The sequence below is a fragment of the Schistocerca piceifrons genome, chromosome 3 (genome assembly GCF_021461385.2).
Source record: "Schistocerca piceifrons isolate TAMUIC-IGC-003096 chromosome 3, iqSchPice1.1, whole genome shotgun sequence".
Taxonomy (NCBI): domain Eukaryota; kingdom Metazoa; phylum Arthropoda; class Insecta; order Orthoptera; family Acrididae; genus Schistocerca; species Schistocerca piceifrons.
In genome coordinates, this window is record NC_060140.1 from 217,885,787 (window position 1) to 218,029,965 (window position 144,179).

Below are 144,179 nucleotides of genomic sequence, written 5' to 3' on the forward strand. Positions count from 1 at the left end.
GGGGGGCAGGGGAGGGGGGGGGGGGGGGGTTAGCAGTAGTCCTGTGCATGTGGCAGGAGATAACAGGGCTGTCTGGTGGGGCATGCAGGGACTAGACCAGAGATCGGCAGCAGGCGGACTGCGGTTCGTATACGGACCGCTAAATATTCTTAAATACAGTCTGACATCCAACTAACTATCCCGGTGCCTCATTCGACTAGGCTAGTAATTTAGTTGAGTACTGAGTACTTTAGTAACTAAACATGTCTGAAAAACAAAAATTTAGTCGACTAGATTAGCAAATCATTTAGCTGAGTTGATCCATTTCATTGTATTTTTCTCTGCGAGTAGCGCCTCCCACCACACGTCACTGCTCACTCGTTCATTTGTTAAACAAGTCTGAACCTGTCATTTTAGTCAAAGAGGGCACAGTGGGTGGTCGGTTTTTACTTCGTTTCGTCAATCGCATGCAGGCCGCAGAGCAATTATTCATTTGTTTTACAATTTGTCGTGTGAAAAACCTTTTCATACATACATAGTGGACACTGAAAATAGGAGATTTTTGACTGAATGAGCTGAACAATATTGTCTTACGCTGTCTGATAGGCCTCAAATGGTCCCAGTTTGCTTAATATGTAATAAAACTGTCACTGTTATTAAAAAGTAGCAATTTAAAGCGACACTATGAAACAACTCATCAGCAGGTCCACAAAAACTTTCCTCTTGGCACTGAGGCTCGTAAAGTAAAGCTACAGATAATATAATTCTATTAGATAATGTATAAATGTGATATGTATAAGTGCTCTGTAAACTTATCACAGTAAAATTTAAATTTAAATTACAGGAATATCTCACTTCATACAAAAAAAGCGCACAAAATTGCTGGTTTTCACTGAATGAGTAAACAAGAAAAATCGGCAGAAGCAGCGTTACATGTGTGCTGGACACTTAGTAAACACCAAAAAACATTTTCAGATTCTGAAATAATGAAAGAATGTATGTTGGAAGTAGCCTCGGCACTTTTTGAAGGAAAAAAGGATGTTTTCACTGCAATTCAAAGTATTCCAATGTCGGCAAGAAGTAATACAAAAAGAATGGAAATTTTAGCTACTGATATTAAAAGCACTCTGCTTGAACTTTTTGAAGAGGCACCATGTTACGCCATTGCACTTGACGAATAATGTGACATTGTTGATGATGAACAAATAACTATTTTCGTGAGATTTTTCGACATTGAAAATAAGATATTCAGGAAAGAATTGCTCGCAATATTGCCTTTGAAAGGTAACACTTGACGAGAAGATTTATTCAAAGCTAATGACGAATTTATTAAGAACTCCAACATTCATTTTGGTAAATTAGTATCACTTTCAACTGACGGTGCCTCAGCAATGATTGGCAAAGGAAAAGGTGCAGTAAAGAAAATCAGGGATCAGAATCCAGGTCTAATATCGTATCAGTGTATAATTCATCAGACTGCCCTTTGTGGAAAACTTAGTGCTACACTGAAAGAAGTAATGGACAGCTTGGTGCAGTTGATTAATTTTATGAGGTCTCATTCTTCTCTTCAACACCGAAAGTTCAAGAAGTTTCTTTCAGAAGGCGATGCAGCGTATTCTGACTTACTGTAATACAACAATGTTTGTTGGTTAAGTAAAGGTCAAGTCGTTGAACGTTTCTGGCTAATACAGGAAGAAGTAACCTCCGTCTTGCAAATCTTGGATACGCAGGGAGCAAAGAAGCAATTAGGGGATGAGTACAGGAAGGAAATGATAGGACAGTGGAGGTATTTTAGGTTGAGGCTGGGATAATTTCGGGAGTGAAGAATGTGTTGTAAATGTGACTCCCATCTGTGCAGTTCAGAAAAGCTGTTGGTGGAGAGGAGAATCCAGATGGCTCGGGTAGTGAAGAAGCCATGGAAATCAAGCATATTATGTTCAGCTGCATGTTGTGCTATAGGGATAGGGTAGTCTACTCTGCTCATGGACAGCTGGCTGATAGTTATACCAATATAAAAAGCTGTGCAATGAATGCAGCAGAGCTGGTACATGACATGGCTGCTTTCTCAGGTGGCCCAGCCTATGACAGGTGGGATAATCTTATGACAGGAATGGAATAGCAAGTGCTGGGTGCGTGGATTGGGCAGGTCTTGCACCTGGGCCTTCCACAAGGATATGACCCCTGTGGCAAGGGGTTCGGATTGAGAGTGGTATAGGGACGGACTAGGAAGTTGTGCAGGTTGGGTGGGTGATGGAACACCACTTCAGGGAGGTGGAAAGGATCCTGAGGAGGATGCCCTTCATTTCCGGGCATGCTGATATCTAATCAAAGCCCTGATGAAGGATCTGGTCCAGTTGTTCTAGTCCGAGGAGGTATTGAGTGACAAGTGGGGCACTTCTTTGTAGCTGATTCTTGGGGGTAGTGGGGGGATTGGGGATATGTGGGGAAATGGCATGGGAGATCTGTTTGTGGACCTAGCCATCATGTTTATTTAACAACATACTTACATTATGATGGAAAAGTTAAAATGTATTACGATTGTTACCTTTTATTAATTGGTTTACACATCCCATCCCATAGATCCAATCATCATCAGAAATGTGCAGAAGGTCAAGCTATATATTAACAGACATAACAGGCAGAAGCAACAAGTGCTAGCTATTTCTGTAAAGTATGTTAATAACAAATTATGACTAGCTCTACTATATTCAAACTGATAATTATGGCAATTACTTATAGATTACTTTCTATTTGTTAGTTAGAAGAATGACAGCTACTTAGAAACAGGCCACTGCTACTCCTTCTTTACTAAAAAACTGTTGTTCATGCCTAATATTTCCAACAAAGCATTTATGTAACTTTTCACAGACCATTATCAACTTACATTTTTCATGTTGAGGCAACCAACTTGGGTGGAGATGTAGGTATTCTTTGGTGCTGGAGTAATTGCACCTATCACTACACGATTATGGTGAAAGAGTGACTCCATCTGCGCAGGTGGAAGACCTTAAAAACCATGCCATTTTAGTTTGACTAACAAAATCTTATGGTCTATACAGTTAAAAGCCTTGGCAAGATTACAGAATATACCAACAGGGTTATTTTTGTTGTTCAGTTTGTAAGATGGTAACATTAGCAAACAATATGACTGGAATAAAATTAAATTCACAATAGGGAAACATTAAATATTGTGCACCACATAGTAACTCAGAATTTCTCATTAGTCTGCAGCAGTTCCCACATTTCTTGGTCCGACAATATTTTTAAGCCCAGACAGATTATTTATTAGTAGGTGTTTACTGAAATAATGTGATTACATGAATTTTTAAATATTTTATTTAATAAAAAATACTGAATTATGACACTATCCAGAAAAGTTCACTTGAGAACACTATAAAAGTGAGACAGAATTGCTGGCCAGTGCTTATTTTCAACAGGTGAAATTCCAGTATTGCTGATAGGCACACATGCATGTACACCACTGGCCATTAAAATTGCTACACCAAGAAGAAATGCAGATGATAAATGGGTATTCATTGGACAAATATATTATACTAGAACTGACATGTTATTACATTTTCACGCATTTGGGTGCATAGATCCTGAGAAATCAGTAACCAGAACAACCACCTCTGGCTGTAGTAATGGCCTTGATACGCCTGGGCATTGAGTCAAACAGAGCTTGGATGGCGTGTACAGGTACGGATGCCCATGCAGCTTCAACATGATACCACAGTTCATCAAGAGTAGTGACTGGCGTATTGTGATGAGCCAGTTGCTTGGCCACCATTGACCAGACGTTTTCAATTGGTGAGAGATCTGGAGAACATGCTGGCCAGGGCAGCAGTTGAACATTTTCTGTATCCAGAAAGGCCCGTACAGGACCTGCAACATGCAGTCATGCATTATCCTGCTGAACTGTAGGGTTTTGCAGGGATAGAATGAAGGATGGAATGTAGTTGAATGAAGTTGGGTGATGCTGAGGGAATTAGGTTAGGAAATGAGACACTTAAAGTAGTAAAGGAGTTTTGCTATTTGGGGAGCAAATTAACTGATGATGGTCGAAGTAGAGAGGATATAAAATGTAGACTGGAAATGGCAAGGAAAGCGTTTCTGAAGAAGAGAAACTTGTTAACATTGAGTATTGATTTAGGTGTCAGGAAGTTGTTTCTGAAAGTATTTGTATGGAGCGTAGCCATGTATGGAAGTGAAACATGGACGATAACTAGTTTGGACAAGAAGAGAATAGAAGCTTTCGAAATGTGGTGCTACAGAAGAATGCTGAAGATTAGATGGATAGATCATATAACTAATGAGGAGGTACTGAATAGGATTGTGGAGAAGATAAGTTTGTGGCACAACTTAACTAGAAGAAGGGATCGGTTGGTAGGACATGTTCTGAGGCATCAAGGGGTCACCAATTTAGTATTGGAGGGCAGTGTGGAGAGTAAAAATCGTAGAGGGAGACCAAGAGACGAATACACCAAACAGATTCAGAAGGATGTAGGTTGCAGTAGGTACTGGGAGATGAAGAAGCTTGCACAGGATAGAGTAGCATGGAGAGCTGCATCAAACCAGTCTCAGGACTGAAGACCACAACAACAACAGAATGAAGGATAGAGCCACGGGTTGTAACACACCTGAAATGTAACGTCCACTGTTCAAAGTGCTGTCAATGCAAACAAGAGGTGACCGAGACATGTAACCAATGGCACCCCATACCATCACGCTGGGTGACACGCCAGTATGGCGATGATGAATACACGCTTCCAATGTGTGTTCACCGTGATGATGCCAAACATGGATGGACCACCATGATGCTGTAAAGTGAACCTGGATTCATCCGAAAAAATGACGTTTTGCCATTCGTGCACCCAGGTTCGTCGTTGAGTACACCATTGCAGGCATTCCTGTCTGTGATGCAGCATCAAGGGTAACGACAGCCATGGTCTCCGAGCTGATAGTCTATGCTGCTGCAAATGTCATCAAACAGTTTGCGCAGATGGTTGTTGTCTTGCAAATGTCCCCATCAATGGACTCAGGGATAAAGACGTGGCTGCACAATCCGTTACAGCCATGCGGATAAGATGCCTGTCATCTCGACTGCTAGTGATATGAGGCCGTTGGGATCCATCACGGCGATCCGTATTACCCCCCTGAGCCCACCAATTCCATATTCTGCTAACAGTCATTGGATCTCGACCAACGCGAGCAGCAATGTTGCGATACGATAAACCACAATTACGATAGGCTACAATCCGACCTTTATCAAAGTCGGAAACATGATGGTACGCATTTCTCCTCCTTACTTAAGGCATCACAACAACGTTTCACCAGGTAATGCTGGTCAACTGCTGTTTGTGTATGAGAAACTGGTTGGAAACTTTCCTCATGTCAGCACGTTGTAGGTGTCGCCACCGACGCCAACCTTGTGTGAATGATCTGAAAAGCTAATCATTTGCCTATCACAGTATCTTCTTTCTGTCGGTTAAATTTTGCATCTGTAGCATGTCATCTTCATGGTGTAGCAATTTTAATGGCCAGTAGTGTATATACACTATCCTAGCTTTTGGAACTAATACTTACTTTCTAAGGGAGGAGACAATGATAGATTGGGGAAGATTAGAAAGAATGGAAAGATCACTAAGTCCCCAGTATAAGAGAGAACCACCTCCTGTAAGGATGAGGGAAGAGAAATATGACTTATGATAATGCACTACCCTGGTGTGGAGAGCCACTACAGTTCTTCTGGAAACAGTGTTACTCGCGAAATGTAACCTGGCATCTCCTAAGTGGCAGGTGTGGGTAGTGGGGAGAGTGGACAGGATTTGCTGTGTGGAGAGGTGGGGTGCAGGGGATAACAAGTTCCACCTCTATGTTCTGTAAGCATAGAGTGCAGGTAACACAGACCTGTGTTTTGAGCTTCCATGAGATCCTGATTACCGGCTTCCTTTTCCACACTGGAGTAGAAGGCAATCTCCGCAATGGGCTAACAAGTGCATCATTATTCATTTTCAAAAAAAATCAGCAGGAGGACAAATATGAATGTCACACACTGGCACTGGAGCCTGGTGAGTTTGTGCTGGATACAATGATGATGATGTGAAAGAGTGGATTGAGGAAGAGGTGACAAGAGACAAATGGGAGATTGATGGCTAGAGAGTGTACATAGATGGGTTTATGGAGGATTAATAAAAGAAAGATGTGTTCATGTGTATCGTCCACCTATGTAATTCAGAAAAGCTGGTGAATTCTCCTGGCACAAACTCATTGCATCCTCTACCAAACAGTCTCCCCTTTCTGTATCCAGTCATCGGGCACTACACAAACTTATCGGCTCTAGTGCTCGTGTGTCAGAGTTCTACCCTGTACACTTTCTGCCTCTTTATCCTGCATTCTTATCACATTTACACCTGCTTTTCCCTCCAAACCATAAGCCACTCTTCCTGAACCCCTTCCCGCCACTGCCCACCTCCTTTCTTCCTCCACCTACCCCACCTGACATGAACCCTCGCCCCAGTCTACCTGCCAAATTGCAGTCCCAGCACTATGTAGCTGTACAGAGGTGTGTGTGTGTGTGTGTGTGTGTGTGTGTGTGTGTGTGTGTGTGTCATAGTTCACTGAAAGATTGATCTGCTGAAAGCTAGTGAAGTTTCCATCCTTATTTGTGTGCCTGCTGAAGACTCAACATTTCTTCTGTTCAGTGAGCTGTTTCCTTTACTCTTATATTATTTATGTAAGACCTATGTTTGATACCAACAGACTTCTTCTGGTAAGGAATGTTTTCTCTGCCTGTACTAGTAGCTTCTTATGTCCTCCATGTGTTGACCATAAAGCATTATGTTGTTTCCGAGGTAGCAAAATTCACTCATTTTGTTTACTACATAATCAAGTTCACCATTGACCTCACTATCATAAAGGATAGCAATAATATAAGTAAATCTTCTCTTCTCTCTCTCTCTCTCTCTCTCTCTCTCTCTCTCTCTTTCTATAAATCAGCCAACTCAAACAACTTTTAAACTATCACAGTTTTTTTTTTTTTTTAAGTTGACAAGTTCAATGAAAGTGTTTTGATTTTTATCATGCCTTGCTTTCATTGCCAAGTATAAAGTCAAAATCATGTCTTTGCTGTCTTTACTATTCCTAAAGCCCTAAAGCCAAATTGGTCACTATCTAAGAGATTCTCAGTTTTTTCCAATATTTTGTGTAATCTGTATGATGAGTAGAGAGAGCGAGAGGGAGAGAGAGAGAGTGTTAGCCACCCCATAACCCATTAATAAAGAGCATCAATAATATTATTCTTGCATGCTCAGGTGCAACCAATGTGAGGGACCCACTTTAAATGTATGGATTACATATATCCAGTGTCATAAAAACAGCACAGAGGGACAGTGCTGTAGATAATTATAAACTGACCACCACAATATGCATTATGAAGTTATCAGATTAACAAAAACAGCAATAATAATAACAGAGACTAGTATTTTAATACAAGAAACAAATCTAAGTCATTTGTTACTAACTTAATAATGCTATAACATAAGTACAATAATACTGAGCTGAATATCCACTTTAACACTTATTAAAAACTTAGATTGAATCTATGAATATACAAAATCAATCATCCTGCAAAGCTGTGAACACATCCTGCTTATTGGTTTCATAAAATTTTGTTCCAGTTCTTTGACCTCGTCTGAAGAACTTGGTACCAGCACTTTGGAGTGGTTGACTAAAGGCTGTGTACGAACTCGTAAGGTTCTGAAAAATGATATAACATACAGTCAATGATCAGAAATTTTATTCATTTGGATCAACAATGAACTCAGACAAGTTTTAGAATTCAAACAGGGCCTTTTTAGAGATGTTATTTCAATAATTACCTGCATCCTGGCACAAAGAATCATGTTATTACACTACACAATGGACAAAATTTCTCTCGTGTGCATGTATCTTTTCTGTAAACAAAAGTTCTAGGCTTTTACAAAATAAAAATAGAAACACAAAAGAATTAAAGACCTTAGCTGCCAGTGGGCATTAATTTATATCAATGGGTAAAGCTGAAAATTCATGTTGGACCAGGATTCAAATCCGTGTCTCCTGCTTACCAAGCAGATGCACTGAGCACTACACCATTCAGACACAATGGTCACCACAACCACATGGACTACTATAGGAGGCCTCCTTTCTGACTCAAATTCTCAACTTATGCCACACACTTCTGACATAGTGCCCCTGCTCTTTAGCCTCATTACTTTCAGAATCTTGCTGATTCCTGTAAGAGTTTGAGCTTTGTATGCAGCTGCAGTGAAGGGATCATTGGCTGTCAGTGCATTAATTGTATATATGTGGTGTCTGTTCTTTTGGACATGTCTGAAAGAACAGACACCATTTTGGTCCTGTAGCCACTATGAATCAAGACACAAAGGAAAAAATATATTAGCTGTCAGTGGGTAGTGATTTATATCAATGGGGCAAGTTGACCATTTGTGTCAAACCAGGATTTTAATCCAAGTCTCCTGTTTCTTAGGCAGGTGTACTGACCACTCTGCCATCTAGATGCACAGGTCACCACAACCATGGACTACTGTAGCACACCTGCCATCAGAGCAAAATTGTCGACTTATGTCATACACTATTGATGTAGAATTCTATGTCTCTTATCTGTCTTTGTTGCATTATTATATTTAACTCTTCTAAATCACTCTGTACTTCTTTGAACCAATGGCTTTTGTTTTTACTTTTCCAAAATAGCCAAACATTACAGTTTTGAATAATCTTGATATGTTTCAGACAAAGGCAGTTTTTAATGTTCTAATCCTATCTGCTACTGACTTCTTTTCCACACAGATTCCTTTGTTAGGCAATAATCTGTATTTTTAAATAACTTACAGCAAGACAGCTAGGTGATTCAGTCAACAACTGGGGATATTTTGAAAGGAAAACAGCCTGTCATTTTCATGGCAGTTTTGGCTTGAAAACGGTAGGCTCTGCTCCTGTTAAAATATCAGCAGTTGTTGATTACGTTACTCACTTGCATTCTCACTGGTTATATGAACATTGTATACACCAGGAGAAACTAAGGTCTAACAATCTCCATGGTCCATAAATTAAAGTGTTTCACTTGCATAAATTGCTTCTGGTTTAATTACAGAGCTATAACATTTGATTTTGGTGTTAGTTAAGAGAGATTTCTTCTTTTATGTTGGTCACATGATATGCTGTTTTGTTTCAGTTTAACAGTTCTGTTTTCTGTTAACAATCTCTTATTTCAATTCCTAGTTATTATTTCCACAAGGTATTCGAATGTATTTACAACCTTAAGGAATTCTAGAAAATTACATCCTATGTTTAATACAGGATGCTTTCAGTTGCTCACCTGAGGGTTAACTTACATGAGAGGAAGTAAAAGTTTTACTATATGTTGACAGAAACAACTGAAAGAAACATCATTCCTCAATTTACACTTGCACAGCCATACTTGGCAAACATGTTCACAGTCACAGTGCTAAGTGAAGTACTGATAATGGCAATAAGATGCTTCAATTTTATATTGTTTAATTATGATGTTTTCAAAATTGTGAGTCTTTGTAGCTATTATAGTTCATAAACCATTTGTATGATATATGTACTTCTCAAATCTTTGGGCAATGAAAGTAGCCTGCATGCTGAGCAATAACAAGAACATCTGGAAATGATGTTGGTATCAGCACCCTCCCCCTATCCCCTCCCCCCAATACACAAAAGGAAAAAAAGATTCATCCCACAACAGAGAAACTGATCAGACTCCAAAGACCTCCTTTTCTCAAGAACTGAATGCTTGACTCACAACTTTTTGCCAGTAATATAAGATCGTCAGCAATGCACTTATAATAAATATTTTTATCAAATGTGATGTTTGGTTGGCACTTCTATTACCGTTCTTCCACAGCTTCTTTCAATGCATAATTAAACAGTGTTTAAAATGCACACCATCTGCAGAACTCACATTTATAGTCACTAATGCCAGGTCTTTCAGACAGGATGAAGATGTTCTCCCAATACCATTGCAGAATTTGCCACACGCTGATGTTTTATATTCTCTTTGGCACCTAGAGTTACAAGGCATCAAATCAGGTGAATATGCAGGCCAACTGACGATACCTTTACACCATATTCAGATATCAGAAAAGAGATGGGAGATAGTTTTCATATCTGCAAGTGAGTGGTGAGTGAGACATACTGCTAGCATTACAGTAAGAAATTGAGCATATGTGTTTCACCTTAAGGCATCTTCAATAAAGTATAAATTAATTACTTACTTTCCAATAATCTCACCCAAAACCACCACATTTGTAGTGGTGATCAACTTGCCACAACCAGTGAGGATGCACACCAGCCCAATAATGCATATTTCCTAGTCTCAGCTTTCTGTAATATGCAAATGCTGCTGCTTTAAAAAGAGAGCTGTTTAATGATATAACCTATTGTCCTGATGCTGCATCAGAACTGAATGACAGAATTCTGTGCCTCTTCTGCAATTCCCCTGATTACCAGGAAGTGAAGGTCATGTGATTTTGATGCAAGTTGTTTGTGTGCAAAATGTGAACAATGCTGGCCTGAGCAGAGGCAACTGCAATTTCCCTGGAGCTAACAGGTGGTTTATGAGCAACAACTGTTAGAAGATACATTTCATTTCTACCACTCATTTCTGGTTTATGCTTTTTTCCCTGCATAGCACTCCAGTGACTCTACAATATAACGATTTCTTACACATTTGCTGAATTGCAATTCATCGAGCAATAACAGAAAATATTGTAAGCCTTTCTTCATTAAGTTTAAAATCTTAACAGTAATTACTTTATATAATTGTGACAGTGTTAATTATGTACTTGATAAAATATCAAACATAACTGTAGCAAATCAAAGACACGAGTATAATACTAGAACTTATATATCTGTACTCTTGTCATGAAACAGATTAGCAGGAGCTAACAGTTACCATTTTATGAGACGTGTTTTTAAAGTAAGTACTATTTTGAAATTCCGTTGGTGCAGCACCATGGCCAGTGTTTGGTGCATGCGCCATGTATACTGCAGTCTCTTAGCAAGTCACAGATGCCATTACAAAGTCATTTGGGATGTTTACATTTGTTTGTGAGTATTTGCATTGCTTCCTCCGACTGAGAATCCTGTTGATTTTGAAATACACAATGTAATTTGTTTCCTTAGTGTTAAAGGCATGGATGAGACTGAAATTCATTGTCTGGCCTGTAAAGCGCATGGCGAAAACATTATGCGTGATTGGATTGTACGAAAATGGGTGAGAGCTTTTAAAGATGGCAGTATGAATGTGCATGATGAGAAATGAAGTGGGCAACCTTCATGATTTGGTACAGAAAGTTGACAAAAAAGCGGGAGAGAACAGGTGCTTTATGATTTTGACATTATGTGATGAGTTTTCTCAGTGTCAAGAAATGTGCTTTATGCAATTGTTACATAATGTTTAAATTATGAAATGTTATGCTCACAATGGGTAATGAAAATGCTGACTGAGGTGCACAAAAGCAAATGTTTAGCCAGTTCTTTGACTTACCTAGAGTAGTACAGAGAGGAGGTGATGAGTTTCTAAGCCAAACTGTCACAGGTGATGAAACATGACTGGTTTAAATTACACCTGAACCAAAGCAGCAATCCATGGCATGGCGGCATTCAACATAAGAGTGGAGTTCAAGCAAACAATTTCAGCATGGAAAATCATGTGCACTGTTTTTTGGGCAACAAAGAGGTGTTCCATGCCTAGCCCTCATCCCATGGTGACACCATAAATTCTACGAGTTATTGTGAGATGTTAAAAAAAACTCTGCTGTGAAATCCAAAACAAAGGGTGTGGTGTGCTGAGTAAGGGGACCATTTTGCTCCATGACAATGCCTGTCCACACATGAAACTCAAGAGCTGATCAAATCATTTGCCTGGGAATAATGTGGTCACCCTCCGTACAACCCCAATCTAGCACCTACTGTGTTCCTACATTTGAAGAAGCATCTGCGTGGTCAGCACTACAAAAATGATGATTATGTCACTACAAACATGATGAAGATGTCAAAATGACCATGTTACAGTTGTTGTCTAATCAGGCAGCAGGTTTTTACAAGGACGGTATTCAAAAGCTTATTGTATGATACTATAAGTGCCTTAATACTGGTGAGAAATATGTGGAAAAGTAGACTAAATTACAGACTTTCATGTAAAAATGAAATGACTATGAAACGTCTACTTGTTTTACTTTCATTTCAGAATGGTACTTGTTTAAAAAACATGCCTTGTACATAACAATCAAAGTGTATAACAAATTCTCATATTCTAATCCAGGTGCGCCTGTCAACTTTTTTAAAGAAAAGATGCAAAGTGTCTTTTAGCAAACACATTTTACTGATTAGAAGAATGAATTGGGATATACTGCTACTCACCACATAGAGACAGTGGTGGACAGGCATGTTTAACAGCAGACCAAGCCATCTGATGAGGTGCTGAGACCCAAAGGCGGTGAGCAGCAATCTCAGCTGGGATGGATAACAGAGGTACAGAAGAGATGTGGGGTGAGGATGGGGAGAGAAAGCTGGATAAGGTTGGGAGAAGGTGCTGTAGTGTTGCCTATGAGAGTTTGCAGGGATGTGATATGGCTGAATAGTGGACTGTTGGGTGCAACCTATGGAGGATGTGCTTGATGGGAAAATGAAATAGGAGAGAAGGGGAAAGGGCAATGCTGGTGCATGGGGAAATGGGGGGATAGGAGGCATATGTAAAACAGGAGTGGGAACAAGGAAGGGATGGATTTTGGAGGACAGGTTCTTAACTACGTTGCTGATCTGTTTAGGCTCTGGATTCTCTTACCCCCACTGTAGTGCATACTTTCTGACGTAACAGATAATGCCTATAAAGTAAACTGTGAGGCAGCAATAAGGAAGTAATAAAATTTTTGTTTCATTATGTTTTATGTCTACAGCACAAAAATTTAACTTACCGCCATTGCATCTGGTCCACCAAACTTTTCAGGTATTTTTGTTCTTTCCCATGTTGGGGTTTTCTTACTAGATGCTGGCTGAGATCTCTGTGCAGTTTTTGTGATATCCGAAGTCTTCAGCTTTTCATCTCTTTTTGCGTTATCTACCTGCAATGAAATTCACATGAAGTAAGTGCATTCAGTAGAAACAGCTTCCCCTTCTCCACTCTACTCCCAGACTGCTTTCTAGTCTCCTGATCCTATACTTAACTTTACTTCATTTCTTCATAAGTCCCCCCCGACCCAAAATCCCAAGGCCAACATTCTCTCCCTGCCCCCTGCTGTAATCATATTTTTTACTCATAGTGTACACATATTGCTATTCTTTATTATCCTCATCTACTCAAGACTTGTTCCATCAACAGGTGGCAATACATAGGTTAAAAAAGTCTGACATTAGTGTGCATTTTAGAAAACTGGCAATTAAGTAATTCCTGAATCTTCAAGATTAAAGGCTGATTTTCATTCATAATAGATTGAGAAATGTTTTGGAAGATGCCATAGTGTATGCCAGCACATTTTGAGGCTTCACATGCCACTATGTGGAAGCTAAAGTCCAGACAACATTGGTTATCGAAATTGATAGCCTGTGACTCAACCAATGCATTAATAACATCATTTGCACTAATCTGTAACAGTTGCCAAAATAAGCCACAATCTTATCATTGCTGAAATCAGTGTTATTACAATTATTGATAAAAAATTTCTTAAAAGCTTGTGTACATTATATTCTAAATGTTAATCAACTAGAATAAAGAACAAGGGAAACAACACTTCCAATCTGTTGTGCCATTTTAAAATGGGCGATGAAGAGTTCTTAACAAACATACTGATGGAAGAAGAGACATGATTTATTTATTTATTTAAACCTGAATTAAAAAAGAAATTAAAGAAATGGCAACACACAAGATTGCTCAGAACTCTACAACCAGCTTGGGTAATATACAACTACAAATTACTTAACAAATCAATTTCAAAACTAGGCATCATCAAACTATAATGTAAATTCCTGGATGGAACAATACATAAAATAAGGGAAAGGAAACCACTAACGTACATCAGATTGATGCATGGAGCACAGAAACATATAACAGAAAACAGCTACACACACCCATACACACAACCACACAGACACTCGAACATACACTCCCTTAGTTCTACTTTTTGTTGATACCTAGGCACGTTTCTCTTCTTGTATTGTGCACTACCCCAATGGGATACTAAAGATGCTGTGTTCCTCGATTTCTGGAGGATGTGAAATGTACTTCCACACCACTGCCTACTGAACAACATATATGTATACAAGATACCATACCAGGTTTGTAACAGAGCAGAAGAGAGCAAATACTACACAGAATGTCATTCTTAAAAGAGAAAAGAAATTTCCACATGTAATAGTAATTTTGTGTGTATGCAAGGGAGAGTTATAGGACTATTACTGTCCAGAAAACATATGAATGACCTAATGGATAACATTGAAAGCTCTATGAGGCTGTTCATGGTTGATGCTGTTTTATTTAGAGAAGTCGCATTGCTAGAAAATTGTAGCAAGATGCAGGAAGACCTACAACGGATCAGCACCTAGTGCAGAAATTGGCAACTGACCTTTAACATAAACAATTATAACACAGAGCTGAAAAACAGATGGTAGTTCTCATTATTGCATGGTTACATGAGTGCCTAACAATCAACAAAAGGAGTCACATATACTAAATATCTGGGAATACGCTACAATGCGATTCAAAGTGAAATAAACATATGAAATTAATCTTAGAAAATGAAGGTGTCAGACTACAATTCATTGATAGAATCCTCATAAAGTATAGTCCACCCACAAAGGAGTTAGTATACAAAACCCTCATTTGGCCATTATTTGAGACTTGCTCATCAGTCTGGGATCTTAACCAGATAGGATTGATAGAGAAAATTCAAATAAGAGCAGATCATTTATCACAGGTTTGTCTAGTGAGTATGAAACAGTCACAGGGATGATCATACAACTCCAGTAGCAGAGGCCCAAGAAGCTGCTGTGCATCACGGTGTGGTTTACTGTTAAAACTGAGATAGCATACAGTCCTCAAAGAGTCAGCTAAAATAGAGGTTCCTCCAGCACCATCTTACAAAAGACCATGAAGGTAGAACCAGAGATTTGAGCTCACATGAAGGCATACTAACAATCATTCTTCACACACACATGTTTTGTGACTGGACTGACAACAGAGAAAACTGCCTATTTCAGTTAGTCATGGCTTTATGCTCCCTTCGAAACTCTCAGCAATCTCTGGTTGTTTTACCTTATACAGGTGCAATCTCCTTAAATTTCACCTTCTTGCAGCTTTTTCAGCCGTATCAATTAATGAATTATAGATGAGTGCACATATACTCCTGGAAAAGTTTAACAGTTCAAAACCTGGTTTCGAAATTTCCACCTTACCCATTATATAATCTATTTGAAACATTCTGGTGTGTCCATGCCACTTGTCTGCATACAACCTTGCTTCATCATTCCTAAACCAAGTGTTTACAATGCCTAAATCATGTGCCCATCTGACTTTAAACTTTGTCCTTTCTGCAATGTGTGTGTGTGTGTGTGTGTGTGTGTGTGTGTGTGTGTGTGTGTGTGTAATTATTACATGTGGTCATTTCCATTAATGGCTGTAAAAATTATTACATTTTTTATTTATTGAAACTGCAATTTCAGTTATTACTCCTACTCAGGTAGAAATCTCAAATGCAGATATGCACACAGGCATAAGCAAATACTAAACCCCAAGCGAGCACAAACACTATACTAATTATACAGTACACAAATAAACACACAACCAGATAAAAACCATGGCAGTAATGCAATTTCTCAGTTTGTATAATCTCATTTGACAGTGTTCAGTAGGATCACTGAAAACTGCCTTAATTTTACCAGGGAGATCTGGCCACAGAATTAATTACAGTAATATTACTGTTAATACACCTCTTCTTGCTTTTACATGGTACCTTAATTTAATTATGGCCAGCAATTCCCTAATATTCTTTGGTCATCATACTGAAAGCCTTTTCTGCTCTGCCACCTTCCTGATTAATTCTTGAATCTTACTTTTATTTCCAGCTTTCAGTTTTATTTCTAATTTGTTGTTTCATATTTCTCCTCCATTTTCTTTATTTTTTTATTACTACCTCATATCCATTTCTGTTCCTCTATAAAACTTTTTTTTTTAAAGTGTTGTGCCATTATCTACTGTCAGTTTCTTCTGAACAGCCTCTAGTTCCTTACACGAATGCTAGATGAACAAGGAACAGCTTCTGGTCCCATACATCAACCCTAGATGGGTAAAGCCATGAGGTGAGTTTACCAGGAATCAACTAGGTTGCTGTTGACGCTGACTGGTACTAATATTGGTGCTGTGCCAGCTGCTGTTATTGGGATGTGGGGCTACACAGTACATTGCCTCTATCTTAACAAGAGAGCCAAGATAGATCAGTTGAACTGATAGCTAAAAATGTAAAGGAGGGGGAGGGAGTACTGCAACAGAAATTCTGAGAATTGCAGGAATGAGAGATAAGCCATTTTTAGGCTAAATACCTCATTCAGACACACTGCTTTCAAAGAAATCCACATAAATGAAGCATCACACACAAAAGATGAGCTTAACATTATCCACTAGAATGTTAGAGAACTAAAAAGCAAAGTTAAAGACACTCTAATCTGTTTACATGATCAAGAATATCAAATGGAAGTTGATGTATTATGTCTGTTTGAGAACCACATAAATACAAGGATCCTTATGTTAAACATTAAGGATTATGTATTAACAGTCCGTTTCTGTAGGGAAAATATGGAAAAATGTATGAAAAAATTAAAATCAAATTTAAATCAAGTGAAAGCAGTATTTTCTGTTTAGATCAACAATAGGAAGTCTGTACTTTTGAATTGCTGCTACAGGAAAAGTCATTTATAATTATTACAGCTCATAAATAAACCCTTACTGGGATGCTTTCAAATATTGTTAGGAAACTGTCGGTCATACTACGCCACCTAACAAACAGAAACAACCTAACGTTAGTTTGTAGAAATTTTAATATTAATTTACTTAACTTAATGTGCCAGATTAAAATAATAAGGGAACATAAACCCTGGAGTTATGGAGAGGATACACCAGAGTCATGTTGTAGGGACCTGACGAAGGGTTGTGGAGCAATGGTGGGTGTGAGGAATTCTTGGAAGGCTTGTAAGGGATGTTTTTGAGGTAGTGGTGGTAGATCAAGTTGGAATCGTGATCAGAACTGTTCAAGGCAGGGTGGTTCAATGTCAGGTTTGCCGTTTGGAAGGTTTTGGGATTGGATTGCAAAGTGATATTTCCAGTTGCCATTATGTGTGAAGGAAAGTAGGTCCATCACCAAAGCAGCATGATCAAATGCAGGTTTAGGTCTGAAAGTGAGACTTTTGGATAATAAAGATAATTCAGGAGGGGAGAGTACTTTAGACGAGAGGCTGAAGATGCTGTACTGTTGTTACTGGTTTTGTGATTATGAGTTATTCTTGGTTTCTTGATCTGGAAAGTAGTGGTGAAGGCTGTGGAATGTTAAGGAAGTTGGCCAAGCTCAGTTTGTAGGAGAGGTTGATGGTGTGGGTATTTAGGGAGCTGCAGAGGGACAGGAAAGGAAACACTACTGTTCAGGTAGTTTAGTAGAAGGTCAGGATAGCTTTTTGAGGTAAAGTCTGGCATGTTGTTGCAGTTTGAAGTTGGCTTGGTGTATAATACCATTGAAGGTAACATGAGGTGCAGCTAGCTGCAGGATTTTGTAGAAGGAGAGAAGTCTGGTGAAGTGGAAATTGGTTGATGAGTGATGTAGGTCACAGATTGGCCAGGTAAGAGCAAGAGATTGCTGAAAAAGAACTTGGTGTAGAGTAAGATTACATCAAGGAACAGGTATTTTCAATGTTAGGCCTTTTGGAGTAACTCCAAGAGACAAGCGGGTTTCAAGAAACACAATGTGGGACCTTAGTTTTGATAGTGCAAAAGCATGTTTTCAAAAAGAATGGATGTGATATGTGATGAGATTCATTATGGCAAGAGAGCATAGTTTGGAGTGTTAGAAATCCCAGGAGTGGCAAAAAAAGATAAGCAGAGGATGGATAAAAGATAGATAAATGGGACTGCAGAACTCCAGGCTCTACATTCCCTAAAAGCTGATGACTCCATCATTATCCTCCCAGCAGGCAAAGGATCTACTACTGTGACATTTGACCAAAAGGAGTATGTTAATGAAGGTCTACAACTGCTGTCTGACACTTTTACATACAGCGTCTACCATTAAGATCCCATCCCTGTGATTCAAACTGACCTGCATTCCCTCCTTAAAACCTGAGTTCCCTAACAAGGACTACTAACACCTCAATCCATAGAACTTTTCACCCCACCCGAACCATGCACCCCCACCTTTTACCTTCTTCCTAAGATCCACAAACCCAATCATCGTGGCCGTCCTATAGTTGCTGGCTTGTGGTGGTGGTGGTTTTTGGGGGAAGGAGACCAGACAGCGAGGTCATCGGTCTCATCGGATTAGGGAAGGACGGGGAAGGAAGTCGGCCGTGCCCTTTGAAAGGAACCATCCCGGCATTTGCCTGGAGCGATTTAGGGAAATCACGGAAAACCTAAATCAGGATGGCCGGACGCGGGATTGAACCGTCGTCCTCCCGAATGCGAGTCCAGTGCCTAACCACTGCGCCATCTCGCTCGGTGCTGGCTTGTGAACAGAGTGGAGTAGGTGGTGGGAGGATGCATAGAACAGGTCTTAACATCTAGGTCAGATCTGTTTACAAAAGGTATTAATGCTCGTAGTTGATATATATCTCTTTAATAAAGGAAGCAGTAAAACTGAAGTCTCTATGTCAATGAAGGATCATAAAAGTAGCTCCAGAATACTTAATTATGGATGAAATTAGAACTAAACAAACAAAAGGCGGGCTCCTAATGCTAGGATTAGGGCACACTAGCACTGGTCAAATATAGAAAACTGCTGAAACAGAGGTTAGGTGATTACTGGAGAGATAAAAATCACCCAGACCCACAGAAAACCATTTGTGAGCATATTATTTGTTTTAAGAACTCTTAGGGATAGCCAAAACAATGAATCTAAAATGAAATAAGCATAATCTGTGAAATAATGATACACTATTCTGGGAAAATACAGGTTTAGTAAAATTTTCACTTTAGCTATGAAAAAGGAGAACTAAACTTAGTGAAAGTAGTGTAGCAATATTGTAGCATCCAACGGCAATGAGAAACATAATTGACTACAGCATTAGATTTTTGTATTTACAGACACAATATGTATCAGATGTGTTGTGCAACTCTCGCGACGAGACAAGTGTGGGAATATTAATTGGTTTAAAGAAAGCTTGAAGTCTCTAGCTTTAAAACAATATTTCCTCCAAATTTTTAAAGCTGCAATACTGGTTCTGCTGAACTACGGGAAAGTCAGTTAAACAGTTACTGGATGCAAAACTTCCACAGCTACACTTTTTGGAAGATTTTTGAACGCCTTTCAAATGTTATAATTTCTTCCAAAATGTAGTTGAAGATACATCCAACAGATGGAGCTGAAAATTAAAAATGATTTTTTCCCCCCCACACTGAATTTGTTCCTCATCCTGTAAATGCAACTTAAAAGTACAGTTTACTGGCAAAAGTTACATAGTGGAATTGCTAAGGTTCCAAATGGTGTTCTGCAATACATCCTAAGCAGCTAAGATTTTTATGCACAGTTCCTTCTGCTTTGCAGGTAGGTTGGGCACTAACAGCAGGCTCAATGATGTCCCATACAGTTTTGATCAGGAGTGCATGTCATGATGGCACAGTATGGTACACTGTGTAGTACTGCAAGGTAAAATATGGAAGTAGCTGCAATGTGAATAAGCATTTCCTGTTGGTGCAGAACAGAAATGAAAGAGGTCTGGTTTGCAGTACCTAATAAATTGGGATGTAAAAGTACGATTAAAAAACCTATGGTGAATGTGCATCCTGTGAAACTGGACACAAAGCATGGCACCAGAATACTCTCCTCTCCCCACTCCTTGCTTTTGCTTATGACATCCAATATTAAAATGTTTGTCTTGGCACTCTCTTGTTGCCATCACGCATGGCACATTAGTTGTCGCTAACAACATAAAACTAGAACTCATTACTAAAAAGAATCCATTGTCATTCATCATGGCTCCATCAGCATGACTCACCAGTAGGTAGAGGTCTTTCTCGGATGGACTGTAATTAGCAGTTAAGACTGGAGGATAGTCACAGGATCAGTTACTGCAAACAGCAGTGTTATGGTTGATGGTGAATCAAAAATCTGTGTCAGGTATGTACAGGCACTAAGAAATGGGCAGATGTTCAATGAGTTGAAACAAGGCTTCCTGGAAAGATGTAAGAAACAGAACAGCGTGAGATTTTTCCGTGAGCATTTGAGTGTTTTAATGAAGAAGCATAGTGAGTCGGTATAAAATTTTGGGGACAGAATATGTAATATTAATGTGCAAACATACAAGATGGGGGAGAATGATGAGGCAAATATCAATGTATTCCAGGAAACCAAATATAAGGCATCAGAAACTTTTTTGACGGGCCCGTCAGCTGATATGTCTGGAAGGATTAAGGTAACCTCAACAACTTGCACTTTGCTGTCAGGTTGGCTATGAGTTTGATGAAACTGACATAGCAATAGTACCAGTACTAAAAGTACTGGTCGCAAGGAGAAACATACAAGTGTTAAACATGAAAGAGAACCACTAATCTGTCAAACAGTTTTCTCAGGAAATTTTGATGCTACAAGTACAGATGCAGAGGCAGAATGTCATATAGTGGGAATTGTGAGATGTTGGATATAGGGAACATGTGTCACTGACAAGTGTGGAGCTTGTAGGTTAGAGGCAATTGAACCGACTACATGATAATTTGCATGGAGGCAGTGAGATGTTTGTATTTTCCCACCTCCGCGTTGCAAATGTTTTGACTTTTGAGTGAAATGCCGAGTTGATGTGCTGTTGTTTTCACGTCAATTCTACCAACAGTGAGAGTTGTTTAGTTCTTGGGGTGTTGTAAAATTTCTGGATTCGTCTCGTTGCTGTGCAGCCTATGAAAAGGATTGCGGAAGACTCCCAAATAAATTCCAAAGTACAGTGCAGTTTTATCACCAATATATTTCCAGGACTCTGGTGTCTGAGCCTGGTGAACTGTACCGGTTACATCACATGTACCCAAAGTTGACATCAATCGACACAGAGTTCACACCAATCAACAAACGAGTGAGCCTACAATACATTTGCTTGCAACCCTATCCAAAAAACGAGTGCCCCAAAGCACCTGCGTGACCTCTATTTATACTTTTGTTAACAATTACCTTCAATGAAAATTACAATTTTATGTAAAATCACAATTAAAAGTTAAACCGAATATGAGATACACATTGCTAAAAATTTACAATCTCAGTGCTGAACAAGGTGAACCTATTTTCAACTTAGTTACGAGTTAATATAACATTTTCTGACTAATTATGTTACAGATAACAATTACATTTCTAGATTTGTTTATAACAAATCAACTTGTGCCTGAATTTTAGTGCTAACATATATCGGAGATTCAATTAACATGCTTTATTTATATGTTCTATTTAATTTGCTGTAGTAATTTTATAAGGATAGGTTTACTGGTACATCCTGACAATGTGCTACATTTCTTTCGATTAGATACAGTATTAATTTCACATTTATATTGCGTTTTTCACATAAGAACAAAGTTAATCAGCAAAGCATCAGTTTTGAATTATATGTATACTGAAATAGTGGTTATTTTTGTATGTAATTTGGGAACAGGTCATTTTAGAATCAGGCAATTAGGACTGGTGTTTATATTTAATGCTCTCCGAGGGGTTCTGATAGGGCAATGAGATACAGTAACATTTCAGCAGTAACAGCGGCATCTTTGGGTTCTGTTGGGGTAAACAATTTTAAGCGACGTGTAGTAGCTGTGCCTCATGTAAGTGAAGGTTACTGTATGATCCTAGGGTTAGATGCAAAAACTGGCCTTACGCACTGTGTTGTCAAACCTAGAGGGACAGCATTACAGCTAGGGGAAACTATTGCAAGTGAAGTGCTTTGTAAGGTTCATCTATCTTAATGGGTGAACCATTTGAACTTAGGACTACAACTCCAATGACCTCCCAATTCAGATGAGTTGCTGAAAGGTTCAAAGAAAACTTGAGTTTGATTTCAAACATGTACCCGACTCATACGATTATAGTTGGTGGTAACTTTAATTTACCCTTGATATGTTGGCAAAAATATATGTTTAATTCTGGAGGTACGCATAAAATATCATCTGAAACAGTTAGTTCATGAGCCCATGCAAATATTAAATGGTTGTGAAAACGCACTTGACCTCTTAGCAACAAATAATCCTGAGTTAATAACGAGCATCAAAACCTATACAGGGATTAGTGAGCACAGGAGTGTCATAGCGAGATTGAATATTGTAATCCCCAAATCCTCCAAAAATAAATGAAAAATATACCTATTCAAAAAAGCAAATAAAAATTCACTTGGAGCTTTCCTGAGAGACAATCTCCATTCATTACAAATTAATAAATAAGTGTAGACCAGATGTGGCTTGAATTCAAAGAAATAGTATCGGCAGTAATTGAGGCATTTATTCCAAATAAATTAACAAATAATGCAACTGATCCTCCTTGGTACAAAAAACGGGTTAGAATACTGTTGTAGAAACAATGAAACAAATATGCCAAATTTAAACAGACGCAAACTCCCCAAGATTGGCAATCTTTAACAGAAGCTCGAAATTCAGCATGGACTTCAATGCAAGATACTTATAACAGTTTCCACAATGAAACTTTGTCTCAAAAACTGGCAGAAAATCCAAAGAGATTCTGGTCAAATGTGAAGTATGTTAGCAGCAAGAAACAATCAATGCCTTCTCTGTACAATAGCAATGGAGATACTACCAAAGACAGTGCTGCCAAAGCAGAGTTATTAAACATAGCCTTTCGAAATGACTTCACAAAAGACGACGAAGTAAATATTCCAGAATTTGAATCGAGGACAGCTGCCAACATATGGAACTTAGAAGTAAATATCCTCAGAGTAGTGAAGCAACTTAAATCACTTAATAAAAGCAAGTCTTCTGGTCCTGCTTGTATACCAGTTAGGTTTCTTTTGGAGTATGCTGATGTATTAGCTCCATACTTAACAATCATATACAACCATTCGCTTGATGAAAGATCCATACCCAAAGACCAGAAAGTTGCACAGGTCACACCAATATTCAAGAAAGGTAGTAGGAGTAAGCCACTTAATTACACGCCCATATCATCAACGTCAATAGTAGTTCTAAGTTCTAGGGGACTGATGACCTCCGCTGTTAAGTCCCATAGATCTCAGAGCCATTTGAGCCATTTTTTTAGTCATCAATAATATATTCTCCTTAACTAATTACAATAGTCTGCCAATGCTGGGGTGATTTTTCAATTTTGCGACTCTAGAAATCACATGGTTTTGAGGCAAAGAGCTCACTGAGTCATATTCATAGTGCACTTTCATTCAGAAAGTAAGTTCTTTGAAAGATTTTTAATAGAGAGTGGAAAAGGCGAAAATCTGCGGACCCATAATCAGGTGAATGAGATGGATGTGGAATGACTTCCCATCCCATCTCCTGTATAATGTTTTTTATTAGTCTAGCAGAACATGGAGGGACGTTATCGTGATGTAGCATAACTTCATGCAGTCTTCCAAGTCGTTGTTCTTTGATTGTGCCTGCAAAAAATCTCAGTTATTTACAGTAAATTCAGAAGTGATGGTCACACCTTGGGGAAGCAATTCACAACACACCATACCCTAACTATTCCAGTAGATACACATCATTATCTTTTGTGGATATGCCCAAGGCTTTGTTCAGAGAGGTGACCCTTTGTTTGGGCTCAACCTTTGCTCTCTTTTCCTTATGTTAGCATGAAGACACCATCTCTCATCAACAGTTACAATACAAGATAGGAATGATTGGTGTCGTTCACGAGACAATTGATGACATGCAGGCAGAGATACACATTGTAATGTATCATATTATTAGTATTATTATTCGTTTTTCCCCCTCGTTTTTTTCTTTATATAACAGAGGGAAACATTCCACATGGGAAAAATATATCTAAAAACAAAGATGATGTAACTTACCAAACGAAAGCGTTGGTACGTTGATGGAAACAATAACAAACACAAACACAAATTTCGAGCTTTCGCAACCCAAGGTCACTTCATCAGGAAAGCAGGAAGGAGAGGGAAAGACGAAAGGATGTGGGTTTTAAGGGAGAGGGTAAATAGTCATTCCAATCCCGGGTGCAGAAAGACTTACCTTGGGGGGAAAAAGGGACAGGTATACACTCTCTCTCACACACACACACACATATATCCATCTGCACATATACAGACACAAGCAGACATATGTAAAGGCAAAGAGTTTGGGTAGAGATGTCAGTCGAGGCAGAAGTACAGAGGGAAAAATGTTATTGAATGACAGGTGAGGTATGAGCGGCAGCAACTTGAAATTAGCGGAGGCTGAGGCCTGGTGGGTAACGGGAAGAGAGGCTATATTGAAGGGCAAGTTCCCATCTCTGGAGTTCTGATAGGTTGGCGTCAGTGGGAAGTATCCAGATAACCCTGACAGTGTAACACTGTGCCAAGATGTGCTGGCCGTGCACCGAGGCATGTTTAGCCACAGGTGATCCTCATTATCAACAAACACTGTCTGCCTGTGTCCGCTCATGCGAATGGACAGTTTGTTGCTGTGGGAATGCCCACATAGAAAGCTTCACAGTGTAGGCAGGTCAGTTGGTAAATCACGTGGGTGCTGTCACACATGGCTCTGCCTTTGATCGTGTACACCTTCCGGGTTACAGGACTGGAGTAGGTGGTGGTGGGAGGGTGCATGGGACAGGTTTTACACTGGGGGCAGTTACAAGGGTAGGAGCCAGAGGATAGGGAAGGTGGTTTGAGGATTTTATAGGGATGTACCAAGAGGTTACGAAGATTAGGTGGACGGCGAAAAGACACTCTTGGTGGAATGGGGAGGATTTCGTGAAGGATGGATCTAATTTCAGGGCAGGATTTGAGGAAGTCGTATCCCTGCTGGAGACCCACATTCAGAGTCTGATCCAGTACCGGAAAGTATCCTGTCACAAGTGGGGCACTTTTGGGATTCTTCTGTGGGAGGTTCTGGATTTGGGGGGATGAGGAAGTGGCTCTGGTTATTTACTTCTGTACCAGGTTGGGAGGGTAGTTGCACCTGAAAACAGCTTTCACATCCTGCAACTGAGCTTTAGGTGTTCGTTATTCCCGCGCGCTGTCGGGAGTGGAATGGTAGAGAGATAGTACGATTGTGGTTCGATGTTCCCTCTGCCAAGCACTTAAATGTGAATTGCAGAGTAATCATGTAGATGTAGATGTAGATGTAGATGTAGATGATGAATTTTTATATATTCACCAGTTTGTTTCAATATGTGACAGCGGGCAGATGTATTATGAGTTCCACTGAGTTAATATTGTTAAAAAATGTGTATTCCATTTGTACATTAAAAAGTGCTATAGAAAGTTATCAGGATAGCAAAGTTTATTCGTCCGGTCATATTCTGTTCATTATTCTGTAAAGCACCGAGAATCCTGCATCAAGAGGATCGAAGCTAACAAGAAGAATTTGCATGAGCAGAGGAGGGGTGATCCGGAACCAGTTTTGTCATACCAATCTCTATGCACAATAACTGTAACAAGAATAGGATGTATGTAAATTTATGAATGTATTGAAGGTCTGCTGATATTAACACTTTCACTGCGGCTGACGCTTATAAGCATCACAACAAGCCATGAGCCAGTGTGGCTGACACTTATAAGCGTCCGCGCTCGCTGTCGGATTACTCAGTCTAGTTGCAGCATCTAAGCTAGCATCATCAAAGCGTGTAAACTTTTGTTTTGTGTGGTCAGTTATTGAACATACATTGTTCATAATGGTGGCTACTGAACCGACACCGGGACCTTCCAATGTGAAAAGGAGCAGGAAGAGCGTTAAACTGACAGAGGAACAGTTACTTAGTGTACTAGACGACAGTGATTTTCTGTGTAGTGAGGACGAGGCATACCATGGAGATTGGCATTTAGAGGCTGCAGAAGAATTGGAGAGTGATGATAGCATGGAGGCACAGGTTTTGAATCTGTTTCGTAACAGTTCAAAATCTGATGATACGGATCACAATGATTGTGTGGAAATTGCTGACGAAAAAGAGCCCACCCCATCACACAGAGATAATCCAGGTGAGTCCTGGCATAAAGAACCACATAATATGCAGTATCACCCATTTATGAAGGAAGAAGTTTTGCAAATTCATCCTGCTGGCAATTCTATGGATTTCTTCAGATTATTGGTCACAGATGAATTGTTGCAACTTGTAGTTGACAAAACGAATGATAAGACAGCCAACATATTGCTGAGCGAAAATACAAAAGAGGTATCTAGGACCTATAAATGGAAACCCCTAAGTATAGGCGAATTACTAGTTTTCCCTGGGTGTTTCGTTACATATGGGTAACGTTAAATATCCGCGATTACAAGACTACTGGAAGAAAGAACCACTGTTTGAGAGTAGAGGAATAGCGATGAGTATAAGCAGAGACCGGTATTTGATCATATTACGCTCTCTGCATTTTGTAAAAAATCCACTTCCAGGGAACCCGAAACCAGACGATCGTTTATATGAGATACAACCTATATTGGATTATTTTAACACGAGAATGTCTCAAGTGTATTACCTGGGAAGAGATTTATCAATAGATGACTCAATGATTCTTTGGAGGGAAAGCTTGTCATTTAGACAACACATAAAAAGCAAACGTAATAAATATGGCATTAAGATGTACATGCTCAAAATTCCAGACAGTTTCATAAATAAGTGCACTGTGTGCACGGGAAGTAGTGGAGATATGGGGGAAAAGGTCACGCTGAAAAGGTCGTTTGCATTTGACAGCAGAAAAGCTACATGTTGGTCATCAAATTTACTTGAACAGTTATAACAGTTTTCATTTAGCTACAACTCTGTTGAACCAAAAAACACTTCCACAGATACTCTGAAATTAAATAGGAAACACACCTGAAGACGTTGTACTGGCAAGACTTGGGAGAGGAGAGACATTTGCACAGTATACTAGTGGAGTTATGATTGGAAAATGGAAGGATCGACTAGAGGTTTCCTATGTTTCTACAGAACATCTAAATGTTATGGAGCAAGTGACGAATGCGTGCCAGCAAATAGTCATGAAACCTTTGCCTATTATTTGGTACAATTCGTGTATGTCTGGGACTGATAAACAAGATCAGATTTTATCGTATTATTTATGTGAATGAAAGACTATCCGCTGGCTGAAAAAACTATTCTTTCATGTCATTTACATGCTAGTTTTCAATTCTTTATATCTGTACAACAAATACTCAGGAAATGAAATGACGTTGGATGATTACAGAATGAACATTATAAAGGGCTTCCCTCCACCAATGGATGTTCCATGAAATGTGAGCAAGAAACATCACAAACAAACACTCGTCATGCAAAAGCGGGAAACTACTCCAGGGAAGAAGCAAGTTATGAGGAAACAGTGTAAGAAGTGCACGGCAAGCGCACTGATACACCATATGAGTGTACAACCTGCCCATAGAAACCTGGATACTGCATGAACTGCTGTATAATTACCCATAAGTAGCACAAACGCGATAATATCGGGGAAATTCCGATTATCAAAGACAACTTTTTTTTTGTTGACATTGCACGGATTCTTTTTATGACGTGAAAGGTTAGAACATTTTTTCATAATTACTCAGAAAATGAGGTTTTCTTTTGTGTTAAGCCAACTTATTTCTTATTGCGTTGTAAAGCGTTCACTTGAGTTTTTTGCGAAAGAATTTGTTGTGCCAAATTTGTCTTAATAGCACTGCAATTGAAGTGATGGGGGACACGAGAGAAGCCCCCATGTAGGGTGTGTTTTGGTTACTAATTTCTACACATTAGGGTGTCCCTTGGGTGTCTATGATAAATGTAGACGGCTAATTCTCTCATACGAGGAGCAAACATGCTACTAAATTGACGACCTCTATCAGAGTCAATCTTAAAAATGCGCATTTGAAGTAAATATAATTTCAAATGAACCAGTTTCCTTTTTCCTTTTTTTCCTTCTTTAGTATCTGCGTTTTAGAATCAAAATTTTTCCTGAATGCAGTGAATTTGTTGCTTGCTTGAATTGAATTTTTTGTTACATTATCAACAAATCACGAACATTTGAATGACGCCTGTGACCCCTATAGGTGTTAGACAGCAAACAGACTTTAAAACATGACCACAATACAGTCGAAGCTTATTTGAAGCAATGCATCTAAGGTGTCATCATTAAGTCAGTGCAGAACATGATCCTAGAGATCTTACAAGGTCTTGACGCCAGCCTTTAGCTCAAGTGCGCTTAGGAGCATCGGCTCTGAGTGGTATCTGCCGTTTCAGAGTGTTACCAGCTCGCACTCGCACGTTGCCGGGCCGCACTGGAGAGGTGCACGCCTGCACCGATGCCACTGCGAAAGTGTTAATGCTAGTTAAAGTTCACTCATGATATGAGTTCTTTCCAATTTCTTTCAATTATACTTTCAGAATTTCTCTGTTCAATTATTTAAGCAGCAATTTATATTCAGTTTACATTATATATTAAATTTTATGCACACCCCCTATTCTCCTGCTCCCCTCAGCAACTATTCAATGGTGACCGTTCAAAGGACAGTGCCGAGCACAATATGAACAAACCTTTCAATTGTTGAGATAAAAAGTTGTTGAGATAAATGATTCATTTTACCTTTTTTTTTTTTTCATCAGTCAAGAAACTAATGAGGCCTTTGCTGCATTTGTTACATGTCCGTGAGACTGGAACTATTAACAACCTGAAGGAGCAAATTAAAATTAAATACTGCCTACAAATGAGATGCACTGGTAATGCTGATTTCAATGGTAAAGGTAGGAAGCTGCTATGTTGTATGCTTATAGGGCCGCACTTGGCGCCATCTCTCTCACAGTAAATAATCTCTTTACCTTTCAATTAATATAATTTATGGAAAGTGCATTTCTATAGGAAGGACAAAAATTTGTGTAAAGTCAACATTAAAGTGCAAAATAATTCATTCAGATTCTGCAAGACTGTATCAGAGAATAATAAGGTTCATTAATGAATATGAATATAAATCTGCTTTAACTGAAAAGTACTGATACAAGCTCTGCTTTAACTGAAAAGTACTGATACAAACAAAATTTCATGTTCAAATTTTTTTTCCTTTTTATAATTCTGTTAGCACTGTCACAATGGAGTCAAAGGAAATGGCCATTGTTCAACACTCATCACAAAATGCAATATGCCAAGATGGCGGAAATCCGAGCTTGGCAAACAGTTGAAAGTAACAGGCCAACTTGTGAACTGGCCGATGGCTACCAAAACAATCACGTTGGCATCCCACTATTAAAAATTGATGACACTGGTGATATAACTAATCATGATGTCACTTTTATGATGCTCGATGAGACAATTTCTCATTTCTCAGCGCAAAAAATTTTTTCAAATAGTGAAACTGAAGTGCATGACAAAATATTTTTTCAAATAGTGAAACTGAAGTGCGTGACAGCAAAACTTCCTCTGATTATTTGCTCACTATGTTGCAAATGCAAGAGCAGGAAATAGTTTGAAAAAGCAATGGAAATACTAATGACACCCACAATTTGACACAACTCTTGCAACTAATAACACAACAGTTCACACAGCAGTTCACAAGATATCAGGAAAACATAGGACAACAGTTTGCAAAGCAAAATCAGGCATTTAATGATTTCAAGAATAGTATTAGTCAACAGTTCAGTGAGGTGAGCAAAACTAGATGCACTGAATTATCTGACGAATTATCCGGTAAGTTCACAGGGGTCAGTAAACAACTAAAGCAAGAAATAATTACTGACACGTCCTGCAATATAAATACGTTAACGAAAAAGATAACATTCGTAGATTGTAAACAGGAACAATTTGCAGGTGAGCTGCAGAGCCTTAGTGAAGTATATTCTCAAATTCAGGAGATGCAATCCAAAGTGGATGTGTTAGTAAAAATGTGATGAATGCAGTAAGTGAGCTGAGAGATATATGCAAAAACCTACCTACAGAAATACACAAGTTCAGTCTATGAGCAGATCAGTTAAGCTTAGAGTCAGAATTTGCCAAAAAACAGAGAGATGAGTTACGTGCAGATGTAAAGGAAATAACAGAAAAAGCTGAAGCCAGGATGCTGGATAAGGGCAGAACCCTTGCTGAAAAGGTAGTGTCAGAATGCAAAATTTATGTAGATACTGTAGAAGAAGCTCTAAAAAGAGAAAGAAAGTCAACTTCTAGCTAAAATAGACTCAGGTTTAAAGGAACCAGAGGAAAGGTTACGATGCAGTGTTGCCAAAACTAATGACATTCCAAAACAACATGTGACAGATAACAAACCTATGCTTTTAGAGAAGTTAGATGTGTTTGCTGGTTACTCACAATATAGGGTTAGCCCGTCGAAGGAAAATGGTAAAGGTTGCACAATGCAACAATGCTTGTCGGCAGTTGCACCTGTTGAGCAAGTGCAGTTACCATGCGCTACCCCAAAAACGAACATAAACATGCCTGTCACTGACAGCGCAGCGTGTTTGTCAATGTTGCTTGCAGGTGAGGGATTACTTAGGCATCGACTGAAGCCCAGAAAATTAGATTTGTTGTTGGATACACACAGGGTGACATTCTGCTATGGGCTACAGACATGACAGAAGGTTGCCACTATTATTAACAATTTGAAAGAGCATTTCTGGATAGGAAGAGAGGCTCAGACGTGAAGTATTCAACCCAGCTCCATTCAATAGCAAGTATGGAATCTTAAGGGGCTATTTTGAAAAATATTTGAATAAAACCAATTACTGGAGAACAGAGTGCCTTAAGTAGACATGCTGAAAATTTTAAAGAGCCGTCTTCCTACCCACACTACGGAAAAACTCATTACCATCCCATAACACGACACCGAAGACTTTCTATCTGTGCTGGACTCAATAGATTTATTATACGAAGAGAGACCAGTACAACCCAAGTCCATTAATACGCTGATAGCAACACAGGGATTTATGGACCAACAAGTAAACAATGGATCTGTAGTACAACATGGATGGCAACTTTACCCCACACAGACCTATGGTAATGGTAACGATAATCACAACGGCAATGGAGAAAGCTGTAAATACAAAGATGGATATAAAAGAAATGGGTGAAGATTTAGCAGAAACAACTACAACGGGTAAATAGTGTATGGCTGGTGTCACGCCCCAAGGACAGAAAACCCCAATTAACAAACTTTGTGGAAACTTAAAGTAGGGAACTGAGTCATCTTGACAGTGACAGCAACTATTGACAATAAAATCTACACTGGTAATATGTTGATTAACACCTATGTTATTTGAATACTGAGAATAGCATACAAAAAGGGGAGATAAAAGGAAAGGATTATTATAGATTCTTTATCAAACATCTATAGAATAAATTCAAAATCCTATGAATGAAGGTTAAATCCGAGAAAGTAATTCAGTTAAAGATAACATTTACCATGACAGAGAGTTGTAGCTGCATCGAAAAGGAAATTCAATGCGACCACAATGCAACTCGGATATGGAAATGCTCAGTTAGTTAGTTGCTCCTGAGTCGCTCTACAGTACTTTCTGATAGTTATCTGGATGCAAACGCTATTAGAGTGTTTCAGTTTTGGAAGTTTGATAATTTGTGATGTAGAGACTGAAGTATTGCTCAGTCATTCAACTGATGAAAGCTAATCTTTACCATTCTCAATGCGACGGTATAGTAAGATGGGTGTTAGATTTCAATTGAGTGATATTGGTTTATTGGACTTAGCCTTCGTACTGATGAACAGTTACAAACTTTTAGAGCAATGGATCAACAACAGAAAAACAATTCATAGTCTTGAGTAGGACACAATAAAATGAAGACACGAAGAAAGACAAGTACGCCAATTAGTCAAAAGTTGTCATCAGTGTCAGGATTACTGAACCGAACAGAAGTTAATCTTGAATGACATATCGGTGTGTGTGTGTTGTAGGGACAGACAATTAATTACCAAAAAAACAATAAAATCTGAATCGAAAGATAAATCTTATGTGTTGCCTAACTCTTTAAACATTTTAAGTGATGAAGTGAGTACATGAATAATGGACAGTGAAGAGTGATTACCTTCAACCAGTATTACGGTATATTAAAAAAAGAAAAAAACATTTACTCCAACATAAGTTATCTCTGGAGTTATGTCAGACCGTTGTTAACAACTGGGCATAGCAACGGAATAGTAGACAGAAAATTTTCATCCTCACTATGTACGATGTGAAAAACGACTGTAATGATGAAATCAAGAATCTAGATTTTATTTCAGCATAGAATTAATCAGGCATAAAAATAAACAATTGCAATTTACCAGTTCGCGCAAACTGAGAAGACTGTTGCGGACAGATAACAGAATATTTCTTAACCACGCGAGGTGTTGTGTTCTTAAGAGAGTTACAGGTGCTGTTACACGTCACACCGATGGGGATGAACATCGTTACAAGTCGCGTCTCTTCCCGGTGAGTGAAGAAGGAGTGAAGAGACATCACATCAGTTGGCGCCTACAATGCGGGGCTTGACGACACCAAGTGACACATCGTTTACCTACAGTGCAAGGCCTGATGCCGCTGGGCTACTCATCGTTTGGCACTTCACATCAATGATGCTGGCAGAGACAACGTGCAGAGCTCAATGCCTCTACGACTGCCACCTGAGGTTCAACGCTTCGCAACTATGAGATTTCTGTAGATGGAACGATGCAACGTGTCGCAGAACTGTTCAAGAGCAGAACGTTGGTCGAGACAGTGACATAAGGTGCCAGAAGGGACGTAGGCAAAGCTGCAACAACCCCAAATAGACAATAAATAGTAAGCACAAATCAAAATAAGTTATTATTGAGGTAATGTAGATTTCAGTATTTTACCATATTGGTAATAGTGAGATTTTCATTGTGCTTGTGTCAAGTAGGAATAAATGTAGTGCCATTTGATTATTGTAATTGTAGTAAACTGTAGTTAACAAGATTTTCCATCATGTCAAAGCAAAGTAGGAAATTACGTAGCCATTTTGACGAATACATTCCAGAATCTGGTGATGAACTAGGTGAATTATCTGAACATGAGGAGATTAACAGAACAATCATTAACTTAGGAGGAGAATTGTTTACAGAGTTGGACAAAATTATTACTCCTAGTGTATCTGGGTCTGGAATGGAAAGTAAGGTTATGGAACTAGATGATAACAATTTTGATCCCAAGGGGAAAGCAGGCAATGAATGCATGATGAATGTTGCACAAACTGGTTCAGGAAATATAGATAGCTATACTATCAAAGTTAAATATGTTGGGTGATTGACATATTAAATTATCTGATCAGCGGGAGATGTTAGAAAATAGATTACCTGCCATCGATGCTAGGATAATGGAGCAGCAGGCATCTATCGATGCCAAATTTAGAGATCAACAACATGCCTTAGAAAATAAATTTGCAGAACAACAGGCTAAAATGATCGCTGATTGGGAGAACAAGTTTATTCAACAGCAGGTTAATGTTGATAGTAAAACTGATAATATAGAATTCAGATTAGTTAATCGAGAAAAAGAAGAAGTTAAAATTATTGACCACATAGACAAGATCCATGAAATTGTTTGTAATTTTTCAGAACAGTTTGGCGTCTTATCAGAAAGAGTTAATACCTTAACTGAGAATAATTGCAGTATTACTGTAAAAATAGAGAGACTAACTGGTCGTTTAAATGATTTAGAGCAACAATCAAGCAGTAATGCCAAGCCGGAAAATGAACAAATAGGTAGCCATACAAAATCTAACTGCGAGAGAAAATGTCCACGAGTACAACATAGTGCGTATACAGGTGAACCATGGGAAGTAAACAGCCAATCGCACGAAGAGGGTGATCCCTATGTTCAATGAAGTAAAGGTAGAACATAGTATTTTCAAAACAAAGATGAGGTGACTTACCGAACGAAAGCGCTGGCAGGTCGACAGACACACAAACAAACACAAACATACACACAAAATTCAAGCTTTCGCAACAAACTGTTGCCTCATCAGGAAAGAGGAAGGAGAGGGGAAGACGAAAGGAAGTGGGTTTTAAGGGAGAGGGTAAGGAGTCATTCCAATCCCGGGAGCGGAAAGACTTACCTTAGGGGGAAAAAAGGACAGGTATTCACTCGCACACACGCACATATCCATCCACACATACAGACACAAGCAGACATATTTAAAGACAAAAATAGACAAGTTCCTATTTTTTCGAGTGAAAAGAACAACATTAATCCCAAAGTATTTCTTAATTCTTTTAAAAGGATATTTCCACATAGTTGGACAGAGTATGACAAACTACAACTCATAGTATCAAAAATTGTAGGACAAGCAGCATTGTGGGCTGCTGAGATAAGCGAAACCTGCAATACATGTTCCGAATCTGAAAAACTATTTCTAGCAAAATATTGGTCAATAAGAAGACAAGAGAGATTACGTAAAGAGGTTTATCAGCCTGAATTTTACAATTCAAAGAAAGAAACATTGAGACAATATTTTGGACATTATTTCAACAAGACACATTATTGGACTGAAGCAATTTCGAGTAGGGAGGTTATTAAAATATTAAAAGGTAGATTATCTTTTAATATCTGAGAGAAACTTATACATGTACCCGATAGTGAAGTAAGAACGATTTCTGTCAGTAATTGATTAAATCTGATGGAAGATGCGAGACAATGGCCGCATAAGAATAGTAATTATTATTCTAGGAATAATGTGTGTAGAAATCAATGGAATAATAGTAATCAAAGTAATAGTCATTCTCCAGACTTTAACTGAAGTAACAATAATTCTAAGAACAGTAGTGGACATGTAGATCGCACACAAAAGAGTAATCAAAATTGGAAGATGAATTACAAATACTCTAAAGGTAATTTTGTAGGAAATAATAACCAAATGACAGGAGCAGGAGGTTTTCGACAGGTGAACGTTGTAAATACAAATAGGAAAAGAAAGTTTGGGGGACAGCAGTCGTCAAACAATCCATGTTGCAACGATGGCCATAGGAATAATTTCGCTCCTATGGAGCCACCGAATAAATCAAATTGGGGAACATATCAGATGAATGATGTAGGTTTGACCAACACTAATACTACAGGTACGTCTTCTGGAGCTACCAGACCCATACCGTTGACAGATGGGTTGACAGATGGGAGAAATGTAGTTGTGGATAATACATATCCACCAACAGGAAATGAAATTCATTTAGTAGAGGTACATGAATGGCCGAGGTACTTGAATGACTGACCGTCAAATTAGTACCAGTCATTTTAGACCTTCCTCGGGTGGCTGGTATTGAGGAGAGAGGCAAACATCACAAGTCAGTAAATATTCTTGAATATAATATGGAACCGGATGTTCGGGAAGATCTCATGAAAGAAGCAAGGAATGAAATGAATGAAAAAGGGCATACTTTGCAAGCGATTGTAGTAGTAAAGATTAATAATTTACCGGTTAATATACTGATAGATACAGGGGCGACAGTTAGTGTGATGACAATGGGTTGCTAGAATATGGTTAAGCAGCAACAAAAAATACTCACCTTCCCAGTAACAGGCTGCACAGTGTCAGGGGCGTTTAGCGCGAAAAGGCAATGCATAATTAAGCAGATATGGGTGACAGTGGAACTACAAGGAGTAGCCATAGAATGCACGTTCTTGATAGTGTCTAGAATGTCAATGCCGTGTATTTGGGGTATGGAATTTTTATATGATTGTGGTGCAGTGATTGGTGATAAGGATGGTGTGTGTACTTTTATAGTTAAAGGCAAACCATTAAATGTAACTTTGTTGACAAAGACGATTATTTTAGGAAAGTATTGCCAGAATCTAACCATTAATTGTCTTCCTGTAAATGCTTTCCATTTCAAGAATAATGATTGTGTTAGGCAAACTGATGCCGAGACCAATATATCGAGCACCGCTGAAAAAGTACGAGAATCGGAATATTTATCGCCCAAACAAAAAACTGAACTGAGAGAAGTCTTGCAATTATATTGGCCTGTATTTAATAAAAAAACCAGGTGTAATTAAGGACTTTGAATATTGTATCGAAACATACCCTCATCCGACTTTTTGTAAAATGATGTAGTCAGTCCCATGGTCGAAAAGAGAAGCTGTAACTAAAGAAATTAAAAAGATGACAGACTGGGGCATTATTGAGACTTCCACATCCGAATACTCAAGCTCATTATTGGCAGTGACTAAGCCAAATGGTGACATTTGGTTAGACTTAAACGTCCGCGATATTAATAAGATTATTAAGCCTGTGAGGCTCACCTGGAGAATTTAGAACTATTACAGAAATTTCATGGGGTGAAGTTCTTGAACTCCCTTGACCTCCAAAGCTCATATTGGGAAACTAAAATATCTAAGGAATCAAGAACGTATACGGTGTTCATTTACCTAGGACGTAGTTACCAATTTAAAGTAATGCCGTTTGGACTGAATGTTAGTGGTGGTGTTTTTATAACTGCTTTAGATACAGTACTCGGTCCAGAGTTACTAGAGCAGGTCACTGTATATGTTGATGACTTACTGATCGCCACAGAGACCTGGGAAGAACATATTGAGCTAATGAGTCATGTATTTGAGAAATTCCTAGAATATGGAATCACAATTAATTTAGAAAAATCTAAATTTGGAAGAAATCAGATTAAATTCTTGGGTCATATTGTAACTTCTGAAGGAGTTAGATCCAATAAGAAATTGTCCGTACCCGCAAAATAAGAAATGACTAAAGTCATTTTTAGGTCTGGCATCTTCCTTCAAAAAGTTTGTATCTCAGCAGTTATTAAATAAAGACTGTCTGTTGTAATTGTTGAGGAAAAATGTATCATGGCAATGGACAGAATCTTGTAGTAAAGCCTTTGACAAGATTCGCAATGCAGTAATAAATGCTCCGTTGTTGCATCATCCACAGATGGATAAAGATTTTTTCATAGCAACAGATGCAGCACAAACAGGACTAGGTGCTACATTATTCCAAATGGACGATGAGGATAAAGTAGAAACTATAAAAATTGTTGCCTTTGCTAGTCGAACCTTATCAGGCTGTGAATGCTGATACGGTACTACTGAGCTGGAAGTGTTAGCAATTACATGGGCACTAAAAAAGTTCTGATATTTTGTATATGGTAAATGGACAGTGATATATATTGTGACCATAAAGCAGTGACATTCTTAATGATGAGTAGAATGTTACATGGCCGACTTATGCATTGGGCCTTATTATTACAGGAATACAATGTAACGGACAAGCATGTCAAAGGGAGAGACAATGTTGTCGCTGATGCATTGTCAAGGTTACCAACTACCAAGATCGATGAGGTTTAAGAGGAGTGAGTAATGGATTTTAAGGTGATGATATTAGGAACACTTCCATCAAGGAAAGAGGTTAATGAAATGTGTTCATGAATAGGGCAAATGCAGAAAGTAGATGGTAAATGGAGAAAAATAATAAGTGATTTAAGAACAGGAATGACTGATAAAGTTAATAGTCATTACCAATTGCAAGAAGGCATATTGTTTTATCATAAAACTGAGAAGGATGAGTGGAAGATATGCATTCCCTCAAGGTGTATTGATTCTGTATTGTGGTTCACACATGTGAGATGGGGACATTTCGGAGCTCATAAGTGTGTACTGAAATTACAACAACTATGTTCCTATCCAAATTTACTGAAAAGAGCTCAAGAAATACTCAAGAGGTGTAGGATATGTCAAAAGGCAAAGCCGGTCAGTTATTGTGTTAAAGATGTGTTGCATCTGATAATACCTAGGAAACCTCTAAGCATCGTATCATATGATACGTGCGGGCCATTTCCAGTAGCAAAAGGAAATTTTAAATATGTATTTTCGATGTATGATCTTTTCACAAAATATGTAAAATTGTATGCATTACGATCAACTAATGTGAAACCTAAGTTAAGAAGGATCATAGATGAATATTTAGATAAGGTGGGGAAACCTGAAATGCTAATTTCTGATAATGCATTGTATTTTCGAAGTAAAGTGTGGAACGAAACAATGAAGACATGGGGAATTCCTCATGTATTCACTGCCTGCTTTAATCCAACAGGGAACCCGATAGAAAGAGTCTTCCGAGAATTGAACAGATTCATAAGAATGTATGTGTGTAATCAACATCATAGATGGACAGAATTACTTGGAGAATTTGGAGAAATGTATAATGAATTACCACATATGTCAACCGGTTATTCACCTAATGATATTTTATTTAATAAGCAACATAGTAAGGAGTGACTTGGTAAGATACCATGCTTACATTAATAAGACAAAGGATCGTGATGAGGTTATACATAAAGTACATTTAAGATTACAACATAAAGCTAATTTTGGAAAAAGTCAATTCGATAAGAAGCTAGGCTTAGGAATTAGCTATAAAGATGGTGATTGTATGTTATTAAAGAAACATCCCAAATCTTTGAAGAGAAAGAAATTAAATAGAAAATGGTGTAGCTTATATAAAGGACCATACAGGATTATTAAAATACCACCTTCTGGAAGATGAAAGTAACAAGAAGATAAAAGGGGTATATCCTCATATAGAATAAAAGAAGTACTTTAACTGATTAAGAATTTAATTATTTGCATATATAAAGTAAGATAAGATGGGAAGCAAGAAGACGTGAACAATGTTTATGAACTTTTCTATGTAGAATTAGTGGACAATTAATCGTTATGCGTAAGTAAAATTTTAAGTCATCAAAGAAGATGACGAGTTTCATTTAAAGTTTAATAAGTAACAGCAGCATGTTTCATTAAGTTCTTTTTAGTAAGCCATCGAGAAAGATGACGGCTTTTGTTATAAGTTATTAAGTAGTTAAGTATGTGTCTATTTTAAGTTAATTATTAATGTTTGTTTGTTATTATTTTACTAACATGCCTCATCATGTTATGCAATAAACGAGGCATCAACGTAATATAAAGTATGCAAGCACACTGAAACATCTTGTCATGGTCATTCCGGAATAAGGAAATTGATTTAAAAGGAAAAGATCACTTATTTTGAGAAAAATGAGATAAGAGACGAGTAAAGGAAAAACAATATAAACAGATAAACCAATAAACTTAAAAAGGGTGAAAAACATTTCAATGACAGAACATTACTAATAAAATAGTGACAGTGTCTAAAAAGCTGTACTGGTTAACAGACCAATAGGACATGTGTGAAGTGACAAGAGATTAGGCAGACAAGATGTAAACATGATCAATTAAGTGCAGAAACAATGTGCCATGATGAAAACAAAGAACATGTAGTATCATGTATGTACATAAGAGAGAAGTGAGCTAATTGTTACAGACTAAACAACAGTGGTGATGCGGACTGTCTTACGGCAGATTGTACTGAGTTATTAGTGCAGTCTATCAGGAGAGCAGCCACTGGACAACGAAGGTCACCAGACGAGCACAAGTAATTGGATCGTATTCGCTGCCTTATACAATCCGATGCTGTGGCAGCCTTGCCATGGTGGAGAAGAAGAAGAAACTGGCTTCGAACCGGGCCATGTTTGCAGCTTCTAGTGCAGATGCAGCGTCAGTGTGGTGATGTGTCGAAAAGAAAATGAACAATAATGGTGAATTTTTATAAGCTACGGACCTTAAGTTCATATAATTGTACAGAATGATGTAACAATTTAATCTTGTATATGTGTTTGTGTGAATGTGTGTGTGCAAAAATAAAAACAAGGACCTGACCTGGCTAGGGACGTTGAAGCGGGAAGTCATGTACCCACTCCATCTTCCGGGTGGCATGTGTAACGCCCCAAGGACAGAAAACCCCAATTAACAAACTTTGTGGAACTTAAAGTAGGGAACTGAGCCATCTTGACAGTGACAGCAACTATTGATGATAAAATCTACACTGGTAATATTTTGATTGACACCTATGTTATTCAAATACTGAGAATAGCATACAAAAAGGGGAGATAAAAGAAAAGGATTATCATAGATTCTTTATCAAACATCTATAGAATAAATGCAAAATCCTATGAATGAAGGTTAAATCCAAGAAAGTAATTCAGTCAAAGATAACATTTACCATGGAAGAGAGTTGTAGCCGCATCGAAAAGGAAATTAAATGTGACTACAATGCAACTCGGATATGGAAATATTCAGTTAGTTAGTTGCTCTTGAGTCACTCTAGAGTACTTTTGTGATAGTTGTCTGGACGCAAACGCTATTAGATTGTTTCAGTTTTGGAAGTTTGATAATTTGTGGGGTAGAGACTGAAGTATTGCTCAGTCATTCAACTGATGAAAGTTAATGTTTACCATTCTCAACGCGACGGTATAGTAAGACGGTGTTAGATTGCAATGGAGTGATATTGGTTTATCGGACTTAGCCTTCGTACTGATGAACAGTTACAAACTTTTAGAGCAATGGATCAACAACAGAAAAACAATTCATAGTCTTGAGTAGGACACAATAAAATGAAGACACGAAGAAAGACAAGTACGCCAATTAGTCAAAAGTTGTCGAAGGTGTCAGGATTACTGATCTGAACAGAAGTTAATCTTGAATGACATATCGGTGTGTGTGTGTTGTAGGGACAAACAATTAATTACCAAAAAAACAATAAAATCTGAATCGAAAGATAAATCTTAGGTGTTGCCTAACTCTTTAAACATTTTAAGTAATGAAGCGAGTACATGAATAATGACAGTGAAGAGTGATTAGTTTCAACCAGTATTACGGCATATTAAAAAAAGAAAAAAACATTTACTCCAACATAAGTTATCTCTGGAGTTATGTCGGACCGTTGTTAACAACTGGGCATAGCAACGGAATAGTAGACAGAAAATTTTCATCCTCACTATGTATGATGTGAAAAACGACTGTAATGATGAAATCAAGAATCTAGATTTTATTTCAACACAGAATTAACCGGACATAAAAATAAACAATTGCAGTTTACCAGTTTGCACAAACTGAGAAGACTGTTGTGGTCAGATAACATATTTCTAAGCCACACGTGGAGTTGTATTCTTACAAGAGTCACAGGTGCTGTTCCACTCTTCCTGGCAAGTGAAGACGGAGGGAAGGGATGTCACACTGGCCTGTACAATATGTACAGAGACAAGCTATCGGCAATAATCAACCGATTGCTTGGCAAATGCAAAACAATAACAGGCAATTGAATAACTCACAGACAGTGCAATTCGGCCAGCAAAGTACCACACATATGCCAAATAACACACAGAGGCAAAGAGTATTTCAGTCAAGAGCCTCGCAGGACACTAATTAGCGTAACCAAACACCAATGGTCAATACAGTGTAAGTTATGCCTAACCCAGAGATTGATGCCACCACGATGCCGGAAAACTTGAATTTGTCATGGTAGGCCCCTGTTCTGTGATCTTGTAGGGGAGTGGTGACAAGAGCTTGATCGAGACTTGCTTTATCAGATACGATCATAGTAATGAATGAGAGATGATCTGTATCAAGGCAATGAGGGTACGCAGAAAAACTTGACAGAGAGCATGGTACAAGCTGCTATTAAAGCCAAAATATTTGACCTTGATGTACCCATTGTGCTTGACACAGGTGCTACGACTAATTTGATGTCACAGGGATTCTTTCCAGAATTAAAGAAACATGGATGTATATCCACAATGCCAGTGCAAAATTGCAAGGTACAAACTGCCACTGGTCAGAAATCGAAAGGAGTCAAGATACAACCCTTAATTTCCACACAATTAGGACAGTTTTCTGTACAATGCAATTTTTTGATAGTAGAGAAATTAATAATTGATTGTTTAATCAGTATGGATACATTTAGGACATACCAAGTACAAAATGCTATAGGAAAACGCCAACGTTATTTCACTGTAAATAATCAATTATTTGTAATAGACCTAGACAGGGGGAGTACTAACAGATGTTAAACTGAAGTTGCTCATGACTTGGAAGCTCAACTGATAAATCCCATAGTTATGTTTGTCAACACATACAATTACGAACAGTTGTCAGCAGAAGAAATAAACGTCGACGCAATAACCAATGTAGTCAATCAAAGTACTTGCCTAAAGAACAGCAAGCAGAACATAGGGAACCAATACTTGTTTATATACATCAATTTAAAAAAAATACCAGGTATTATTAAGGACTCTGTGTACAAAATGGAAGTGTATCCTCACGAAACTTTTTCTTCTACCTCATACCCTATACCATGGGCAAAGAGAGAAGCAGTACGAAAAGAGATTAACAGGATGCTTGAGTGGGACATAATACAACCATAATTTTCGCCTTATTGTAGTACTATTTTGGCTGTGAGTAAGCCAGATGCCAAGGTGTGCTTGGTTTTCAACACACATAACATTAATAAGATTATTTTACCTATCCGAACATGTCCAGACAATTTAGAGGAACAGCTTATGAAATTCCAAAATGCTGAATATCTTACTATAATCAACCTCTGGTCTTCATATTGGCAACTAAAAGTACAAGAAGAAAGTCAGAAGTATACTGCTTTCATATATGGGGGCAGGAAATTAGAATTTCACGTATTACCATTCAGATTGAACATAAGTGCAGGTGTATCTATCTCTGCACTTGACAGAATGCTAGGGCCCGAACTTTTGAGTAAGGTAGCAGTATACATGGACAACCTTTTAGTCGCTACACCCACTTGGGTAGAACATTTAACATTAACTGAACAAGTATTGAGCCATTTTTCTGAATATGGAATAACAGCAAATCTCAATCTCTTCGGAAGGCATACTACCAGATCTTGAAAAACTTGATGCCATTAGGAACTGCCCTGTTATTCAAAACAAAAGACAATTAAAGGCATACTTAGGTCTATTGTCATTTTTCAGCAAATTCACGCCCAATCAACTTATGAAAAGTGATGCTTTACTGAATCTTCTCCGGAAAAACTGACCTTGGTTATGGGACAAGCAATGTCAAACTGACTTCGAAAACATCAAGCAAGCCTTATTAAATGCTAATATTTTATCTCATCCAGACACAAAGAAAGATTTTTGTTTATGTACTGACGCATCTTCTCATTGTCTAAGTGCATGCATTTTTCAAATGGTAGAAGAAGAGGGAAATCTCATCCCTAAAGTTATTAGCTTCGCCAGTCGCATCTTATCCAAAGCTGAATGTTTATATTCAGTCACAGAGTTGGAGGGTTTGGCTGTAACTTGGTCCTTTGAAAAGTATGAATATTTCCTTTGGGGTAAAGACACAAAAGTGTACAGTGACCATCAGTCGCTATCATTTTTGTTAACTTGTAAATTGCTACACCGACGGATAGCCAGGTGGGGTATGTATCTGCAAGAATTAAGTTTTGAAACAGTATACATAAAAGGAAATCAAAACATAATAGCTGATGCTCTTTCTCGGCTAACACAAAGCTTACAGGAATTCAACGATCTTTTAGAGCAGGAAGGTGAAATAAGAGCTATGTTGATGGAGGACAAAACACTCCAACCATTCATGTCCACATTTGCAAACATATGGAGCAATTACAAAAGGAAGACACATGCTGGAGTATGGTAAGAGCAAAACTTACACATAACAGCAATGAAAAATTAAAGAGGTTCTTTACTATTCACAAAGGTGTTCTGTTCCATAGGAACCCTCCCGAACTAGAATAGTGACGCATGTGTTGCACAATGGCGATTGTGTTTGCCAGAGGAATATGTGGATGATTTTATCTTATACACACACATTACTTGGGACCATTATGGCACTGGAAAATACACTGATAAAGTAGCTAAATATTGTTATTACCCCAATCTTAGACAAAGAGTACTACAGGTGGTAAGAAAGTGTATTGTTTGCCAGAAAGCAAAACATTCTAACATCTCCAAACAGATAGAACCACATCCCATTGTGGCTAAGAAACCTCTAGAAAAGGCATCGTTAGGGGTGGCTGGACCCTATCACAGAGGTAAAGGGGGGGAGTAAATATATAGTAGGCCTGTATGATATTTTCACTAAATAAGTAAAACTGTATGCTGAACAGAAAGTTACAGCCAGTTCAGTTATAAGACGAATGAAAGAGGATTATTTTGCAAGAATAGGAAAAGCAGAAGTTATGTTAACAATAATGACTCGTATTTTGTGGTATGTAAATGGAAAGAGTTTGTAGATTCCAACCGAGTCAAATACATTTTAGTATCCAAATTTCATCCCGAAGTATCTCCCATAGAAAAGGTGACTAAGTAATGCAGCAGGTCTGTGAGGACCTGTATACCTCGTAAATATACCAAGTGGATTGAATATGTCACTCCTTTCTTACAAGTTGTTTACAACCTCCCCCATTCATCAACTGGATTTACACCAAATGAGCTGAGGTTCAATTACAAACAAGTAGACAAATGGGAAAAACCTTTGCCCAAGATAATGATACTGGAATTATACTGGATGATAAAATATGACAAGCAGTAATCAACCTTGAAACCTGGACTAAATATAGAAATGGAATTTACGACAGAAAACTGAAACGTACAACACAGTTTTACATAGGACAAAAGATGTTACTTAGAACACATCCCAAACCCACAAAAATTGGAAAACTGAACCATAAGTGGCAATTACTATGGACTGGACCATGCATGATTACCAAAATCCCCTACCGGGGAGCACAAGACTGGCACACATGAACACGGGCGAAGACAAGGGATTTACCCACACAAAAACTCGAGAACGTCTATATATTGAAGAAGGGCTGTATGCACTCTAAGTTGTATATATGGATAATAATATTAGATTTAGGATGCTGGAAAATCACATTTCAGAATTTATGTTGTTAGCTGATAGGGAAAATTTTTGTCTATGTTTTTCTTATATGTCAAATGTGTAAATGATAAGGTGAGTGGATGTAACAAAGAAGAATTTTACTTTTATTTGTCTAGATATGATGACACTTTAAACTTAATGTTTCACCTTGCACATAGCCCAGTTGTAAATGAATAAATGGACTTGTGAAATGCATGGTAGCATGCAATGCACTGCGTAACTCGTCACAATGTTAGTGGTATCAGAGCGATGCAGCGCATGCGCATTGAGGAGAAAGCGCGTGGGCACCAGACACACACAGCTGAAAGTGTTGGAGCACCCAAAACAAACAAACCCTATGAGCTACAGCCTGCACCAGCATTTTTAAAGCCTGTTGCATACAAAGGGAAATAGAAAATTAATGGAGAGGCTATACTACAACTATGACTATCTACACAATACACACAAACAGAGATAAGCTAAGGAATTATATACACAGAAAGGGGTCCTAAACTACAAAATATTTACTAAAGTTACACTACTATGTACGTTATGTCTATATAGTTACAAATTTCAATATTTAAAGTACATGCACTAATTATAATTGAGGGACCAGAAAACTCTTGGTACAGGTAAACAAGTGAGTACCCAAGTGGCACACTGAATAAGAAGTTGCACCATGCTTATAATACAGTTTATCTTTTAGATTTACAAGGTAAGTAGAGACGCACACATGACATTAAATGAGTCTGTGATAGCAGGACTACACACTGAAGTAAGTGAATACATGGTTGAATATATGAAAGAGGCATTAGTTACCATCGAGCCACTGTACACTTATCTATGAAGATTTAGTTTTAAATTAGTATTAAGTTTTTTTCTACGAGGCAATGCTGCATCGACACATCCTAAAGTGAAGAAAGATAAATGCTTGTCGAGTGTAAGGTACCATATAAAGATAAGAAAGGACCACACTACAAGTAAATATAGTTGTAAGTTTATGATATGTATGAATGTGATAATGTGAAAATATGTGTGGAAGAACGTCACATATCATGATGCTGTACTAAGGTGGAGCACTACTAAATAATCTACTGATCAAAACATAACTACTGAGAGCGTCAACTACTCATTAAGGTGTCCTACACTTGATTTGCATTGAAATTTTTATACACATTTGCTACTTACATAAACACTATTTTACACTCATTGTACATAACATATAGCATTGATGATACAACTCTGTATACCTCAGCATATGAAATGGTTATTCTTTATATAATGAACATAACAGGCAAATATGCATTTTAAACACTGAATACGTATTCAATACGATTGGTATTGTCAAGTTTGTGTTATGTTTATAAACAACAAATTATTTTGCTCTAGGGATCACAATTAAGTCTAGTAACAAGATGTAACTGAGCACATAAATGCTTTTCTGTGAAATTTCCTCAACCCTGTAGCATGTAGATCCTTCCCGGAGAATGCTGGAGAGGTAAGGTCATGCATAGTTATTTAAGCTGTGCGTAGAATCTGTTGTAGCGACTATTGTTTACTTCTTTAATTCTTTGAAATTGCTAAATATGCTCCAACAAGAAGTCACTGTGAATTGGAATGAAATGTATGTCAAATTTATGACATAAAAGAAAAATGAATCTATTATTGCATGAATGTTATGTAAAGAATGTAAAACCAAACAAGAGCAAGAAGTGTACTCATATAATCGGTACTGAACAATGTAATGAAATTATAATTTAACAAAATGTACTAAACAAAATGACAATCAGATTGTAATGTATATAAGCAAAAATAATGACATGTCAGCAAATGAATAGGATAAGTTTATTTTTGTAGTTGTATTTTTATTTTTTTTGTTATATATATATTATGTGGAAAGGACATTTTGTGCAGTGCAACAGTATGAAAGACGATTTCAAAAACAAAGTGCAAAAACATACGAAACCCGCCTGCAAAGTGTTAAGTGTGCGTGTGAGATATGTGGGTATGTGCGTGATGAACTAAAAATGGCAATACTTCATGTAACATGAATTTTCTGCGCTCGACAATGTCGTAAAAACATGAATTTTTGCGCTCAACAATGTCGTAAATACATTAATTTTCTGTGCTTGACAATGTCAGAGAAGCGGCAAGAAACAGACCTTGTCAGCGAATGTCGGATGTACGGTTGTGGTCCCCACTGAATAAGTGCGAGCAACGAGGTGTAGTATATTCCTTAGGCCGCTGATATGGAAACCAGTTGTCACTGCATCGAAGATTTCACAAAGGATCACGCTGCAGAATACAAGCTTCACGAATTTGTGCAGGTAAAGCTATGTGAACGCATGACATGGGCCCTCTCACTTATTGTTAAACATGTGAAAGTGAGCAGGGACGGTAATGGATGTCAAGCTGCGTGCGCATGCTTCGCAAGCTAAACACTGGGCAGAAACTGACTGACAATAATGGGACTATGTGGTTACAGCAAGCACTTTGTTATGAAGGGAATCTTATGTATGTATGTGTTAAAGGAGCTGACATGCCTATATAAATTGGTAAACATATAGGATAACTCCAATGGCTAAAAATAAAGGATATGCCCAAAACGGTCAAAGTTATCAACCCATAAAAAGAGAAATAAGCTCAGACATTGTTCACCTCCATATGACGTCAGTGCAGAGTGGCTGGCAATTGTAATGTATCGTATTTTTTTTTTTCTTTCCTCCCTTTTCTTTTATATATATAATTTTGCACCATAGATAATATGGGCTTAGAAACAAAACAAGTAGAGATACGCTGGAACTGAAGAATTTTTATATATTCACTGGTTTGTCTCAATAAGTGATAGCGGGTGGACATATTAACATTTCTGCTGAATTAATATTGTTAAAAAATGTGTATTCCAATTGTTCATTAAAAAGTGTTATAGAAAGATATCAGGTCAGCAAAGTTTATTCGCCCAGTCATATTTTGTTCATTATTCCATGAAGTGCCGAGAACCTGCATCAAGAAGACCAAACCTAACAAGAAGAACTTGCGTGAGCAGAGGAGGGGCGATCCGGTACCAGTACAGTCATACCAATCTCTATGCACAATAGCAGTACCAAGAAAAGTGTGTATGTAAATTTATGAATGTTAATCTAATAATGTATTGAATATTAAAGGTGTGTTGATATTAAGGCCAGCTAAAGTTCACTCAGGATATGAGTACTTTCCAATTTCTTTCAATCATTCTTTCAAAACTTCTTTGTTTAATTATTTAAGCAGCAAGTTTTAATCAGTTTCCATTATATATTATATTTTATGCATCCCCCTCCCCCATTCTCCTACTCCGCTCAGCAACTATTCAACATACAGCCACACACTGATTTTTGTAATTTTGGCATGACGATCTTTGAAACTTCCCCATGGCAAACAAATGCTGCACAATGGGAGAATGATCACAGTTCAGCACATCCACCAGTTTGCGAGTTCACTGATGTGTATCATTGTGGATTAATGCATTTAAAAGAACTTCATCAAATCCTAAAGATGTTCCTGAATGTGGACAGTCACTAATGTCAAAACAATCCTCCTTAAAATGAGAAAACCATTTTCTTGCCATGCTCTTCCCAACAGCATTATCCTCACATATGGTGTAAATGTTTCTGGCTGCATCTGCTGCTGTCATCCCTCTACTGAACCCAAACGGAAATGTAAAAAATCTTCCAATTTCTCCACTTGACACTCCCATTTTCTAGCATCCACTGCTCCATTCACTACTTCCAATTATCAAAATGGCAACATGTAACTCAAATAGCCACAGTGAACTACAAGTGAAAAATGACAAACAATAAATAAACCCATAGCACCCAGAATACCAACATACCAAATAAAAAGGCAGTGAACTTATGCACCATCTAATATTGTAGAAAATTTGTAAAAGGATTTGCATATGTGGTGAGACTACTTACACAGCTATTAATGAAAGGCATAAAGTTAGAGTGGGCAAAGTAATGCCAGGATGCATTCAAGGAATTGTAAAGAGCTTTAAAAATGAGTCCAGTGTCAATTTAGCCAAGCTACGGGAAAAAGAGTTTGTGCTTTCATGTCATGCTTCCAATCAGGCACTGCGGTGTGTTTTGTGTCAGGCAGTAAACGGCAAACTACATCCTGTAGCATACAATTCCCAACAGTGGAATAGAGAGGAGAGGAACTACTCCAAGATGCAAAAAGAAATGCTCAGTTAGATATATGTGGTTATGTGTTTATGGTGCTTTATTTAGTGTCTTATATAGACTTTTTGTGTGGCGTTATAGGATGGCTTTAGCAAAAATCAAATACATTTAGAACACACACACACACACACACACACACACACACACACACACACACACAATAACGCTTGTCAAAATACTGTAGTGCAACTTCTGCCACCAAATATATCAGTGTGACCAAATGTAGTGGGGAAGACACCAAATGTAGTGGGTGGGTGCCAGGAGGTGCCGAGAACTTTCCAAATGAATTAATTTTTTTTAGCTGCAGTGCCCTTGTTCACCTCGGTCTGCATCACTGGGCCCCGCCATGCTGAGGAAGCACCCCAGTGGCCTGTGCAACGCAGTGTTGTGGTCTGCTGAGTTCCAGTGATTTCAGGATGGCTGCGCCAGCAGCCAACTCAGTGATCACCATCCTCGTTGTCTCAGTGCTGCTCCGTCAAGAGCTGTAGGCCATTCCCATTGCTGCTTCTTCCTTGTTGGCATAGCTGAGATCGCAGCAGCAAGCACCTGCGATCCAGCATCCAAATCTGCGGCCCTCGCCTCGGGATGTCTCCGGTGTGTGTCGGGAGCCGAGACGACTGCCCGCGGTAGAAAGCTGAAGAGGGGCCCACTGCTGCCTGGCTGTGGACCCCGCGTTGGGCTCAGAGGGTCGAACCAATGACCTGCCGTGGACTGGGACATTGGCGCCCCATTTGTTGCTGCATGTAGCCGGTGGTGTGACACATCTCCCCATCCAAGAGAGCTGCCACACTTGAATGAATCTCATTAGAAATCCGGGAAATACGGAAGTGTCCGATCCCGCCCGTCTGCTTGGACCAATGACATCACAAATATGGCGGAAACGATCATAATCCACTATTCCAATATGCCGCATATAAAGTCGTTATGCACACATTATGAGGATGAAAATACATCGAAAAACAAACACACACATGTTCCACAAAAAGCCTAATGACACTAACGGGACAAGCGCAGGAAATAGGGGGTTTCTGGGTGGGGACAAACTAAATATAAACAAATTTAGACACCCACCCCATACAAAACCACGCAAAACGGAGAAAAAAACTGACATCACAAAACTCCCCAAATACCACTAAACACATCATCTGGAATCGGACACGTCCCTTGACCTATATAGCTCAACAGCAGCTCCTGATCCAATAAATTAGGATCGAACACCTCCCTTGACCTATGTAGCTCAACAGCAGCTCCCGATCTCATAAATTGGGATCGAACACTTCCCTTGACCTATATAGCTCAACAGCAGCTCCCGATCCCATAAATTGAGATCGAGCACCTCCCTTGACCTATATAGCGCAACAGCAGCTCCCGATCTCATAAATTGGGATCGAACACTTCCCTTGACGTATATAGCTCAACAGCAGCTTCCGATCTCATAAATTGGGATCGAACACTTCCCTTGACCTATATAGCTCAACAGCAGCTCCCGATCTCATAAATTGGGATCGAACACTTCCCTTGATGTATATAGCTCAACAGCAGCTTCCAATGTCATAAATTGGGATCAAACACTTCCCTTGACCTATGTAGCTCAACAGCAGCTCCCGATACCATAAATTAAGACTTAACACTTCCCTTGACCTATATAGCTCAAAAACTTCTCCCAATACCAATACCAACATTCACAGCCACACATTGGGATTGAACACTTCCCTTGACCTGTTATCCTTACGACATCTCCACATACAGCCGTCCATGGCCCGAGACGCCGGTACTTTAAGTAAGCCTCATTTCTTCACGACATACTGAACACTTCATGACTTCATCCAAAAATCCGAATATTTGAAGAAATTTTATTAGAGACAATGCACTGTCCCCCATCATAGCCGACAACCGAAAACTGTTGACCCTGTCAGTCATATCCATACCTACCGAAGACATAAAAAAAGCAAAATTCACATACGACGCAACACTCGCAAACTCTAACACACCACCAGAGAGCACCACCGATCACATGAAAATGACACCTACAAACACGCCACTCTCACAAACTGAATTCCGCACCGTTGTGGCGTCACACACCACAACAGCCTTATGTCATGGGTCAAAGCCGACGGGTGGGATCGGACGCTTCGGTCGACCCGAAATCTGCACCTATTTATACTCAGCTGTGTGCCTCCGTTTCGCTAATGCGTCGCTCCGAGTCACATACACACAACACTTACGTTGGCCAGTGGCCCCCTTCTGCCTGTGACTTGCGCCATGAAAACTGCGGTGTGTGCCCTCTCTGGCAGTTCTATGCCCCTCTGGCCACTATTTGCCTTTGCAACTGCTGGTACGTGTAACTCACTGCAACCTGGCCCGCACCTGGCTGTAACTTGTGCACCAAACATCGCACAAAGCTAACTTTCTCTATCCTAAACGGTGGTGCCGCTACGTTATTCCCCTCTTCAGAAAGACCTGGTCCCCGGGTCAACCCTTAACTAGCTCTTAACTTGTTTGGGTCAGCACCTATGGCATATTTTCCTACTACTAGAAAACTTAAATGTGGTCTAGTGCCCTTAAAACCATGACATGAAACAACATGTAAAAATTCCTTACTGGATGGCCACTGCTCAATCAACCCCTTACCTACTCGTCTCACACCTTCGGTATCCAATCCACCGGGACTTGGACTACGCTTGGTTCCCTCTTGGAATTAACTCTCCGCCTGATCAGAAAGGAAACAACACATAACAAAGTTGAGGCTGTAATGACACTTGGCACATAGGTGCATAAAATGAGCATTACTTGCCGTTGCCTTTCCTTATACTGAGCGACATGTTGCACAAGCTGTTCAGCTGATATGCGGCCATCTTGCTCTAAAACGAGTTGGTTTACAGATCTCAACATACTTGGCTCCATAGTTTGATTTAACAAGGTCAGATTCTGCCTTGGCAAAAACTCTAAAGTGGCTTTTGGCCAGTACAGCTGTGGCTGCTTAACATTCAATTGTCTGACTCCCGAAATTGATGTTGGCAGGTGGAAGGTTGGTCCTATTATGTTACACTTAGTTCCATTGATTAAAATTCCGCTCTCCTCAAGCTCTATATGTTTTGCTTCTGCAAATACTCCCCACTCAAAACAATTCGCTGCTACTACTGCCAAATTCTGTAGGTGGACAAGATCCAACGCATCCCGACCCACTGCAAGCTCAATTTTGGCTCCATGATGTCCCTTGGACAGTCTATTTCTTTCCCCCTGGCTAAAAATAACTGCACCATGCACATGTCCCATATTTGTGGCTTCACAGATTTTCCTCCAACATTCACTATTTTTGATCCAAACCCAACGCTGATTGTGTGACTACTTTCATTCTTAAATTTACATTATATGAACTGGTGCAATAAACATGACTTTCCTGACCCAGCACTGTCTATAACTAAAAATTTAAACAGGAAATTGTACGACTCTGACATCGATCCACACCTATTTGTCATGGCTTTGCCGCAACATTTACTATGACGCATCTATTCCTCCAGAACTGTGTTTGATTTCTCCTCCAACAAAACTCCACATACTTCAGAAACTACACTTCCCTTTTCAGTGACCTGAGGACAAGGATCACCATCACCCTTCCTCCTTCTTCAAAAAGATTGCTGCCCCAGCAGGCTCACAATACTCAAAAACCCATATATGAAACTATAATGCAAACCCAATGATACATAACAAGAAAACAAAAAACACTACAAATACTCTACTGCCATCTGGATCGCAAAGCATACAGTACTTCATGTTGTACTCTATCTTCCTGGTCTTCTCTGCACTGAAACCTCTCTTCACTCTCCCTTTCTTGCTCTTTCCTTCCTGTGACACACCTGGAATCACATCCAGGCAACCCTTGGATGGCTGTAATGGCCCAATGTGTACTATCATCATTCTAGTTGGCAGCTGAAGCTTAACATTAATGGGGCATGTGGTTTCAACAACTTGGTATGGCCCTTGATACCTCATGAGGAACTTCTTCGTTTTCCCTTTTTGCGTGTAGAGGCTGGACAGCATTACCCTTTGCCCTACTCTATACTGTGGTAAACTTCCTTTCTGCTTCACTGCGTCTTCTTGCCTTTCCAAAGCCTTTGTATTCACCTTTTGTAGCCATTTCCAAACATCCCGAATTGTCCTTGCAAACTGACATACAGATTCATTGGTCCTTCCTTTCTGTAGCTTCACCAAATCAAATGGTGATTGCAATTTTTGTCTGTACACTACCTCAAACATAACAGAGCTGATATTTCACCTATCAGCTGCTGTTATAGGAGAGACCATGTTGAGCATTACACAGCCACAGCTGTATTGGCCAGATAAGCCACCAGAGATGCTCCCTATGCAAAGTTTCACTTATTTGACATTAGACTCTGACCTAATCCTTTCCTTGAATTGGCTAAGACGTACAAGAGGGATGAATTCTGATGGAGTGGATGCTTCAACAAATGCAGAAACACTGGGAGGACATATGTTCATGACCATTAGTGTCACAGCAACAGATACAATGTTGGTTTGACTCTGTTTTGTGCAGCCTTCATCACCTTAGGCAGATGGCTGCTAATCAGTGTAACTCTCTGGTGTATCACATACCACTACACTGGTTAATTATTTGCATGTAAAGTAGAAGAGTGGAGTTCAGAAATTTTGAGATAAAAGTAAATGTAGTAATAAGGAATGTATATTCTAGTATTAAGAACACATGAAATTCAGGGGGCATGGCATGGGGCCCTGAGTCGATTGTTGGAATGAGCTCTGTTGGTTGCTCAAATGGAGAAGAGCCTCTTTTTTTGTTGGGAAGGGGGGGCATTGTTAAGGCATATTATTTTGGCAGTTAGTTATGAGAGTTGAAGTTCAATGTAATAGTGTATCGAATGCTTAATGAGTATGGATGGGAAAGAATTTGTACAACCTCCAAACCTTATGGTTCAAGCTGCATAGTGTTAAGAAGGAAACTGTAACTCATGTATGTTGTGGCTGCATGTGTGGAGCTTTTTGTTGCAGAGTAGTCATGGATAGAGACACACAGACTGGGTCTTCACAAAGGGCATAGGGTAGTAGTGGTGCCACTATTTTTTTTGGTGCTACTGTGGAAATAACTGGTCTGTTATGACTGTCTTTTAAGTTATTGACAGCTGATGGGTATAAGTATGCCAATTTCATCAACAGGCCTATTTAGCCACTGCAAAGCAGGCCAGACGGTGCCTCGCAATCCTGGTGACATAGCAGATGTACAGGACAGCTGTGTGATGGGGCAGGAAAGTTTCTATATTGTTGAGGCACAGAGGTGTTGACTCATACAGGGCTGGAAACATTGCAACAGCAAAGCACACAGGTAATTAACCAGTATAAATACGCACCAATGTTACTAGAGATAGGAGCACTCTGGCAGCACCCACCATAATGCGAGGGTCATGTCAGTCACCACTGATTATGAGTCATCAAGTAGCTGATGCTCGTCTGGAATGGCATCTCCACCAGACCAGTTCCCAGTAGTAACTCCACCACCTGTGGACTTAGTGCTGTGCAACAAATGAGCCAATTCCAGCAGCAGCTGATCTTGTGCCTTGGAGAGCAGTGGCTTACACCCAGGGTGGTGCGGCAGCCAACAGATCGACACTGTGGCGAATGCCCCAGCACCTATCATCATTGCCCGCTGGGGTGAGTTCGTCTTCCAAATCAAGACGGTACCTTAGGTAACTGAATTACATGTAACAACCATTGACATTCCCTACAGTGGCTTACATAATGAATAACAGATGAGTAGAAATCGGGCCAATGTACCTGATTTTGATTCTGTCAAGTGTCATCAGTAGTTCAAGATTGCCTGATCTCAGTGTGTCATGAAAGTATTTCGGTATGGCTGGTCTAAATGAGTTTGGATGAAGAGCAGCTATTTTCATCCCACTGAGACATAATTTGTTTATATAGTTTTTAATCTGAATTCTCTTTTGACATCTTCCTTTTTCTCTAAAGCCTCTGTGGTCTTCAGTAATCTAGAAACTTCCCTTTATCAGTTGCAACATTCATTAGCATAGCAAAGACTAGAAAATAGTCTGGATGTATAAGTAATCACACTTTCAACATTTTTATTTATTTATTTATTTACATCTTCTGGGATTTGCATTAGAACTGCACCTGCCCCATAACCACAAGCATCAGTGTGTAGTTTGGTATCAGCACTCTCATCAAAAAGCAGCAGCACTGAGGAAGATGTCAGTGCTTCCTAAAGTACGCACAGAAAGATCCTCACTCTAGGAAAGTTTGTTATTTCCCTACAGCAATATCTTGTTCTCTCACATGATAAACATACCACCAGTCCAACTATGCCAATAGTATCTCTGTATTAAATTTATTTATAAAAGAAATCAATATGAAACCAACAATCCAAAATCGATCACCTCAAACCTAACCTTAAAGTCCTTAATTGTTCCCTTCTGGATCACTAGAACTCTTTCACCCTAGTCCAAGGATATTTGGATAATCAAGATATTTCAACGAAGATCATTGTAGCATCCAGACTAAACAATTTTAGTGGTCCATTACCAATGAAATTGTCTAAGATGACCATAATAAATGACATGATCTTTGACAATGAGGCTCACATTAACAATAAAACTTTGGCACAGTTTTTAAGACAATATTTGGAGGTAATATGCATGGTTATTGTAAATGGAACCATTTTCAAAAATTTGTATGTACTCCAGTATGAATCCAAAATGAATACAGTACGAATCCAAAATGAACAAGCTTTACACCAATAAAAAGAAGAAGTTTCAAAGTTTTTGGCAGACAGTGGCGGGCAGAGCTCACGCAGCAGTTCAGCCATCATTTCACTGGCAGATATGAGTGAGATGGTGACTATGGAGCACAAGGTCTTCTGTGTTCTTGAGTTTGCGAATAGTGAGTTGGAAATTGCAGTGCAGCAGGCATTTCATACCAAACTCGGTACTCAACCACCAACTCGTAAAAGCATAAGCTGTTGGTTTAAGCAATTTAAACAGACTGGGAGTGTATGAAAAGGAAAAAGCACAGGCCAACTGCGTGTGTCAGAGGATGATGTCCAACGGATTCAAGAAAGTTTTGCGTGCAGTCCAAATAAGTCTACCAATAGAGCCAGTTGAGAACTTAGAATACCCCAAGCAACTGTATGGAAAGTTCTGAGACAGCATTTGCTGTACAGGCCCTACTGATTACAACTTGTGCAGGCTCTCAACCCAAATGCAAAAAGAAGTGTCTCACATTTTGCGGTTATGTGCCAGCAAAGATGGAGGATGCCGCATTTCTAGAGTGTGTAATTTTTAGCGATGAGCGACATTCCAAAGACCTACAATCACCATTGCAACACAAAAGGGACTCACTGACGATCAACGTGTTCTTGCAGTATCCTATACAAAGATTTATGCACCATTTTTCTTTGCGGAAAGAACTGTAATGGGAATCACATTCCTGGACTTGTTGGAACAATGACTGTTCCCTCAAATTATGGAAGATTCCCAGGGCATCATTTTCCAACAGGATGGAGTTCTGCCCCATTGACACTGTGATGTATGAGGCTTTTTGAATGACTCCCTTCCTCAGTGCTGGCACGGTTGCAGGGGACATGAGGACCTCGCTCTGCACTTCTAGCCACTGAGATCTCTTACTCACACACCTTACGACTGTTTCTTATGGGGTTATGTCAAGGAAGCTGTTTGTATCCCGCCTCTACCAACCACTCTGAATGATCTGTGGAACCAAATCACTGCTTCTGTGCACTCTGCAGCAGCAGATACGCTTTTGCTTATGTGGGACAAGTTTGGTTAACACGTCGATGTTTGCCGTGCAGCCAACGGTGGTCACATTGAACATTTATAAGATTTATCACATTTCTAATTATTAAATAATTACTAAAAACTAATTAATTACAAATCATTAAATTTATTAAATTGATATCAAGCATTATGAAAAAAACTTTGAAACTTCCTCTTTTCATTGGTACAAAGTTTGTTCATTTTTGATTTGTACTTGAATAAATACAAAGGTCCATCATCTAGAATAACCCTGTATATCTATGCTGGTAGCCCTAAAACCAATGACTCTGTCAGAAGCATGTAGTGCATACCATGTTTGCAGAAGTCTGGGCTGCTCAAATTGCCAACAGAGACAAGTATCATAACCACAGAACGTGTTACATATTAGAAGCACTCCATTTCTGCTTGCCGATGACAGCAACTCTACATTTCCTACTCAGTGACTCTTTATCTGCTCTAACAGTACTTAAAAATTTTTGTTTGGCTGAAAATCTCATTGTATACAGGATTATCGAAGTGCTGGAACTGACAGATGAAAAAGGCGATTCTATTAATTTCACTGGATGAAATCACATTGTGGTATCATTCGCAATGAAGCTGTTGAATGCTTCGACAAGAAGTTGCTGTGACAGACCATAGCACATAGATTGCAGTCCTAAGTAAAGATTATTGAAATGTCTTACACAGATGCACGACAGGAGACTGACAGTGGGAATGGGACGAAACAACAAGACACAAAGGCAAGAAGTATGTAACAATTCATCCACTGGACCACTATTCCAAGAAATCTCAAGCAAATTCAGTGTCTAGGCACCTCGCCTCTCTAACAGCCAGACTCATATTAAACTGTGGATGTTTCTGTAAACATCTTCACAGGCTACATATCATAGGTCCACAAGATGGGTATTATGACTGAGTTATGAAGTTGTACATAAGCCTGGTAAGAAACATAGGATTGTTTAAGCACAAAGGTAGTGGTAATACAGGTGCTGGATCACAACTTTGCACAGTGGCAAGCAGTGCAGTGTGCTTATGCTGGCTGCAAGCTGCAAATAATACAGCCACAATTCGCTGTATGTGACAGCCCATTATAGATTGCGATCATGCGTCATAGTGCCAGCTAAGCTGAAGGAAGAAATTCTGAAGGAAGCATATGATTACATGCTTTCTGGGCATGGAGACTGTAAAACAAAAGTTAGGAGCATAGTGGAATGCTATTGGTGGGAGATGATGAAGAAGGATATGGACTAGTACACTGCTCTTGTGGAGAAGAAGACACAGATCACCTTTTCTTTGGGTACCCCAGACAACATGAAAGTACTACAATTCTTTTCAAGAACTTGTGAAGCTTGGTCATCCATTGTTAAGCTGCATGATGGCTTTGTTAGCAACACAGGTTCACAGAATTTTCTGCATGAAGTATAGATTCACTGTGCTGCAGGTGTTCTTGTTTAAGATCAACATATTACTGACAAAGGCCAGCACAAAAATGTTTCATAAAGTTTGATTTTACAGTGGTTATCTGATAGTCTCTCTAGAATGTGTCTGTGTGTGTGCAAACAAACTACAAATACTGTTACACAAATTTTCTATCAAAACCTTTATGTTTTGTGTAAATATAAGCTGGCTGTATGCTATAAACTGGAGGCCAATAATTTCAGTTTTTTAAAAAATGTACTGGAAGTTGGAAAATCTGTTACATCTCTTACTTTTTCTGTATCATGAAAAAGTATTTTTTAACAAAAATTTTATCTGGGCAGCACATTGTCTGTCATGTGGTTGGAGAACTGAGCACAAAAAATGGCACAACTCATATAGATCAACAGGTGCTATGAAGGCAGCCTTCTCTCAGTTAATCTTAGTCTGCCAGGAACCAATCTGCACAAGTATAAAGGAGAAATACTTCACTCCCTTCAGAAAGTTCAACATTTAATCAATTTGGGGCAATGTTCAGGACAGTAATAATGTAAAGCTAAGAATGCTGTAGAGTGGAACTGACAGCCAAATATGGTGAGACTAGCTGTTTCCTAGTTCTAATGTGGAAAAGTTCAATTAGCTAAGCATGCATCCACAAACAAACAATGATAAATCAAAACCTGCCCTGCTGTATATTGTCCAATGTCCTAAGTAAAAGAGGCAAGACCAGGTCAGTTGAAGAAAAGTGGAAAATCATCAAGAAGGAAAATAATGTCTTGCCTTCAGATCAAAATTGGGAGGGACAGAGTAGTGAAAGAATTTTCCTATCTTGGAAGAAATATTACATAGAGTTTTCAAAGCAAAGGAGAAACGAGAAGTAGATTAGCACAGGAAAAGAAATCTTTCTTTGATAAAAGAACTGTACTGGGGTCAGATATTGATATAGAAATGAAGAAGAGGTTCTTGAAAGTATATGTCTGGAATACAACATTATATGAAATTGAAACATGGAAGTCCAGAAAAAAAAAACTAAAAGCATTTGAAATGTGGTGCTACTGAAGAACATTAACATGTAAGTCAACAGATTAAGCACAAAATGAAGAAGTACTATAAAGAGTAGGCCAGGAATGATGTCTACTGAAGACCTTTCCCAATGCATGGATTGATTTGTGGGATAAATGCTACACAATCAATGACTAAGCTTGAGTGTAACTCACACCACAGCACTGTGATCAAAGGACCTTGCCCGAGTATATATCAGACTGCAATTTTCACAATATGCGAGTCACCTATTGTTCGAAAACTGGACTAGTTTCATAAGGACACAATGTATGGACATCTGGCAACCTGTCCCTTGACAGGTGCTGCCTTCCATAGTCAGTTTCTAGAATTACTTTGAAAGGCACATTAGAGAATCTAAGGCTGCTGTTGGGACTGACTGAGATAATGTGTGCTCATGTTGTCATAAGTTTTGTGTGCACACTCATTAGGTTTTGTAATTTGCTATAATTCTGCTACAAGTATGTCACGTTTGTTGATCGGGTAAGAAATTTCGCAACCTCAAGGGGAAGAATTCAATGATTCTGGATTGGCTGGAAAAACACTCATGAGGGATCAGCCTGAAGAAAATTCATATTCAGATAAGCTGCCATCTTTCAAAATTTTATGCCACTAATATCACTGCTGCAGATATTACTTCTCTAATTACAGCCTTTTCTGTGTTACATGTCTTAATCTTGTGTATTTACAGGCGAATCTTATGATTAAACAGTATCTAACATTGGTTTCCAAGATTTGTTTGGAAAAATCAAGATAATTTACTGGCAAAATGAGCAAGAAAGAAACAAGCTAGTATTGCCTGCATTACAACTTACCCCTCTGCATACCACAACGCTTCAGATTTTGCCATGCAAAACCAAATTACATGTGAAATTGCTCAAATATGACAGTAATATTTTAAATAATGTAATAAATGACTGGTTTTATGGGCCCAAAATTTTCCTAAATGGCTGGCCCTCAAAGTGTTAACTTGGCATTGTAAGGAGGAGGAGGAGGATAAAATGGTACAGGTAGACAAAAACTACAATATAGAAAACAGATTAAATAAGTTGTTGGGTGTAGCAGTTATGTCTATATAGAAATATTATCACGAGCTAGGAAAATATAGAGGATAGCCTGAAACCAATTAAGAAACTGGACAAAAATAAGATTTTCAATTAAACTTTAACTGAAAAAAAGAGGACTTTGCATTTCTCCTTGTGTAGCATTCCAATTTGGAGACAAAGTCTTTGTTCAATAGGTAACAATTATTGACCTCTCAGTAACATGGGTACTGATTCTAACAGAGTCTCAGATGTACACAACCTGTTCAGCCCAGTTAATATGAGGCCAACACACCAGATATGCTGGCAGGGCATAAACTGACCAATATCGATTTATTGTTATGATATGTAAATACCAGTTCTTCATAGGTTGTATTCACATGTATGAAGCTTATCTCGTGTCACCTGCTGGGGACACATTTTCTGTCTATTGCATCACAACATTGTTGCCACTGGCACTCATATTTTTGTTGCTTATGCAATCACAGGTAATGTCAAATTTGATTATTTTTATTCTTCATAATATGTTATGCAGCTAGTTAATATGTCTAATTTATAATTTTGTCAGAGTTGATTCTGTTGTGTTTTTCCCCATTTTCGTGTGGAGTCAGCAAATGCCATGGCCAACTAAAATTTGTTTGCTACTGTTCCTATAATGGTCTCTATTATACCTGCAATGCCAAAGAAAGACCCTAAGAAAATGAACTTCAGGTTTTCACACAGCCATTGTTCTTTCATTCTCAACAAACATCTTTTTTTTCTTTTTTCAGTTGTAAAATCTTTGAAGAAAAAGAAAATCTACAGTTAATTAGCTCATAGCATTATTAGCATTCCTATGCCTAGCTGTTTTCACATGGTCTTTACTACAACTGTTTCCTCATTTTTTCCCATTTCTACAGGATGAGATAAAAAACACAAGATAAAATTATCTGAAACATGCAGACAATTACTTCACACATGAAAAAAACACAAAAGGCATTGCTCGTGTTGTGTTGCTAAACAACTAACTGAAAAGTGTGACTCAACCATTAGTCATGTCTCCACATTGACATCAGTACTTCCTGCAAGGTCAGCTGAGAGAGGAACACCAATAACAGAATGTTTAAAAATGCAATGTTGACCTTATATAGTTATAAGATTTAAAAAAAAATCCTTGTCATTCATAAAATTCTCAAACTCTGGGCATTTTTGCACCCAGGACTTTACACTTGATAGCACTAAAAAACTAGGACTGACTGGGCTACTCACAGATATATGCAAAGGCTAATAATAATCGTCTTTATTACTTTTACTCAGAACTGAACTGTATATCTTATTTACTTTTAGTCAAGAATTCAAGTAAAGATTAGACAGGCACTTAAGGTACTTCTTTACATTATGTTTAAATGCAGAGATATTCTCTCATGAATTTGATATTAATGGCTAGAGAATTTAAAATTTTAATACAAACATACTTCATCCCTTTTGTCTAGTGAAAGATGCATTAACTCACAGCTGAGATCATCTTTTCATCTGGTGTTATGACTACGTTACACACTATTTTTTTTATAGTCAAATGAGTTATTTAGATCAAAACAAATCAGGAAAAATATATACTGTGAAATAGTGTTTATAATTTCAAGCTGTCTTGAAAAGCTACAGCATGATGTTCTTGGATTTACATCGCACGACTTTCACTGCTTTTTCTGTCCCATGAAAATTTTCTTTGAAACTGACATGTTGCAACACAAAATTACACCATATTACATTAGAGAATGGGAACAGGCTAGTTAAGGGACATTGATACCATCAACATGAGAGATAATTCTCAGTGTAAATGTTGCTGATGACAATTTTTTATTGTCTGTAGAATGCAAAGTTCCCAATTTGTTTTACTATCTACATAACCACATGAAAAGTTTCAAGACTGTGTTTCCTTATGTCTAATGCTAATTTCTTTGTCTGGAGCTAAATGAAACTAGTTTTATTTATGTTTACTGTGAGTGATTTGGCAGTGTACCACATAATACCTTTTTTGAGTACCTCATTAATATCCCATTCTAAGTCAGTAGGCACATTATCCACTAAAATATGTCTATCAACAGTAAATAAGTTAAACTTGAGTTGCACCTTTCGTTTTTTGAAAAAGGTATCTCTCTCATTTAGTCTGTTGTGTTCACTATGTTACAATATCACTGCACTTATTGCTGCTTTGTATTACTGGTTAACTGGTTAGAAAGTATGTATATTAATATACTGGCTGCTTTGTATTACTGGTTAGAAAGTGTGTATATTAATATACTGGCTGTCTCAAGAGTTACAATGAACATGGCCACTAAGCAAAAAATATGTTATTTGGTGACAAGTATTTGAAGAACCTTAAAGACGATCTAGAATGTCAGTGGCAGAGTGCATGGAATTTATCGACTTTTGATATTTCAACAGTGACAGTTTATGGGACAGTCACAGGAGGCATCAAAAGGAAAATGTGGGTTGTTAAAATTGCTGGCAAAATGCAGTGTTACATCAGATGAACAAAAGTCAAATGTACAGGCATTCCCAATGTCTTTCCTGTCATGAGTCAGCACTGATACATCTGACCCGCAGACGAAGCTCTTTGAACAAAAGGATGTACAGTAAGGAAAAATGTTCCAAGCTGGTTATGCAGTGATCAGTTAATTTTGAAGCATGTGCTTGTGCCTACTTAAAAAATTTCTCAGGGGGTGAGAAAAAAAGATTTATTTGAAGCCTAATTTACAGGTTGTTGAAGGGCTTGCAATTTCATAATTATGTGAATATGATGGCAAAAAAATTGTTTATACTACCACATCAACCACATTCCATTATACTACAAACTCCTCATGATACAATGCAGAATTTAATCCAGGTACACTAATTCTCCTGCACAAGCTTTCAAAGATTGCTGAAACACACTAATGTACTCAACAAACCATGAAAATGATTGAGGGTGAAAATATAGAATATTCGTCTGAAATTTTTCATGAATGTAGATTTTTATTAAAATGTTTATTTGGCCAAGACTGCAATGTAGACAAATGATGTAAGATCTACAGTGTGATCTTGGCAAATGAAAATTTTAATAAAATCTACAACATTCAAATGAACAGATCCCTGTATCCTTGCTGACTGTGTTAGGTAATTACAATGTGAAATTTTTCAAATAACAAGCCATAACAAATTCAGAGGCCATGTTCAAGGAGCTCATCAAAGTAAAGGAGCCCTAATAACGAAAAATATGTAGAGTGAACCATAACCAGAATGAATGGAAATTCAGCAATGCTGTGGACAATATCTGCTAGAACACCATCTGACTGTGGGTGAAAAAAAATCATCCTTTCACTGTCAAGAAGGATCAACAATCAGATTTATGGACCACGAAAAAACACAGAAAAAAGCAAACAAAGTTGCACCATCTGAAAAAAATACTGCAGTGAAAATGTGCAAAAATCTACATATCACAAAAAAAATTACAGGTGCAAAATGAAATTCTTGCAAATATTGGTGCAACTTGCCCACTGGTAAACCTGGATGTCTATGAATTACTGAGATCTTTGGAATATTTCAATTCAAATTCAGTATTGAAAATATTAAATGGAGTCCAGATTGAGCTAATGGGAAAAAAATGACAGTGGCCAAGTATGGCAGAACAACCAAAAATCTTCTATTAATAGTTGTTAACTCACAGAAAACACCCACTTCCTTTGCATAACTAGTTCAATGCCTTCAACTTGAACATCAGTGGAAATAAGTGACTGATTTCAAACTTGATCGATGAAAATAGCTTTAAAGAAGCTGAGAAGAAAATGTCACAATGTCATCTTTTCTGGCCTGGCTTATGCATGTGAAAAGCCTACAAAGCAACCCTGAAATTGAATACAGGAACCACAGCAAAAATTGTCAAGCCCAAGCCAGTACCACTTACCATTATGAACAAGGTTAAAGATGAACCTGAAAGACTGAGCAAAGAAGCTACCTGGCAGCCAGTAAAGAGCAGTCAATAGTCTACACTAACTGTGGCTGTCCAAAGCCAAATGGATAAATAATAATCTGTGGAGTCTTCAGAAGACTGTAAGCCCACAGCAGGAAACAGCTCAGTATCTGATTTCAATGCCAGAGGAGGTGTTCCAGGAAACCATAAATGGCTGATGTTATATAAAAATAGATTTATAGGCTGGATATCTCCACTTGGAACTGGATGAAGAATACAAGAAAATTATGGTCATCAGTGCTCGACTTGGACCTCTGAATAGCAGAGACAAACATGTGGCACAGCCAAATACCCCTGCAATATGCCAGTGGTTTGTATCACAAGCAACACACCTGAATGTACTAGTTACTTGTATGATATAATGGTCACAGGTACAAATATAGATGAATGTATGAGGAGTTTAGACATGTTTTTCACACACCTCGCCTCTGATGAAATAAGAAGAAATGTTAATTGTTTAGAAATAGAATACTTGAGCTGTATCATTGATGGAGTTGATATCCAAAGATCAGAAACTAGTACCAAATCAATAAAAAAGCTGCTTCATCCAAAGAATATCCAGGAACTAGAGTTTTTCATTGGAAAAGTAAACTACTATAACAAATTTATCAAAGGATTTGCTGAAGTCACTGAACCATAGAACCATGTTTGATAGAAAAAACATGTAGTTCAAATGCACTAAGCATCAAGAAGCACCATCTCTGAAGTTGAAGAAGGAAACTATGAAGGACATGAAACTGATGTGCACTTTGGCCCAACACAAACTGTGGTATTAACTAAAGATGAATCGTCATATGGAACTGGAGCATTATTGTCTTATAAGTATCTAGAAGGATCAGGAAAACGTATTGCCCTTGCTTCCAAGACTTTAAATGAACATCATGCCAGATACAGCCACACTGGACTCGCATTCGGGAGGACGACGGTTCAATCCCGCGTCCGGCCATCCTGATTTAGGTTTTCCGTGATTTCCCTACATCACTCCAGGCAAATGCCAGGATGGTTCCTCTGAAAGAGCACGGCCGACTTCCTTCCCCATCCTTCCCTAATCCGATGAGACCGATGACCTCGCTGTCTGGTCTTCTTCCCTTTTGTGGCGGCGTTCGTAGCGACAAGCAATTCGCTGTAGAAACGGCTTACGAAGTCACCGCCACACTTTTAATAGCGGGCCGACCGGTCCGCTGGAACAGTGAACAGAAAGATGAAAACCCAAACACTCTGATTAAATAAAAGTCGGTACTTATCTTTATTAACGAAGATACAGAAACAGTAGTGAACTCCGTGTCTACAGAAATCTGTCTAGTTCGAGTCGGAGCGGCTAGGTCAGCGTCGGCTGACGACAAACAACAACTCTGCTGCGATGAACACACAACTGACTAGCAAGTACACAATTCGGTGGTGAGTATACAACTGAGCGGCGAATACAGAACTGTCCTAGCGCTCGCGACTCCAGCGCTTAAGAACCCAGAAGCCAGCGGTGGCGCGCGCAGACTTGCGGCGATTTCCTGTCTCGCTGGCGCTGCTTATGCGGATGGCGTCCGGACTTTGATGCTGCCAACCTTTTGGCAGCGGGCTCGGGTGGCACTACTGGCTAGGATATAACATTCCCCATACAACCCAACCCAACCCAGATACAGCCAAACTGAAAAGGAAGCATTACCCATAATTTACGAGGTCAAGAAATTTCACGAGTACCTGTGTGGAAGAAGGTCTGAACTAATCTAGGATCACAAGCTCCAGTTTTAATATTCTACCCAAGCAAACAGCTGTCAGTGATGAAAGTTCACAGACTACAAACATGGGGAGTCACAATGTGGGATATAACTATGAAATTCAGTACAAACCCAGAGAGAAAAATGGCAATGCAGATACCTTACTGACAGCAACTGCTAGTCCAGACAGAAAATTCAACGTATCTGAAGAATCTTGCTTGTAAATTTATGAAAATTGGACGTACATGTGGCATATTTGGTGCCTGATCAGTGACTTGCACATTGATAATGATGAGGAAAAGACCTGAAAGTAGTGAGTGAAGAAAATCTCCGAGCTGAATGGGAACTGAGTCTATGGTTCCGTGATCCAAGAGTAAGCAGTGCTAACCAAAAGACCATGAGCAACTGATGTAAACTGATGAAGAAATGAATGAAGAGATCAATTCATATTCAGTTGTTAGCAGAAAAATCTAAGAAGCCATAAACAAAGATGCAGGACTAAAAATGATTCTGTATTATGTGAAAAATGGATCACTAAACTATTTGCCAGAGAACAATAAATTCTGGCAGCCATTTCACCAAAAGGTCGGCTACACTATATGATCAAAAGTATCCAGACACTTGGCTGAAGCGACTTACAAGTTTGTGGTGCCCTCCATCGGTAATGCTGGAATTCAGTATGATGTTGGCCCAACCTTAGTCTTGATGACAGCTTCCACTCTTGCAGGCATACGTTCAATCAGGTGCTGAAAGGTTTCCTGGGGAATGGCAGCCCATTCTTCATGGAGTGCTGCACTGAGGAGAGGTATCGATGTCGTTTGGTGAGGCCTGGCATGAAGTCGGCGTTCCGAAACATCCCAAAGATGTTCTATAGGATTCAGGTCAGGATTCTGAGCAGGCCAGTCCATTACAGGGATGTTATTGTCATGTAACCACTCTGCAACAGGCCGCGCATTATGAACAGGGGCTCGATCATGTTGAAAGGTGCAATTGCCATCCCCAAATTGCTCTTCAACAATGGGAAGCAAGAAGGTGCTTAAAACATCAATGTAGGCCTGTGCTGTGAGAATGCCAAGCAAAATAACAAGGGGTGCAAGCCCCCTCCACGAAAAGCACGACCACACCATAACACCACCGCTTCCGAATTTTACTGTTAACACTACACACGCTTACAGATGACGTTCACTGGGCATTCACCAAACCCGCACCCTGCCATTGAATCACTACATTGTGTACCATGATTTGCCACTCCACACAACATTTTTCCACTGTTCAATCGTCAAGTGTTTACATTCCTTACACCAAGCGAGGCGTCGTTTGGCATTTACCGGCATGATTTGTGGCTTATGAGCAGCTGCTCGACAAAGAAATCCAAGTTTTCTCACCTCCCACCTAACTGTCAAAGTACTTGCAGTGGATGCTGATGCAGTTTGGAATTCCTGTGTGATGGTTTGGATAGATGTCTGCCTATTACACGTTACGACCCTCTTCAACTGTCGGCGGTCTCTCTTTCAGTCAACAGGCGAGGTCAGCCTGTGCGCTTTTGCGCTGCATGTGTCCCTTTACATTTACATTTCACTATCACATTGGGAACAGTGGACCTAGGGATGTTTAGGAGTGTGAAAATCGCGCATACAGACATATGATACAAGTGACACCAATCACATGATCATGTTCCAAGTCCATGAGTTCCGCGGAGCGCCCTGTTCTGCTCTCTCACGATATCTAATGCTACTGAAGTTGCTGATATGGAGCACCTGGCAGTAGGTGGCAACACAATGCACCTAATATGAAAAACTGATGTTTTTGGGGATGTCCAGATACTTTTGATCACATGGTGTATCAGCACCTGTCATGCCTTGTTACTTCTGCAGACAGGTTTCACAAGGATCATTATACCCAAATTGTGCCAAAATAAAACTTTGTAGAAACTTCATAATGGACACAGGGCCATCATCAGAATGAAACAAATTCAAATGATATTGGTGATAGCCAAAAACAGACAAATGCATCACAGAAAGGGGTTTCACAATGTGAAACTTGTTAACCAAACCAAATGGCAAAACCAAATCCAAGAAGGATTTTCAAAACTAAACCTAAGCAACAGAACCTCGACAAATGATTCACACTGACTGTGCTGGAGATTTTGGAAAGCATCCTGGTTCACATGTGTGCAGACATATTCATAGTTCTATATTTTGGGTGCCCCCTCTCTGAGGGTCATCAGGCACATTTTCTCAATGGCCGGCTGGATTGGCCGTGCAGTTCTAGGCGCTACAGTCTGGAGCCGTGCTACCTCTACGGTCGCAGGTTCGAATCCTGCCTCGGGCATGGATGTGTGTGATGTTCTTAGGTTAGTTAGGTTTAATTAGTTCTAAGTTCTAGGCGACTGATGACCTCAGAAGTTAAGTCGCATAGTGCTCAGAGCCATTTGAACCATTTTTGTCAATGTCTCTGGAGATATTTGCAATTATATTTTTGCAATATGCAGCTGAAGTCAGTTCAAACAAACAATCCTCACCATGTCTTCAACATGTGATGCTCGGTATCTTAAAAAAGCATCGGTTTGTTTCCTATTACAAACAAAATTATTTTTAAAGCAAAATTGTACATGCCCATTTGATAAAGTGGTCCCACATTAGTCTGTTGTGACACTCATTTCACTGATGTGCATTAAAAGTAACAGTATAACATAAAGAATAACCAGTACTTCTGCAATGACTGAGGAGTGCTGCTGCTACTGCAGGGCAGTAGTGGTCAGTGTAGGCCAGGGTGGTGTTGTCATCGCTGGAGCTTTCCAACAACAATGGGCATTTCATGAAAGACATGATAAGAAGTATTTGTTTGGGCTGACTCCAGATACATGCTGTAAAAAAAGAAATTGCAAATATCTGCCGAAACATCATAAAAAACACATGTGATAACTCTTAGGAGTGACATCCAGCGTCTTTGACGTAATGTCAAAAACTACAGAAGCCACAACAAAGGGACTTCAGAAAAATTTTTGCCATAGGACAACTCCCCAAGAACACAGTTTCAGACAGTGGGAAACAGGAATGGAATAGAATACCTGACTACAGCTCTGTTTCACTCTTCTTCAAGTGGAATAGCAGAAAGATTGGTCACAGCTTTCAAAGAATCCAAGAAAATGGCTAACTGGGGAGGAGAAAACAAGCAAGATGTCCACCAGGAAATGCTGGTAACTTAGTGTACAATTCCAAATTCAGTAACAGGAAAGCACCTTCTGAACTATTTCATTGACATCAGTCAAGGTTCATACTGCTACTGATCCTTCCATTAGAAGAAGAGGCAAAGTCAAAGAAGAGTTCAAAGTTTCAAATTGGTGAGCAAGTGTGTACCAAATATTTCTCCAAAAAAAACTGACAAATTGTGGATCACTACAGAACATTTCCAATGTACTCAAACAGGTGGAAAATATGCTGTACATCATGAAACTGCCTTATGGAACTTCAAAAGGCATCAATGTCACATCAGAAAATGTGGCATCTTGAAGAACAGAGGACAACACAGAACTGAATATGAATGGCACTTAAACCAACTGCCTCCTGGATCAGCAATTGAGCAAGATAAAAATGGATGCCAGAACAATAATAGGGGGCTGAACCAGAGAATACACAGATTAAAGGGGCAAACAGCAAAGCTTTGAGGATGTATGTAAGACTATGGCAACAGAAATATGTATGCGTACTATATTTGGGGGTAGCCCCCATCTATCAAGGACTTTGTGATACCCTCAGCATACTGAGAAGGGCAATTCTCATCACTGCAGATATGTGAGCCACAGGTTCCAGCCCATATAGGGGTGATGTTTTGATGTAGAAGACATAAAAGCTGTAAAATGCAGGTATAGTTTATGGCTAGTGCATTTGATATGGACAGATGTATGAATGGAGCTATTAAAGAGGTGGAAGAAAGTCCAGGAAAATAACATGCTGGGCAGAGAATGACCATGTGAAAAGAATAGGAGAGGAGTTGAGGCTGTGGAAAAACAAGGGTAGGATGTCTTGGCCCTGGGTCAAGATCATTAAGATATTACCACTGAACCTGCACCAGACAAGAGTTTTGGGGTTTTGGAAGGCTAGGGAGGTTTCCTCTAGATGGCAAAAAACAGATTGTCACAGCTCGTGCCATATGGATATCCTTTGCTGTACCACAGACTCATTTATAGGTGATGCAGTCAAAGGGGAAATAATTATGGGTAAGAATGTAAGTGGTTATCCTTATAGGAAGGAGGTTGAACATTTGGAGTCAATCAGACATTGAGAAAGATAGTGTTCAATAGCAGTAAGGATATGGGTATGGGGGATGCTGGTGTGTAAGTAGGCAGCATCAATAGTGATGAGTTGGGATACAGGTGCTACTGGGGTGGGGATGGTTGAGAGCTGTTGAAGGAAGATACAAATTATTTCCTTCACTAACAATCGTTGCTATCTCATTACCACCTGTATCCCTACTTGTCACTGTTGTTGCCACAAAGACCTCCTAAACTAGCAGTAGAATATAAACCCAGAGGAAAGAGAAGTGTCAGAAGATTGAGGAACAGATGGTGAGACTGGAACAGACACTAGGCCTAACCCTGGAGTGGGAGGAGAAGAAACATGAAAACATTTGAGCTGAAATGGTTTCGACAAGTAAAAACCATTTGGGCTGAAATAGTTTTGACATGTTAAAAGGATGGACTTAACAAGAACAGCAAGAAAACAGCCTGAAAAGGAATCTGAATGCAAAAGACAGAGTCACTGGCTCAGAAACATTGGATCACTGAAGCAAAAAGGATATGAAAGGGAGAGGACTGGAATGGCACCAAGCTGAGAAGGAAGAAGTATTCTGGTACAGACAAAGATGGAAAGTGCTCTTCTACACACCAGAGCAACTGGAGATAGTTTATGATTAATGAATAATAATGATGATGATGATGATGATGACAGAGTACAGTTATTCTCCTTACCTGATAGACAGCAATGTCCAAACAGGAATCTTCAGTAGTATCACTCCAGTTGTCAAATGTAGTTTTTTTCTGTGTGCTGCTTCTTTCTTGCCTTATGACACTTTTTGGAGAATCAGAATCTATGTCCTGCTGAAGTTTCAGGTAGGTTGATTATTAATATCATCACATGTTCATCGTAATCCACTATATTAATACTTTACAATAAAAAAATATCGCTCCACAAATATAGTAATTTATTATATCATAAACACAAGGAACAATAATAAAATAACAGCTGGAAAGAAATTATGGTAAAACAGGTGCATATTGTGATAGTACTCAATATTTTGTTCTTAAGTCAGTATCTTCTATGTCTGCTCTTCAACCTGTTGGTGAGAACTCAATTTTTCTCAGATAACTTTTATTTTTGTTATAGAGACAGGCAGTCATGTTTTACTCACAAGATCTACAATAAATTATTCCATTATATGACCTACTGTCATTGGCATCAAAACCTACTAGTCATAGTACAACATGTTCTGTTGTGTTTGGAATTTGAAGACAATGAATGAGGAATTTAATTAATTTTAAACTTGTCTGTCCCATGTTTCAATTTAAATTCCCCCTCAAATGGTCAAAGTTGTCCCAAGAATAAGTGAGAAAAAATAAGAGGTAACATCTGAGATTAAAATATTATGGGGAATAAAAGACATGTAGCAATCAAGTAAGAGGAATATTGTTTATTCGCACATCACGTGCAAGAAAAGACAAAAGCATAGATTTCCCACATAATTTTATAATATTAATCAATAAAATGAAAACTATGTGGGACAGGGGTGTTTCAGTTTATTGTAACTTTGGTAATGGGACTGATAAGAATAATCTAAATCTGTTTTTCTCACAATGAGCAAAAATGATAGAGATTCAAAATATTAGTTTCCTATACAATAAATAAGAGTTACCAAAATAATCACACAAAAGTCTTTCAAAAATTTTGTTGTAATAAGGTTAAGAAATAACCAAACTCGTAAAAGTAAATTTAAACTTTTCTGCCCACATTAAAATATTCAAGATATTACAACAAAACATTCTATAAACTAAGAAAAATGTAGCTGTGTCAGAACTTCAGAAGGAACACTTAATTACAGCTTGTCCCAACGTCCATTCCAGATGTTGTTGTGGTCTTCAGTCCAGAGACTGGTTTGATGCAGCTCTCCATGCTACTCTATCCTGTGCAAGCTTCTTGATCTCCCAGTACCTACTGCAACCTATATCCGTCTGAATCTGCTTAGTGTATTAATCTCTTGGTCTCCCTCTATGATTTTTACCCTCCACACTGCTCTCCAATACTAAATTGGCAATCCCTTGATACCTCAGAACATGTCCCATCAACCGATCCCTTCTTCGAGTCAAAATGTGCTGCAAATTTCTCTTCTCCCTAATTCTATTCAATGCCTCCTCATTAGTTATGTGATCTACCCATCTAATCTTCAGCATTCTTCTGTAGCACCACAATTGGAAAGCTTCTATTCTCTTCTTGTACAAACTATTTATCATCCATGTTTCACTTCCATACATGGCCACACTTCATACAAAAATTTTCACAAACGACTTCCTGACACTTAAATCTATACTCGATGTTAACAAATTCCTCTTCTTCAGAAACCCTTTTCTTGCCATTGCCAGTCTATATTTTATATCCTCTCTACTTCGACCATCATCAGTTATTTTGCTTCCCAAATAGCAAAACTCATTTACTACTTAAAGTGTCTCATTTTCTAATATAATACCCTCAGCATTACCTGATTTAATTCAACTACAATCCATTATCCTCGTTTTGCTTTTGTTGATGTTCATCTTATACCCTCCTTTCAAGAAACTGTCCATTCTGTTCAGCTGCTCTTCCAAGTCCTTTGCTGTGTTGCAGAATACTTATGCCATTAAATTTGTATATATTGTTACTCATTATCAGTGATGTAAAAATGTAAGCTAAAGGTGTAGAAAAGTAATTGATAAAGAATTTTAATACTTTGACATGTCCTATATTACACGTACATTTACTGTACACGATGTAATCTTACAGGATAAAATTCAATTCAATTCAATTCAATTCAAGTCTCTGACAGAATTACAATGTCATCGGCAAACCTCAAAGTTTTTATTTCTTCTCATGGAATTTAATTCCTACTCCAAATTTTTGTTTTGTTTCCTTTACTGCTTGCTCAATATACAGATTCAATAACATTGGGGATAAGCTACAACCCTGTCTCACACCCTTCCCAACCACTGTTTCCTTTTCATGCCCCTCGACTCTTATAACTGCCATCTGGTTTCTGTAAAAATTGTAAATAGCCTTTCGCTCCCTGTATTTTACCCCTGCCACCTTCAGAATTTGAAAGCGAGTATTCCAGTCAACATTGTCGAAAGCTTTCTCTAAGTCTACAAATGCTAGAAACATAAGTTTGCCTTTCCTTAATCTAGCTTCTAAGATAAGTCATAGGGTCAGTATCACCTCACGTGTTCCAACATTTCTACGGAATCCAAACTGATCTTCCCCAAGGTTGGCTTCTACCAGTTTTTCCATTCATGTGTAAAGAATTTGTGTTAGTATTTTGCAGCCTTGGCTTATTAAACTGATAGTTCGGTAATTTTCACATCTGTCAACACCTGCTTTCTTTGGGATTGGAGTTATTATATTCTTCTTGAAGTCTGAGGGTATTTCACCTGTCTCATACATCTTGCTCACCAGATGGTAGAGTTTTGCCAGGACTGGCTCCCCAAGGCTGTCAGTCGTTCTAATGGAATGTTGTCTACTCCTGGGGCCTTGTTTCGACTTAGATCTTTCAGTGCTCTGTCAAACTCTTCACTCATTATCATATCTCCCATTTCATCTTCATTTACATCCTCTTCCATTTCCATTATATTGTCCTCAAGTACATCACCCTTGTATAGACCTTCCATATGCTGCTTCCACATTTCTGCTTTCCCTTCTTTCCTTAGAACTGGGTTTCCATCTGAGCTCTTGATATTCATACAAGTGGTTCTCTTTTCTCCAAAGGTCTCTTTAATTTTCCTGTAGGCAGTATCTATCTTACCCCTAGTGAGATAAGCCTCTACATTCTTACATTTGTCCTCTAGCCATCCCTGCTTATCCATTTTGCACTTCCTGCCGATCTTATTTTTGAGACGTTTGTATTCCTTTTTGCCTACTTAATTTACTGCATTTTTATATTTTCTCCTTTCTTCAAATAAATTCAATATTTCTTCTCTTACCCAAGGATTTCTACTAGCCCTCATCTTTTTAACTACTTGATCCTCTGCTGCCTTCACTACTTCATCTCTCAAAGCTACCCATTCTTCTTCTACTGTATTTCTTTCCCTCATTTCTGTCAATTGTTCCCTTATGCTCTCCCTGAAACTCTGTACAACCTCTGGTCCTTTCAGTTTATCCAGGTCCCATCTTCTTAAATTCCCATGTTTTTGCAGTTTCTTCAGTTTTAATCTACAGTTCATAACCAACAGATTGTGGCCAGAGTCCACATCTGTCCCTGGAAATGTCTTGCAACTTAAAACCTAGTTCCTAAATCTCTGTCTTACCATTATATAATCTATTTGAAACCTGTCAGTATCTGCAGGCTTCTTCCATGTATACAACCTTCTTTTATGATTCTTGAACCAAGTGTTAGCTATGATTAAGTTGTGCTCTGTGCAAAATTCTATCAGACGGCTTCCTCTTTCATTTCTTACCCCCAATCGATATTCACCTACTACGTTTCTTTCTCTCCCTTTTCCTACTGCTGAATTCCAGTCACCCATGACTATTAAATTTTCGTCTCCCTTCACTATCTGAATAATTTCTTTTATTTCATCATACATTTCTTCAATTTCTTCGTCATCTGCAGAGCTAATTGGCATATAAACTTGTACTACTGTACTAGGTGTGGGCTTCATGTCTATCTTGCCCACAATAATGCGTTCACTATGCTGTTTGTAGTAGCTTACCTGACCTCCTATTTTTTTATTCATTATTAACCCTACTCATGCATTATCCCTATTTGATTTTGTATTTATAACCCTGTATTCGCCTGACCAAAAGTCTCGTTCCTCCTGCCACCGAACTTCGCTAAATTCCCACTATATCTAACTGTAACCTATCCATTTCCCTTTTTAAATTTTCTAACCTACCTGCCAAATTAAGGGATCTGACATTCCACGCTAAGGGATCTGACATTCCACGCTCCGATCCGTAGAACGCCAGTTTTCTTTCTCCTGATAACGACATCCTCCTGAGTAGCCCCGCCCGGAGATTCGAATGGGGGATTATTTTACCTCCAGAATATTTTACCCAAGAGGACGCCATCATCATTTAACCATACAGTAAAGCTGCATGACCTCGGGAAAAATTACGGCTGTAGTTTCCCCTTGCTTTCAGCCGTTCGCAGTACCAGCACAGCAAGGCCGTTTTGGTTAGTGTTACAAGGCCAGATCAGTCAATCATCCAGACTGTTGCCCCTGCAACTACTGAAAAGGCTGCTGCCCCTCTTCAGGAACCACACGTTTGTCTGGCTTCTCAATAGATACTCCTCTGTTGTGGTTGCACCTACGGTACGACTGTCTGTATCGCTGAGGCACGCAAGCCTCCCTACAAAGGCAAGGTCCATGGTTCATGGGGGGGGGGGGGGTTTCAAATATTAGTGAACAGTTATTCTGTGTATAAAATCTTCTAATAAAAATTCTACAACATCAGTAACAAATCTAAATTGAAACCCTGACTCCATTTTTCTTCTCCCAACTAACCCCAAAGAAATAAATTTGAGAATAAAATTTTCATATGGATGAGATACCAGATTATGTCATCAAAACCTCAGGTGACTGCATTGTTGTACCATTAGCCAACAAAGTTTTCCTTCCTGCTTAAAGATAATGAAACTCAAGACACTGCTCAACAAGGGTAAGAAAGAAGATGTAGTCAACCTTAAAACTATAGCTTTTTTTTCTATCTGTATTTTCAAAAATACTAGAAACATTTTTTCATAAAAAGATGCTAGATTTTCTAGAGAAGTACAACATGTTATTCACAGCCCAGCATGTTTTCCAGAAAGGACGATCAACAAAAACAGCAATATTTGAATATTTTCTTTTGAAGTGCTCCAAAAAAGTAACTGGCATATGCCTTGATCTGTCTAAGGCCTTTGATATCATAGACCATATCCTATTGCTGCAGAAACTTCTTAGTACTTATATTGGAGGGACAACTAACAACTGGTTTAGATCGTATCTTACTGGCCACAAGTGAGTAGTAGAAAAAATAATTTCAAGAACATAACGAATCAAGCAGACACTATTCTCATTACAAATAAGTAAAGTATTGTGTGCTGTGGGGCACAGTTCTGGGTCACATGCCATTTTCTAATAATAAATAAAAGGAAAATAGTAGCATCAAATTTTCATAATGTCAAGAGAAACAATGAAGACAATACAAAAATTCAGATATCAGACTCAGGCAGTGCAAGTGTAGTTACCACAAAATTTCTGGGAATCTGGCTCCAAGACAACCTTAGGTGGGATACTCACTTTGGTAGCATGCGAGGAGTGGTCAAAAAGTTTCTTGCCCAAGATAGTTGCAGTAATGTCTCGCATAAATACCACCACCTACTTTTATGGTGACCCTTTGTCGGTATGCAAGACAAATTTTGTGGCTCCAGCTTCATTAGTTCTGGCATTAGGATGCATTTTATACCATAGTGTAAGCAAAATGGCAAATGTCAAAAGAATCAAGAATCACACTGTGATTTGATATATTCATTTCAAGAGATTGATGCCCAAGGAAGCTGTGGAGGGCATGTAGAATACATTTAACTACAGTGCTCCATCTTACGCAACAGTGAAAAACTGGGCATCTGACTCCAAACGTGGAAGAATGACTGTGGAAGATGCACCAAGGAATGGAAGACCTGCCACTGTTGCCACTGATGAAACAGTAACTGCAATTCATGATACGATTTTGCAGGATTGTTGAACAACATTGCTGTGCATTGAAACCACATTTGGAATTTCCCATGGGCGTGTTCATGACACTGTTGTGGATATTTTGGGAATGCAGAAAGTTTCATCTTGATGGATCCCAAAAGATTTGAATGCAGATCAGAGACCGAACGTGTGCAGTATTGTGAAGAAATTGTCTGCCAATTTGAAGCAGATGAAGATGCCTTTCTTGCAAGGTATTTGACAATGGACAAAACGTGGGTTCACCATTTTGATCCTGAGACAAAACAACAGTCACAACAATGGACAATCCCTGATCCCCTACTCCAAATAAATGCTGGTGCAAAAATCAGCCAATAAGGTGATTAGATCGGTCTTCCGGAATGCAGAAGGGGTAATTATGGTGGATTACTTGCAAAAGGGTGTAACTATCAATGCATCATACTATTGCCTGCTCCTGCACCATTTGAGAGAAGAGATAAAGGAAAAAAGGCATGGAAAATTGGTGCATGGACCTCTTTTGCATCAGGACAACACACCAGCACACAAAGCCCTCGCAACTCTGGAAACTGTGTGACTGCGGGTCAAATTGTTATGTCATTAGCCATATTCTCCAGATTTGGCTTTATCAGACTTTTTCTTTTCCCAAACCTAATAAAAGACTCAAAGGATGACACTTTGACAATGATGATGCAGTGATCGATGCTGTGAATGCTTTGTGGACTCAAAATCAAAGATCTTTTATTTGACTGGTTTGTAGAAGTTCTCGGAGTGTTCCTGCAAGTGTATTAGAGTACATGAATATTATATTAAAAAATAAAGTGGTATTATGAAACTTCTATGATTGTTTATTTGCTGGGGTAGAAACTTTTTGACCCCCTCCCCTCCATCGTATTTAAAAGACTAAGTTCCATTTGCTATGTAATTAGAGTACTTGAAAAATGTTCTCATACAGAATGTCCAATGGCTGTTTACTATGCTAATGTACATTCTGTTCTAAAGTATGGGATCACTTGGTGTAATTACTATCCTGCCTAAAACTCTTCAGGATGCAAAAAAGAATAGTGAGAATAATGGCTGGAATAAACAGGGACAAACCCTGCAGACCACTATTTAAAAGGATGAGCTTTCTTTCTTCCTTTTCCATGTATTTAGCTCTCTGAAAGTGCAACATTTATTACGAAATATGCAATGAAAACTCCTCGTGATCTCCTCAGAAAAGAAAATCTTCATCATCCTAATGCAAGACAGAAAACTAACTTTCACATGCTTCAAATAAAAGCCAGTCTATGTCAAAAATGAACATTAGACCATGGTAAAATTATTTGCAATAATTTGCCAAAAGAAATTAAAGTAATAAATGATCTAAAAAGAATATCTATTAATTCACTGTTTCTACAGTGTGGAAGAGTTCCTCCAAAATCTTTGAAGCCTAAGAAAGTTAATGTTAAGCATATAAGCCACATTTTTAACTCTTACAAAAATACTATGTAAAGACAGTAATTATCAATTATTCATATTTTCAGTTGTAATTTTTTAGTTAAAGTGGTATAAGTAGAGCTTAAAAATGTACCCATTAATAAATAAAAAATATCATGTAAACATGAAGACATATTTGCACTGACCTGTTCAATATCTGATGTGCTGTACTACACATGTACAATTTACTGGACCAAATTAAAAATATAAGTACAACTGCTGAAAAAAATGCAGTATCCATATGTACTAATGATATCAAACAACTGCCTATGCTACAGAAATATGCATACTATTTAGGTATCAAAGTAATCTACCTTAAAAGTACCAGGTGAATAATATCAGCTGTTTGAGATACAATTAGTTTTGTGCATTTCCTGTCAAAATCAGTTGTATTAAAAATGCCAATTTTAGAATTGTGCCCCTTCTCGCATAAATTTCTCTGAACACCTGTGACAAAGACCATAATACACAGAGATGATAGTGCACGTCTTTATCTAGTCGTGTGTATCAAATTGCTAACACCAATGATGATAAATTAGAGTTTTATAATCAGCAGACAATATTCATCAGTACCTACCCTTGGGTGCCCACCTGGCTAGCCATGCGGTCTAACGCACTGCTTCCCAAGCGGGAAGGTGTACCGGGCCCCGGCACGAATCCGGCCAGTGTATTTGTGTCGCGGTCCGGTGTGCCGGCCAGCCTGTGGATGGTTTTTAAGGCAGTTTTCCATCTGCCTCAGCGAATGTGGGCTGGTTCCCCTCATTCTGCCTCAGTTACACTATGTCAGCAATTGCTGCACAAACACCGTTTCCACATATGTGTGCACCATAACTACTCTACCACGCAAACATTGGGGTTACACTCGTCTGGAATGAGATGGTTACAGGGTGGTCCACTGGGGGCTGAACAACACAATAACCCTGGGTTTGGTGTGGGGTGGTGGTGGTGTGAGTGGACTGCTGCAGCCTGTTGTGGGGTTGTGCACCACTGAGGGCTACGGCGGGAACGAAGCCTCTCTGTTGTTTCTAGGTCCCTAGTTTAACACATACATACATACATACATACATACATTCATAGCTTTAGGCAGTTGTAACATTCCATACAATTTTATGGTATGTAGCTTTGGAGCTTACCTTAGACTCAGAAATATTCTCATGTGAAACTGGGCTTAGGTTAGTTATCGCTGTTTCACTCTTCTCACTTTCAATTTCAGCTTTCAGTTGCAAAACTTGACTTTCTAAAATTTGTTTTCTGGATTCAATTTTTGTTACAAGATTTTCATGATATACTACTTTTTCTTCCCATATCTTCTGCAATGAAAAAAAGTGATTTAGTATTTCATTTTTAATTTTTGACAAGGAAGAATATCTGCAAAATTGGCAGACCACAAATCTCTCTCTTCTTAAAGACCATTCATTACCTTTTTAATTTTATAATGTCATAAAGGACCATACGAGGGTGGCTTTAAAAGTTTTCAAAATCACTCACGAGAGGTCAGCGCTAGCGCAACAAGTTGTTCACGTGATATTCATTGGACTGTTGCCTGCAAACGCGTGCCATTTCAGTGCTCTTGGAAGAGAGCTGTGGCGGTGATGTGACTCTGTTGTTGTTCCCCTGTAGTGATTTGTCAAGATGGAAAAAACTGAGATTCAAGCAGTGAAGAAGTACTTCGTAAAGAAAGGTATGAAAGCAAATGACATTCATGCCAATTTCCAGAATACACTGGAGGACTGTGCTCCTTCATATTCAACTGTTGCCAAGTGGAAAAATGAATTCGAACTTGGTCAGGAGAGCTTAGATGACGATCTGCACAGTGGTTGGCCAATATGTGTCACTACTCCAGAAATCATTGCAGAAGTGCACAAAATGGTCATGGAAGATCACCAATTGAAAGTGCGTGAAATTGCTCACACTTGCTAGATGTCATCTGAAAGGACATTCACTGAAGAATTAGAAATGAAAAAATTATCTGCAAGATGGGTGCCATGACTCTTGAAGCCGGATCAAAAACGCATAAGATTGGACATATCAGAACAATCTTTGGCCCACTTTAGGAGAAACGAACAAGATTTTTTGCGCCAGTTTGTGACCACAGATGAAGCTTAAGTGCATTACTATACCCCAGAGACAAAACAATAGTCAAAGCAGTGGAAACATGCTGATTCTTTGCCACCAATGAAAGAAAAGACAATTCCTTTGGCAGGAAAGGTCATGGCATCAGTTTTCTGGGATGCACAAGGGGTTCTGTTTGTAGATTAGCTCCCCACTGGGCAAACAATTACTGGAGGATACTTTGGCATTGGATTGTTTTTAGTAATTTGTATACCATCCCTTCTCTGCAGACTGTGTCATATGCCACAGTTAGGTCTACGAATGCAACAGATGTTTTCATGTTTGCTTGGAAACAAGACTCTATGAAAGTTGTTAGGGCCAGTACCTGGTCGCAGCAACTTCTCTGTGGCCAGAAACCCAATTGCTCAGCTGGGATATGTTCTAGAATGAAGCTGCTAATCCTACTATAAATGAGCCTCTCTAAGAGTTCATAAGTACTGCTCAAAAGGGAAATTGGTCAGAAGCTTTGCGGGTGGTCAGCTGGTTCACCTGGATTCAAAATAGAAACTATTTTTATTCTCTTTAGCTCATTCGGCAGTGATCCAATAATTTGGATGTAGGAGAAGAAGCGGATCATCCGTTTTTTTCCACCATTACCCATGTTTATCAGAAATTCTGGGTGTATATTATCCTAATCAGGCATTTTCCCATGGTTACTTTGTTTCATGGCCTCATCCGATTCTGCCAATGTAAATGGTGAAGAGAAATTGGATTCATCTGGGCACTGTGATTTTAGAGAGGTGAGTTCTTGTTTTACTTTAGAAGTATGTTTTTTGTTATGGGATGATCTAGATGTTTCAGCTACATGATTAGAGGTTTGGTTACTTGAAATACCAGGTTTCTGCCTGGGTTTGTTGGAGTCTCCACCAAGTCTACTCAGAAGGCTCTATGCATTTCTATTGGAATGTCTGGAGCTTACATTTTCTACCATCTCACACCATTGTACTCTTCTAGCAGTGTCAAGACTTTAGAGGAGGTTGTCTGCAGTATCACTGTCGCCAGTTTTGCTATACTGTTCATAAAGTTGTTCACAATGTTCATTCCTACCTGGTATGTATTCCTTTCTGTACCCACGAGGGATAAACTTCTTAGCAGCAGTAAGAACAGCCCCGATGAATCAAGGGTAGTTTTTAGGCTCTGGTGGAATAAAACAGATATATTTATCTAGGTGGTCAGCAAAACTCTGCCAATCAGCCCTGCGGAAATTCCATCTGGGTCGTAGTACAGGTCTCGCTATTGGGACAAAGAGCCCCATATCGAGGATTACTGGCCTGTGCTGGCCCGACTCCTCCTAAAAAATGCTGTCCTGAAATTTCAATAGTAAATCTCTCCTTGCTGCACAACACCTCTCTTGTAACGTCTAGCAGTGGAGTTTGTTTAGCATCTCCGTAATGCTCTCTTGCCAGCTAAATGCTCCCATGATGAAATGTGCCACTCTCCATTGGATCTTCTCTATCTCTTCTATCAGTCCTAGCTGATAGGGATCCCAGATAGACGAACAATACTCAAGAATCTGGCGAACAAGCGCCTTATATGCCACTTCTTTCGGGGATGAGTTACATTTCCTTAGGATTCTTCTGATGAATCTGAGTCTGCTGTCTGCTTTTATCACTATCTGTATTATGTGGTCATTTCACTTAAGGTCACTTTGAATCGTTACGCCTAGATATTTTATGACAAGTGCTGTCTCCAGCTGTTTGTCATCAAATAGTGTAGCTGTGCAGTATTGAATTTCTTTTCCTATGTATGTGCAATATGTTACATTTATTTACATTCAAGGTCAACTGCCAGAGCCTGCACCAATCATCAATTCTCTGCAGGTTGTTCTGCAAGTTCTTATTATCTTCTGGTGTTGCTACTTTTGTATAGACAACTGCATCATCTGCAAATAGGCTTAAAGAGCATCAGACGCTTTCTACTAGATCATTTATATAAATTGTAAACAGCAACAGTCATATCACACACTTTCCACTGGTACTTTGGATATTACATTTACATCTGCCAATTTAGCTCCGTTAAGAGTGACTTGTTGAGGTCTATCTGCAAGAAAATCTTGAATCCAATTGGAAGTCTGCTCCAATACTCTGTAAGCTCATATTTTTTTCATTAAACGGCACGGCGGGACAGTGTCAAATGCCTTACTGAAATCAAGGAACATAGTATCAACCTGAGTGCCATTGTCCACTGCGCTGTGGATCTCATTGAGGAACAGAGAGAGCTGAGTTTCACAGGATCTCTGTTTGCAGAATCCATGTTGATTTTTATAGACGAGATGTTCATTTTCAAAAAATGTCATAATTCTTGAGCATAAAACAAGTTCCATAATTCTACAATGATATAGGTCTATAATTAAGTGGATCTGTCTTACGCCCTTTCTTAGAAATGGGAATGATCTGCGCTTTTTACCAGTCATTCGGTACCTTTCATTTATTAAGCAATGTACAATAAATTACTGCTGGAAGGGGAGCAAGTTCTTTCACATAATCTTTATAGAAACTTATAAGTGCCTCATCTGGTCCTGACGCCTTTCCACTACTAAGTGATTGTAGCTGCTTTTCAGTTCTGTGATTGGTCATCTCAATATCTGCCATTTCGACATTCGTATGACAATGAAAGGAGGGCCAGTGTTATGATCTTCTATGGTGAAACAACTTTGGAAGACCGAGTTCAGTATTTCAGACTTCTCTCTGTTATCTTCCATTTTGGTGCCAGAGTGATTCTTGAGAGAATGAATAGATGATTTTGACCCCCTTACTGATTTTACATGCATCCAAAATCTCTTAGGGTTTTTACTTAAGTCGGTTGACAATGCCTTCTTTCAAAATAAAAAAAACGCTTCTCTCATTGCTCTCCTTATGCTCATTTTTGCTTCGTTCAGCTTTTGTTTGTCAATTAGGTTTTTATTTCTCTTGAATCTGAGATGAAATGCTCTTTGCTTACATAGAGCTTTTCTAACACTGCTATTAAACCATGGTGGATCTCTCCCATCTCTTAAAACCTTATTCGGAATATACTTGTCTAGAGAATATTGAACAATGCCTTTGAATTTTTTCCATTTGTTCTCCACATCTTCATCCTCATCACTAAATATTTGATGCTGACTGCTGAGATGTTCTGAAATTTCTATCCTATCGCCTTTGCTGAGTAAATATATCTTCCTACCTTTCTTAACATTCCTTGTAGGACCAATCACAGAACTGAAAAGCAGCTACAATCACTTAGTAGTGGAAAGGCGTCAGGACCAGATGAGGCACTTATAAGTTTCTATGCTGTCACAGCCTTATGATCACTGATACCTTTCTCTACATAAACTGATTTCATAAGTTCAGGTCTGTTTGTTCCCAGGAGGTCTAAGACATACACCCTCACAAGCTGGTTCCCTAACTATCTGCTCAAGATAATTTTCAGACGAGACATCTAGAACAATGACACACGAATCCCTGTCTATGGCACCAGTTTTGATGGCATAACACTCCCAATCTATACCTGGTAAGTTGAAGTCACCCCCTTTGATACTCAATTTCACCCAGATTAACTCACATTCTGAATCCGTGATAACCTTGGTAGTTTTTTGTCATCAGTCTTCTGACTGGCTTCATGCGGTCTGCGCGAATTCCTCTCCTGTGCTAACCTCTTCATCTCAGAGTAGCACTTGCAACCTATGTTCTCAATTATTTGCTGGTTGTATTTCAAACTCTGTCTTCCTTTACAGTTTTTGCCCTCTACAGCTCCCTCTAGCACTGTGGAAGTCATTCTCTCATGCCTTAACAGATGTCCTATCATTCTGTCCCTTTTCCTTATCAGTGTTTCCCACATATTCCTTTCCTCTCCGATTCTGAGTAGAGATTCCTCAATCCTTATCTTATCAGTCCACCTCATTTTCAACATTCATCTGTATCACCACATCTCAAATGCTTTGATTCTCTCCTGTTCTGGTTTTCCCACAGTCCATGTTTCACTCCCATTCAATACTGTACTCCAGACATACATTCTCAGAAATTTCTTCCTCAAATTAAGGCTGATATTTGATATTAATAGACTTCTCTTGGCCACCAATGCCCTTTTTGCCATTGCAAGTCTGCTTTTGATGTCCTCCTTACTCCATCCGTCATTGGTTATTTTTCTGCAGGTAGCAGTATTCCTTAACTTCATCTACTTTGTGACCATAAATCCCAATGTTAAGTTTCTCGCTATTCTCATTTCTACTACTTCTCATTACCTTTGTCTTTCTTCAATTTACTCTCAATCCATACTGTGTACTCATTAGACTGTTCATTCCGTTCAGCAAATCATGTAATTCTTCTTCACTTTCACTCAGGATAGCAATATCATCAGCGAATTGCATAATTGATATCCTTTCACCTTGAATTTTAATTCCGCTCCTGAACTTTTCTTTTATTTCCATTATTACTTCATCGATGTACAGATTAAACAGTGGAGGAGAAAGGCTACAGCCTTGTCTTACACCCTTTTTAATATGAGCACTTCGTTCTTGATCGTCCACTCTTATTATTCCCTCTTGACTGTTGTGCATATTGTATATGAACCATCTCTCCCTATAGCTTACCCCTACTTTTTACAGAATTTCAAACATATTGTGTCATTTTACATTGTCGGACGCTTTTTCCAGGTCAACAAATCCTATGAACGTGTCTTGATTTTTCTTTAGTCTTGCTTCCATTACTAACCGCAATGTTGGAATTGCCTCTCTCGTGCCTTTACTTTTCCCAAAGCCAAACTGATGGTCATCTAGCGCATCCTCAATTTTCTTTTCCATTCTTCTGTATATTATTCTTGTAAGCAACTTGGATGCATAATCTGATTGTGTGATAATTCTTGCACTTGTCACTCTTGCCATCTTTGGAAATGTGTGGATGATGCTTTTCCGAAAGTCAGATGGTATGTTGCCAGACTTATACATTCTACACACCAATGTGAATAGTCGTTTTGTTGCCACTTCCTGCAATGATTTTAGATATTCTGATGGAATGTTATCTATCCCTTCTGTCTTATTTGACCTTGTATCCTACAAAGCTCTTTAAAATTCTGATTCCAATACTTGATACACTATCTCTTCTAAATCAACTCCTGTTTCTTTTTCTATCACATCAGACAAATATTCCCCCTCACAGAGGCTTTCAATGTATTCTTTTCACCTATCCACTCTCTCCTCTGCATTTAACAGTGGAATTCCCAGTGCACTCTTAATGTTACCACCCTTGCTTTTAATGTCACCAAAGGCTGTTTTGACTTTCCTGTATTCTGAGTCTGTTCTTCTGACAATCTTTTGTTTTTTGATGTTTTCAAATTTTTCCTGCAGCCATTTTGTCTTAGCTTCCCTGCACTTCCTATTTATTTCATTCCTCAGTGACTTGTATTTCTGTACTCCTGAGTTTCCTGGAACATTTTTGTACTTCCTCCTTTCATCAATCAACTGAAGTATTTCTTCTGTTACCCATGGTTTCTTCGTAGTTACCTTCTTTGTACCTATGTTTTCCTTCCTAACTTCTCTTTTTAGACATGTCCATTCCTCTTCAAGTGTACTGCCTACTGAGCCATTCCCTATTGCTGTATCTATAGTCTTAGAGAACTTCAAGTTTATCTCGTCATTCCTTAGTACTTCCATATCCCACTTCTTTGCGTATTGATTCTTCCTGACAACTGTCTCACACTTCAGCCTACTCTTCATCACTGCTATATTGTGATCCAAATCTATATCTGCTCCTGGGTATGCCTTACAATCCAGTATCTGATTTTGGAATCTCTGTCTGACCATGATGTAATCTAACTGAAATATTCCTGTATCACGCAGCCTTTTCCAAGTATACTTCCTTATCTTGTGATTCTTGAACAGGGTATTCACTATTACTAGCTGAAACTTGTTACAGAACTCAGTTAGTCTTTCTCCTCTCCCATTCCTTGACCCAAGCCCATATTCCCCTGCAACCTTTTCCTCTACTTCTTCCCCTACAACTGCATTCCCCTCCCCCATGACTATTAGATTTTCATCTCCCTTGACATACTGTATTACCCTTTCAATATCCTCGTACACTTTCTCTATCTCATCATCTTCAGCTTGTGTCACTGGCATGTATACTTGAACTATCGTTGTCGGTGTTGGTTTGCTGTCGATCCTGATAAGAACGACCCTATCACTGACCTGTTCACAGAAACACACTGTCTGCCCTACCTTCCTATTCATAACGAATCCTACTCCTGTTATACCATTTTCTGCTGCTGTTGATATTACCCTACACTCATCTGACCAGAAATCCTTGTCTTCTTTCCACTTCACTTCACTGACCCCTACTATATCTAGATTGAGCCTTTGCATTACTCTTTTCAGATTTCTAGTTTCCCTACCAAGTTCAAGCTTCTGACATTCCACGCCCCGACACATAGAACATATCCTTCAGTTGATTATTCAATCTTTTTCTCATGGTAACCTTCCCTTTGACAGTACTCTCCCAGAGATCCAAATGGGGGACTATTCCAGAATCTTTTGCCAAGGGAGAGATCATCATGACACTTCTTCGGTTACAGGCCACATGTCCTGTGGGTACATGTTACGTGTCTTTAATGCAGCCGTTTCCATTGCATTCTGCATCCTTATGCTGTTGATCATTGCTGATTCTTTCGCCTAGGACAAGAGAGTGCCCTGAACCTCTGTCAGCTACTCTGCCCTCTTTGATAAGGCCACTGGCAGAATGAGGGTGACTTCTTATGCCGGAAGTCTTTGGCCGCCTATGCTGATTATTAATCAAAATTTAAGCAGCGGCAGGATTTGAACCCGGGACCAAGGACATTTTGATTATGAATCAAAGACACTACCTCTAGATCACGGGTGCTAGATTTTGTCAAATTTTTTACTGCAATAAAAATGCAGCCACCACTGGCAGTTAACCTCCCTTAAGATAAACATTCCAATCTGAACTTAGGATTTCATTGTCATTGACATCTGGTTTCAACTAGCTTTCTGTTCCCAATACTATTTGTGCATTATAACCTTCAGTAAGCGATACTACTTCTGGGACCTTTCCTTCGATGTGCCTGCAGCTTACTAAAGTGATATTCATCTTTTCTACGTCTGATCTGTGAGGACCAAGATTCTCTGAGGTCACTGTGGATGATTCAACATGCAAGTTGAATTTGATCCTAAAGGAGGGGTTCTCTAACCTAAAAAAGCCCCATGTGCACGCCACATGTACTCCACTACCCTAGAAGCTGCTTCCTGCATGTACTGTACACCTGATCTATTAAGGGATCTTACAATTTTGCACCCGATAGCAGAGGTCAAGAAATTGATATCTGATATCATCACAGAGCCATCTGAGCCTCTGGTTTAGACCTTCCACTTTGCTCAAAACCAGAGAACCGCAATCAACCCTGGGTATGTGCATTGCTATTTGTCTTCAGCAAATCAGCCATCTGCTGAAAGCAGGCAAGGATGGCTACAGAACTGAAGCAGCAGGCATCATTTGTGCCAACATGTGCCACTACATGCAGCCAGTTGCACCCAGTGTGCTTGATAGCCACCGGCAAGTCCTCCTCCACATCATGGATGAGATCTCCTGCCTTGCCTGCTATCTCCCTGAGGGGCTCCATCACCCGCCTAACATTGGTTCTCCCAATGACAAGCATACCCACCCTCTGTAATTGTCCATACTGGACAGGAAAATCAACTGCTGGCCCAACAGGAGAGGCATTCTGTGCTGGCTCCAAGTTATCATCAACATTGGGTAGCACCTCATACCTGCTGCTAAGATGTAGGGAGCTAGCTGCACAGCCTGCTCCCTCTTTTGCCTTCTGCCCAGTGACATGAGAACCCACCACTGTCTGCCACCCACTCTGGAGTGAGGACGGAGTGGTTGTGTATCAGAAGCCCCAGCGACGTCCGGGTCATCAGGAGATTCCAGTAGCAACAAAGGTGTCGCAGGTTTTTCATTGGCACTGACATCACTGCAACTTTGAGCATTAGCTAGAAGCTTTATGACAGTAGCCAATGCAGCTTCCAGCTGTTTATGCACAGCAGCCAACTCTCCCTGTGTCTGCTAACAACAAGCACAGTTCCTAGCCATATTGTGCTATGTATAAAATAGATATAAGGTCTGAAATTTCGCTACTGAGTTTGAAAATATACCAAAGGAGGCTAAAGTAACACTAAAAGTTGCTGTGCAGATTTCTCACTGTAATCTGAGACCACAAGCTATTAAACAGAAACAAATTTCTTTACTAAAGTTGATGTATTTACAGATACCTGCTATTAGAAATCCTGTTTACCGAAAAGTTACTGCACGAGATAAATATTCAAACTGAAATGTTCTGATCTAAACTGTATGCTGTCTACTAGCACAAAATTAAAACTTTGTGGCGTGACAGAGTTTCTGGCGCCAGGAAAATTTACACTAGGAAGCCGCCCTACACAAGGATAATCACAAGACTTACACAAAAACAAAGCTACGATTAATTTTCTAGCCACTAGTCTACACAGTAAAATACACATGTACAGTTCACTTCTTTGCAGAAGCACATGGAAAAAAAAAAAAAAAAAAAAGAAAGACTAATTTAATTTACAGTTAATCAGACAAGTGCTGCTGCTGCTCTGCTGTATGTCCTCTCGTCTCAGTGGCTGTCACTACACAGTTTTAAAAATAAACAAAACATAAAGACTATTACGAGTAAGTTCAAATTACTTATGGGAACACAGCCAGGCGATGCCTTCAACAGCCGCTGATATTTCGGCAGACGCAGGCCACACACACACACACACACACACACACACACACACACACACACACACACACACACACACAGAAAGTCAGTGACTGTGTGTGTGTGTGTGTGTGTGTGTGTGTGTGTGTGTGTGTGTGTGTGTGTGTGTGCATCTATTGTTGAAAAAGGCTCCGAAAGCTTTAAGTGTGAAAATCTTTCTGCAGTGCCTATCTGTGACTCAGCGTCTATGCTATATGGTGAGTAGCAACTTTCCTTTTCTTATATTGCAACAGTAAATATTAACAACTAACGGAAGAGGAAGCATTAACTCTTTCCCTCTATTGTTTGACCAGAGAGAGAGCAGGATTCCATGAAGAATTTAACCAAAAACATCCACGTCTATTTCTAACAAACAATAGTAACTAGATTCATAATGTTGTATTTCCTCTCTTTTTTTTATACAGACACTAGTTAATTTAATTTCGACTGCTTCCTTAATGACAGTATTCCAATAATTCCTCAGACCTTCAAGGTCATCATTCAGCACCTTGAGATGTTGGGTATTCTGCTGGATATCAGTGCCATTCTGGCACAATACTTTGACAACATGAGCCTTTATGTTCATCAGGTACTACCTGAAACTGATCATCATGTGGAACAGACCCAGTATTTGTACCTATACTCTTCACCCTCCATCATCATTTCCAATGTTCCCTCTTCAGTCTGGAGCACCTGCTTGTGGACTTGTGTTCTGTTTTCAGTTTGCTGCAGTTCCAGGTGTTCTCTCCGTGGTCCACTCCCACTAGAAAGATTCTTAAGCATTACCTCTTTGGTGTGGTGCACAAGGCCAAGCGCTTGTGTCTCATTTTTGGTCACATTCCCCCATCTGCATGCTCACATTTCATTCTCAATCTGGTGCAATTCTGGATGTTTCCTTTGTGGTCCTCTCCCACTAGTAGCACCCTGCGACTTTCCACCTTCAGTACAGTGCACCTGGTGCTCTACATCGGAGGTTCATTTCCCATATCCACACTCTCAGTTCTTCTTTTTGTGGAGTTCTGCAGCTGTCCCTGTTGCATTTTCAGTCACTCCAGTGCAGGAATCAAGGCTCTAATGAGTTGGTACCCAGTATCTCAATTCATGAGGTTTCCCATCACCTTCATGTCTGTAGACTCTCATATAACACTGTCTCAGTATCTGGGAGTCTATACCGGAGTCCTCGTTTCACCACAGTTCATGGAATGATTGAGCTCCAGACAGTGCTTGGCAATAGCTGATTTAGTTGCTGTCTTAGTCATGTGTGCCTCTAATGTTCTGAACACTGTTCTATTTGTTTGGCTAATGTATGGCATGCCACACTGGCAAAATATACAGGGTGTTTATAAATGAATATCGGGGTTTAATGCTTTATAATATCTATTACATTAAACTTACAGTTATAAATGATATGTCAAATGAAAGAGCAACTCAAACAGTTTTGTTTGTATACCTGTGCACAATGGGAAGAGTATGGAATGAGAAAGAGCGACTGAAAAACATGTTGAACGAGTGCGAATCTTTCATGCTTATCCTCAGGAAATATCCCTGCAGAAAGTTTATGGGCCTTTCTTTTTCAGTGAATCAACTGTAACTAATGTTTCTTATCTTTATGTCCTACAGCTATGGCCCATGCTTCAATGGGAAGAAGCTGAACAACACATCTTTATTTGGGGGCAAGATGGTGCACCACCTCACTTCCATAACTCAGTACACAACTGGTTAAACGATGTTGTATCCGACTGGTGGATTGGGCGCAAGGGGCCAGTTGACACAGCATTTTATGCTTGACTTCACGTTCACACACAATCTGACTCAATCATGTGTATGTGCCTCCGATTCTAGCTGATCTATCTGACTTTAGAGACAGTGTTATTGCAACAGTTACTCGTAACACATTGATCAAGGTTTTGGAACAACTCGCCTATTGGCTCGATGTGTGATCGGTGTTCATACTGAATAATTGTAAGAAAAACTGTTTGAGTTGCTCTTTCATTTGACATATCATTTATAACTGTAAGTTTAATATAATAAATATTATAAACCGTTAAAACCCCGATATTCATTTATAAACACCCTGTATTATAATTTCATGGTTTTTGTAGTCCCAGGTCATCTTTCACATTTTTCAGTAGTGCTTTTGTTTTGGTACGTGGACAGAAAACACAATTGATGTTGTGCTTCCTAAGAAGCCTGGTGATTTTGGCAGAAAAAAAATCAGGCATAGGGCAGGTATGTCACAGTCTTTTCTCATCTTGTTTTACTTCTAGATCATGTGGTGGAAAGACTGGTTGAAGTGCCTTCTGAATCTGTTTGGTCATGTATGTATTCTTGCAGAACACCGATTGTAGATCTTCCATTTCTTCTGCCAAACTATCTGGGTCTGACAAGATGTGTGCCCTGTGGACCAGTGTACCTTGTTGGACCAATGCCCTCCATGGTCCTCATGGTCTGACCAACCTATGACATTCCACAACTGCAAGGAAACTGTCTTACTCAAACCAAGACCATTCTAAACAGGACCTAATCTAAGATGGTGATCAAAAAGCACATTTCACATCATATTTCCACAGAATGTGACCATTCCTGTTGGAAATGCTTCCTGCACTTTCCTGTAACCTTGTCATCAATCCAACAATTCACGGTGGTTGATACAAAAGGTGCATCTAATCTGTCATTCACGATTCTGATGAAATGTGACTTGAAAACAGGCTAAATAAACTGACAAACTTTCAGAGTTGTAGATGATGTGGTACCCTCCGAACAGAGGTATGAAGTACCCCTTCATCCTGAGCTGCATGGTGATGACTATCATCATTTCTCCTGACCAAGACATCAAGGAAGGCAAGGCAGCCATCCTTTTACACCTCCAGTGTGAAGCAAGAATGTTGATGAATAGAATTAAGGTGTACTAAAAACTTGTTTAAATCCTCACTTCCATAAGGCCAAATAACAAAAGTATTGTCTATATGTGTGAAAAAAACACAGGTTTCGATTGTGCCAACTCCAAGGCACATTCCTTGAACTCCTCCCTAAACAAATGGGCAATTCTAGGTTAAAAGGGGTCTCCATTACAATTCCATCTGTCTGTTCACTGTACTGGTCATAGAATGGAAAATAAGCAGAAATCAAAGATCAACAAATGTCATAAAAGATATGGTAATTCAACATGAAACCTAGCCTCAATTAACCATAGCGAACCATACAGAGGAATGCCAGTGAAGAGAGAGAGACCACATCACAATTCACTACAAAATCAGTCTTACAAATGCAGTACCTCTAATGACTTCAGAAATCTTCCAATTCTTAATGTGATAAACAAACTGACCTACTAGTGCACTCAACAGAGTAGCAAGGTGTTTTGCTCTAAAGTATGTTGGAGCACCAAGAATTAAGACCTTGACAGGCTCCTGTGACAAGGAACTTTTCTTCTGGAGACTGTTGGTCTTTCTCTCAATACTTTTTTTCAGGACAGCATTGATCTTGCAATACACTGAAGCAGGTAGGAAATGCTTTTGAATATATCCTTGCTTGTCCAGCACAGTAATGTCTGTGGAATATAATATCAGGATCCACTCAGCAAATGTAAAGCAGAGGCTGTTATATTATTCTTGGGCAGACGTGCTCTAGTCAACACATATAACATGCTTCCCTCCTGACCTCTTTGGCAACATCAGTAGGTAATTTCAAAACAGTCTGTTTGACAGAACTTAAATCAACAACCGGTTAACTCTTGGGTATCAATGCAAAATTTAAAATATTCCCTAGCACTGATGAAGTTATGTCATGAAAGGCTCACCCCATAAGATTCATCACACAGTTGGTCTAGATGTAGTACTAGACTCCGAACCATGGAGATGTTCAAACTTCGGTGTATGCGGCACAATTACAGAATGAAATTCCTAGCCAGAATGCAACCAAGAAACACTGTATAGCCAATCCCAGGAAAAAGCCAAACTTTTCAAACCAATCATTAAACGAAAATGAAATAACTCTTTCACAAAAAACTTCAATAATGAGAGAGAATAATGGATGCTTTCACAAACAAGAGATAAACCAGTGTGTTGCTTGATGTGACTAGAGGCAGGAGAATTAATATGATGCCCAACTTAAGTTGGAACAATATTTTAATCTCAACAAGTTTGATGCTGCATACTGCAATCTCACTGTACTAGTGTGAAGTTTACTAAGAAAATACCAGTAGTGACACATTTCCTCCCCACATAGGTAAACAATGTGAAGCTTGAGTTTCTCCCAGCATAAAAATTGTCCAAATAGCTTATGAGAATGCAGTTGGGTGATATCTTAGCAACAAGAAAGTCTAGTGCAAGGAAATTTAAAATCTTGCTACGCAGGGGGCACACACACACACACACACACACACACACACACACACACACACACACACAAGCAAAAGTAACGAATGTCAGAAGTTACACATAGTGAATATTAATAACCAATGGATGAGGTAGTATCGACTCTTCTCCTCTGTTGTTTCACCAGAGAGGGAGAGCAGGATTCCATGTAAAATTTAAGCAAAGACCTCCATCCGTATTTATAATATCACTTGCTAATTTAATTTCAACTGCCTACTTAATAACACTATCCCAATAGCTGGAAGAGCATCCCACCGTCTATATTTTCTTGTATTCCATAGGATGACTGGTTGCAAGACTGTTATGTAATTGCAGATTTGTTTGGTTGTTGCAAGTGGGTGTTTCAATAATTTTAATATGCAGGTCCTCCACAGTCCTGATGGTCTCACCAATATACAGCATGCCACAATTGCATGGAATACAATAGAAACCCACCACATGCAAACCAAGATCACCCTTTACAGATATTAAAAGGACCATAATCTCAAATAGAGGTCGAAAAACACATTTCACATCACATTTCTGTGGAGTATGGCCAATATTGTAGGAAACGCTCCCTGCACAATACAAAAAGCCCACCGAGTTTGGTGCCACCTCATTATTAGCTACATTCTCCCTATTCAGGGTTATTAGATAGTTAACCACATGTTTGGTCTGTCTTTCACTGTAGATATTCTAATAAAAGTTGAATTCAAGTTGGGCTACTCAGCTGACAAACTTTCAGTGTCTGAAATGATGTGAATCCTGTGACCAAGGTACAAAGTACTCCTTCATACTTAACTGAATGGTGAAAACTACCAAACTATAAATACAAAATAGTGTGAGTTGGCTTCCCATAAAGGCATGTCCCAACTTTCCATTTACTTTCCTACTTACCAGATATGTAGATGATGCTTTTGTTGTTTGACCTCATGGAAGTGTGACTTTAATTGGCTTTTAATACATCTGAATTCTATCACCCAATTACTCGCTTCATGTCATGGTGGAGATTTAAGAGGATGGAAGAGTGACTTTAATTGGCTTTTAAGTACATCTGAATTGTATCCACTCTATTACTTGCCTCATGGTGGAGGTTTAGAAGGATGGCAGCCTTCTCTCTCTCGATGTGTTTGTCAGAAGAATGGGTGACGTTATGTTGGGGGATGCCATTTATAGGAAACCAACTCACACTGATTTGTGTTTACAGTTTTAAATGGGTACCTCATACCTCAGTTCACAGGGCACATGACATCTCAGACCCTGAAAGTTTGTCAGTCGAGTTAACCCACCTCAAAGTCATCTCTCATCAGAACGGTTATAGTGAATGACAAATCATATGCACATTTCTCTTTCAACCAACTGTGAACTGAGCGAATAATGATGATAATGAGGTGGCACCACCAAAGTCTATGGCCTTTTTGCATTATGCAGGAAGAATTTCCAACAGTATTGGCCATATTCTGTGAAAATATGTTGTGAAATGTGTTTTGGGATTAGTGCCCTTTTAGGAGCCATAAAAGATGACCACTGTTTGCATTAGTGGTACGTCATACACCGGTCAGAAATTCAGGACTGTTGGAGGACCACACCATTGGCATAAGCAGCACACCCGTTTACAAAACCCAAGCAAATCTGCTATTGCAGAACATTGCCTCGGCACTGGTCAACCTATGGAATGTAACAACACAGAGAATCTGGGATACACTTCCAGCTATTGGGATAGTGTTATACATGATGCACTTGCAATTACATTCATGAGACTCCTGATAGAGATGGAGGTTCTTTTGCTTTAATTTTGCATGGAATCCTTCTCTCTCTCTCTCTCTCTCTCTCTCTCTCTGGCCAATGAACAGAGAGAAATAGTTGAATCACCTCATCTGGTAGTTATTAATATTTATCACTGATAACTTCGGACTTTGGTCATCTTTGATTGAGTGGTGGTGCTAGCGTTTACAGAGTGTGAGTGTGTTTGTGTCTGTTTTATCTTTTCATGTGTGCTCTGCATACTGGGGTTTTAAATATCCTTGCAGATGCCGGCAGTTCTCAAGTTCCACTTTCCTTACTTCTACAAAGAGGAAATGCATTGTTGTTTCCGGGGGCTGTACAGATTCTGAAGTAGTAGAGTGAGAGTGTAATGTATATTATCATTCTTGTTTGGTATTGAGAACATTATGTTGTTCAAACATGCCAAAGAAGTCATCATGTTAATTAATCATCTTGTCACCTGCTGCATAAAGCAAGCCAGTGGTTTATCTCTTGTTTGTGATAGGAACCATTACATTCACTGATTGCTGAAGTTTGTTTTCAGGGGATTACTTCTTCCTCATTTAATGATTGGTTCAAAAATTTTGGGATTTTCTTAGAGTGGGTGGACAGTGATCCTTGGTCACAAACTGATTGGGAATTTCATTCTGTAGCTGCCCAGCATTCAGCAAAGTTTGAATGTTTCCTTGGCCCAGAGTTTAATACTACAACTCTGCACTCTGTGATCAACCTCACAGAGAAGGCTTTTGATGACACAGCTTTATCCATGTTATGGAAAGCTTTAAATTTTGTACCAAAGCCCAGTTGTTTACTGCATGTTGACTTTATAAGTTCTGTTGAACAGGCTGTTTTTCAACTGCCTCCTGATGCTGTCAAGTAGGTTCAGAGAGAAGCATGCTGTGTCAACTAGGCAGATTCATGCAATAGTGATATTACAGCATCTGATAAAAAGTGTTGAGAGAAAGCATAAAAACCCCCTGAACAAAAGTTTCTTGTCATAGGAGACTATCTAGAGTCTTAATTCTTACTATTCTGTCCCTGGCAGATAATATGGCCTTCCAAAGATCCACAAGGAAGGGGCTCCTCTTGGGTCTATTGCATGTAACACTGGTGCTCCAACATATGGCATAGCAAAACACCATGCTGCTTTGCTAAGCCACTAATTAATCAGTGTATGCATCACCTTAGGATCTCAGTGGCTTTCTTACATTGATTAGAAGGTTTGTATTCATATAGCTTTCATATATTAGTAAAAGCAGGTGTGGTCTCTCTTCTGTCTGATTCGTTTTTGTTAACTGAGGCTAGGTTTGGTGTTGAATTAGTGTACCTGTTATCACATCTGTTAGTCTATTGACTTCCACTTATTTTTTATTCAAATACCAGCACTGTGAACAGACAGATGGAATTGGAATGGGGAGACTGTTGTACCTACTACTGGCAATTTGTTTATGGAAGAGTTCAAGGAATGTGCCTTGGAGTTGACAGTATTGAAACCTGTGTGTTTTTTTGCAAATATTTACAAAATATTTTTGTTGTTTGGCCTTATGGAAGTGAGAATTTAAATGGCTTTTTAATATGTCTTTATTCTATTCACATAAATACTTTCTAGACACGAGGTGGAAAAGAATGACTGCCTCCCCCTCCTTGACAGGTGAGTCAGGTGAAATGATGGTGATCATTTATAGGAAGCCCATTTACACTGATTTGTATTTACAGGTTGATAGTTGTCACCAACTGGCCCAGTGTGAAGGGAAACCTCATATCTTGGTTCACAGGGGCCACATCATCTCTGAACCTGGAAGTTCGTCAATTGAGTTAGCCCATCCTGAAGTCACCTTTCATTAGAATGGTTATAGTGAATGACAGATCAAATGCACATTTCACTAGTGACCAACTGTGAATTTTGCAAGTGATGATAATAATGAGATGCAACCAAAGTCTATGGCCATAGGAAGCATTTCCAATGGATTGGTCATACTCTGCAGGAACATGATGTGAAAGGCACTTTTCAATCACTATCTAAGATTAGGGCCCTTTTAGGATCCATAAAGGATAATCTTCATTTGCATAAGGCAGGTATGTGTCATATTCCTTGCAACTATGGAACATCATAAATTGGTCAGAATATCAGGACTGTGGGGGACCTGTGCATTAATATGAATGTCACACCACCTACAGCCTCCAAGCAAATCTTCTATTGCAGAGCATTGCCTTGGCACTGGTGAACCTAAGGAATACAACAACAAGGAGATTCTGGCTAGCATTTCCAGCTAATGGTATAGTATTACTAAGAAGATAGTTGGAATTAAATTAGCTAGTGACCATATACGAGGGCTGTTCAATAAAGAATGATCATAACTTTTTTTTTTTTGACAACATACCTTTATTCATCCTCACAATTTCAATGGTCCTTCTCAAAGTAGTCTGCCATGAATGTGATGCACTTGTACCAGCATTTCTGCCCGTCTTTAAATACATGCTGGAAACCATTTTTTGAGAGATCCTTCAAAATTGCTTCCGCAGCCTTCACCACTGCTTCTGATGATTGATAATGCCTCCCACGAAGGCGTTTCTTCATGTTAGGGAATAGAAAAGAGTCACATGGGGCTACAGCCGGACTGTTGGGAGTATGAGGGATGCACTTCACACAGATTTTTGCAAGATATTCAGTAACAACATTGGCTATATGTGGCCACATATTATCATGATGCAGTAACCAGCCTGCTTCATGGAAATGGACTTGCAAGTTTACAGAACATCCCTGTAGTATTCTCCAGTTACTGATGTGTGTGCAGGTACAACATGCTGATAAACCATTCCATGAATATCAAAGAATGAGATGACCATAACTTTCTAGGCAGAAGAAATCACTTTTGCTTTTTTGAGAGTTGGTGATGAAGGAGATTTCCACACTTAGCTTTGCTGTTTGCTCTCTGGCTCAAAATGATGCAGCCAAGTTTCATCAGCAGTGATTACATTTGAAAGAAACTCCGGATCTTCCTCTAACATCAACTTTAACTGCACAAAGATCTGCATGCGAATGTCCTTTTGTTTGGGAATCAACAGTCTTGCAACCCATCATGCACAAACATGTGTCATGTATAATTTTTCTGTCGCCAACATGTGGGTGGCACCCAATGAAATGTTCAATATTTCCGAAAGTGATCTTAAGGTAATTCGTCAATCCTCTCTGACAATGACAGCAGCAGTGTTGATATTTTTTTCTGTAAGAGCAGTAACTGGAGCACCAGGTTCATCTTTCTTTGAAATTGGTTGTCTCCCCACTTTAAACATTTTAAACCACCTTCAAGCTGCACTGTAGGGAAGAACAGACTCCCCATAGGCCTCCTGTAACATTGTATACACCTCAGCTGTAGATTTGTTGAGATGAATTTCAAAGCCGCATATGGTTCCTCGTGTGTTACCATCATTGCAGCGGTAGGTGATACTGAACATGTCTGACCTTGCCTGCCTTTCACAGGCGAGAACCAGGAATCCCAACAATGAAACTACTACGGCATGTTTGTTGCACATTAAGCTAACAGAATATCATAAGATTAAATGTTAGTGTGAGAAACTATGTTGTTCCAGAATGAGATTTTCACTCTGCAGCGGAGTGTGCGTTGATACGAAGCTTCCTGGCAGATTAAAACTGTGTGCCTGACTGAGACTCAAACTCGGGACCTTTGCCTTTCGTGGGCAAGTGCTCTACCATCTGAGTTACTGAAGCACAACTCACGCCCGGTCCTCACAGCTTTACTTCTGCCAGTATCTCGTCTCCTACCTTCCAAACTTTACAGAAGCTCTCCTGCAAACCTTGCAGAACTAGCACTCCTGAAAGAAAGGATACTGCGGAGACATGGCTTAGCCACAGCCTGGAGATGTTACCAGAATGGGATTTTCACTCTGCAGCGGAGTGTGCGCTGATATGTAACTTCCTGGCAGATTAAAACTGTGTGCTTGACCGAGACTCGAACTCGGGACCTTTGCCTTTCGCGGGCAAGTGCTCTACCATCTGAGCTACCGAAGCACGACTCACGCCCGGTCCTCACAGCTTTACTTATGCCAGTATCTCCTCCTACCTTCTACAAGGTTCGCAGGAGAGCTTCTGTAAAGTTTGGAAGGTAGGAGACAAGATACTGGCAGAATTAAAGCTGTGAGGACTGGGCGTGAGTCGTGCTTCAGTAGCTCAGATGGTAGAGCACTTGCCTGCAAAAGGCAAAGGTCCCGAGTTCAAGTCTCGGTTGGGCACACAGTTTTAATCTGCCAGGAAGTTTCAACTATGTTGTTGTTGTTGTTGTTGTTGTCTTCAGTCCTGAGACTGGTTTGATGCAGCTCTCCGTGCTACTCTATCCTGTGCAAGCTTCTTCATCTCCCAGTACCTACTGCAACCTATATCCGTCTGAATCTGCTTAGTGTATTCATCTCTTGGTCTCCCTCTATGATTTTTACCCTCCACCCTGCCCTCCAGTACTAAATTGGTGGTCTTACCAACCGATCCCTTCTTCTAGTCAAGTTGTGCCACAAACTTCTCTTCTCCCCAGTTCTATTCAGTACCTTCTCATTAGTTATGTGATCTATCCATCTGATCTTCACCATTCTTCTGTAGCACCACATTTCGAAAGATTCTATTCTCTTCTTGTCTAAACTATTTATTGTCCATGTTTCACTTCCATACATGGCTACACTCCATACAAGTACTTTCAGAAATGACTTCCTCACACTTAAATCTATACTCGATGTTAACAAATTTCTCTTCTTCAGAAACGCTTTCCTTGCCACTGTCAGTCTACATTTTATATCCCCTCTACTTCAACCATCATCAGTTATTTTGCTCCCCAAATAGCAATACTCCTTTACTACTTTAAGTGTCTCATTTCCTAATCTAATTCCCTCAGCATCACCCGACTTAATTCGACAACATTCCATTATCCTCGTTTTGCTTTTGTTGATGTTCATCCTATACCCTTCTTTCAAGACACTGTCCATTCTGTTCAACTATTCTTCCAAGTCCTTTGCTGCCTCTGACAGAATTACAATGTCATCGCCGAACCTCAAAGTTTTTATTTCTTCTCCATGGATTTTAATAACTACTCCGAACTTTTCTTTTGTTTCCTTTACTGCTTGCTCAATATACAGATTGAATAGCATTGGGGAGAGGCCACAATCCTGTCTCACTCCCTTCCCAACCGCTGCTTCCCTTTCATGTCCCTCAACTCTTATAACTGCAATCTGGTTTCTGTACAAATTGTAAATAGCCTTTCGCTCCCTGTATTTTACCCCTGCCACCTTCAGAATTTGAAAGTGAGTATTCCAGTCAACACTGTCAAAAGCTTTCCCTAAATCTACAAATGCTAGAAATGTAGGTTTGCTTTTCCTTAATCTTTCTTCTAAGATAAGTCGTAGGGTCAATATTGCCTCATGTGTTCCAACATTTCTATGGAATCCAAACTGATCTTCCCCGAGGTCGGCTTCTACCAGTTTTTCCATTCGTCTGTAAAGCATTCATGTTAGTATTTTGCAGCTGTGACTTATTAAACTGATAGTTTGGTAATATTCACATATGTCAACACCTGCTTTCTTTAGGATTGGGATTATTATATTCTTCTTGAAGTCTGAAGGAATTTCGCCTGTCACTCACATCTTGCTCACCAAATGGTAGAGTTTTGTCAGGACTGGCTCTCCCAAGGCTATCAGTAGTTCTAATGGAATGTTGTCTATTCCGGGGGCCTTGTTTCGACCCAGGTCTTTCAGTGCTCTGTCAAACTCTTCACGCAGTATTGTATCTCCCATTTCATCTTCATCTACATCCTCTTCCATTTCCATAATATTGTCCACCAGAACATCGCCCCTGTATAGACCCTCTATATACTCCTTCCACCTTTCTGCTTTCCCTTCTTTGCTTAGAATGGGTTTCCATCTGAGCTCTTGATATTCATGCAAGTGGTTCTCTTTTCTCCAAAGGTCTCTTTAATTTTACTGTGGCCAGTATCTATGTTACCCCTCGTGAAATAAGCCTCTACATCCTTACATTTGTCCTCTGGCCATCCCCGATTAGCCATTTTGCACTTCCTGTCGATCTCATTTTTGAGACGTTTGTATTCCTTTTTGCCTGATTCATTTACTACATTTTTGTATTTTCTCCTTTCATCAATTAAATTCACTATCTCTTCTGTTACCCAATGATTTCTACTAGCCCTCGTCTTTTTTCCTACTTGATCCTCTGCTGCCCTCATTATTTCATCCCTCATAGCTACCCATTCTTCTTCTACTGTATTTCTTTCCCCCATTCCTGTCAATTGTTCCCTTATGCTCTCCCTGAAACTCTGTACAAGCTCTGGTTCTTTCAGTTTATCCAGGTCCCATCTCCTTAAATCCCCACCTTTTTGCAGTTTCTTCAGTTTTAATCTACAGTTCATAACCAATAGATTGTGAGAAACTATAACCATAAAAAAATTATGATCATTCTTTATTGAATAGCGCTTTTATGGGTGTTGCACATTCTAGTTACATTTGTACCTTAAAAATGACTGTGTGTACACATGTCAAAATATTGACAATTGTCAAAAACATCATCTGGTTGTGTTCCCATTACTATTTACACATTTTACATGCCAAGAGAATCTCAAGAGTGAAACCATGAAGAACCTTGACACCAACAGGTTGCAAGGATGAAATTTGGCCACCAGGAAAGAGTCTTAGGATGCCTATTAAATAACAAGAAAACCATGGGCAAATTAATCCATGCATATGTTAACAGACCAAATGACTACCTCACTGTTTAGAAGTGCTTGATGTTATGAATATTTAAAGATGATTTTAGTAACTTTTATTACATTTGCTTCATGAAACACAAAAATGAAGTGTATGATAGGCTTAAACTTTTGAATGAAGTTAAATTCAATGAAATGTAATCTAAGAATTTAGATATGATGGAGACAAGGAATATAATAACAAGAAAATCACTGAATTACTCACAGGTAAGGGAACAGAATTACTGAATCCTCTACCCTATTGGTTCACTTGACTTGTATGAAAATTTGAAGGCATCAAGATTTTAGCACCTGTAGCTGTGTTTATCTAGACAAATAATTGCGTTCAGAATTTGGTGACAAGGCTGTTTCTGGACAACTAACTGAACATGTAAGTGTCATGGCTGGATTTAGAGTTTGTATTTTCCTAAAAAAAAATAATGGTGTAAAACATGAACTACATGTAATTTCTGTATTGATCATGCTGAACTGGACATGTCTTGAGAAAAATCCTGAAATCTGAAAAGGTGAAATGTGGTATCCAAAGCAGAAGATGGTAAATGTCACAGGCAGTCTGCTTCAGGATGAAGTCAAAATGAAGAAAAGTTCAATGCACTTGTCTATGGAGGAAGACAGTAATCAAGTGAATGGAACAAATAAAGAGGTCATCATAATTCCTGAAATCAGAAACTTCTGAATTTTCTGAAGAAGATAAACAGGGAAACAAAAGAGAATGAAGAAAATAATCAGCCTGGTTGGGAAGTGGTGAAGTAATGCTAGCAAAGCTTGTTGCCAAACAGATGTTCTGATGTGCTGCTTTCAAACAAGGAAAAAAATGGGTCAAGCAATTAGTGAAGAAATTTAACTGCTAAAGAGAAACAATATATGGGGGCTAGCCGAATGTCCTAAAGACATCAAAATATTGCAGAATAACTCACTGGGTTTTATGTCGAAAAGTTGCAGCTAATGGAAATCTCGCTTTAAAGCTCTATTGGTAAAGCTGCTGGTAAAACAATTTGATATGAAGACAGTTTTTTTGAATGGAAAACTTGAAGATGCAGTGTATCTGGAACAACCACAAGGTTTTGAAGATAAATGAGCTCAAGTGAGTCTCTCGATAAAAAAGAAAGAAAGAAAGACTTCATGTAACAACTTAGTTGACTATGGCCTGATGTAGGCAATAGCCAAGAACAAATTACTATTTTTGTGAACATTTCACAATGTGAATTTGATATAAGAACAGGTACTCTTCAAAGTTCCTTTGCCATAAAAGAATGCAATATCAAGAGGTATTGAATATGGTAGCTCAAGAGAAATACACAAAACAAATACTAGAAAGATCTTGAATGTCATAATCCAATATAATCTCAATTCCCATTCAGTAGGTAGTTAATTTCAAGTTCCATGGATTATTTATATAGGGTAATTAATAGTAATAATGTGGAATACGTCATTCTACATCCACATTACATGTTCATATCTAAGTCTGGCCAAATGCAGACCCCTGCCAAGTTTTTCCCTACTGATACAGATGTGAATTAGTAATTCCTACCAACCACCTTCTGTTTATTACATAAACAGAAGTTCCTGAATGGAAAGAGGGCAATCAAGAAGAATATTTTTCAGTTCATTTTCAAATTTAAATTTTCTGTCTGTCGGACAAAATATGTATCACTGCACAAGTGAGCAAAAATTTTATTGTCACTTTTTTGTGCTAAAGACAACCCTAATGTGGAATAAGGAATCACATTTTTTCTTCTGATATTGTAATTATGTACACTGTCATTCCTTTTGAACTGTATTATGTTACTCATGAGCTTCATGAGCAAATAACTCTACTGTAAAGAAGTAGTCAAAATGACTAAGTCCTATATCAGTTGTCTAAAGGATGATAGTAGGTGAACACCACATGTTGTTCTTATGAGGTCTGTTCAAAAAATTCCAGAACTTCATCCATGAAATTTTTTCATGCTTACCTTTTACTTATTGTGCATAGTCTCCTTTGAAACACACTCCTTGACAATTGATACACCGCTCCCCAAGCCATTTCCATTTCTCAAAGCAATATTAGTACGCCTCTCGCTGGATCGCATGAAGCACCATCTGCAAATATTCTTTTATGTAGTCTCTCATTGCAGATATTCATCCTTTCAGCTTTGGTGGTGGTGGGGAGTCCTCAGCGATGAGGTCTGGAGAGTACAGAGGATGAGGCAGCACAGGGATTTCATTTTTTGTGTAATAGTCCTGCACCAACAGGGATGAATGTGCTGCTGCGTTATCATGATGCAAGAGACATGAATTGCCTCACCTCATTTCAGGCCGTTTCCCTCTCACATTTGATTTCAGGCATTTCAGCATGTTCTGATAGTACCAACAATTAACAGTTTGTCTCTGTGGGATGAATTCATAATGAATAAATCCTTTAAAGTCAAAGAAAACTACCAGCATGGATTTGACATTTGGCCTCAGGTGACTACCTTTTTTTGGTTTTGGAGAACCTTTCCCGACCCCTTGTGAAGACTAAAACTGGTATCAAAATCACAACCATAGATACATGTCTCATCACCAGTTATGAATCTCCTAAGGAACATTTTGTTCTCATTTCCACAATCCAAGAGCTCTTCAAAGATTGTGAGTCATGGGATGAACCTGGCGGCAACATGATGCATTCCAATACGCTGTGTCAAACATTATAGAACTGAAATGTTACATTCTTCTGCAGTCTCCAGTCTTCAATTGGCATGCACAGTTTCATTGATGTTCATGACATGAGAGTTGTTGGTAGATGACAAAGGGCATCCTGAATGACGGTCATATTTAATTTCTGTCTGGCCATTTTTAAACTGTGTGAACCATTCATAACACTAAGTACGGTTTAAGCACTCATCACTGTAGGCTTCACGCATCTTTTGGTGTGTCTCTGTGTGTCTTATGTGTAAGTGCCTTTTTAATTGTGAATTGCGCCTGTCTGCAAGAGCATGTTGTCTTTTTTTTCTTGAGTTTCATGCAAAATGTAATGCATACATGTTTCTCCTCTAACTCTGCCATCTCAAAATTTGCAAACTGTGCAACATAATGTTCTACTCAACACAGCACTGGACAATAACTAACAGACATACAGCAATGAAACTTCCGGCAGTTACATATTAAACACAGACATGTGCAGGGATGCTAACCACATTTCGTTTCAACACACCATTGGTGCAAAATAACGCATGTTCTGGAATTTTTTGGACAGACTTTGTAAAGCATTGATTTGAGCAATGAAAACTTTATTAAATAGGTATTACCATTTAACATTATTTCACATGAAATTATTGAATAAATATGAACAAAATATACTCCTGGAAATGGAAAAAAGAACACATTGATACCGGTGTGTCAGACCCACCATACTTGCTCCGGACACTGCGAGAGGGCTGTACAAGCAATGATCACACACACAGCACAGCGGACACACCAGGAACCGCGGTGTTGGCCGTCGAAGGCGCTAGCTGCGCAGCATTTGTGCACCACCACCGTCAGTGTCAGCCAGTTTGCCGTGGCATACGGAGCTCCATCGCAGTCTTTAACACTGGTAGCATGCCGCGACAGCGTGGACGTGAACCGTATGTGCAGTTGACGGACTTTGAGCGAGGGTGTATAGTGGGCATGTGGGAGGCCGGGTGGACGTACCGCCGAATTGCTCAACACGTGGGGCGTGAGGTCTCCACAGTACATCGATGTTGTCGCCAGTGGTCGGCGGAAGGTGCACGTGCCCGTCAACCTGGGACCGGACCGCAGCGACGCACGGATGCACGCCAAGACCGTAGGATCCTACGCAGTGCCGTAGGGGACCGCACCGCCACTTCCCAGCAAATTAGGGACACTGTTGCTCCTGGGGTATCGGCGAGGACCATTCGCAACCGTCTCCATGAAGCTGGGCTACGGTCCCGCACACCGTTAGGCCGTCTTCCGCTCACGCCCCAACATCGTGCAGCCCGCCTCCAGTGGTATCGCGACAGGCGTGAATGGAGGGACGAATGGAGACGTGTCGTTTTCAGCGATGAGAGTCGCTTCTGCCTTGGTGCCAATGATGGTCGTATGAGTGTTTGGCGCCACAATCAGGACTGCATACGACCGAGGCACACAGGGCCAACACCTGGCATCATGGTGTGGGGAGCGATCTCCTACACTGGCCGTACACCACTACACCACTGGTGATCGTCGAGGGGACACTGAATAGTGCACGGTACATCCAAACCGTCATCGAACCCATCGTTCTACCATTCCTAGACCGGCAAGGGAACTTGCTGTTCCAACAGGACAATGCACGTCCGCATGTATCCCGTGCCACCCAACGTGCTCTAGAAGGTGTAAGTCAACTACCCTGGCCAGCAAGATCTCCGGATCTGTCCCCCATTGAGCATGTTTGGGACTGGATGAAGCGTCGTCTCACGTGGTCTGCACGTCCAGCACGAACGCTGGTCCAACTGAGGCGCCAGGTGGAAATGGCATGGCAAGCCGTTCCACAGGACTACATCCAGCATCTCTACGATCGTCTCCATGGGAGAATAGCAGCCTGCATTGCTGTGAAAGGTGGATATACACTGTACTAGTGCCGACATTGTGCATGCTCTGTTGCCTGTGTATATGTGCCTGTGGTTCTGTCAGTGTGATCATGTGATGTATCTGACCCCAGGAATGTGTCAATAAAGTTTCCCCTTCCTGGGACAATGAATTCACGGTGTTCTTATTTCAATTTCCAGGAGTGTATCTTAATTTAGTATTTGTGTCTCCCGAAGATTTGCAGTAATTTAAATTTCTAATGTGGCTGAACTGGTCTGTTTCCAGAGAACAATTTTTTTTCCAGTTTAAATTCTAATCAATAAGGACACAGCTACCTTTTAGATTTTCACCTCTGCTATTATTTTCTCAGCATTTATTAAGGTCCTCATTGCTGTTGTACCTATAGATGTACAGAACTGAATAAGTTGTCTCTTTTGAAACTGAGAGCAAGAACATGGCATAAAACCACTCAATAATACTTTTAAGAACATTATTTACCATTTATTCTTTTGCTACATGTATATCTGAGAAAATCAAACAACGGAAAATTCAGGACGGAATACCAACAAGATGAAAAGGATAGAGTGCTACTTTTCACACAGAGGAGGCATTGAGTCACAAACAGGTACAATTAAAAAGACTGATATGCATTTAAGCTTTCAGACAAAAAGGTCCTTCTTCCAAAATAGAAAACACAAATACCTTCACACAAGTACAACTCACATTGTCTCCAACCACTCAGTCAGGTCCCAGAAGCTGGAGACAGTGACCATGCGTGTGGGACCTGTAACTGTACAAGTGTGTGCGTTTTTTCTATTTTGGAAAGAACTTTTTGTCTGAAAGCTTAAAAGGTTACCGGTCCTATTCATTGTGCCTGTCTGTGAGTTAGTGCCTCCTCTATGGTTGAATAGCAATCTATCCTATTCATATTGTTAACAATGTAGAAAAAGACAGATTGCTACTTACCATAAGACAACATGCTCTTGCAGACAGGCGCAATTCACAATTAAAAAGGCACTTACACATAAGTTTTTGGCCTTAGCCTTTGCCAGAAAAAGAGAAACACACCATTCACTCACACAAGCAACCATATCTCATGCACACATGAGCACCAACAAATGGTGCTGGACAGCAAAACGTCAGTGAATGTGCATGACAATCGTGTATAAAAGGAGCTTGGCCTCCCAGGTCCCCAGACCTCAGTCCGTGCAATTATTGGCTTTCGGGTTACCTGAAGTTGCAAGTGTATTGTGATTGACCGACATCTCTAGGGATGCTGAAAGACAACATCCGACACCAATGCCTCACCATAACTCCGGACATGCTTTACAGTGCTGTTCACAATATTATTCCTCAACTACAGCTATTGTTGAGGAATGATGGCGGACATATTGAGCATTTCCTGTCAAGAACATCATCTTTGCTTTGTCTTACTTTGTTATGCTAATTAATGCTATTCTGATCAGATGAAGCGCCATCTGTTGGTCATTTTTTGAACTTTTGTATTTGTTTGGTTCTAATAAAACCCCATGTCATTCCAAGCATGGGTGTCTATTTGTATCTCTCTATCTACATTATTCCATGATTTATTCAGTTTTCAAATTTATACTGACTTTTTGATCACCCGGTAAGTTTAGATTGATTATAATACTAGGATTTTCTGCAAAAAGAAGTATTTCTGCTTGTCACATATTAGATGGAAGATCATCCACATAGGTGAATAACAATAGTGGACCTAGGTAGTTTGAGCCTTGTGGAAGCTCACGATCTGGAAGCCACATGATATTATTTATTTTAATGACAGAGAAGTACATTTGACAATTTTTAGTAATGCTGATTTTGCTGGAGACAAGTCATCCAACAACAAGCACCGTGGCAAAATACTCTGGTGGTGCCAAAGAAGGAGCCAAAGAATTATTTTTTATTATATTACTTACTATCTGAATTACATATAATGCCAGAACAGCTTCCAACATTTTATGTTGACAATGCTGGTGTATTGAAGCCAGCAAAAAGTATTAATGCTCATCAATAACCAAAACATATAGAACCCGACACTTCTTTATTTTTGAAGTATTTCTGAAGGGTGAAAATAAGTTGGAATATATCGATGGAAAGAACAAGTTGACTAATCTTCTGATAAAATCATTTGAATGAGTTTGGTTTAATTTGCTGCATGTAGTGATTGGCATGCAGAAAGTCAAGCAGTAAATTTTAATTTGTTTATTTGAGTATTTTTCTCATTTTTGAAGAAGTGTTTTAATAATATGAAAAAACTGTTAAGGATTCACTGTAATCAGCATATTATTTCAATGATATTCTGAAATGTCTTTTGTTTTATAGAAACACTTTGCATGTAATTTCTTTGGTAGTGAATCTTTCAATGCTGCCATGGTCTTCAGTCTGAAGATTGGTTTTAAGTAGTTCTCCAAGCTAGTCTATCTTTTGCAAGCTACTTAATCTCTTTGTAACTACTGCAACAAAATTATTCATATCCCATGGGTAACTTGCTCTTAATTACAATTTTGCTGGTCAAACTTAGTATTATAACAACAATATATAAATAACAAAACAAAAAACTTTAAATCAATCACAGACAGAATACACTGTATGAGGTAAATGAGAAAAGTAGCAAAGAAGCACTTACTTTTTCCATCATAAGTTCCCTGTTGTCTTTCTCTAAACAAGTTGTCTTTTCTAAAAGCTTCTTCTTTTCTGCTTCAAACTCTGACAGCTTGCTGATATATGATTGTTTGTACTCCTCCATAGATGACAGCATGTCCTGCAACAAGTTGTTATCCAATCAATGTTATACAAACTTCCTCAGTTTTGTGAAGTTACAATTCATTAATGGCACTACGTGAATCATAATAACTGGCAAAAAATGCAACTTGTAACATTGTGTAAGGTTTTAAAGTGTCAAGAATGGAGGATTTCGATAACAAAGAGGAAAAGTTCATTCAAACAATAAATAAGATTAATGATAGGTCATGTTCATGTTCCTATCAGTTTATTCTCACTTCATACCAATACAATTTTGGTAAGGAAGAAGTAAAACACATAGCAAAGCCCTATAAATCTATACTTATGTCACACACTTCCCTGACTATAGGTGCAACAATCCATAACAGAGAATTTTTTTCCTCCTCTACATTTTTGATGTTGGACCAGGTGGAAAGTCAGAATTTGAGTTTATTGCAACATGAAAAGCTAATTTTTTTTAAATATTTGCCTCTTCATTTATCTTGAAATAGGAGATGTTGAACATACTGAAAAAGTTACCTGGAAGAATTACCATAATACTTATTGAAAGACACTAATATCTTCTGTCTTTTGTTTTGGCATTTGCCACAAGTTTTGGCATTTTCCAGGTGTCATTACAAAGTGCAAATGAATAACTGTAGTAATTCACTGTGATTTACATTATAAAGTAATGTCCACCAAAGAATTTAGTTTTAATTTAATCAAATGATCGTTGTAGTTGTCCAATATTAGCTTTAAAAGTATTCCCAAGATAGGGTAAACACTGAATATTCACCTATTTTTGATAATTGCTTATAAGCCAACATACCTGCAGCAGCAATTGAATAAAGAAAATAATAATAGAATTAACTAGTAACTTAATACATTATGGCAACAAGTGTCCTTTCATTCTGCTGTCAAGACATACAGAATTCCTGTGTCAGAAGCAAGGATGGGAAGTTAACAGATTAGTGATCATTAACCAGTTAATAGAGGGCTGATTTTTCTTCACCCTAATTAATTTGTATGAGATATAAAATGTTATGGAAGGTGCACTGAACTGAAAATACACTGATTAGTTGGATCTGAAGAGGTAAGGGGCATGGAAAAAGAGAGGGAGAGAGAGAGAGAGAGAGAGAGAGAGAGAGAGAGAGAGAGAGAGAGAGAGAGAGAGCCAAAAGATAAAGTGTGTCAAACAATTTGGAATCTAGTGGAGCACAATTGGCTGGCATCAGAGCAGTTTAAAAATAAAGAACATTGTAGTAGGAAAAAAATGGATTAATCACTAATTTGGAAATAAAGGGAAATGGTGAAATTTAAAATTTATGAAAACATCAATGATACACAGATGTGCATGTGTCAAGTAAAGAAATTATGAATTGTAATAAGGAAATGCAAGGCATATTAAATATTTAAATATTTTTAAACTGGGGGAAAAATCAAAAAATTGTTAAAAAATTCAAAAGAACTTTGTTAAGTAAATTGAAGGATAAAGGTTAAATGTAATGGAACTAATCAACAATGTAATATTTGCATTTAATTTTTATGTGTTATGCTGTATCCTGCTACTAGTGCATTTGAGTGCGAGTGCAACAAGTACAGTGTCGCCATGCAGGCCCAGACCAATGAGGGAGGGGTGGGGTATCTGCCCTGGGCAGCAAATTCAGGGGTCTTGAAGAAAAAATGTTGTTTCACAAAGTGCCTAGCATTCAATGCATGTTGGTCTATCGATTGCTGTTGCTGGGGCCTTCAGCCCAAACACTGGTTTCATGCAGCTCTCCCTGCTACACTATCCTGTGCAAGCCTCTTCATCTCCAAGTACCTAATGCAACCTACAGCCTTCCAAATCTGCTTAGTGTATTCATCTCTTGGCCTCCCTCTACGATTTTTACCCTCCACACTTCCTCCAATACTAAACTGGTGATCCCTTGGTGCCTCAGAATGTGTCCTACCAACCGATCCCTTTTCCTAGTCAAATTGTGCCACAAATTCTTCTTCTCCTAATTTCAATTCAGCACCTCCTCATTAATTACATGATCTATCGATTTAATCTTCAGCATTCTTCTGTAGCACCAAATTTGAAAAGCTTCTATTCACCTCTTGTCTACACTGTTTATCGTCCACATTTCACTTCCATACATGGCTACACTTCATACAAATACTTTCAGAAAAGACTTCCTGCACTTAAATCTAAACTCAACATTAACAAATTTCTAACAATGGAAAATTCAGGATGGAATGTAACAATATTATGAAAAGGAAAGTTGCTACTCACCATATAGCAGAAATGCTGAGTCACTGATAGGCACAACAAAAAGACTGTCACAAATAAGATTTTGGGCAACAAGGCCTACATCAAAAATAGATGACCAGACACACACACACACACACACACACACACACACACACACACACACACACACACACAGTGTGTGTGTGTGTGTGTGTGTGTGTGTGTGTGTGTGTGTGTGTGTGGGGGGTCTATTTTCGACAAAGGCCTTGTTGGCTAAAAGCTTATTTGTGACAGTCTTTTTGTTGTGCCTATCTGCGACTCAGCATCTGGACTATATGGTAAGTAGCAACTCCCCTTTTCAAAATATTACTAACAAATTTCTCTTTTTCAGAAACGCCCTCCTTGCCTTCACCAGTCTATATTATTTATATGACTTTGAGACACATCCCTACTGGTTTTGAACACATTCTAAGTTGATTTCTGAACAAATTATAAGTTGATTTTTGAATGTCTGCCTTGTGCACATGATTTCTCTGCCAGGGGCATCTAGAAATAAGAAACTTTCCCACAGGCAAAAGGGGACAGGACTATATGAGCAGAGCCGAATAAGCCTGAATAGGTGAATGCCAATCGCTTTTTGTTTATGTGGTTGGTTGGGTGTGTGAATGATCAGCATTGTTATAATTATTAGCAAAATCTACATATGCTGACTACCAGAGTGGAAGTAAATGACTAACAGGAATAATAGGTAAGAAAGACTAATATGTAATCCTCTCAAAGTATCCAAGAAAATGATATTTTGAGAGAAATGTTTTACCAGATTGCTACAATACTAAGGGTCAGTTGTACAGTCCCAGGCTAGCAGCCACTTAAGTTCTACTTTTGAAACATGGAAAATGCATTGTATGAACACGTAATAATGCCTAACTGGAGAACAAACACGGGATAACTAAACTGCTGATTCAATCAGGGTTAGTGAAGTTAACTGGAGAATAAGATCTGAAAGTGGCAGAATAGTTATAGAATTAGTAATGACAAGATTGTTTGTTAGAATGAGGAATGAGAAGAAATGGGGATATCACACAAATTATAGGTAAGAATATGATGATTCAAAATTTATATAAAAGTTTTGTACTACTACTTTTCAATCTCATGCTTGAGAAACTGAACATATGAATGAAATATGAAACTATTTCCTAACATAAAACTTTTTGCTTGTAGAAAACCTATGAGGCATTTGATATTGGTACTTCATGGGTTATATTCTGTTGTGTTATTTATGTAAATGAGGTAGATAAAAATGACCGTTCGTGTCAAAACAGTCTCCCTTATTTGCCTTGTGTTACAACTGCTGCAATATTAGAAAGGACTATTTCCTTTTATCTAGCAGATAGTGACAAAATAGATGTAATCAAATCAAGAAATAACACCAGACTTGGGTACTATTTGTATTAAGACCTTTTCCAGTTTTAGACAGTGACATTTTGATTTTTCACATAACAAAATATTTGACAAACTCTGATGAGGTAATAGATTCTTTTCACAGAAAGGAGAGCACGCCGTGTAAAGTTGCAGCAAGATTAGAGAGAGAAAAAAATGCTGGGACCTAAGGATTGGAGAAATATGTACTGTCTTGCTTATCTCAAGTCTTTACTGGTTTTATGTTTCCTATATTTATTTTTATGTCACGCACAAGAGAAAGTTATTAGCTGATAGGGAATAAAGTGCAAATTTTCTGAAGAGTTCTTATTCTCTAATAATGCCACCCAGTATTGATCGTGAGTTTTTTTAAAGGGGGGTAAGATGTCAAACTGGCCGACTGGGAGAAGGAGAGGCACCACATGACATTTTAATTTCCATTGTCCTTAATATAGGTTTGATGGCTTCCATTACAAAATATATGCATTTGAATTCCACAGAGCAAAATACACTGACGTGCAATAGAAGAATGCTGTGTGAAAGGGCATGGCACTGCACTTTGACACACTTAAGACCAAATAACGTGTCTCACACTTCCTTGAACACATATTTTTTATATATCAAACTCTTCAGTAGGATGTGCAGTATAAAATGAACATATTTTTTAAAAACCGACTTTTTTAAAATTTTTGAAATTCTATCACAAAAGCTTGAGGGGGGAGGGGGCATTACCATCAAGTTCTTGCTTCAGATCGGAAATATTGTAGATCCAAGGCAGTTGCCATAAGCGTGTACTTAAATCAACCGTTAACTGAATCAGTGCAGCCCAGACGCTAGAGGTAGCCTGTAGGAAGTGTGCACACAGCACAGTCTCCACTACATCGTCTACAGGTGACTCGTGCCTATACAAGTGCAGGACGTTACTGACTCACCCTCATTACGTTCTTGTAATTTGTACCTCTTACATCAGTTGTTGTGTGTGTTGTTTATATTGCACCTTCTGTATGATTCTTTTCTCTTGTTATGTGTGGAGCCATGAGAGGCTTATTTTTGTTATTGTTCAGAGGTTTATGATTAAAAGCCATACTTGTGTTACTTGGATTGGTTTTGTGTATTACTTGGTTGCTACACTTTTATACCTACAAATGAGATAGACCATGAGATGAGACTGGTATTGTTGAGATGGACTGGACAAATGGGCTGTATGTTTTCACATTGCAGTAAAAATAAAATGAAGATGGGAGTATTAGTGTCAAGTATCATACATAAAACCTGGACCAACACAGCCTACATCTAACTCAAGTATCACAATCCATAATACACACCAGCTCAAGGTAACAAAATTAAGTGATTAAACAAAATTAACTGATAAACAAAATTACTTTTTTTCTTACATTTATTCAGATGGAATGGAAATGTTAAAGATATAAATAAAAACATTCCAAAACTGATAATGTCAAAAAGCATAGCAAACAATACAACACATGGTATTAAAAATTGACTAAGAAGAAAAAGCATAAACTGATTAATTGAGTTTCCTCAATTTCTGACAGAGACTAAAATGGCTATGATCTTTTCAGATAAAAGTTAATGAAGCAAATACAGAAATACATTCTAAGCAAAGCACAATGATGAGATACAGGGTGTCCCAAAAGAAAATTTATATCTGATGTGTCAAAATAAAAAGGTTGAAGTCTATTGGCAAAATCTTTATTTATTACTGAAATATACAGGTTAGAAACTTCCTTCTTAATAATAATGTCATTTAAATGCAATCTAGCATGCCTAGATTATTCACTCAAACAATGAACAAAATTTTGAATGATACTCAGTATACTACGGTATGTTGATGATTTTCACTTATGGACCGTCTGACAGCAACTGAATAAAACACAATTTTAGTGCCATACGCGTTTCGCCTTTATTTTCTGCAAGGCATCATCAGTGGGCTGTAATATGTACATATGTTAGCTATTTTATTTACATTTTTGTCACTGTGCCTATAGGTTATAAACAGTTCTGGTGGTTGGTATTTCCTATTAAGTAGTAATGTTTTGAACTGTACTTACAGGTTGCGTAGACAGTTTCTTACATATTATATGTATATATGTATATAATATGTAAGAAATTGTCTACGCAACCTGTAAGTACAGTTCAAAACATTACTACTTAATAGGAAATACCAACCACCAGAACTGTTTATAACCTATAGGCACAGTGACAAAAATGTAAATAAAATAGCTAACATATGTACATATTACAGGCCACTGATGATGCCTTGCAGAAAATAAAGGCGAAATGCGTATGGCACTAAAATTGTGTTTTATTCAGTTGCTGTCAGACGGTCCATAAGTGAAAATCATCAACATACCGTAGTATTACGCGCAACTGAGGAGTACAGGACCACAAAAGTTGAAGATGTTGATGCTCAGTATGTTGACACTGGGATAGCTGCCACTTTTTTTCTTTCAATTGGTCCAAAAAAGTCAGATTATTGGCATATGCTTTATATCTGATATATCCCAATAAGAAAAAATCCATGGGGCTCAGATCTGGACTGAGAGAGGGCCAATTTATGTCGCCCCTCCTGCAGATAAATTTGCCGGGTAACAATTTCACAAACTCGCAGTAGAGATGCACTGGACATGTGTGCTATGGCTCCATCTTGCAGAAAACATGTTCTTTGGCTACACCCAGGAACTTTTTGCAATTCAGGCACCAAAACGTCATTTAACATCATCACATAACTTTCCAAATTCATAGTAACTGCATGACCACTGCTGTTCTCGAAAAAGTACAGGCCAACTATTCTTTGAGCCAACATCACAGCCCATACAGTAACCTTTCACAAATGAAGTGCTTTCTTATACTTTTGTTTAGGATATTTTACACTCTAGTAGTGGCAATATTGGCATGATCATTCAGGTGAAAAAGATTCTTGTCAAAAAACAAGATGATGTTAAATGAAGGGCACTCGATCATTTCATTAACAAACTGCAGCCTATGCCTATCATCCTAAGCCTTTAATTCTTGCACCAACTGGGTTTTGAAAGGGTGCAGTTTAAGGTCTGTTTGTAAAATTTAGTGCAGTGATGCTGCATGTACAAGTGTGTTCAAAAATAAACCGAATTTTTGAAATAACGCACCAACCAGCAGAGAAAGCACACTGCGGCTACCAAGCGGACGCACCTAGCAGCAGGCTTAGGCAACAAACTGCCATTTGCCTCATGTCACTCGCACAATTAGCAAGTGAACCACAGCTGCTGAAGTAAACATGTGTACACCCAGTTCATTGGATTAGTGCAATGAAGGAACCTGAAGAAATGTGTGTGAAATTCTGCTACAAACTTGGCAAAACTTTCATAGACATTTGAAATGCTTAGCCAAGCATATAGGAACAGCTGTATGAGTTGCACACAGTGCTACAAGTGGTTTACACTTTCAACTGGGCAGACTGTCGGTCTGCGACAATTCCAAGTCTGGACATCCTTTCTATGATGGCCATGTGGATAGCATTCGTGCTGTGATTCACAGAAATCATTGTTTAACTGTTCAGGAAGCTGCTGAGGAGGTGGGTATCAGCATAGGGTCATGTCATCAAATTTTGAGTGAAAAACGTGAGATTTGTCGTGTCAGTGCAAAATTCGTACCGTGTTTGTTGACTGGCGATCACAACCATACCAGTGGTGAAATGTGCAAGGAACTGATTGCCACTGTTAATGACAGAACATCATAACCAGCAATGAGATATAGGTGTACGGCTATGATGCTGAAACGAAGATCCAGTCGTCGCAGTGTGTGGGCACCTTGTCCAATGCACGCATGAGTCAGTCATAGATCAAGGTGATGTTGGTTGTGTTTTTGACTACAAAGGCATTATCCACCATGAATTTGTGCCACACGGTCAAATGGTAAACAAAGAGGTCAACCAGGGAATCCTAGGGTGCATGAGGGATGCTGTGTACAGGAAGAGGCCTGAATTGTGGGAAACCCAGAGTTGGATGTTGCATCATGACACTGTGCCAGCTCATGCATCACTCCTTGTCTGCAGCTATCTAGCAAAATGCCACATTTCCATTGTGCCCCATCCACCATATTCTCCAGACCTAGCCCCATCAAACATCCTTCTGTTTACCAAACTGAAAAACACATTTGTGTCTGTGTATGTGTGGATGGATATGTGTGTGTGTGCGAGTGTATACCTGTCCTTTTTTTCCCCCTAAGGTAAGTCTTTCTGCTCCTGGGATTGGAATGACTCCTTACCCTCTCCCTTAAAACCCACATCCTGTCATCTTTCCCTCTCCTTCCCTCTTTCCTGATGAAGCAGCCGTGGGTTGTGAAAGCTTGAATTTTGTGTGTGTGTTTGTGTTTATTTGTGTGTCTATCAACATACCAACACTTTCGTTTGGTAAGTTACATCATCTTTGTTTTTAGACATATTTTTCCCACGTGGAATGTTTCCCTCTATTATATTTATATATATAATAAAGACATAAATTTCTGATCTCCTGAGCTCGAAATTTTTCTAAATTTAGTCGTCAAAGACGATTTTTAAATGAGAGTCAAACGCTCTGTGATTTAAGTAATTCATTGTACATTCTCGCACGTAATTCATCTTGCATAAAAGGAAATTTACTTTGAAAGTAACGCTTTACAAACAACCATTCACAATATTTTCGCATGACCTGTTAGAAATAGGTTCGTTTCAGTAGTTGCCAGAGAGCGCCAGAAAGAGGCGTCACTGCGCTTGCGCAGATACAATGATGCAGGAAGCCCGTATGTTCGCAGGTGTAAAACATTAAAAGATCTTACACTATGTCATAAAAGAAACAAGACATCAGAGGATATTCCAAGAACATCGGAAATTCGTGAACCATACTAAAATGCATAATTTGGCTTAAAGTGCACATTCGTATGTCCACATTTGAATGTAAACTTTCTTGAGTACTGGTACTGTATTATCTCATGTTTGGTTCTTTATTACGGCTAAGTGCATATGTGACCTGTCACTTCAAGACAGGCTACCTAAGTAGTTCTAGTATTTACCTCTGAAGAGAACATGAAATGTAAATTCTCCCACTAACAAAGATTTTGACAACAGAGCTGTTATTAAGCTGCTCTCTCTCTCTCTCTAATCAGTTCTCACAGTCCTTCCCCAATTCCCCATATACCCAATCCAAAGTGTGATGTGATTCATTTTGAAGGGTGTGTGGCACATGGGAAGATGTATCATGAAAAGGGCCTCATGGATACATGACTATCACCTGTTGGCATGTAGATACACTTCCAGCATCAAAAAAAGTAAGAAGTAATTTGAATGAAAAAATACACTGTCAGTCCGGAGAAATGGACTCGTAATTTCTATCTTCAGCATAGGCTGTGGTCATCAGTGTTTACAAAATGTTCCCATCTCATGCATATGTCCTTTCTGTTACTAATTTCATCCATAGAAATTTGGATCATCAATACTGTCTGGTGTTAAGTGTTCCTTGCACACAGTGTGTGTCTAATTAAGCTTTTTGGCATGACTCACTCAGTGTCTGTTCTTCGCAAGGTGGAAGACCTCCTACGTTCATGGAGAATTGTGACAGTTGGTTCCACAAGGCATTTTTTTAACATTTGCCCATGCTGCTGCTTTGAGAGAATTTGCTGGTACAAGCCATTACCAGGGGATGTCATGCGGAGGCTTCCCTTGTGCTCCTTGATGCAAGTATATGTATTTACACTAATGTTAGTTGCCTTATTATGTATCCCAGTGGTTATGTCTGTTATCCTGTATATGCCACTGTAATGAATGATATTGTCATGTTGCAAAGGGAGATGGCTATTGCATTTTTTACGTGTACTTGGCTTGCTAAAGCTAACTTTTGATTGATGGTGTGCATTTGAGCATTCATCTGAGTCATTAATTCCACAATATTTGGACAACTAGCCCAGTCATCTTCTTCAGGTGTTGCGGACTATACCTACATATCATTGTTGCCTAGATTCCAATCAGACTGTAAAGTATTGTTGATTGCATACCGTTATTTATAGTTTTACTAATGGCATCCATTATGCCCTTTGATAGCCACTTGTTTTTCAGAGACTGCACTGTTATTCAGTGAAATGCATGTTCAGTGAAATGCATGTTCTCTCAGTGTTTTCCAACTCTGATGGATGACACAACTAGAGAGATCTTAATAAACTGACTGCTGGCCCCCAAGCTTTTTCTAAACTGCAACCCCCATGCAAGTTTATTTGATTTTCTGACACTTTTATTTCAATAGACTCTGTAATTATGCCATCCTAAAAAGTTATTGTTTGCACACATTATTGCTGGTTGTATTTCATTTCAATATTGTATTCAAGTTATAACAGTACTACCATTGCAGTCTTACTACAAGTGCTTGGTGGCACACGCAAAACTGAAGTCTCATGTCCTGAAATTGTTTTAGTCGACTCTCTCACTGTTCAGTGACAGATACAATTGATTTAAGTTTGATATTCTTCCACATTTATTCAAATTAAATCACATTTGAGCAATGACAGTTTCCACAGCATTTTTCATGTAATCAGCAGTTTTTATTGTTTTGTAAAATCAGCAGTTTGTTGACAATAATTTGACTAGTAATACTCATCTGAGCAGTCCACTTTCCCCCTAGATAATAAAAGTAAGTTACCAAATGTAATGGGTTTGAGACAGTGGCAATAATTTTACAGCACACTTTCACAAACAAGTTCTGACTAATGAATATCATAAGGATATTATTAAGTACATAGTCAATGAATACAACAGTACTCAGATGGTCATGTGACTGATGCAGAAAATTTAATGAAATAAATAAGGCAGACTTTAAGTGATATGTTGACAAAATGATTACTGGTTGCACAATAACTTTCATCAACCCTGTTTACATGAGCTGACCAAGAGACGTTAACTAGGTGAAAGCTAGATATGGACTTCATCACATAGATGTTATTGGATTGAATGCTAGCAACAGACTCATTTTCTCAAAGTTCAAATTTATGGGTGCCACTCTATTGAAACAATTAGTTATTTTGTTTAACTGTATTCCAGGTAGTTATGAAAATTGAAGGTACTATTTGATTGAATTCAGTTTCTTAATTAGTGGCTTATTTGGATGACCAAGTTCACTACCCATTCAGAAAAATTAGGGCAATGAAAATATAATGGCAAATCTGGGAAATAAACAAATTTAAAAGTTCAAATAATGAAAGCAATTACAGGGGTGTTAAAAATTTAAGTATGAATAATTCCTTAGTTATTGTATTTTTGGAAAAAGTAAACTGATTGTTGGGAAGAGTGAAATTAAAGTTATCCAGTGAACTAGTACTTTTTGTGGATAAACAGTTATTAGCCAAGAGCCTTTTCATGATCAACAGGCATGGGAGCAACTTCAGTTACTAATTTACCTTTAAGAAAAATATTACATGGAAAATTAATTATTTCATTGGGATTAGCAGCACATAAATAATCTAGTGGACTATGAGTATTAATAAAGTACTGCTTAGATAGGAATTTTGACATTTAAAGTAAATAAGCTATATCTGCTATCTGCCCAATAATTAATAAAAAAATTCATTACCTAAAGGAATAAAATGGCAGAAAACTGAGTAATTCCATCTTCGTATGCTTCAATGTCAATGGTTGGCACAATTGACTATTTTGTTATTTCAGCAGTACAAAAGACAGGAAACCACTGACATTCTGACATTGCAACGTTGCATGGCTGCAAACAGCTACTCCATTCATTCACTAAATGTGGGGTGTGGGAATGTACTAAATACCATGAAAGAATTTACAGAACTCTGTGTATGAGAGTATCCCATGTCTGTAAGCAACGTAAACTGGTTTATCTGATAAGCACAAAGTTACTCATAAAATTACAAAAACCTGTTATAAATGTGTATTATAATACATCTTGTATGTGGAAATGTGACAGACACCAAGAGATTATAAGGAAAGTGTTAAACTAATTGTAGTGCACACACATGTATGAAAGTATCATCTTCTGCCTATGCATGACTTTTGCACTTCACAAACATTTTTTCATGTCATTTAACATCTGTCACTGTGATATTTACCTTAATATTTTTACTGCAATCCATCTCCTTATTTTTAATAGCTTGTTCAATATCCTTTATTTTTGTTTCAAGCTCACTCTTCAGAGCATTTTTCTCGACAGTTTTTGTGTTTACAGACTGAATGGATAGGTTGAGAGCTTCTGTGACTTTTTCAAGCTGGTTACTCATTTCCTTCATCGAGTTCAATTTCTCAAGTCCAGCAGATATAGCAGCTTGCAGTTCTGCAGCCTATTAAAAAACAATTTATGAAAACATAAGAACATGAGATATGTTTAGCTTATCAACAACATAACTTTGTCCACATTTTCTGTTAGCTAATAAAGAGGTGATACAGCAGCTTGCAGTTCTGTAGCCTATTTAAAAACAATTTATGAAAACATAAGAACATGAGATATGTTTAGCTTATCAACAACATAACTTTGTCCACATTTTCTGTTAATTAATAGAGATATAATAAAAACAAAAGGAACATTAGAACAAATATTTACAAAACAGTGATGATGTGGTGGATCATGACAATCAATGTCAAACAATGGAAAATCCAGGATGGAATGTAACAATATTATGAGAAGGAAAGTTGCCACTCACCATATAGCAGAGATGCTGAGTTGTAGATAGGCACAACAGAAATATTTCCACACTAACAGGTTTTGGCCAATGGCCTAGACAAAGGCCATTGGCCAAAAGCTATAAGTGTGAAAATCTTTTTGTTGTGCCTATCTGCGACTCAGCATATCTGCTATATGGTGAGTGGCAATGTTCCTTCTCATAATGTTATTATGACAAGCAATGTCATTTAAAAAAAGGGCAGTACTTTAGAGTACTGTTAATAACAACAATTCTCCCCACTGCCACTATAAAGCAAGTGTAAATGAATAAATAAATTAGTTTTATTGGAGAACAGTTAGTACAGAAAAGGAAGCATACAACTAAAACTATACAATTTTCAAGATTTTCATAATTATATCCAGAAAAATTACAAAAGTCTAAGCTCTTATGTACATTAAAAACATAATATGATATTTTTGTATCATGAAGTGGACCCTTTCTTCTACATCTTTGTGATGAGTATGTTGTGCCCACTCCCACTTACAAGATGACAACAGCCAGTTTCAAAGGGCTGCATGTATACATTTCTGGTTAGATGACATACAGGCACCCTATCAAACCTAGACTGGCCAACTATATCATGTATATGTCTGGGACTATTTGGATCTGCAACTAAATTATAGCAATCAGCATAAATGCAGTTAGGTAACTCTGGGGTAACTAACTATCAATGGATGACTTCAGCTGGCTATGGCATTCCTGAACAAAGTCATGGACTCTCTTCACAGCCAAACTGAGACCATTACTGAAGCATAGTGTCTCCGGTGGAGGACTAATTTTTTGTCTAGCGGGCTTCTTATTCTTTCCATTTTCAATTCATGTCCTCCTCCTGAATCAGTTTGTTTTCTTCTTTTTCTTTTTCCTTTTTTCCTCAAGCCAGCCCTGATTCTGAACTGAATATGGCATAATCCATACTATCCTTGACCTCTTACTCCACTCATTGCTTTTCTTTTCTCGTGATTCTCCCTTCCTCCTGACACAAGGCGGGATACTATTAGGCTGTCCAACCCATCTGTCTTGCTGAAAATTTAACAATTTTCTGTACATAATTTATCATTTTTAAAATTATATCTTTCCAAACAAATCAAATTAAACTGGGACAAAGATAATTTATAAATGATTGCACTTCTAAAAACAGCAGGAAAATGACTACAAGGAGAAACACACTACCTGTGATTTTGAATTAAGTGCAATTATAATTTTTGAAAGGCAGTCAGACAATGGAAACTGTCATAAGAGAGCACAGAAATTACTACAGTGTTATACAGATGGAGTAATCAGCATGTCCTGAAGTAAGCACATCAAAATCTCCTGCTATGATACAATATTTCTTTTTTCCTGCAACGGTGCTATTATCAACAGTACTTTCTTGATTTTAAGTTTTCAGAGAGTGAATTTATCTTATGTAACAGCGACATTTTCACTAACCTTTTTTTTTAGTTACATTCTGGCACTAGATGCTTCTGAAAATAAATGAAACATTATCCATTTATTGATTTAATTTTATTCATATAAAGTAAGTAACTTAAGATTTGAATTATAGAAAAATACACAATTAATCTCTGCTAATAATATGTCTGCTGGATTAAAAATGTTTCTCCAAAATCCCTAGGAGAACTTTTATCAGGTTTTCACTATAAGTTGAGTACAGCTTGGGGCATTGTATAGGCTATAATTTATCAAAATCAAGTCATGGGAAGAAATGTAATGTACCTGAAAGTTTTATCCATACTAATATTAAGAATGTAAAAGTAGCTCTGTCTGTTACACTTTCATAATCAATACACTAAATCAATTTATATGTAACTTGTTATAGAGAAGTTAGAACCCCGAGGAAGAACACAGCCTACTTTAGAATTGTGTAGTACAAGTTACTTATTGACCTGAGGAATATTATGTAATTACGGAAAAAAATCTTTACACTTTGCAAAAGCTATTTAGTCTTGATCTTTATCATATTTGAGAAAATGCTTTTTTTGATTGATATGTGCTGTTGTTGTTGTGGTCTTCAGTCCAAAGACTGGTTTACTGCAACCTACATCCTTCTGAATCTGCTTAGTATATTCGTCTCCCTCTATGATTTTTATCCTCCCTACTTTCCTCCAATACTAAATTAGTGATCCCTTGATGCCTCAGAATTTGTCCTACTAACCGATCCCTTCTTCTAATCAAGTTACGCCACAAATTCCTCTTCTCCCCAATTCTGTTCAGTGCCTCCTCATTAGTTATGTGATCTACCCATCCAATCTTCAGCATTCTTCTGTAGCACTACATTTCAAAAGCTTATATTCTCTTCCTGTTTACACCATTTATCATCCATGTTTCACTTCCATACATGGCTACACTCCATACAAATACTTTCAGAAAAGATTTTCTGACATTTAAATCCATACATGATGTTAAACTTCTCTCCATCAGAATCATTTGCCTTTCCATCCCCAGTCTACATTTTGTGCTTTCTCTATTTCAACCATCATCAGTTATTTTGCTCCCCAAATAGCAAAACTTATCTACTACTTTAAGTGTCTCATTTCCTAATCTAATTCACTCAGCATTGCCCGATTTAATTCGACTACATTCCATTATCCTCGTTTTGCATTTGTTGATGTTCATCTTGTATCCCCATTACAAGACACTGTCCATTCCATTCCACTGTTCTTCCAAGTCCTTTGCTATATCTGACAGAATTACAATGTCATCGACAAATCTCAAGGTATTTATTTTTTCTCCTTGGATTTGAATTCCTACACCAAATTCTTCTTTTATTTCCTTTACTGCTTGCTCAATATACTGACTGAATAACATTGGGGATAGACTATGGCACTGTCTCACTCCCTTTTTAACCTCTGCTTCCCTTTCATGCTCCCTCAACTCTAATAATTGCCATCCGGTTTCTGTACAAACTGTAAATAGACTTTCGCTCCCTGTATTTTACCTCTGAATTTTCAGAATTTGAAAGAGAGTATTCCAGCCAGCATCGTTGAAAGCTTTCTTTCTAAGTCTACAAATGCTATAAATGTAGGTCTCCTTTCCTTAAACTCTCTTCTAAGGAAGTCATAGGTCAGTATTCCCTTGTGTGTTCCTGCATTTCTATGGAATCCAAACTGGTCTTCCCCAAGGTCAGCTTCTAACAGTTTTTCCATTCATCTGTAGAGAATTCGTATTAGTATTTTGCAATAATGACTAATTAAACTGATAGTTCAGTAATTCTCACACCAGTCAGCATCTGCTTTCTTTAGAACTGGAATTATTATATTCTTCTTTAGGTCTGAGGATATTTCGCCTGTCTCATACATCTTGCTCACCAGGTGGAAGTTGTCTACTCCCAGGGCGATGTTTCAACTTAAATTTTTCACTGCTCTGTCAAATTCTTCATGCACTATATATCTCCCATCTCATATTCATCTACATTTCCTTCCATTTCCATAATATTACCCTCAAGTACATCGCCCTTGTACAGACCATCTGTACCCTCCTTCCACCTTTCTGCTTTCCCTTCTTTGTTTAGAACTGGTTTTCCATCTGAGCTCTTGATATTTATACAGGTGGTTCTCTTTTCTCTAAAAGTCTCTTTAATTTTCATGTAGGCGGCATCTATCTTATCCATAGTGATAGATGCTTCTACATCCTTACATTTATACACTGGCCATTCCCACTTAGTTATTTTGCACCTCCTGTCAACCTCATTCTTGAGATGTTTGTATTCTTTTTTGCCAGCCTCGTTTATTGCATTTTTATATTTTCTCCTTTCATCAACTAATTTCTATATCTCTTGTGTTACCCAAGGATTTCTGCTAGCCCTTGTCTTTTTACCTACTTCATCCTCTGCTTCCTTCACTATTTCATGTCTCAGAGCTACCCATTCTTCTTCTACTGTATTCCTTTCCCCTGTACTTATGAATTGTTCTCTAATTGCTCCCTATGAAACTCTCTACAATCTCTGGTTCTTTCAGTTGATCCAGGTCCCTTCTCCTTAAATTCCTACCTTTTTGCAGTTTCTTCAGTTTTAATCTACAGTTCATAACCAATAAATTGTGGTCAGAGTCCATAACTATCCCTGGAAATATCTTACACTTTAAAACCTGGTTCCTAAATCTCTGTCTTACCATTATATAATCAGCCTGAAACCTTCTCGTGTCTCGAGTCTCTTCCATGTATCACGTATATGACCTTCTTTCATGATTCTTAAACCAACTGTTCGCAATGATTCAGTTATGCTCCATGCAAAATTGTACCAAGTGGCTTCCTCTTTCATTCCTTACCTCAGTCCATATTCACCTACTACTTTTATTTCTCTTGCTTTTTCTTTCCTTCCTTTTCCTGCTACTGAATTCAAGTCCCCCATGACCATTAAATCTTAATCTCCCTTAACTATCTGATCATACATTTCTTCAATCTTTTTATCATCTGCAGAGCTAGTTTGCATATAAACTTGTAATACTGTGTGGGTGTGGGTTTTGTGTCTATCCTGGCTACAATAATTTGTTCACTTTGCTGTTTGCAGTAGCTTATCTGTGTTTCTATTATTTTATTCATTATTAAACCTACTACTGCATTACCTTTATTTGATTTTGTACTTTTAACCCTGTATTCACCTGACTAGAAGTACTGTTCCTCCTGCCACCAAACTTCACTAATTCCCAATATAACTAACTTTAACCTATCAATTTCCCTTTTTTAAATTTTCTATTCTACCTGCCTGATTAAGGGATGAGACATTCCACACTTCAATCCTTAGAACACCAGTTTTCTTTCTCGTGATAACGACATCCTCCTGTTAGTCCCCACCCAGAGATCAAAATGGAGGACTTCATTACCTCTGGAATATTTTACACAAAAGGATGCCATCATCAATAACAACACTGTAAAGATGCATGCCCTTGGGAAAAATTACAGCTGTAGTTTCCCCTTGCTTTCAGCTGTTCGCAGAACCAGCACAGCAAGGCCATTTTGGTTGGTGTTACAAGACCACTTCAGTCAATCATCCAGACTGTTGTCCCTGCGACTACTGAAAAGGCTGCTGCCCCTCTTCAGGAACTACATGTTTGTCTGACATCTTAACAGATACCCGTCAGTTGTGGTTGCACGGCACAGCTAACTGTATCGCTGAGGTACTGCATAATTTACATGCTGTATAATGTGTAGCTATTTCGATAGCACAATGCATAGATGCCCGTTCCTGCCTATAACTCTCTAAAAACTGATCAGCAGCAATGCTGCACATGCCAACACATCATGTGTTGGGACATCTTGGAAGGGGGGAGAGCAAGGCACACATCATCAGCTATGCTTACCCAAACAGTCAGACACATGAGGGCAGCTGATCCTATTGCATGTGCAGTAACTTACTTATTCACCATAGTTCATCACAACAAAACTGCTGATATGCAAGTGCAGCTGTGGGTAACAGCTAGTATAAAATACTATTAATGAAGTCTTACAAAATTACTTGGCTGAAACAAATAAAATCTGTATTTTGGAGACTTCTGTATGTTAAATAGAAGATGTGAGATGGGAAAAAGTATATAATACCTTTGTCGCACATTCATTAACTTTTAACATAAGCTCCTGGATTTGCATTTGAATATGATTTTCAAGTTCCATATGTTCACTGAGCTGGAGTTCAATGCTGCTCACATTTTTTTCCTTTGATTTCAGCAGCTCACTTAACTTTGACATTTCTATTAAACTGTTGTTCTGCAATAGCTCAATATCAGTCCTGAAAAAATATTATAATACCATGTTTCAAACTAGTCTGTGAAAGAGCAATAACATTGGACCACAGGCATAATCCATTCACTCCACAAAAAAGGAGATAAAAGCAACCCAGATAATTACAGAGGTATCTCTCTCTTAGACTCCACCTACAAGATTTTCTCCAGAATCCTACACAAGAGGATCAAAGAGCAACTAGAGGAAGAATTAGGTGAATAGCAAGGAGGCTTCAGACCTTGGAGAAGCTGTGCCGAACAGATCATCACTTTAAAATTAACCATAGTATATTAAAAGGAACGAAATAAACCTCTTGTAATAAGACCAAGATGGCGCCGATAGAAAAGTGTAGTGGCACTGTGCTCTCGTCCAAATGGCAAAAAATAAGCAGTTCGTTGTGTAAAGAATGTGAAAAGCGAGTGATGAAAGGTATTTGGTGTGTCAAGTGCAACTATTGGTTACACGAAAAGTGCATGAAAAATAAACTTTAAAAAAAGCATAAGACTGTATCCATAGACCTTCAATGTTAAAATCTTAAGAAATTTTGGGCTCCATACAAAATTAATCAAATTGATATAACTCATAGAACTCACCTTAACCAACATTTTATCAAAAGTCAAGTTCAGGGGGGAACTCTCTGAGGCATTCATCATAAAAACAGATATAAGACAAGGAGATTGCTTGGTACCCCTGCTATTCAACTGCACTTTAGAATTCATAATGAGGCAATGGCACAAGACTAACCCAAAGAACATCCAAATTGGAAGACCCAAAGACAATATAAGTTTAAATTGTCTAGGATTTGCTGATGTCCCCCTCTTGTCCAACAGTATTCAGGAAACCAAACAACAAGTTATCTCACTATAGGAAAGAGCACGGAAAATTGGTCTTGGAATATCCTTTGAATAAACAGTCATCATGTTAACTGACCCACCATTCATAAACAAAATTGCTGTAGGAAACCAAGAAATCAAAATTGTGGATAAATTTAAATATCTGTGAGAAATCATAACATATAACTTCAATGAAAAGCCAACACGGCATAACAAAATAAACAAATTGACTAGAGCACAATATATCACCAAGAACCCCTACATCAAAAAGAGCCTGTCAATAGTAACAAAATTAAAACACTACAAAATAGTCACTCAACCAGAAATAACATACACAAGTGAAACCATCTTCAAAACAACTAACACTGCACAAATAGACAAAATACTCAAAATAGAGAGAAGAATCATCAGAACGTGCATCAAAAATCGTACCAGAAAGATGGACACTGGAGAGTAACTACAAATGAAACAGTCTACAAGAAAATAGAACTGGTAATGAGTACAATCAGGAAGAAACACATTTAATTTTTTGGACATCTAATCAGAACACCAGAGAACAGAATCATCATGAGAATAATAGAAAAATTGTGGAATAATAAGTGCAACATTAAGTGGATTACAGAAATCAAGGAAGATGTGGATGAGCTACAGATTACATTGGAAGACCTAAGAAACAAAACTGACAAAATCAGGAAACTCACAGACAAACAAAGCAGACTGAAAATGAGAATCAACAAACGGACAATAGGAAGGTTGATTTCTGAGAGAATGAAGAAGTACTGGGCTGACGGGAAACTGAAAAATTCTTTGTATAAAGTTGGCTAGAGTGGTCCAATGAAGGCCATAAAATGTAAATAATAATAATAATAATAATAATAATTTAAAAAATGTCCCTTTTAAGAAACACGTTCCACGTCAGGAGTGCAAATCAAACTGCTTGCGTACTGAGAAGAAACTCTTACGAATAATTTTTTGGAAACTGTGATGACTATCTTTTGAACAATCTAGACAGGGAACATACAAAATTCAGAAATATGCAAATGAAAAAGGAAGTAAATAAGAACATAAATTTGGACTAATAAGAATATAAGCAGGCTCAAGTATATGTGTAGTAATATATCACAAAGGTAATGAATATAATTAAGTCTACACTTACATCAAAAGACACACAATTATCAGATTTACATGTTAATGATTAAGAACTTCATTCACTCAAACCCACATCACGTTCCAGGATCAAACAATGGAAATTCCACAATGGAACAACAATATGGGAAGGACACACTGTTCCTCACCACATAGTGGAGTCATTGAGTCACAGACAGGCACAGTGGAAAAGACTGCTAAAATATTTTAAGCTTTTGGATAAAGTCCTTCTTCTGAAGTAGAAAACATACACACAGTCATACAACCTCAACTCACACATGCATGGCCACTGTCTTCAGGCATTGATGCCCTACTTCGACTCTGACAGCTTAAAGTATTCCAGCAGTCTCTTTCACTGTGCCTGTCTGCATCTCAATGCCTCCTCTATGTGGCACTCTATTCTTACGCACCATATTCTGTAAATCCCAGTCCTGAAGGAGAACCTCCAGGGACGTGGAATATATTGAATGTCACCTCACGAGGCAGAATCAACCAGTGACAATTACTTCTCTAAATTATACTACCAATGAATCATGACTTGTGCTAAAGTACTCACATTGATGACTTTAAGAATTACTCTTAGATTACATATGTATGTAGATAGAGTGTACTTCCAATTATTCATGTGCAGACGTGCAATTTTTCCTCTAGAAAATAGCAATAAAAAACCCACTGTTTGACAATAAGTGCCACATCCATTGTTTAAATGAGTGTTGTGTCACAACAGAGTACCATTTCCACAGTTACCCGCCATTTCCATGTAAATTGAAAACAAATTCAGTTTTCTAATATTAATTGGCATGCAAGTGTCAATGAAGCAAGTTAAAAAATTTGTAAAAGAGATGATGGAGAAATGAAAGAAGTGTGTTGACATTAAAATAAAAATTAGAATTAATTTAAAGAATTGAGAGGGGGGAAACTTCTGCAAAACTAGGTGCCGCTTACGGTATTGGAATGCGGGCTGTTTGGGACATTAAAAAGAATAAGAAGAAATGCTGTTCTAGTTCAGGACCATCTGCATGAAAACGACTGATGAGATCTACTTCTGATGAATTACATGCTTCTCTTTTGCAATGATTTAGGCAAAAATGAGCAGATGTCATTGTTCCACATTCAGTGTGTGCTGAAACAGCTAATTTTTTTCATGAAGCTCTAGGGTTAAAATCAAAATTTAATGCCTCATCTGGATGTCTAATCAGATTTAAACAATGTCATGGCAGTTGATTCCTTGCAGAAAGAGTTCCAGTTATTTGTGGAAGGAGATAATTTCACATCAGACCTACTTTATAACGCAGATAAAAGTGTTCTGTATTGCAAATGTCAACCAACCAGAACCTGTGCTTTTAACCCTTTCCAATCCAATTTTTCTAATCACTGCATTATCCCCAACTCTTATTTATTTTACACAGGTAAGGATGTAAGGCATTATGGTTTATTACGCTACTGTTTCAACAATAAAAAAATAAAAAATAAAATAAAAAAATAAAATGCAATATGAGGTAACATGACAACTTTATTTTCTTTACATCAGTTTTTGCAACAACATGGTGTTTGTTTATGGCTGCTTATAATTTTTTTTCTTTATGGTACTTGTTAAGATATTCTTCCAGGTGAAGTCTAGGCTGCCTCTTGCATGTTTTGCAGTAGAAAATTGTCTCTCTTCTTCCTCCTTGCGTTTGGTGCAAACCATGGAATCCTTTGTTTTTTTTTTCTCCATTTTGCATTATAAAATGCATCTTCCCATTTACTCTCTCCTTGGTGTCAGACAACGATGGTCTTTCTCTTTTCTCTGAATTTGTATTTCTCGCCTGGCTGACTGGCTGTTTGATTACATTTCCTCTGTAGGAATGGTGAGTCTGCAGTTGGTCTACACATTTGTTTTAGTCTATTGAATAAAGAATATAACTGTTCACTACAGCAACTTCAATCAGCCGGAAAAATAAGTTTTCCCACCACTTGTATGACCACGTTGTAAAACCATAGCAACCACATTACTGATCACCAGTGTCCACTGCTCCCATGAACTTCATATATTCCAAAATAACAATGGGTTTCAGGAACCCCACCAGCTCTTTCCCCCTATAAACATCAGTTGGGTTTGAGGACCAAACAATGTACTCAATATAGTCACTAACCTCTTGTTATAGAATAAAAGACACATAATTTTCATCTCACTTTGATAGGCACATAACTTATATTCAGCAAGTTCTGTTTTCTTCAAATCACATGGAAAATCCTTCCTGCAAGGTACAACTGTACCTGTTAGATGAAAATTCATTTTCCTGAGCAAGTTGAGGGCTTGTGCAGTAAAGATGTAATAGTCTGAAACACCTGCACAAGCCAGCAATTGCTGAACCAAATAAATCACTATTCAGGTGGCAAAAAGTAAATCTGTAGTTGTTTTTCCATAATACAAAATGTGAGAAAAAACATAAGCATCTTCTGAATCACACAGACACAAATCTCGTAAACCACACTTTCTGAGCTTGTTTGGATTATAGCACTTGAATTGAATTCTTCCTTTGAATCCTACTCTGCTCTGCCCTATAGCCACATTTCTCATTGGCACATCAAGTTCTTTGCAATTACTGTCGATAAGCTTATAAATGTTCTTCACCTTGCTCCCTCTCGCATGTTGAAACCCTTAGCTGTGACAGGTGGAACTAAAAGCAGTTTCCAAAATATCTTGGAAAAAACTGGAGATGAGAAAAACTCCTTGAAAAATGGAGTTCATTCTAGACAGTCTTCTGTAAAATTGTCAAGTAATTCTCCCTTTAAATTCAAGGACATGTTCGATATTATACCAAGAAAAGCTTTCAATTCTTCTAATGAAACATTCCTCTATGATTTCCACACTAAGATTTTTTGTAAGTGGCATGACTTTCTCCATCCTTTCTTTAGGATATTTTCAGCATCCACAATTTCATTAGTAAGACTGTCAGTGAAGAAAAGTTGGAAATATTCAACTTCATATTTTGGTTAAACACCATGAGGAATGGTGAAATCTCATTGTGTGACAAAAAAAGGAAAATTCATGAGATCATTGTTGTCACCATGATAAACTTCCCAATTATTTGCTACAGGTTGTGTCTCTTTGTACTAAGTGTTGCCATGCACCTAGTGAATTCCTACAATTGAGCAGATGGAAAGCACAATGATGGAAACATGTCTGACATCAGACTTGTAGCAGAAAATTGTAATGTCAGACACAATCAACAGTGAATCTGAAAGGGTTAAGAGTGAAGTTTGTGCTCCTGGATATAAGTCGTCTAAAGAAAGCAGCACAATTTTGTGCATTGCAGATGCTCCTGGGAACTATAAAGTGAAACTATTAGTGATTGGAAAAAAACTGAGCATTCTAGGATATTAATATAGCTAAGGATCTCCCTGTGCATTATTACAAACAAAAAGGAGCATGGATGGATAATGAAATTTTCAAAAACTGTTTCTACACACACTTTGTACCACAAGTTCGCGATTTCTGAAAGAGAAAGGACTGCCACAGAAGGCTATTTTATTGCTTGATAATGTTCCTTCACATCCCAATGAGAGGATTCTCATATCTGATGATGGTCTTATCATAACTAAGTTTTTACTTCTTAATGTGACTGTCATTATACACCCAATGGGCCAAGACATAGCTGAAGTGATAAAACGGCACTATTGGTCTGGTCTACTGAGAATGCTAGTTAAAATTAAACTCCACCCGAACAGGCTATGGAGGCTGAATGGTACCGACCTGCCGCTGTGCCATCCTCTGCCCACAGGCATCACTGGATGCAGATATGGAGGGGCATGTTCTCAGCATACCACTCCCTTGGCTGTTTGTCAGTTTATGAGACCCAATGCTACTTGATGAGGATGGTTTGATGGCATTCTGGAAAAAGTTGACAATTCTAGATACTATACACATGATTTCTGATGCCTGGCAGGAAGTCAAGCAACTTACATTAGTTTCATCATGCAGGAAAATTCTTCCAGGAATAGAATAAAGAAAGTGATTTTCAAGGTTATGATGATGAAGAAATAACAATTGCACAGATAAATAATATGGCAACAGGTTTAAATGGTTTTGAGGATTTCAGTGAAGAAACTTGAATGAGTGTCTGAAGAACGACGCATGTGACCCCAGCTTCTAGCACATCAGTGTTGCTGAAATTGTGACCACCGCCTCACAACACAACAAAGAAGAGCACAGTGAGTGTGAAAGTGGAGATGAAAACAGTGACATCGTCAGTGATTGTGCCACATTCATTGCAATGTGTAGATACTTTTATAGATATATGGGTCATAGGGGGTTTCAGCACAATGACATTATTGCTTCAAGAAAAATTGGAAATCCTATGGAAAGATATGACATCTCTTCTCAGAAGCAGACTAAAATCACAGACTATTTTAAGAAATAAACTGACCTACAGTAACTGTGCACAGATATTGGATAAACTTTCGAACAATGAATACATGTTTGAAACTATCTTGATTATTTATGGATTCCCTCTGACAACCATGCCTCCACCCTTGCTACCCTCCCTGTTTACCTTTCCCTGTTGCTTCATAACTTGGGTTGTGAGTAACTGAATCCACTTTCCCTTCTTCCCTTTCTTCCCCTCTCTCCACCCTGATAAAGGAACAAAGTTCCGAAAGCTAGGAATGTAAATTTTCTGTTCTGTTTTGTGAATCTATCGGCTGTACTGAGCTGAGGTAAGTACTGGCCAGCCCCTCTATCTCTTTGTTAGTATTTGTTTCACATCTTAATATGAGATTTTCCATTAATCATTACTTGTGGTACTGTGGTCAAAGATTGCACAGTTCATCGTAAACTGACTCTGGTTATTAACTGCAAATACAATGTCATATTCATAGCTAAAAGACAAGTTCTGTGAACAATACTGAGAGTTAGAGTAAAGACAGAACTTTGGATATGGCAGAACAAGCCACAAGGGCCACAGACGGTAGACTACAGGAGGTGACTTGGGCAACCTTTTGAGATATGTTACACGCTGGGTTACAGAAGCATAGGAAAGCATTTAGGGAGGCCTATGAGGTATAAGTTAGTTGGCAGAATTAATGAGCAAAAGCGTTAGACAGTTAAGATAAATTAGGTGACAGAATTCATGAAGCAAGTTACTTACATAATAACTGAGAGACAGAGAACAAAGCTGTGAGAGAGAAAGAGAGACAGACTTGTGAGCGGGCTACGGTACATCATGACAAGGCTTAGGTCAAATTTGGTGGCCTTATAGGGAAAGATTTCCTATCCGACCAATTGATTACACGTAGAGATATGCACCCAGTACAGTCCACCAGGTCACAAAGAACTGTAGGGGGAAAAAACACGTTTTAAATTCAAACAAACAGGGCATTATGCTAGGGACTGCAATAAAGATATATGGCATGTAGAGAGGAAGTGGAGAATGTCAATTCCTTGTAAAACTGGAAGAAAAATTCAGGGAAACTAAAGTGTGACAAAGCCACACAGTCAGGCAGTGTTGAGTTAAATAAGCCCACAGTTATGATAATAGACTGTGCCACTGAAAATGATGTGTCACACAGTGTAGAATTAAGAAAGAGACTGAAGTTGCTGTTAGACACTGGTCAGCAGTTGTACTTTTTAAAGAAAATGACTATTTCTATTACTTATACTGTTTGAATAAATGAAGCAGAAAGGCTTCAAGGTTGGAAGGTGTCAGCAGCGGAGCAGTAAGTACAACAGATGCGGTGAAAATACACCTCAGAGTGGAAGGTGGCAGAGAGGTTGGGTACAAATTTAATTTTTATGGGTCAGGGTTAGAAAGTTAATGTGAAAGATTAACTGGTAGAGACTTTCAAACACAGCATAAGGTTAAGTTGCTTATGTGGGAAAAGGGCAAGACACCCTTTGCAGCAGAAGAGGTTCCAATTTTGAGGGAGATTAGGAATCTGATTGAGAAATAGGACTGAGAGAGAAAAAGATAGTCCTGTTAAGAGTGGAAATTAAGGTACTGCGAGAGAGTGAAAGATACTTGTTTATGCCGAAACAGGAGATTGGGGGTTGGGTTGTTTGGGGAAGGAGACCAGACAGCGAGGTCATCGGTCTCATCGGATTAGGGAAGGACGAGGAAGGAAGTCGGCCGTGCCCTTTCAAAGGAACCATCCCGGCATTTGCCTGGAGCGATTTAGGGAAATCACGGAAAACCTAAATCAGGATGGCCGGACGCGGGATTGAACCGTCGTCCTCCCGAATGCGAGTCCAGTGTGCTAGCCACTGCACCACCTCGCTTGGTACAGGAGATTGCACAATAGTTGTACATACCATAGTCATCAGTGAAGGTGCAAAACAGCAAGTGCATAGTGAGTGCAATGAATCTGTCAGAGGACAAAGTTCAGTTGAAGAATGTTAGGTTGATAATGGAAGAATCAGAGCACCTAGTGAAAGTACACAAGGTAATAGGCAGCAAGAAAGCCAGAGAGAAGACACAAAGTCTTATTAGTGTTTTACAGAAAAAACTGAGAGATGATTATCTGAATTCAAAAGAGAAGAGTGCAATAATGGAGATTTGTATGCAGTACAGTGATGCATTCCATCTGCCAGGTGACAAATTGTCATATGCATCCACAGTAAAGTATCAAATACTGATAGCACCAGAACATGCAGGGAAGGTAGTGGATGCTAGACTGTCCAAAAGGAAGTTTTAAAAGAGCAAATTGAGCAAATGGTGAAAGATTACATAACTGTCAAAAGCAAGAGTGCCTGGAATACACTGTTATTGTCGATTCCACAAAAGATAAATGCCATTGGTAAACAGAAGTGAGAGTCATTGTGAACTACAGGTAATTAAATGATATCACTGTAGACAACACATTTCCATGCCGATTATCTCTGATTTCTTTGACCAACTGGGGCAGACAAAGTACTTCTTGACACGTGATCTGGTAAGCAAATACTATCAAATATTGATGGACAAGAAGGATAGAGAAAAAACTGTGTTCAGTTCAAATTACCAGCATTATGAGTATAATAGAATGCCAATGGGACTAAAAGGACGTGTGCTATGAAAAAAACTTGCAGGAGCATAATGTGAAGCTCTGTGAAATCTTTGATAGGCTGCAAGAGCATAATTTAAAGCCGCAACTGAGTAAAAAAAAAAAAAAAAAACACCCCAACAACAACTTCAAAAGGGTTCCAAGGCTTAATCAGGTACAACTGGAGATTTATTATTAAATGCAAAAAAATTGTGAAACCGCTCCATGAGCCTGTTAGAGAAAAGAGATCATACAAATTGGGAAAACAACAAACAATGCGTTTGAGGAACTGAAGGAGAAATTTGTTAATCCACCACTACTTCAGTATCCAGACTTCGAGAAGCCATTCATGTTGATGACTGATGTGAACAGTGCAGCTTTGGGGGGCAGTTTTGTCAAAAGGCAAGAAAACTGGTGATGACTTGCCCACTGCATATGCATCCAGGTCATTGGACACAGTGGAATTAAACTACAGTACCACAGATAAAGAATTGTTGCATATGGTACATGCACTGAAGCAGTTCTGACTTCATGCACTATAGTCCAGACAGCTATCATGTTGTCACCACAGGTTTCTCATAGTCTGCAGAGGAAAGTCTTCTAGCATCCTTGGAAGATGGTCTGTTAGGAGGCTGCATGTTCAGTGTTCTATCTATGAAAAAAGAAACGGGCCTATGAGTTGATGGTTCACTATCCCACACCACACATTTAAACTCCATGGACACAGACATTCCAAGAGTCAAAGCCAAAGGGGATAGTCAACACACCAATAGCATGTGTTTTGGAGGTTTACCTGGTCAATGATTGATAAATGTGTCTTCATCACTGAACAAGATACATGATTCGTCTGGAATATCCTGTCTTAACGGACATCTACAGATATTAACACCATTTTCATAATTGTTTCCATGCAGCTCTTGATGGAGAGAGATGCTATAGGCATGGAAACTATGTTGATGGAGAATGAGCAGGACATTTGCCTGACTCGTGTCACTTCCTCGTGCGTTTGCTTGGGGACTAACATGTGGACCAATTAATTTTTGGCCCCCTTCTGTCATCACTTTTGCCTTCTGTTACATTATCTAAGTGTTACACTACCATTTTCATGTAACTGGTTGAAGAGGTTGATAAATAACTGCTGAAATGGATGACGTCTATCAGGATATCATGCCACATACACCATACAAGAACGAACTGCATTCTTCCTCCATTCTCCATACACCATGAGTATATCGACTGTTGCTGCATTGGTAAATCCCATTGTCCACTCATGACCTACTGCTGGGACTGTCACACACTAACTAACTGTTAAGTTACAATGCATTCAAGGAACACATAAGCACACTGAAAGCAAACATAGAAACGTCATACCTAGCACCTATGCAGGTTGAATGGCACAAACAAACGTCAGTTCGGAAACTTTTCAAAATACAATATCTCATAAATGACTTGCACTTGAATCTTGCAACAAATGCCACTGACATTCTAATTTACACTACTTTTAGTTTGTTAATATCAATAGGCATTGTTCCATTCAAAAAGTATATGTTTGCACAAAAGATACACTCCTAAGTTTTATTACAATCTGTTTAATGGCTGACAATACGAGCCACTGATTACCAATCCGTTACGTGAAAACTGCACAGCAATAGCACTTCCCATTTTCACAATATTTGCAGTGCAAGTTTTAGGTGATTCACTTTATATATGGATGTATGTCACGTCAGAGAGCTAAGTACATACAAGTGAAAACAAGAACGCCTTTAGAGATTACAAACACAGCTGAGTCAGTGACTGAAAAGTGTTCAATGGAAATAACATGTCCGTTAGATGTATCAAGTACAGATAAGACATATATGTTGATTTGTAAAGATGATTTAAGTAAATTTACTTTATCAGTTCCAATAGAAAGACAAGATGCAGACACAGCAATTGAAGTGTTCATGAAACTAAAAGTATTAAGATATGGAATTCCATCGGGTTTTTTAAGAAACAAAGTTTGAATTTCTTGAGTGATGTTTTCAGATGAGTGTGCAAATTGTTATGAATAAAGTGTGTACAGACTACAGATAATCATCCAGAAGCCACCTGTGCACTGGAGAGAAGTCATTGTACACTTGTCGAATATCTATGACATTTCGTAACTGGATCAAAGTTCTTGGGACAACTGGGTGCCATACACAATTTTTACATTTAATACGACACCACACAGCAGCACATGGTACTCACCACTTGAACTATTATATGGAGGAAAAGCAAATGTAGCATGAATACTGCAGCAGGAGAGAAAAAGCAAATGTAGCATGAATACTGCAACAGGAATCAAAGTTATGATTATGAACTGGATGTGAACAGATTAAGATAAAGAACGCAGGAAACGCCTGAGTACTGGGAGAGTTGACGGTAAACAATAAGAGAACAAAAAAGGAACAATATGGTAAGAAACATAATCTAAAATAATTTAAGATTGGTGACAAAATACTGCTCTTTGATGAGTCAGTAAACCAAGGCTAAAATCTAGAAAGCCCGATTCACAGTGGTGATCACCATACAACGTAGTAAAGGTTAATACTCCAAATGTAATAACAAACATTAAAAGAAACAAACATACATGCAAACAGACTGAAACAGTACTTTTAATATCAGCTGTGACATATGCAGGAAGAATTTTACTACTACTAGCAGTAATCACAACACATTACAACACAGAACAAATGACCAGGAATTTCAAAGTAACGAACATACATAAGCGTTCAGAACTGTATTATAATAATTTAGGGGGAGTTGAAACATACAGTGCCACTTGGAGAACAGTTACGTATGTATATTATAGATGCAATAATAGGTTGAATGGTATAGAAAATTAGCAGTGCAGAGATGTAGGGACACACTGAAAGAACTGAATGTAGGATTAATAGAGTGCTAAATGTTAGACCAACAAGTAACATCACATACAGAGAAAGTCACAGGGCTACAGCAACCACTGCAGCAGCTAACAAGGTACAAGAGCAGAGGAAAGATTGACTGATGTAGATATATTCACAGCCCAAAGTATATTAGGTTATGTAACAATCGTTCCTTTAGTTAATAATAATACATTTAATTTGTATTAAATTTTGAATTTTCAAAAGAGATTCTCCAGTCAAGAAAAGTACATATTTGTCAGTCTGAAAGACAGTTTTTGTTAATTGGTGAAGCCAAAGAAATAGTACACAAAGATGTCAGTTGAACAAGTAAATTGTAAGGAATTAAGTAAGGACAGACACCTATGCAGACAAACATTGCACTACTCTCAGCTTTTGACCAGGAACAGTGTGAAGAAAAATTGCTTGATGCAGTAGGTGAAATTCCCAATGATTGTGTAGAAACAATACTAACTTCGAATCAGAGTATTTGCACATATTTAAATAATAGTGAGTGGTTGTCTGTAGCTACTAAAGGGGAATATCTTACAATATTATGCAGAAAGCAGGCTCCAAGGGATGTACTGTTGAAAGGAGCTGGAATAGTAAGTTTTTACAGTAAATGTGAAGGGTATAAACAAGAGTGTTCAGATGGACAGATTGAGCAATATGCATAAACATGACCAAGAAAGATATAATGCCACAAGCTGATTTGGAGTTCAACTGTTGTGTAATACATAATGAAAAGACAAACATTTCCTTGTTTAATTTAGAATTACCCTTAGATCATGTTATCACACAGCTCGATGACTTGTAAAGTTGTGGGAAAAAGAGAACATGATGCACTCCAGGCACTTGACATAGCTTTCTGCCATGACTTATGTAAGCATAACACTTGTTACATTGGTTATATAAACACGCTGTTGCAGACAATGCAAATTTCGCAGGGATTGTTTGAGAATTCTATACAATTAATTTGGTAATAAAGATTGTTGTGGGAAAATTTATGTTAGAACTACCATATTAAACCAATATCCAGATAATATGTCAACTCACTGATCTCTGAACAGAGGCACAGAGGAGGTAGTAATGTATGAAAAGGTCCTAAAGGCCATGACAGACCAGTAGCCTTTAGACACAGACAGTAAGTTGAAAATAAAAATACTGTAATGAATGAATACTAGAAATCAATGAATTATTTTTCAGAAAATCTTTGAAAACTGTATAGTAATAATAGCATGACAAGGTGAAGTCAAGTCCTCTCTTACAGAAATGTATAACCAGACATAATTGTTTTATATACGTAAACTTTGTGCAAGAAAAAATAAGATTTGAATGTCAACAATGGAAAACCCAGGATGGAATATAACATTATTATGAAAAGGACAGTCACCACTCACCATATAGTGAAGATGCTGAGTCAGAGATAGGCACAACAAGAAGACTGTCACAGTATAAGCTTATGGCCAACAAGGCCTTTGTCAAAAAGAGATGACACATGCGCGCATGCACACACGCGCGCAGGTGGGAACTTTCCCTGCAATACATCCTACGTTCCCGTAACCCTCCTGGCCTCAACCTTTCTTAGTCACTGTACCTCACCCATCCAGCCCCCTCCGTGTTCCCATTCCAGCACTATACAGCCATCATTTCACCACCACACCCAGTCTTTTAATTTCTTTTATTTCTCTCCTTTCCGCTACTTACCATCTCCCCCTTCCGCCCCTTCTCTCCTGCCATCCGTCTAAACTGCAGCACTTGATTGTCCGCCACTCCCACCATACTATCCCTCCCCCTCCCCACTCCAGCCTCCTCCTTACCCCACCCAGTCGCCACTCCCATCATGCACTGGTGCTGCTGTTCGCAGTGTGGTCTCAGTTCTCTGATAATGCAGACGTGTGTGCAAGTTGCGTTTATATGTGTGTGTGTGTGTGTGTGTGTGTGTGTGTTTGATATTTTTTTTTACAAATTTCATTAAGGAATAAATATAATGGGAAGCCCTAGTTAGTATTGACAGTTCCTTCGACAGACCTCTGCAGGATGTTCTTGACTTCACACCATAAATAACTTCCATTACACATTTTTGGATTCTGAAAACTTTAGCTTAGCTTGATGAATTACTTCAGAAAATGATCGTTTATGACATTATGGCACCTCAAAAGATTGTGGAGCACTGATTGACACAAATACGTATTCAAATAGGGGGTTTTCAAAGGTTAGACATATCAGAATAATTCGTAAGGCGTGTAGAGCAGAAAACTGATTTTGATGAGGAATTAGATCCTCAAATGAAGAACGGGTGTTGGCAGAAGACCAATAATTTCACCAAGGTCTGTACAATCCTTGAAAAAGATATGCTATGTGAACTGGTTTTCTTGTACAAAAGACATCAAAATGAAACTGGAACACAGTGGCATTATTGCATCTGAAAGAACTGTAATAAGCAAACTCACAAAGAAACTTCAAGGCTTATGGGACTGCCCAAAAGCCAAAATTTACTGCTACTATGATGTCAAAATGTCTTGCATGGGCAATGGAGCACAAGAATTGAGAATTGGACTTCTGGAAATTGGCTGAGTACCATTAAATCTGATAGTATTTGCCTTGGTACAGTAGTGATAAATAAATTTTCTGAGTTCAAGTCTAATCCTAAAGCAAATCTTAATGGCTTTTTCATTTAGTTACAGTTTTGTTTTAGTGGTGAGCTACCATTTGAAATTTTGTTAAGTAGATCTCAGTCTATATGAAGGTGTCCTGGTGAAAAGAACCATCCTGACAGTATTGTGCAGACTGTGTAACATACCACCAAAGTCACAATATGGTCTGTCATCAGTGGCAAAGGCACTGGATGTCTCTACTTGGCTGAGGGAACAATGTGGCAAGGCTGGCACAAGGAAGTGTTAAGGGGGAGGCTACTAGCTAACATAAAATAATGGTCCCCTAAAGAAAAAACATTTGTGTTTATGCAGGAGGGAGCTCCATATCACCCACCATGATCAGTAAAAATCTTTTTGCAGCAAGAAAATATCCCTTTGTTATCCTGGTCAGGAAATTCATCTGCCATGAACCCAATTGAAAATGTTTGGAAGCTGGTGAAAAAGGAAGTGGTGAAGTAAACAATCACCACAAAAATTTGTCCAGTGAAAGGATTATTCAAGTCTGGTATCATCGCCCACTGATTCAGGGCACTGTACTACCAGTATGTCACTATGGGCTGCAGAATTAACAGCAGTGTGACAAAGAATCAAGAAGTTAGGCCAGTTACACTTATTTGACATTTCTTTAAAATCAACAACAGTTAAAACAGTGAGGTTTATCAGTTATAAATCACGTCATTTAGACTGGTCAAAATAATCTCTGCTCCTCATCTTTGCTCCTCATATTATGTTAAAAACTGAAAGTGTGTCTAAGAATGTGGCCAGGTACTGTATATTTTAATTTGAGTGACTTTTGTGTGAAGTGTTTTCACACACACACACACACACACACACACACACACACACACACACAAAAGAAAAAAAGAAAAAAAAAAGAAAGAAAGTGCGACACTTCTCTTGATTTCAAATTTTGAAATTTTTCAATGTAAATTACACAAATAAAGTCTGAACTGTGATCATAAACAATCTGAGGGTAAGGGAAAGAGGTAATTTGGGATTAGATCAAAGTACAGATAGTTCATTTTCAGGAGTAAATTCTGTAATAGAACAAATTTTGAGGGAATTGGATGATTTGATAAAAGGACCGAATAAGGAGGTTGTAGGATTAAAGAAAGAGACTGAGTGATCAAATAACATAGCCCCCTCCAATCCCTCCCCATCCCCAAAAACAAAGGTAACACAAATGAGTGACAATCTAATGGATCCCAGAGATAAGCTAAAAGCTAATTTCCCAACTGACAAAAACGAGTTAAGTAAGGAAACTGTAATTTGGAATTATAAACCAGATAATCTAGTAGATGAAGTAAGTAGTTCAAAAAACAGATTGACCAGAGTTGAATCTTTGCCAAAATTTTGTGGGTCAGAAGATATCCAATATAGGATTTGGTTCAAATTCTGAAATGAATACTGTGTCTCATGTTGGAAACCTTTATGTGCATAAGATGAAAAGATGAGAGAGATAATTTATGTAATGATTACATAGAAGTTGAAGAGCTAGCTTTGACTGAAGTAGAAAATACAGATGATGATGTAAAATATTTTCTGGTTTTAAACCAAGATTTTTTTTTTTTTTTTGTTAGAGGAAAGACAAAATGACAAATTTAATGTGTGAAGTTGTCAGAAGCACATATTTATTTAGCCTGGGCAGTACATATATGGATCAGATCAAAGTATATATCTGCACTGTTAGTTTAACACGGTAATAATCACAAAGGCTACTTAATTATCAAAGTGCATCATTTTTAAACACAATAGCATCATACATAATTACACATTTTGTATCTACTGTACAGTCTAGGTACATACATTTTATTTTTATTCTACCAT

The 144,179-nt window shown here is 38.6% G+C and overlaps 2 protein-coding genes across 2 annotated transcripts; one reads left to right on the forward strand and one right to left on the reverse strand.

Annotated features, from left to right (window-relative positions):
• Nucleotides 1-875: 875 nt before the first annotated feature.
• LOC124788524 (SCAN domain-containing protein 3-like) lies at nucleotides 876-1,610 on the forward strand. Its single transcript, XM_047255794.1, has 2 exons — nucleotides 876-1,059; nucleotides 1,294-1,610. Exons 1-2 carry the CDS (start codon nucleotides 876-878, stop codon nucleotides 1,608-1,610), a joined length of 501 nt encoding a protein of 166 aa, XP_047111750.1.
• Nucleotides 1,611-7,596: 5,986 nt separating this feature from the next.
• LOC124788525 lies at nucleotides 7,597-80,181 on the reverse strand. The gene is made up of 5 exons (XM_047255795.1): nucleotides 80,150-80,181; nucleotides 79,863-80,097; nucleotides 71,287-71,415; nucleotides 12,981-13,127; nucleotides 7,597-7,737 (listed from the first exon to the last, which is right to left on the reverse strand). The coding sequence occupies exons 1-5, from the start codon at nucleotides 80,179-80,181 to the stop codon at nucleotides 7,597-7,599; spliced, it is 684 nt and encodes a 227-aa protein (XP_047111751.1).
• Between the last annotated feature and the right edge of the window lie 63,998 nt (nucleotides 80,182-144,179).

Excerpts from the sequence above, each read along its gene's own strand:
- LOC124788524 (XM_047255794.1), top strand. The coding sequence starts at position 876 with ATGAGTAAACAAGAAAAATCGGCAGAAGCAGCGTTACATGTGTGCTGG. Across the intron at positions 1,060-1,293 it reads TATTCCAATGTCGGCAAGAA|CTAATGACGAATTTATTAAG; the intron begins GTAATACAAAAA and ends ATTTATTCAAAG.
- LOC124788525 (XM_047255795.1), bottom strand. The coding sequence starts at position 80,181 with ATGGTCCTTTATGACATTATAAAATTAAAAAG. Across the intron at positions 80,098-80,149 it reads GACATTATAAAATTAAAAAG|ATATTCTTCCTTGTCAAAAA; the intron begins GTAATGAATGGT and ends CCAATTTTGCAG. Across the intron at positions 71,416-79,862 it reads AGAATATTTCTGAGTCTAAG|CAGGACATAGATTCTGATTC; the intron begins GTAAGCTCCAAA and ends CTGAAACTTCAG.